The sequence below is a fragment of the Amphibalanus amphitrite genome, unplaced genomic scaffold, assembly GCF_019059575.1.
Source record: "Amphibalanus amphitrite isolate SeventyFive unplaced genomic scaffold, NRLGWU_Aamphi_draft 000954F_arrow, whole genome shotgun sequence".
In the NCBI taxonomy this organism is placed as follows: Eukaryota; Metazoa; Arthropoda; class Thecostraca; order Balanomorpha; family Balanidae; genus Amphibalanus; species Amphibalanus amphitrite.
Window position 1 is genome coordinate 49,441 of NW_024882448.1, and position 143,479 is coordinate 192,919.

General features: G+C 49.7%; 6 protein-coding genes and 1 non-coding gene across 8 annotated transcripts in view; 5 read left to right on the forward strand and 2 right to left on the reverse strand.

Moving 5' to 3' along the window:
- Nucleotides 1–6,361: 6,361 nt before the first annotated feature.
- Nucleotides 6,362–8,276, forward strand: LOC122368512. The gene is made up of 4 exons (XM_043342501.1): nt 6,362–6,440; nt 6,708–7,519; nt 7,660–7,782; nt 8,139–8,276. The coding sequence occupies exons 1-4, from the start codon at nt 6,362–6,364 to the stop codon at nt 8,274–8,276; spliced, it is 1,152 nt and encodes a 383-aa protein (XP_043198436.1).
- A 32,008-nt stretch (nt 8,277–40,284) lies between these two features.
- On the reverse strand, nt 40,285–59,023 carry LOC122368511. Of its 2 annotated transcripts, XM_043342500.1 has the most exons (14): nt 58,606–58,720; nt 56,068–56,322; nt 55,313–55,365; nt 55,144–55,212; nt 54,230–54,352; nt 53,688–53,780; nt 53,177–53,277; nt 52,548–52,654; nt 50,384–51,622; nt 48,604–48,762; nt 46,107–46,224; nt 43,151–43,359; nt 41,683–41,807; nt 40,285–41,321 (listed from the first exon to the last, which is right to left on the reverse strand). In XM_043342500.1, the coding sequence occupies exons 2-14, from the start codon at nt 56,303–56,305 to the stop codon at nt 40,872–40,874; spliced, it is 3,084 nt and encodes a 1,027-aa protein (XP_043198435.1). In that variant the 5' UTR covers nt 56,306–56,322; nt 58,606–58,720; the 3' UTR covers nt 40,285–40,871. The 2 variants fall into 2 exon arrangements, with proteins under 2 accessions (XP_043198435.1, XP_043198434.1); XM_043342499.1 differs by lacking the exon at nt 55,313–55,365 and having other exon boundaries at nt 55,144–55,264; nt 58,606–59,023.
- On the forward strand, nt 47,380–47,452 carry Trnak-cuu. The gene has a single exon. It is a non-coding gene; the product is annotated as a tRNA-Lys (tRNA).
- Nucleotides 59,024–81,868: 22,845 nt separating the features above from the next.
- LOC122368513 lies at nt 81,869–82,492 on the forward strand. The gene has a single exon (XM_043342502.1). The coding sequence runs from the start codon at nt 81,869–81,871 to the stop codon at nt 82,490–82,492; it is 624 nt and encodes a 207-aa protein (XP_043198437.1).
- A 20,487-nt stretch (nt 82,493–102,979) lies between these two features.
- On the reverse strand, nt 102,980–103,501 carry LOC122368515 (saxiphilin-like). Its single transcript, XM_043342503.1, has one exon. It carries the CDS (start codon nt 103,499–103,501, stop codon nt 102,980–102,982), a length of 522 nt encoding a protein of 173 aa, XP_043198438.1.
- Nucleotides 103,502–119,881: 16,380 nt separating this feature from the next.
- Nucleotides 119,882–123,505, forward strand: LOC122368516 (basic salivary proline-rich protein 2-like). Its single transcript, XM_043342504.1, has 3 exons — nt 119,882–119,936; nt 120,657–120,802; nt 121,753–123,505. The coding sequence occupies exons 1-3, from the start codon at nt 119,882–119,884 to the stop codon at nt 123,028–123,030; spliced, it is 1,479 nt and encodes a 492-aa protein (XP_043198439.1). The 3' UTR covers nt 123,031–123,505.
- An 8,198-nt stretch (nt 123,506–131,703) lies between these two features.
- LOC122368506 (protein transport protein Sec24C-like) overlaps nt 131,704–143,479 on the forward strand; it is a 37,864-nt gene continuing 26,088 nt past the window's right edge. Inside the window, exons 1-6 of the mRNA XM_043342495.1 lie at nt 131,704–131,808; nt 137,398–137,486; nt 137,850–137,983; nt 138,481–138,641; nt 139,156–139,963; nt 140,493–140,672. Coding sequence (XP_043198430.1) covers nt 137,411–137,486; nt 137,850–137,983; nt 138,481–138,641; nt 139,156–139,963; nt 140,493–140,672 — 1,359 coding nt within the window. The 5' untranslated portion in view covers nt 131,704–131,808; nt 137,398–137,410. The remainder of the gene's footprint in view (nt 131,809–137,397; nt 137,487–137,849; nt 137,984–138,480; nt 138,642–139,155; nt 139,964–140,492; nt 140,673–143,479) is intronic.

The following is a 143,479-nucleotide window of genomic DNA, read 5'->3' on the forward strand; positions in this document are numbered from 1 at the left end:
CCAGCCTGCACCAGTCCTGCTGGACCAACCACCAGTCCTGCTGGACCAGTAACTACAAGCTCGGCCAGCCCAGAGAGAAGCATCCGCTCTTCGTCATGGACCTCTTGGGGCCCTTCACGTTCTTAAAGAAGCTGTGACGGGGAGTTGATCGTCGTCTGACTTTTGATCATTGCCAATATAGGCCAATATGATACCAGCACTGATCACAAGTAGCACCTGTAATGTTTAACATCAACGGGTGTGTTTTATAAACCATCAAAAGCTTTGTAACTGCACATGTACGAGTCATTAAAATTCCTCTTTATTTGTTTCAGGAATGAATACGCCTTCGTCCGTGGAGCCAGATTGTGCGGAGGGCAGTCGTTTTCCCGTGCATGTATGGGTACGGATGTCTCCACTGGCTCAGCCGTGTGATCCTCACGGCCGGCATCCGACGGCCGACGTGCCTATTTTGTCGCGTCACGTTCTGGGAGTCACCGAGGGCACTGTATTGGTACATAGGGAAGTAGAAATAGTGTTATACGTCAGCGATAGTAGTTTTAGTAGAGACAAAGATATTGATACAGGGCTTATCTTACTGCTTATTACGCATTCATTATTTCGGCAAAACCGAAAGTACCACTACTAGCCGAAAGTACGGGCCTGGAAGACTATCCAATATCATAACATAGTCTCATTCTAGGAAATATTCTAGAAACTGTTGAACAGAGTTAGCTTGCTGATGTTTTCAGGCTGGGACACCTGTGGTCACTTCTTGCATGTTATGCGTGTATAAGTATGCTAGTGCACAGCGGGGTTTGTATTGATGTGTATTGTGTACATACATATGTAGGCTGTATTCGTGCTTTTGTACTTAGTGTCGCGATTCCCCCTCCCCGCCTCGGTTCAGCGGGCCGCGTAACCCCATGTGCCGTGATTACCCCTCCCCCTGTCTGACCTGAGCGGGCCGCCGCGGTCGTCCCGTAGGGCGCATGGAAAGTTACCGGGTGTGTCGCGCTGTCAAACTGATCGTGATTGGCTGTTTTCGACCAATGGTTTGGGCTGTCTGTCTACTTTTTATTTGGCAGCCATGTGGAAGCCGGTTCTGAATGACCGTTTCCCGCGTGTGTGTCTTTTCGGACGACCTGCGTGCGCCGCGTCAGCTGTTTCCCGAGCGGAACTATTGTCGGGCTAAAAGGCGAATGACGTGTGACTCTGGCACCATACTCGAGTTGGCACGCACTGCGCTGGCGTTATGTTATTGTTGGCCTTCGTTATACTTTTTCTTTTCTCGCGTGGTTAATAGTAATACAAGTCTGGAGTCAGCAGAGTGACTACGACTGGGTGAAGAAGGCGAGAAGAGACGACACGACATTTTGGCGACGAGGATGAGATGTGGGAGAATTGTGAAACCGCCCGACCGGTTTGGTTTCTAGTGGTTGGCTTAAAAGGGAGAGGCAGATGTAGTGTATTGATTGTCCGCCGCGTCTTTTCGTTAACCTGCGTATCTGTTCGTCTTTTTGACAACCCGCATGTGTGTCTTTTCGGACGACCCGCGTGTGTGTCAAAAAGACGAACAGATACGCACACGCAGGTTAACGAAAAGACGCGGCGGACAATCAATACACTACAGGTACCTCCCCTATTATTGATAAATCATTTTCCGCGTCCGTCCATCCCCAGATGCCCACTCTACAACATGCGGCAAAGAGTGGGGACAGCTTCAAAGGCGTGCAGAGCGAGGGCGAAATTTGAGGAAGTTGAGAAGACGCTCAGTGCTAACCCCCACTATTTTTTACGAGATGGGGTTCATCTGACTTCACAGGGTACTAGGGCGATAGTTTCAGCCATGGCCCAGTACCTGCAAACTAACGCGCCCCTTAAGTTCGCCCCGAAGTAGTGCGTGACAGTGCGAGAAAAGGGACGAGAATGATAGTCGTTGAGTAAGTAAAAAGTAAAAAGTATAAAAACAGAAATAGTGTGCGGGACAGAATAAAAGCAGTGTGCGTGACAGATGGTGTGAGAAAGGGGGCGAGAATGATAGTCGTTGAGAAATATGTAAGGTGAGAAATATTATTTCCCGATCCACGCATGCTCAATACAAGTGTTGCCACGCCGCATATTCTGGTTGTGATATGCTTAGGAAAGATGAATATTGTTTTGATGCATTGCATGAAACTACATACACTTTAACCAATAGCACACAACCTGCCGTGCTGAGCGCCTACACCTGGCATGCCACGGCTGTGTTTTACGATGTGTACAGGGTGTGCCATAATTTCGTTCTCACATTCTTCGGTGGCGCCATCTATGCCCTGAGATGGACGCGCAGTTATCGTAGGCTTTGAGCCACCTTTGTCGTTGTGTACAGGTCTGACAGGTCCATCAACCTTATTTTGTGTTATATGATTAACTGGCATATCTATTTTATGTTGTGTTCTGATAACTGATTCAATGCGGCCATATCCTTCAGTGTGGGAAACGTTATATCTCCTTGTTGTATATCCTGCAAGCGTCGGCCGTGTCGGCGGTTCCAGGATCGGTGTCGGCGGCGATGGAATTGGCAGCAGCAGCACTAGCAGTGTCACAGAGGCTGATTAATCGATGTGCGTGCCAGCTGTGCAGCTCAGCAGATTCGCTGGCCGTCCACAGGACTCAGCCAAGCGCTAGAGCCGGTAAGAGCCAGCCAGAGCCGGTAGGAGCCAGTCAGAGCAGGTAAGAGCGAACCAGAGCCGGTAGGAGCCAGCCAGAGCCGGTAGGAGCCAGTGGCAGAGCCGGTAGGAGCCAGCCAGAGCCGGTAGGAGCCAGTCAGAGCCGGTGGAAAGGCTGGTTACTCTGCTGGAGGCCAGCGTCGAGCGCGATGGCCAGGTGCTCGAGGCCATGGCCGAGAGTGAGACCAGTATGGCGAGGAGCCTGGAGCGGTCGGTGGAGCAGGGAGAACAACATTTAAACTTATGTACCGAGATGGAGCGGTCGGTGGAGCAGGGCGAACAACATTTAAACTTATGTACCGAGATGGTGCGCGCCCTTCATCAGTTTATCGGGTGTCGGGGAACCAGCCACAGGGGCCATTGAGGAGGTCAAAGTTGTATGTGATACAACGTTTCTTTTAGTATGATGACTATCAATAAAAATGTTACGATTGGCCTTATGCTAATAATGTTAGTAATTAATTTCACTAATATTATGAGGATAAGGTCAATCCTAACAATTTTATTGAGGAGGTCAAAGGACGTATTTTTAACCGTGTACAGGCTTTCTAAGGAATGCCTCACTGTTGTATTATATATATTTAGCTAGCATGAGTGTGGGCAATGACCAGGACAACACGTTATCATGCCAGCAAAGCGTCTTTTCGTGGACGAGGGATTGAAGGCGATCGAACGGCATTGGTACCTCCCCTATTATTTATAAATCCTTTTCCGCGTCCGTCCATCCCCACATGCCCACTCTACAACATGCGGCAAAGAGTGGGAACGGTTTCAAAAGCGTGCAGGGCAAGGGCGAGATTCGAGGAAGCTGGGAAGACGCTCCGTGCTAACCCGCACTATTTTTTACGAGATGGGGTTCATCTGACTTCACAGGGTACTAGGGCGATAGTTTCAGCCATGGCCCAGTATCTGCAAACTAACGCGCCCCTTAAGTTCGCCCGGAAGTAGTGTGCGTGACAGATAGTGCGAGAAAGAGGGCGAGAATGATAGTCGTTGAGTAAGTAAAAAGTAAAAAAGTATAAAAACAGAAATAGTGTGCGTGACGGAATAAAAGCAGTGTGCGCAACAGATGGTGTGAGAAAGAGATGACGTAAATGGTGTGACAGGGATGGCGTAAGCTGACCTGCGTGATCGATGTGTTGATAAAATTATGGACAATTAAAGAAGCTTTCATCGCCAAATCCTCTACAGAAATATCTCATAACTAACTGTCCGTCCTTCCCAGATCAAGACCAAACGTCTTTCCCAGATCACGTCTGTCCCTCCCGTTCATATGCAGCGCTGGGAGTTCTCCTATTTAATCACGTATGACGAACGTATGTCGCCTAGGAAATGTGCTCAAGGCCCTGCAGTAACGCAGCAAAGTGAGGGTAATGTCAAAGGCGAGTACAATGCCAGCCGCCCAGTTGCTGTCGGTTGAGAACTGATTGGCAACAGAAGTAAGTTCAAAGGCACTTCTGGTCCCAGTTGCTATGGGTAAAGAACTGATGTCAACGTGAAGCAGTCTCATCCAGCCTTCTGTGGTGGGTTCGCCGGTTGTGCAGAAGCACGATAGTCATGGACTGGCGGAAGAGTGGCTGAAAACGGCGGCTTCAGTCGGAGTGAAAGAAACAAGAAAGCTCTCCGCCATATGCACTGACGGCCAGTATCACGGGGTCGACGTTCCAGCCAAAATCCTGACCAAACTCCGATCATCACAGCCAGACCTCGCGGCGCGATCAGAGGAGGCATGCCTGTGGGACTTTAAGGCAACGTTCGTACTTTAAGGCAATCTGTTCGTCTTTTTGACAACCCGCGTGTGTGTCTTTTCGGACGACCCGCGTGTGTGTCAAAAAGACGAACAGATACGCAGGTTAACGAAAAGACGCGGCGGACAATCAGTACACTACAGGTACAGATCTGGAATGACCTGGAATGCGGATCCGATTATTTCTTGTGTGAAATAGATCACGACGTATTACGGTATGCGCACGTAATAACTTGTTGGCCCAGGAGACGGTCTGCCACAGGCGCACATTATTATCTGGCTCGACCCCGAAGATAAGCCGCGGACGGACACAATCGACCAGTTCGTGTCGGCCGAGATCCCCGACCCGGTGGCGGAGCCAGAGCTGCACGCCACCGTGACCACCAAGATGGTGCACGGCCCGTGCGGCGCCCACCGGCCGGCAGCCTCCTGCATGACGGACGGCGTGTGCAGCAAACGGTACCCCAAGTCGTTCGCCGCTGTCACCGCGCTGACCAACAATGGGTGCCCCCAGTACCGCCGCCGGAGCCCAGCGGACATGGACGCACCGTCGTGCTCGACAGGCAGGGCCGCCAGGTTGTCATTGACAACCGTTGGGTCGTCCCCTATAACCCCCTCCTCAGCCGCGCCCTGGACTGCCACGTGAATGTGGATCTCGTGCCTTTACATTGGCAGCTTTGCATTGAAACACGATGAGGTCAGGCGACAGAATTGCATGCCTTACTTGATCATTTTGTCTCCTAGGTGGACATTGAGGAGCAGGGTTCGAGACAGCAGGCGCCGTGCTGCCTCTGCAGCTGTCATACAGCCACCGATGCCTTGACGACTCCAAAACAAAAGCGACCAAAGCTGGTGACATCCACACCAAGGTGAGTAAAAAATTAAATTATAGCTATATCAATAGTTTCCTCTTTATGATCTTTTTGTAAATGCATATGTTTACTGTATCAGTGACGTTTATCTCCTTCTTAGTCACAGACTTCTTTTTAGTGTTCCATGTACCATATTTTAAAGAAAAAAGGAGAAAATGAAGGTAACTGATACGACACTTGACCAGTTTGGTGAACCGAACATCACTTCTATGTCTTTATTTCAAAAGTCTACATCAAAAACGTCATTTTTTGGAGAAGGTGGCGAATGTAAATTCTATCACAGCAACGGATTATATCTGCTTGTCAGGGAACCTGGTACACAGCCAGCTGATGTGACCTGACGCCGGCGATGGACATAGCATCTCCCGCCAGCTGTTCCACCGCAGCGCAGAGGAACCAGACACTGAATCTGGAGCTCTCGATGGAAGAAGAGGCTATGTAAGTTTGATTTTGAAACCGTAAAATTTGAGTAGAATCATAAAATGCATGATATTGCTGTGGCAAATCGGCTGAAAGTTGTCATGACAAATTTTCAAAAAAATTAGTTGGGAATGTCTTTAGATTTTGAGGTTTCAATGTATTTGATAATCCATGTATTTCAATGTATTAAAAGTGAATGTAATTCAGTGCATTTGAATAGGCTGTCGCACGTAATTTACTGACCGGGGAGAAAGTCTGTATTAGCGATTAGATGAAAGTTTGTGCACAGTCCTGACAGAGTTTATGACAAAAGGCGAAGGTTGGAGCTATTCCGCCTTCATAAAAAAGGGAGGAATGTGAGAAAATCACGGTCGCGGTGGGCGCGACCGGCGTCGCCACCTTCGGTGACCCTGCCACGATCGCGGTGGATGCGACCTGCATCACTGCCTCTGGCGGCGCAAGGCTCGCTGCAACACCACGCAGCGGCGGTGAGGACCGAGGCCGGTACCGTGGTGAGACCGTACCGCCCGCACGCACCGGCGAGGCGGCAGCAACCTACGCACGCACTAACCACTGACCGACCATCGCCCGACCCCTCGGGACGTGACGGTGAACCCGGGACCGAGCGCGAGATGACTTTCGCCCGACCCTGGGAGCGCGGTGGCGAGACCGGGCCGGAGCGCGAGGTCACGACTTTCACGCCGCACAGCCGTGCCACGTGAAGCACACGTTTCTCCGACGTTTAGAATATGTAGTTTATTGTATTTGTATACTTAGCACTGCAATGGAACAGGCTTTTTCTCCTGTAGCTCTTTATAACAAACAAAGAATAAATAGGAGCAGACCTGGAATGCGGATCGCCATTATTTCTTGTGTGAAATAGATCACGACGTATTACGGTATGCGCACGTAATAACTTGTTGGCCCAGAAGCGCGGCCTGCCACACGCGCACATTATTCTCTGGCTCGACCCCGAAGATAAGCCGCGGCCGGACACAATCGACCAGTTCGTGTCGGCCGAGATCCCCGACCCGGTGGCGGAGCCAGAGCTGCACGCCACCGTGACCACCAAGATGGTGCACGGCCCGTGCGGCGCCCACCGGCCGGCAGCCTCCTGCATGACGGACGGCGTGTGCAGCAAACGGTACCCCAAGTCGTTCGCCGCTGTCACCGCGGTGACCGACAATGGGTACCCCCAGTACCGCCGCCGGAGCCCAGCGGACGGTGGTCGCACCGTCGTGCTCGACAGGCAGTGCCGCCAGGTTGTCATTGACAACCGTTGGGTCGTCCCCTATAACCCCCTCCTCAGCCGCGCCCTGGACTGCCACGTGAATGTGGAAATAATAACTCACGCCTTCACGTGCATAAAATATGTGATAAAATATGTCACTAAGGGCGCCGATCAGGTGATGTTCAGGGTTGCGGATGGGGAGGAAGTGGTGGACGAGATCGCCACCTACCAGCAAAGTCGCTACCTCAGCGCCATGGAGGCGGCCTGGCGTCTGCTGACCTACCCGGTCCACGACCACGCGCCGACGGTGGAGCAGCTGCCGGTGCATCTGGGCGGCGAGGACCAGCCGCTGCGCTTCGCCGCCGGCGACAGGCTGGACGAGGTGGTGCAGCGCGGGGTGGACACAAAGCTAACCAGCTTCTTCAAGCTATGTGCTGAAGATGATTTCGCAGCCACTCTGCTCTACCACCAGGTGCCCCGCTACTTCACCTGGCAGCAGCCGACGCGCAGCTGGCGGTGGCGGCGCACCACACCCAGAGGCAGCCGGCATCTTTGTCGCGCAAGCCATTGGGCTCGTCTTCAGTGTGAGCCCGCGCGCTGGAGTCTTTCTTTTTGCGCGTGCTGCTTCACCAGGTGCCTGGGCCACGGTCCTACGCGGATCTACGGACAGTGGACGGCCGCCTTTGCGCCACCTTTCAGGAGGCCTGCTCGGCGCTGGGCCTGCTGGAAGACGGCCAGCACTGGCACCGGGCCATGGCGGAGGCGGCCGTCATCGCCTTTCCGCGGCAGCTGCGACGGCTGTTCGCCGCGGCGCTCTGGATGGCCCAGGAAACGGCCGATGGCCATCGAAGACTTAAAGTCGTACTTCATCAAGACGGCGGCGCTCTGGATGGCCCAGGAGACGGCCGATGGCCATCGACCACTTAAAGTCGTACTTCATCAAGACGGCGGCGCTCTGGATGGCTCAGGAGACGGCCGATGGCCATCGAAGACTTAAAGTCGTACTTCATCAAGACGGCGGCGCTCTGGATGGCCCAGGAGACGGCCGATGGCCATCGAAGACTTAAAGTCGTACTTCATCAAGACGGCGGGGCTCTGGATGGCCCAGGAAACGCCCGATGGCCATCGAAGACTTAAAGTCGTACTTCATCAAGACGGCAGCGCTCTGGATGGCTCAGGAGACGCCCGGTGGCTTGTGGATCACGCACGGCATGCACCGGCTCCTGGACTGGCTGGAGCAGCGCCTCGATGACGGAGTGCTGCCCTGCTACTTCTACCCGTCCATCTACGTGGCGGCGGAGCTGACCGCGGAGTAACGTCAGGCCATCATCGGTACCCTCCGACTGGTGAGGGAGCACTTAACACTTAACAGTCAACACCCCTGATGGCCTGCTGTAAGAAGCAGTGGTCCCTGAACACACTGCTGGGGGGCGTTACTAGGCGCCTTACATATGTAAAATTGTAAAACTCATGGTAACTCACTGTTCATCGTCAAAACTTCCCTCTGTGTCAACTATTTCCTTGGGTGATATTGTTCGTCATTATCAAACGAGAAGAACCTGAAGTGGTTCAGTTCAAACATACTCTGTGACTGACTGCTCGTGTCACATTCACACTCACAAACTGACACTATCCGAGCTGATTGTGTCGTCTCATTCACACTCACAAACTGACACTTTCCGAGCTGCTGATCGTGTCGCTTCACTGGTTGAAGATCTCTGGACTGTCGCAAGTGATTGATAGTTCCTTCACCAGATCATATACCGGGTGATCATTTGGGAATGAGATAAAGTAAGTGGCACGTGCAGATGTGTATTCAATAGCACACCAGACAAAAGACACGTCATTAGACTCGTCATCGTGGGACATTTTGTACTGCACACTATTATACACCTGCAAGCCACTGTTCATCTACAGCAGGTGCTCAAAGTGGCCACCCCCTTCTGAGCGGCACAGCTCAGCCCGACGGCGTGTGTGACGCGCCATCTTTCGCAGCTGCTCTTCGTCCATGTTGCGGGCGAAGTCCTCAACCAGTTCCTTCAGCTGTTCCAGCGTTTGGGGCTCGCTGCGCACGATCTGAGCCGTCACCAATGACCAGAAACAAAAGTCCAGACAAGACAGGTCGGGACTGTACGGCGGCCATCGGTGTTCACTGTTCCGGGAGATGACGCGGATGGCCAGGATGGACTCCTGAGAATTCTGGCTAACCCATGATGAGGAGTGGTTTGAGCGTGTACTCTGGAGTGACGAAAAGTGGTTTGTTCTGCATCCGTCTCCAAACAAGAAGAACACCGTGTGCTGGTCGCCAGAGAATCCGAACAAGCTCGTGCCATGCAAGAAGGCCCAGGGGTAGAAGGTGATGGCGTGGGTGGGCGTGGTGGATGGGAAGTGCCTGCCAGTTCACTGGTTCACTGGCTCCGTCAACAGCGACGCCTACCTGGAGATGCTGCAGACGGTGGTGTGGCCTGCGATGAAGGCTCGGGCGACGCGCCACCAGTACTGGTTCCAGCAGGACGGCGCGCCGCCGCACGTCACTGCTCCCGTGATGGACTTCCTCCACTCGAAGTTCGGCGGCCGCGTCATCTCCCGGAACAGTGAACACCGATGGCCGCCGTACAGTCCCGACCTGTCTTGTCTGGACTTTTGTTTCTGGTCATTGGTGACGGCTCAGATCGTGCGCAGCGAGCCCCAAACGCTGGAACAGCTGAAGGAACTGGTTGAGGACTTCGCCCGCAACATGGACGAAGAGCAGCTGCGAAAGATGGCGCGTCACACACGCCGTCGGGCTGAGCTGTGCCGCTCAGAAGGGGGTGGCCACTTTGAGCACCTGCTGTAGATGAACAGTGGCTTGCAGGTGTATAATAGTGTGCAGTACAAAATGTCCCACGATGACGAGTCTAATGACGTGTCTTTTGTCTGGTGTGCTATTGAATACACATCTGCACGTGCCACTTACTTTATCTCATTCCCAAATGATCACCCGGTAGTTATAAGATTGTTATTCACAAGATTGTGGTAACATTGCTCTTCCTGCGCCATAATTGTATTTTTTCTTGTTATCTCAACGTTAAGGCACAATGACAGACTCAAAGCCAGACCTGAGAAGTTTGAAGGTCAAACGAGGTCATGTCAAACGTGTTATCACTCTAACGCTCAAGAGCCTGCAGCAAGAGGAAGTACATCCAAACGTGGCAAGTGATTGTGTGTCGAGCATACAACAAAAGCTGAAGGAAGTAGAGGAATATGACATGTCAATTGCTACGGAGCTGGCTGATGAAGATGGAGAAGGTGAAGGATATGAAGAAGAGTTGGCCGAACAGGTAAAGTACCAACTGGAGATGAAAACAGCTATGGAGAAAATCAAGAAGAAGACTGATGTTGATGTGCAGGGTGCCAGCGCTACAGAAACAACAGCTAAACTGAAGGAAATAAAACTGCCCACGTTCAGTGGCACACAAGCAGATGTCATGGAATTCAATGACTTCTTCACACTCTTCGAGGAGTTGATTGAGAAAAACAGTAAAATCGGTGGAGGAAGCAAGCTGCTGTATTTGAAGACCTACCTACGAGGCAGTGCGTTGGACCAGATCAAGCACCTCTCCAATGACAGCAACAACTACGAGTTGGCGGTGCAGTTCTTGAAGAAGGAGTTTTTGAACAAAGACAAGGTTGTTGAAAATCACATCAGAAAGATCTACGAACTACAAGACCCTCCGGCACGTGACCTAGAGGCTGTATGCAAGTTCATGAACACAGCTCGCACATCCATCTATGAGTTGAAAACCTTTGGGTATGATGCTCTAGATGGCGACTCACTAGGCAGCCGGATCATAAGTTTCCTATATGGGAGAAGTTACCAACAAACTTCAAAAAACGGATGGACACAATGACACTCACAACAGCACAGTTGCTGGAATGCTATGGTGACATCCTCCGAACACTTGAGAGACTATCAGAAAAGAAACCACACTCAGCCTCTCAGCCGTCAAAGCAAACTGCTCCGACCGGAAAGTCGAAGACACCTGCTCACACAACTCAGCATGCACCCATGAAGAACATCAGCACATTTCAGACTGATACACAGAAGCAGGCTCTGAAACCATGCAAACTGTGTCAGGGCACACACTCGATGCTGAAGTGTAACTCGTTTCAGGACGCAACAAAACGTCGTGCACGGTTGGCCGAACTGAAACTGTGCACAGCCTGCAGTTGTCAACACAGTTTGTCCAGCTGCCCCGGCAAGGATAAGGGATTGAACTACCCATGCACCATCTGTAGCGGTGGAGTTGACCGAGGACCAAAGGTGGCCATCATCGGCTCCCTTCGAAAGCCTACGATAATCCGCACTATTTTTTCGCGAGATGGGGTCCATCTGACTTCACAGGGTGATCAGGTGGTTCTTACAGCCATGGCCCAGTACCTGCAGACTAACGCGCCCCTGAAGTTGGCTCCGAAGTAGTGCGTGACAGTGCAAGAAAGGGGGCGAGAATGATAGTTGTTGAGCAAGTAAAAAGTTAAAGTATAAAAACAGAAATAGTGTGCGTGACAGAATAAAAGCAGTGTGCGTGACAGATGGTGTGAGAAAGAGATGACGTAAATGGTGTGACAGTGATGACGTAAGCTGACCTGCGTGATCGATGTGTTGGTAAAATTATGGACAATTAAAGAAGCTTTTATCGCCAAATCCTCTACAGAAATATCTCATAACTAACTGTCCGTCCTTCCCAGATCAAGACCAAACGTTTTCCCAGATCACGTCTGTCCCTTCCGTTCATGTGCACCGCTGGGAGTTCTCCTATTTAATCACGTATGACGAAAGAGCCCCCTCGCCTAGGAAATGTGCTCAAGGCCCTGCAGTAAAGCAGCAAAGTGAGGGTAATATCAGAGGCGAGTTCAATGCCCGCCGCCCAGTTGCTGTCGGTTGAGAACTGATTGGCAACAGAAGTAAGTTCAAAGGAACTTCTGGTCCCAGTTGCTATGGGTAAAGAACTGATGTCAACGTGAAGCAGTCTGATCCAGCCTTTTGTGGTGGGTTCGCCGGTTGTGCAGAAGTACGATGGTCATGGACTGGCGGGCGTGTAACACGGTGGCTTCAGTCGGAGGTGAAAGAAACAAGAAAGCTCTCGGCCATATGTACTGATGGCCAGTATCACGGGGCCGACGTTCCGGGCAAATTCATGACCAAACTCCGATCCTCACAGCCAGAACTCGCGGCGCGATCAGAGGAGGCTTGCGTCCCCTGCCTGTGGGATGGTGCGCACCCACTGGACCTGGCCAAATCCAGTGTCAAGGAGTGTGGCTGGGCGCAAGTCGCCGTAGATGCCATCAGCCGCACGTGAAGCGGTTCTCCTACGGGAAAGGTCATGAGGTCATGAGGCCGTCTTGGGTGGATCACGGGGAATGACGTGTGCCACCATGACACGGACTGTCCAGCCTTTTCCACAGAGAATGTAAGACATCGCCGCCAGCGCGGTCAGCGTAGCACGGCGACAAATATTCTGTAGTAAGGGCAGACATTGCCTACCTTCGAAAATTTGAAAACTTCTGTCTGCTGACGCTGTGTCGAAGGAACGGCAGGAGATGCATCTGCACTCGGTGGCATCAGAGTCATCATGTCACGAGTTCTAGATGACAGCATACGATAGGAACGGCAGGAGATGCATCTGGACTAGGTGGCATCAGAGTCATGTCACGAGTTCCATATGACAGCAGACGATAACCTCCCCGCAGCCGGTACGCAAACGCCGTTCGGTCGTCAAATCGAGGAGGCGGCAAAAGACTCCCAAGTCAAAGTGGCAGATACTCCAGATGTTACTAGCGCCTTCTACGGCCCAAGTCTGGTGCAGCACATGCTGACCAGCGTCATGCGGCTGATCCTGTAGCCATGTACTTCTGCCGGTCACCGCTAGGCCCATGTACTTCTGCCGGTCGCCGCTAGATGCTGTGAACCGCGAGTTACAGTTTTGTTAAGAGATGTCGCTTTTACCAGTCTCTAAATTGCTAAAGCCTTCGATTAAGTTATGTGCCCCCCTTTTAACGTTCCGTTCGCTTTAACTGCTGTATTGTTTGGACAACTGCATTGGCTATGTGTATATTAAAAACCATATGTATTCGTTTATTACATTCGATGTTCTCGCCAACATGTGTGCAATACTAGATAAGTAAGTTCGTATGTAAAATTATATATGTCTCGATTTTGTGGCGAAATACAAGAGATATCTGTATGTTACAGTGTTTCTACTGGCTACACCAGCCAGATTGGTGACCCCGCGTTCTACGCACTATGGGATCGCTATCCCCTCGTGTTCCCAGACACACCGACACTGGCCTGCACCCTGAGCTATCTCCTCCAGCTCTCTTTGTGTAGGAAGGAAGTGGCGGATGGTGTGTCTCCACGAGGATCCTTTTTTGTGCTGTGTGGAACTGGATAACGCCGACTACTACTGCTGCACTACGGACCAGCTACTTCATCGGCTCACCTCACCTTCCGGCTACCTCTGCAGCTGCACCGCAGCACCTGGCGATCGCCGTGTCTCCGTCGCCGCCACCGATCTTCCCGACCATTGCTCTCGGCAGCCATGGACCGGAAGACCCAGCCTGCCGGTGCCGGTGCAGCCGCCACCGCCTCCTCGGATGCCACTGCCGCTGCCGCTGCCTCCGGTGCCGCTGCTGCTGCTGCCGCTGCCGCCCAACCGGACTACCTTCGCATGGCGACTGCGCCACGCAGCCACGTCGCGCCGCCGCGCTTCTTCGAGGAGGACCCCGTGATCTGGCTCGTCCAGCTCGACCTCTTCTTCTCTCAGGCAGCTGTGGACGATGAGCTCAGCCGCTTCCGGATCGCCGCTACTCTCCTTCCTGGCCACCTCCTGCGCGACTTCACCGACATCCTCCGCAACCCTCCTCAAGACCGACCTTACACCATCCTTTCCGACGCCATCCGTCAGCGGTTCGGCAAATCAGTCGAACAGCGTCTTCGCTGCCTGCTCTCTGGCCAACAACTCGGCGACAGGCGTCCTTCCCAATTCCTTCGGCATCTCCTGGACCTTGCTGAAGCTGAAGGCTCACAAGATTCCCCGCTCATCCGCCAGATCTTCCTCAATGCTCTTCTGCCTCGGACTCAGCCCTTCCTCCAGTGCCTGCCGCCTGGGACGGACCTTGCGACCATCGCTAGCACTGCCGACCGACTCCTGGAGCTTCCGCAGCAGTCTGACGTCGCTGCACCTACCTCAGGCCTTCTCGCCGCGGTATCGACTTCTGCGCCTGCTGCAGCCTCACCTGCTGCTCCTGCAGGACCCTTCCACCTCCAAGACCTGATGAGCCAGCTGCTGACTGGTATCACGGCCCTCACAACATCAGTCGCCACACTGGTGGACGAGACGCGCCGCCGAGAGAGGTCTGCATCCCGTGCCCCCGGCGCTCGCCACCGTCCACCACGCGACCTGTCTGCTGCTGCCCGGTCACCCAGCCCTGCAACCAACACGTCTACCGGCGCTGATGCTTCCTACTGCTGGTACCACCACAAGTTCGGTACCAACGCGCGCTCATGTCAGTCACCGTGCTCGTGGTCTGCAACCGCAACTCAGACCTCGGGAAACCAGCAGTAGGACAGGTGACACAGACGTCTGCACCTGCCCTGCTCAACCCTGACGTCCCTCCAGCCAGCGGCCTTCTGAGACTCAAGGACAACAACACTGGCATCACCTTCCTCATCGACACTGGAGCCGAGTACAGTGTTCTTCCAGCGACACCCACCGATCGTGCTCGCGGAACCAACGGACTGGATCTGCAAGCAGCCAACAACAGCAGCATCCAGACCTATGGTCAGCGCATGCTCACGCTTTCTCTCGGCCTCAGAAGAGATTTCAACTGGATCTTCATCATCGCGGACGTCTCCCATCCTCTCCTAGGAGCCGACTTCCTCTCCTCGTATGATCTCCTCGTCGACACCAAGAGAGGCCGTCTCATCGACCACCTAACTGAGTTGTCTTCACCTGCTTCCCACTCTTCAGTGCCATCCACCGGACTGACAGCCGTCGTCGGAACCGACAACCCAGCATTCCTTAACCTCCTTCGAGAATTCCCCAGCCTCACCCAGCCGTCACACCATCCGGAGCCACAGCACTCAGTCCGACATCACATCGAGACTACCGGCCCTCCAGTCTTCTGCCGCCCACGCCGTCTGGATCCAGCTCGACTCGCCACTGCCAAGGCAGAGTTCCAGCGCCTTCTCAGTCTCGGAGTCATCCGACCCAGCAGCAGTCGGTATGCATCACCGCTGCACATGGTGCCCAAGTCGTCTGGAGATTGGAGACCCTGTGGTGATTACCGTGCACTGAACCGCATCACAGTGCCTGACCGGTACCCACTACCACATCTCCATGACTTCACTGCCTGCCTCGCTGGGACATCGATCTACTCTCGGCTCGACCTCGTCAGGGCCTTCAACCAGATACCGATGGCCCCAGAAGACATCGCCAAGACAGCGATCACAACGCCCTTCGGCGCCTTCGAGTTCCTCCGTATGCCGTACGGTCTCCGGAACTGCGCTCAGACCTTCCAAAGGTTCATGGATCACATCCTCCGTGGCCTGGACTTCGCCTTCGTCTATGAAGACGACATCCTCATCGCCAGCAGCAGCATCTCGGAACACCTGTCACACCTCCGAGAGGTCTTCAGCCGTCTTTCCCGCAACGGTGTGCTCCTCAACCCATCGAAGTGCGCCTTCGGCATGGAAAGCATCTCCTACCTCGGCCACCAGATCTCCAGCGGAGGCATCACTGCTCTCGACGATCGAGTCAGCGCGATCAAGAACTTCGACCGTCCAGAGTCAAAGAAGAGCCTCAAGAAGTTCCTGGGGATGATCAACTTCTACCATCGCTTCATCCCACACGCTGCTGCTCTTCTGGCACCTCTCCACGACCTGACTGCCTCAGACGACCGAGCTGCTTCAGTCACGTGGACCTCAGAGGCAGACGCCGCCTTCTCTGCAGCTAAAGCCGCCCTCGCTGACGTCACCCAGCTCGCTCATCCCGTCAAAGATGCAGCTCTGAGCCTCAGCACTGACGCCAGCAGCACGGCAGCCGGCGCCGTGCTCCACCAGCGAGTTGGTGGTTCTCTTCAGCCTCTCGCCTTCTTCTCGCGCAAGTTCACGCCCACCCAACGCCGCTACAGCACCTTTGGACGGGAACTGCTCGCCATGTACCTCGCCGTGCGACATTTCCTGCCCTTTCTGGAAGGACGCGACTTCGAGATCCTCACGGACCACAAGCCGCTCGTCTTTGCTCTCAAGGCCAACGGCAACGCCAACCATTCTCTCCGTGAACAACGTCACATGGACCTGATTCTGCAGCACACCAGCAAGATCGGACATGTTCCTGGACACCTCAACCCGGTAGCTGACGCCATCTCACGGATCAGCTCAGTGTCTGCGCCGGCTTCTGCCGCAGCTACACCTTCACCCGGCCTTCTGAGCTTGGCCGACATCGCCCTACACCAAGCCAACGATCCTGACCTGCCGAAGCTGCAACAATCCTCATCTCTGATCATCCGTGACTTCCCAGTCCCTGATCATCCGCATCTACGTCTCTGGTGCGACACCTCAACGGCCACACCTAGACCTGTAGTCCCAGCCAGACTCCGCCCTTCCATCATCAAGAGCTTCCACGACTTGTCTCATCCTGGCATCAACGCTACGCGTCATCTCATCTCATCGAGGTTCATCTGGCCCCACATCAACGCGGACATCCGTGCCTTCGTCCGGAGCTGCCAACACTGTCAGCGTGCCAAGATCCAGCGCCACACGAAGCCACCCATGGGCAGCTTCCAGCCACCTGACTCTCGCTTCCTGCACATCCACATCGACCTTGTCGGACCACTTCCTCCGTCCCATGGCAACTCCTACCTCCTGACTGTCGTCGACCGCTTCACCCGATGGCCCGAGGCAATTCCTCTGCCCACCATGGACGCCGTCACGGTGGCTCGGCATCTCGTCAGCGGCTGGATCGCCCGCTTCGGAGTACCCGAACTCATCACCACCGACAGAGGATCCCAGTTCGAGTCCCGCCTCTGGACAGAAGTCTCCAAGCTTCTCGGCACCTCTCGGATCCGGACCTGCGCCTACCACCCAGAAGCAAACGGGATGGTAGAGCGCTTCCACCGCCAACTGAAGTCAGCTTTGCGGACCGATGACGACGCCGCTTCCTGGTCGGACCGACTTCCTCTGGTGCTACTCGGAGTGCGCACGGCCCTCAAGGAGGATCTCGGATGCACCGCTGCAGACCTAGTCTATGGTTGCAGTCTCCGACTTCCTGGTGACTTCCTCTCCCCCATGTCGTCGGACACTTCTTCTGATCCGGCTTCCCTAGCCTCTCGTCTCCGCGCCGCCATGTCGGAGCTCCGTCCAACTCCTCCTCGTCCTGGCTCCCGCCAAATCTTCATCTCTCAAGACATGCAAACCTGCTCCCACGTCTTCATCCGACGCGATTCGCATCGCTCTCCTTTCCAATACGTCTATGACGGTCCTTATCGTGTCCTATCCCGCGACCAGCACACCGTCACCATCGACCGTCTCGGGCGACGCGACACCGTCACCCTGGCTCGGTGTAAACCGGCCTTCACGGACCACGCGCCTGCCGCAACGCCGCCTCCTGCGCCGGACGTCCTGGTGATCGACACGCCTCCTACGGCGCCAGACAGCTCGGTGGACCGCCCGCCTACTGCACCCAGCCGCTCGGGAGCCCCCGGCGGCTCTGGCCCGTCTCGCCGCGTGCCGCCGGGGGCCCGCCGCCTGCTTCGCCGCCCCCTCTCCGTCGTTCGTCGCGTCTTCGCCGCCAAACATTTTTATGGTGTTTAACTAGGGCGGGGGAGTGATGTAGCCATGTACTTCTGCCGGTCACCGCTAGGCCCATGTACTTCTGCCGGTCGCCGCTAGATGCTGTGAACCGCGAGTTACAGTTTTGTAATAGATGTCGCTTTTACCAGTCTCTAAATTGCTAAAGCCTTCGATTAAGTTATGTGCCCCCTTTTAACGTTCCGTTCGCTTTAACTGCTGTATTGTTTGGACAACTGCATTGGCTATGTGTATATTAAAAACCATATGTATTCGTTTATTACATTCGATGTTCTCGCCAACATGTGTGCAATACTAGATAAGTAGGTTCGTATGTAAAATTATATATGTCTCGATTTTGTGGCGAAATACAAGAGATATCTGTATGTTACAGTGTTTCTACTGGCTACACCAGCCAGAATCCCTCTCCGGCTGATCCGGAAGCCTATATCAACAGAAAGGGGCTCTACTCTATCAACTTGCTTGCGGTGTGATGCAGATGCCCGGTTCTTGGATGTATGTGTGGGGTGGCCTGGCTCTGTGCATGACTCTAGGGTGTTCAGGAACAGTAGTTTGAGTAGGAAACTTGCGGATGAAAACTTTATTCAGCCAGGAAAGTACATTATTGGTGATGCTGCCTTCCAGCTGCAGCCATGGCTGATGACGCCCTTTCGCGAAAACCAACACTATCAAGGGCCCAACACAGCGGACAATGAAAGGAAGAAAGGCTTTTCAACAGAGTGCTGTCAGGCACCAGGGTGAAGGTCGAGCACACCTTTGGTATTCTGAAGGCCAGGTTCCGACGCCTGACCTTTGTAGAGTCTAAGTCAGTAGATAAAGTTGTGCAGATCGTCGTTACCAACGTCATACCGCCGATCCCTCTCAGGAGCTGTCTAATGCCCGGTACCGTCGCCTTCAACGCAACAGTGGAGTCGCACATGCGCATCGTAAAACGCCAACTCCTCTAAGGACACCACAGTCTTCACGTGGTGGACTTGTCCGACGACTGCTAAAGGACACTGCCACGCGTGTGAAAGAAGATGCTATCCTTAGTCGCCCAGCCCCGAGAGCAAAAAGCAGAAACCATCGCTGGTGAATCCAGGACAGTAAGAATTATGGGCGAAGAGAAATCCTCACGCTCAGAAGCCCTCCTGGTAACACGCACGGCTCCTCTCAGCGCACTAGCTCACTGTGCCCCCTCGCCAAGAAGGGAACAAGGGAGCAGGAGGAGCCCGGCAGCAGCTCCGTCCGACTGCAGTAAGCTGACACAGCTCCCTCCGACAGGACGAGGGAGCCGCTGGAGCCGCTGACGGTCGTCGTTAGAGAGGCAGAGGGTGACATCTCCGTCCAGTGCAAGGAGCTGGGGTCTCGGTCGCTAAACCATAACGCGTTTTTGGAACCTTGGATACACTTAGGCCTACGTGATCAAGAAAAACAGGAGCCCATGCAACCCTCCAGCTTGGCACAGAACGCATCAGATCTATTTGTAAGCACAGTATCACATAGCGTAAGCGTTGCCATTTGTCAGAAAGTCCCGAACGGACTGAATCAACTTTATCTCGATTAGCTTCTATGAGCCAACGAGATAGAAAACTCTTATGGGCCAGGCTTGCCGTCATTTATATCTAAGCGAGGTAACGTGGCCCGACCCAGGAGACGACGACACCTGACAACCGAGAGACACAAAACTCCAAACAACGTCCGCAGCGGCAACCACGTTGGACGCCACTGGAGCCGGAGCTCCTTAACAAGCTGCAGGAGTTGCACCGTCTGTCAATGTCGAGTCTCCCAGGCATCGGACTGGACATGGATGACGCAGTTGAGGTGGGGACACCCTGACGGTTTCTAACAACACCGGCGTCGGTGACCTGGCTAGGTATATTTATATGCGTGAACTGGGTCACGTCACTGGTGTCGGTGGAGCCATCAATTTGCCTTCGTGAAGTGGTTGGAAGATCCACCGAATGGGGCGTGGCGCCACTCAAGCATGTAAAAAACAAAGGAGAGCCGAAAATCGGCCAAATGATGGAGGTGAACTGGGTTCCAGCTACCGTTGCGCCCGTTTGAACATCACCACCGACTTCGAGGCATCTCTTATGGGGGCCGTCGAGGACTGCTGGCCCGGTGGGCGAATGTCTGGCTGTCACTTCCACTTGTCAGGCGCTGTATCGACAGGTTTGTTATGTCCAGTTAAAATGATTGAAATGATCCATTCAGCAAGCAGCATACTTAAGAATGCTTACTTAACTTGCAGTAGGAGTATGATAGAGAAAAGATAGTTGAAAATGACGTTTTTCAAATGTGTACTTTGCAGCTCCAGCATTGTGGCCTGGCGACAGCCTACAGGACGTCCGACAGCTTCCGCAAGTGGTGCGGGATACTGATGGCCGTTCCACTTCTGGCACAGGAACACGTCGATGAGGTGTTCCATCCGCTGTCTTATGACGCACCTCGGGATGTAAGGAAACATGGTGTAATTTTATAGATTGCCGATGTCAGCATGTAACGATTTAGTGTAACGAGACCCGTAATGTCTACACCTATTTTCGATACTGACTACTTTTAGACATGAAAAATACCGACTGATCTATGACTTTAGGCTTACATATCTTACTTAGACCATGGCGTATTAGTCAAAGCTATCAAAACTCCCCTGATTTAAACACGTGTTGTGAATACCTAGGTGGATGAAGACACGGTGGTCCTTAAACGGGATTTACGGGATACGTAAATCGGGATTACGGGATATGGGATACACGGTGTTGCGGATTAAGTGCAGGTGTCGCCGCTCGACGCACGTATAGATGTCGCAGCAGTCGCTTCCAGCCAGCTGCAGCGGCACAGTGCTGTGTCAGCTGATCGGTGTGCCACGTCGCTATTTTTTACCGGGAACGCCATTGTGTTTGTCGTTTGTGTAAGCGAAAGGTGCTCAAGTGCGCCATTTGTCAGTTTTTTTTGCCTCTCAGTCGACCTGAGTTGTGAAATACAAGAGACTTTGTTCTACATGGTGCCGAAACCCGGGAGGTCAGTCAGATTGAGATTGATATCAGATCAGATCAAGAGATAGCCGAATTAAGTAAGGCTAAAAAACTGAGAGTGGCGGCCAAGGGTTGGGTGACCCGCTCAGTTGCCCAGGCCCAAGGAGTGCTAGATAAGACGGATGCATCTAAGGAAGAAGTTGAACAAATATTGGATGAGTTCTGCTAGTCCGGCTGATGAGGCTGCTAGTCCAATGGGCCCGGTTCTGTCTGCCGCGGCGCCGGAAAGTCGATTTGAGAAGTTTCTTCCCTTCAACCGGTGGAGTAGCTTTACACGGGCTGTCCGAAATATGAGATGGATGAGACGGTTCATCCACAACGTGCGCTTCCCTCAGGAGAAGCGAAGCGATCCAGACTTGAGCTTTGTGGAGTTGTCACAGGCTAAACATCAGATCCTGCAGGTCAACCAAAGGCAAGAGTTTCCGGCCGAGTACGCCGCTCTTCAGCGCGGTATGCCAGTGGCCAGCTGGTCGTCTCCGCTCCACAAGCTGAACCCAGTGATGGGTGGAGATCAGCTGATCCGAGTTCGAAGTAGGCTGGGTCATGCAGAGCTCTCGTTCGATGAGAAGCGACCTGTGATCGTTCCGAGGGGTGATCTGGTGAAGCTGATAGTTCGTTTTCAGCACGAGAAGGTTCTGAAGCACGCAGGCGTTTCAACGCTCGTGGCTTCGCTCCGAGGAACCTATTGGATTCTGGGTGTGAGGCGCATTTGTAAGGAGGTGAAGCGGAGCTGCATGGCGTGTCAGCGGCAGGATGCCAGAGCAGCGTGTGAAGTGGCCGCTCCTCTGCCTCGACAGCGCGTCACTCAGGCTAGTCCCTTCGCTGTCACCGGGCTAGATTTTGGTGGACCTATCTCCTGTGGTAATTTTCCTGGAAAGCCTCTGTACATTTGCTTATTCACCGGCGCGGTGACGAGAGCAGTATACTTAAAGCTCACCAATTCACTTTCGAAGGAGGATTTTTGTTAGCGTTTAGACGGTTTTCTGCCCGTAGGTCAATGCCATGTACGATATATTCAGACGGGGCTAAGACCTTCAGACCGGCCGATCGTTATCTGAGAGCGACGTTGGGCACACTCGCTCCGGAGTCCGGACTGGCGCTTTAACGCGCCAAAGTCGCCCTGGTGGGGAAGGATGGTTTGAACGGCTCGTGGAAAGTGTGAAAAGTGCTTTGAGGAAGAGTTTGGGTTCAGGCGTTTTTAGCAGGGCTGAATTAGAACGTGTCTGCACGAAGTAGGAGGCAACAGTGAATTCTAGACCACTGACGTTTGTCGGGGATGACATTGACTGTGAGGAACCTATCACCCCCAGTCATTTTCTTGTTGGTAAAAAATTGTCTGAGAGGTTCAGTTTAGTTGAGGACTCGGAGAACGTACGCAACTCACTGTTGTCAGAGGGGGAGGGAGGGAGAGAGAGAGAGAGAGAGAGAGAGAGAAGAGAGAGAGGAGAGAGGAGAGAGAGAGAGAGAGAGAGAGAGAGAGATGGAGAGAGAGAGAGAGAGAGAGAGAGAGGAGAGGGGAGAGGACAGAGAGAGAGAGAGAGATAGAGAGACAGAGGAGAGAGGAGAGAGAAGGAGAGGAGGAGAGGAGAGAGAGAGAGAGAGAGGTGGGAGAGGGAGAGGAGAGAGAAGAGAGAGATGAGAAGAGAGGAGAGAGAGAGGAGAGGGAGAGGAGAGGGGAGAGGAGAGAGAGAGAGAGAGGGAGGGGAGAGATGAGGAGGGGGGAGGAGGGGGAGGGGAGAGAGGAAGAGAGAGAGAGAGGAGCGGAGAGAGAGGAGAGGAGAGGAGAGAGAGAGGAGAGGGAGAGAGAGGAGAGAGAGGAGACAGGACGAGACAGAGAGACAGAGAGACAGAGAGACAGAGAGACAGAGAGAGAGAGAGAGAGAGAGAGAGAGAGAGAGAGAGAGAGAGAGAGAGAGAGAGAGAGAGAGAGAGAGAGAGAGAGCCAGCGGTCGGCCCGGAACGACCAGACAGAACATGGCGCGGTCGGTTCGGCTCTCTATCTGCATTATCTCTACCCGAGTTTTACACTGCATCAGCAAGAGTTCGGGATGGAGCAACACGCTCACAGACAGCAAGACGCCGCGGAATCGAAGCCCACGGACATTCAGCTGCTGGTGACGGCGATCTCCCCAGCAGCTGGAGGCATCTCAGCGCCGTGAGGATCGCGTTGTGGCTCTACTGAAGCAACTGTGCGTTACGAGCAGTCAAAGCGGGCAACACCATCCCACCGACGATCAAAATGACGGCACAGCAGCTCATTCAGCAGTTTCCGGCCGTTCATCGGATGCTGGGCCCAGTGACACGGACCATCCCCGCACAAGTGCCGTGGCCGGTTGCGGCGTGCCGACGTCCTGCCCCGTCCGCGTAGCGACCGGTGCCGCGCCGGGGCGCGGTGACCTTGACCGCGACCTTGCCGCGCCGGCCGGCGCACGGGGGCCCGCGGGCGCCGAGGGGCCGGCCGGTGACCCCGAGAGGTCACGCGCCGGGCCGCGCCTGCCGGCCGCGGGGACGCCCGCCCCGCAGCTCAGCTCATCAGCGTCGCTGAGAGAATTTGAGGTCTGGCGCTCGAAGTTTGAAGGTTACAGTCTTCTGGTTGGACTGGACAGCATGCCACCACCTCAGCAGCGTGCAGCACTGTTTGCTCTGCTGGATGACGATTAGGCTCGGATCGTCCGGTTCAGCATACCTCTTCACGAAGACGCTTCAATTCAAGATATCATCACCGCAATGCAGCATTTTCTACGCCGACAGCGGCATGTCATTCTGGATTGGCGAGACTGACTCCAGAGTTCAGCAGCCGGGAGAATCGTTCGACGATTTCTTCTGCTCACTGAAAGAAATCGCCGCGTTCTGCGATTTCTGCGCAGCATGCGTCGACGAACGTGTGCGAGATCGACTCGTCGTGGGAGTCCGCAGCGAAGAAGCTCGACGGCGCCTGCTCGAAACGGCTGATCTCACACTACGACGGCAGCCTCATCAGCGGCAGTCTGCTGGCTCACCCCGACAGCGACAGGAGGATCTGTCCCAGCCGACGTCAGCTGAGGGTCGCCCTGACGCCGAGACCAGCCCTGTGACGTCCATGGCCTCCCGTCGGAGCACCCGCGTGCGCTACAGGCCCCAACGTTTGCAAGTACGGTGGGGCACGTGCTCATACTCGTGAGGGGGAGGGGAGGTTTCGTCTTTGAGTGATGTGTGTATTGGTGACTGTTCTGAGAAGGTTGTTTTGTTCTTGAGAGGGGAGGTGTTGTGTTAAGGTGTATGGCCGCCGCGCGGGCAGTGCACGGCGCAGCCGCGTAGTTGTGACGTCACACGACATCACTGACCGAGCGCGAGTAGCCGGCATGATTCTGGAACGTGCGCGGCGCGAGACGCATACAGCCTTGTATACATATATATGTAGGTGTATACTATACACCCTATACACTGTATAGGGCTGTGGAGTGTGGAATACAGTTGGCTCAGAGAACTCGGTGTGTGCAGGTCAGAGAGAGAGAGAGAACCAGCGGTCGGCCCGGAATGACCATACAGAACATCGTCTGTGTCAGGGTTTGACACCACAAGAGTACGGCTCAGTAAACAAAACATGAGAGAAGCAATGATAAGCTGCGATGCAGGTTGTAACTGTGAGAGTTTTACGCAAAGTCAAATGGTCTATCATGCAAGTGCAAATGAAGCATTTCCTGAAACTTTCCTTAAGCTTAAAGCTTAGGCATCAGTAGAAATGCAATGGTTTATTGAACTTGGTTTATCCACTAAGTGAAATACCGAAAAAAAACTTAATTTAACCTTTGCTGTATGAACAAACAGGAACAAGCAGAATACAAAGAGCATCAGTTTTAACACCAAGGGCACCACCTTCGTGATTAACGAGCAGTTAACCAAATGTATGTAATGTTTTTAACACCAATTTAAAGATCAATGATTTTTGTTGTTTATGATGAACTATTGATGATGCTATGTTTCCATGTTCGGTAGTTCAGTTGAACACCATATTATAAAAATGACCTTAGTTCACTGAAGTGCTTAGCAAGTCACATATGCAATCAATGCCACAATACGCTATTATACTTGTGCTACATATATATTATAGGTGCCGCATTTTGATTCAGGATTGATTTGTAGGTTTCATTTCATCCGCAGGGCCCAACACATGCTGCTGGCAGCAGTATGGATGCTGCTTCAACTCGACATAGACTTGGGGAGCAAAACTGGACGCCGACCAGCATAACATACAATATGCTATCCACATTTCTTTTTCAGCATGCCATCGCTATTAAAACGATTGATGTGATTTGATCTTATGCAAGCCTCTTTCACGACTTGACCTCTTCTTTGATTTCAGTCTTCTTTGCTGGCTGTGCACTTTCGCTGGAATGTCTTGTTACCTTCTTCGTACTTGCACATACAATTTATATCAGGGGTCGGCAAATGGTGGGACATGCCCCCTTTGGGGGTAATGGAGCCCCTCGGCGAGGGGTAATGGGTCCTCTGAGAAGGCCTCATCTTAGAATTAATGGCTCCCTTGATGGGACAGACGTCGTGACTATTTGGTCCCAGGGTTCAAAGATAAGTCCAGGTCGAACGCTAACCGTCGCCCCTCTATTGGCGTTTTCATAGCAGCTAACGTAAACGGGGAGGGACCGATCGAACTCCAGCCTCTCGGCCTCTTAACTCGAGCTTTGCGGTAGAAAAACGAGCGTGCTCCCCGTGACGATAGGAAGCCGCTGCTACTCAAGGTTAACTTTCGCACTTACAGGGGGATCACCTTTTCCTCGGTTTTTCGCGAATAACACGCGCAAAAAGCCGCGACAAAATTTTCAGTACGAGTTGATCAATTTTATACATTAGAGTTGATTTCGAATTTCGCAGCCATTTGAACATTTACGAAGCATTTTTGGTGCCTTCGTAACATCTTACGAAGCTATCAGTGGTGGTTGATGCCTACTATAAAAAAATACCCGGCAGGACGCCTATTGGTTGACCTGACCTGACCCGACCTGGCCTAAATGCACAAAGACATCATCTGTGATCAAAACTTAGATAAAATTCGTGATCAGTACCCCGAAAAACACCACAACAACCTCACTTTACGAAGTTCTGACAGGCCTCGATTTTCCCGGCTTTTTATGTCATTGACCTGACCTGGAAGGTGAACCAATGACCTAAATTGGGTTTGGGTATCATCGGCTTCCTCTCGTCACGGGCACCACACTCGTTTTTTCCGTAGGTTGATCAGGGGCCGAACGGCAAAGGGAGGGGGTCCAACGTATCCCCCCCCATGCGTTCGCGGCTGGCAAAACACCAATACGAGCGAGGGTTAATTTCCTTGGCCATTAGGTGACTTAAGACTTTCAAGAGGTCGACAATTGTGGAGAATATTGGGACCCGCTGTAACTTCTAGAATTGAGATTTTATGACCTACCATGATCTCAAGGAACAACTAACAAGTCAACGGTTATTTGTGTCATTGTATGAAATGTTTTATGGCAGATAAAAGAAAATGATCGACTCGAGGATACAATTTTGTCGTGATCCGACGTTTTTTTTTTACATAATAATACCCGAAATACCCAAAGTGTCACGGAAGGTATGGCATTTCAGTAAACTTGGTTGTCTATGCAATGCGGTCTAGTAGGTGGGGGTAATGGCCCTGCCTGGTCCCCGAAAAGGGGGCACGACCCCGAAGGACCTGCCGACCACTGATTTATATCAATGGCAGCGTGCATGGATCTTCTTTCTCAGTAATGTATGCTGTCTTACCCCAGAAATACCAGTGTTTGAACAGTGAGAAGAGTGTGGTGCACAATGTCAAGCTCATAGCATGAATGCCTTTCGGCGTTTGCCTTATGCTTTATTGTCACCATCCGGATTGAGAATGTCATGCACACTTCTGCAGCTTTTCTGTTGATGGACAACACTTCCCAGTTCAGCTTCAAATCACTATTGAGGGCCAGCAATATGTGCTGTGTTTCTTCTGCACGTTCCTATGCTCCTGGGTCCTGACGTACTCTTCATACTCATATTTCCAGTTTTCTGGGTGTTGCTTGTCATTTGTGCATTCTTTTTTTGTGATTGCCGTCTGCTTATCCAGTTGTACAGGAAATATTGCCATCTACCTACTTCAGGTTTGATTGCTCAAAGCTAAAGTCCATCCATTTCTTGAGCTTTACGTATAACGTACTCTTGCCGGTTCGTCAGAGAATGCATTATGCAATGAATTTTCAAATTTGCTGGACTTGTCAGAAATTATAAACGCAATTGTCTGCAAATTTTTCTGTTGGATTTGATATTTGGGTTTGTCTTCCCTGATGTTCTGACAGGCGTTATTCGGAAAGCTGAAAGGCGCTGCAGCGGGAGGGATCCGAGCACAGAAGTGGGCCGAGGCGTTGCAGCTGGCAGCGTCGCTGGGCCTGGTACCGCTTGCCTGCGATCAGCGGCAGCTGCGCAAGACATTAACAAAAAATCAGCTGGCTTCTAGTCGAGGTGTGTTGAGTGTGTTAAGTTTTCAAACATGTGATGTCTCATACTCACCTTGTAAAAAAATATTATTCTTCAGTAGCAAAGGTTCGTATTTTAACTTTTGCTTTTTCTCCGAAGTTTTTGCGTGATTTCACCCCTGCAATAGTGCAGTTCCTTTCTGAATGTCACATTAATTCAGACTCTCTCAGTACAAAGTAATTCGTCGTTTTTTTTTTTAAATTCATTTATTTATTTAATTCCTTCATCTTTTTATAGAAGTGGCTGCAATTATTCTCTTTTTTCAGGTCGCCGTGACCGCCAGAGAAAAACTGGCAATGGCGTACAAGAACCGCTCGACGAGTTGGACGAGCTCGTCCTTAGCATGGACGATGGCTGTAAGGTTTTAAGTATGCGCATTATAACAGACAGTGCTCACTGCTCGCTACCGTATGTTTCCGCCATTATTGTGCTCCTTGTGCACATAAGTGTCTCAACCCGGCAGTTGGTTGGGGCGGTAAACGCTCGCCAGCCGAAACTAGGAACTCCTAGTACCTGTATTATTGTTTACATCTGTCGCTGATTGCAACTCTCGTTTTGGTCAACTGCACTGACTGATTTTTTTCTTGTTCATTTCAGCATACGATTATATCGTCCCGGGAGCTCAAAACTCCCTAGACGCCAACCAGAATTCGGCGGAGGAGTTGTGGGCGGCCGCGGCTGTGGTCCCGTCTGTCGCCACCAGCTCTACCTCGGCTGCCGCCATCGCTTCCACGCCTGTCGCGACCTCTGCCCCGCCTGCCGCCGGCGCTTCCCCGCCTGCCGCCGGCGCTTCCCCGCCTGCCGCCGGCGCTTCCCGGCCTGCCGCCGGCGCTTCCGCGCGTACCGCCTGGCCTTCCCGGCCTGCCGCCGGCGCCTCCCGGCCTGCCGCCTGGCCTTCCCCGCCTGCCGCCGGCGCTTCCCCGCCTGCCGCCTGGCCTTCCCCGCCTGCCGCCGGCGCCTCCCGGCCTGCTGCCGGCGCTTCCGCGCCTACCCCCGGCGCCTCCCGGCCTGCCGCCGGCGCTTCCCCGCCTGCCGCCTGGCCTTCCCCGCCTGCCGCCGGCGCCTCCCGGCCTGCTGCCGGCGCTTCCGCGCCTACCCCCTGGCCTTCCCGGCCTGCCGCCTGGCCTTCCCCGTCTGCCACCGGCGCCCCCCGGCCTGCTGCCGGCGCTTCCCCGCCTGCCGCCTGGCCTTCCCCGCCTGCCGCCGGCGCCTCCCGGCCTGCTGCCGGCGCTTCCGCGCCTACCCCCTGGCCTTCCCGGCCTGCCGCCGGCGCCTCCCGGCCTGCTGCCGGCGCTTCCGCGCCTACCGCCGGCGCCTCCCGGCCTGCTGCCGGCGCTTCCGCGCCTGCCGCCTGGCCTTCCCCGCCTGCCGCCGGCGGCTACCGCCTGGTGTAACTCGGTGTGTCCCTTCGCAAGACGGGAAGCGCCACAGGCTTCAGCGCAGCAAGCACCAGCGCCGCGGACACTAGGACAGCAGGCTCCAGCACAGCGGACACTGGGACAGCAGCCTCCAGCAACGTGAGTTCCAGCGCCACAGGCTCCAGCGCAGCGAGCACCAGCGCCGCGGACACTGGGACAGCAGGCTCCAGCGCCACAGGCTCCAGCGCAGCGAGCTCCAGCGCCGCGGACACTGGGACAGCAAGCTCTATCGCCACCAGCTCCAGCACCGAGGACAAATTCCGGGCTACTTCCGGCGCCCGGCCAAGCGGCCCACAGTAGGATGGACGAGTTCTGGGGGGTCTGTGGGGAAATCGGCTTTAATCCGGACCACACTAACTGCAGAGGTAATGTCACGACAACCATGCGTGTGTTCGCGAACGGCCCCAAGCCCCAGTACCGTTGCGTGCGGTGCCGCAAGCAGCTGTGGCAGCTGCACGGTGTGAGGCCGGTTGTCCCGGGGTTCAACGGAGGGGCGACGTGGTTCGCCTCCTTGGACGCCGCGGGGCGACCAAACACCAAGGTCAGTAAAGCAGCCGTGCTGTGGACCCTATACTGCCTCGCGAACGGTCTTGGGGTGAAGGACACCCTGGTGCAGGCCCGGAACCGCTTCCAGACGTTGACCCGGCCCGCGGTGATCGACTGGCGGACGTACGCCAGGGAGCTGTTTGCCCTGGAGCTGGACCGGGCGGCTCCGATGGGCGGCCCAGGGGAGCTCATCCAGATCGATGAGAGCCTTCTCCGGGGGCGGCGAAAATATAACCGCGGCAGGGTGCTGGGAGGTGACGGCCGCCGACGCCTAGAAGGACCGTGGGTGTTCGGCGCCCTCCATGTCCGGACAGGCGAGGTCCGCCTGGAGGCCGTCGACCAGCGAGATGCGGCCACCCTAGAGGCCGTCATTTGTCAGCACATCGCCGCCGGCTCCAAGATACACTCGGACGAGTGGGCCGCCTACCGCGGCCTCGCCAACGCGGTGGGGCCACACGGTCCGATGGGATACGTCCACCGTATATACGGTGAACCACGAGGCAAGTAAAATGGGAAAATATTTAACAGTCATGTCCGCTGAAGTTCTTTCTTACCTTATAATAAACAATACATATGTGTATATGTGTGTTTGTGTGTGGAGGGGGGGGGGGATCTACAGAATCTTCTTGGACAAACAGCTTCATTGACTGGACGTTTGATGTTGCAGAAACTGTGCGTAGTTCCCTGCGAATGGGACGAGCCGCTCCCAGAGTAGATTTTCAGAGAATGGCAGCAGTGGCTAGTCAGGGCTGCTGAGCCCAGTAACGTCCAGTTACCGCCGTCGATCGCGGGTCAACCATGGGAGGTAGTGACCACGCAGCTCCATGGATTTGCAGACGCAAGTGAGCTGGCCTACTCGGCAATCGCCTATCTGAGGAGAGAGGTGCGCACTCCTGGAGGAGAGATTCAGTGTTCTGTGACGTTCTTGATGGGTCGGTCACTGGTTAAGCCGGTGCGTTTTGTCTCGATACCGCGGTTAGAGCTAGCTGCAGCAGTGTTGGCAGTCAGAATTAGGAACCTGTTGCAGAGGGAGCTGGATGTCGAGTTTAAATTTAAAAGCCATTTAAAGGCCATACTGTGTCTGGCCTTTTAAATGGTGACCCCGCATCGACCGTCTTCATTGCTTTTATGTAAATTCTAATCAAACGATCTTCTTCCGCTGTGCATATTTGCACGTTTGACCTCATTTGACCTAGAAGATACTGACCCAGTGTCATAAAATTAACACGCAAGAGTTCTTCTCCGCCCCAACCAAACTCCAAATGTCCTTTTTCTAGCTTCAGACGCAAGAGTTCTTCACCGCCCCAACCAAACTCCAAATGTCCTTTTTCTAGCTTCAGCGGGAGCTGAGACCTTAGGGGGAAGGGGCGACATTCGCCCTCCCCCTTCCAGTGGCGGTCCTGATGCCCGGGGAGCCGCACGGCGTTCACGACATTGTTCTGCATCACCGACACGGTCGGGTGGATCGCGTTAAGAACCTGCTGACAGCATTTACAATTTGCACTTTAGTCATCGGGGAGAAGTGGGGGCTTTAAGCAGAAAAACAGGAGTATTTCGAAAGCCAACATTGATCATCCTTCTCCTTCAGATGATGACAACTATGGAAAAGGGTGCAGAGCCAAGAAATAGAGGAAACTGGATGATTGAGCTCTACCTACACAAACAAAAGTAGGCATATTGATATAACATTTCAAGTCTTACAACAAAATTTATAGCACGAATAGCATAGCTAGCATAACATATAAGCCTTTTGGCAGCATAACACGCATAAAACATGTGGCGTAACGAATTACAATCATTTCCGTTATGGCGACCAGCGGCTGCGGCTAATTTGTGGCGTCACCCGTCCAAATGTTCACGGTACGAAGAATGCGCTCGTCATGTGGAAGGAGCTCCGTTTCCTTCTTCTGTGACCGTTCAGAGCATTTTTACATATGCTGGAGAAACAAACCAAATTGACAGCACTTCTCTCATTCTCACGTGGCGTCCGTTGATCTCCAACGGTTTGAGAAGGCCTACTCAGAATGGGCAAACATGGAGCTCGCACTGCAAACGATGATGGGTACAGACTTCATGTCATGCGAATTGCGAAGCATGTGGGCAAGAGCTGGCCGGTGTTCGTGTTGACGGCAACTTCAAGCTGTCCCGCTATCCGTCATATGACGACGACGAAAGGTGGGTGTCTGCTAGTCCGTGTATGTGTGCGTGTAAAAACTAGATAGATACGAGGAGGGTGGGAGGCGTGGGGATGGTAAATCCTGAGGCCTGCGCGCTAAGGCCAGGCTGGGAGCCAATATCGCTCTGCCAAAGTGCGCCGCGTGGTCAAAGGAGACTCGTCACTGGCTGGTGCCTGTGACGCTCGGTCACGGGGCCGCTCCTCCCCTGTTTTTTTTTTTTTTTTTGCTGAATCTGAGAGGGTAAAACACACCGCTCAGAAGCCAGAGCCATCAGAGGTAAAGGAAGAGGTGGCACCTGAGACCGCTGTCCCAGGATAGTCTGATTCTAGTGACGACTTTACCAGCGCGGTAGGTGCATCAGCAACAGCTGACACACCGCAACAAGATGGATGCTGAGGCTGCGGAGAAGCTGGTAGCGTTGTTCCGGACGACGGCCACGAGTCTCAGTGATGGCGAGACAGAATTATGTGCCAGACGCATGATGCACAGGATCGCAAGTCTGAAGACGAGCTCTGCTGACCGACACACTGCTTCGAAAATAGCATGGAATCACCGTGACATTCTTGAGGCCTCCGAGCTCACGACAAAGGTGATCGTTGCCGTAACAGACAGCGCGGCCAACATGACCAAAGCCTTCCGCGTGGTACTGAGCAGCGACGGAGGTGACGGGACTGAGGCCGACGAGGGCGACGAGGTAAGTCACCAAAGCACCTCTTTAACTGATAAGAAAGTCATACGAAACTCATAAGAAAGTCCATCACAAAGAAATACCAGAAGTGTAGGTAAGCAGTTTAACTACTAAGCATCATTGCTAGTGCTGACGTTCATCGTTCTTCATGTCTGATTAGAGCTGGGCCTCCCGCTCTAATCACATATTATTTTAAGATTTAATTAGGCGGTGATTTGTTAGAGGGAAATTTTGTTTATTAATTGTGTTACCGCCGCTGCACGCCGCCGCCACGTGCCGTCTACGACGGGGCGGCGCCCCTCCGCGTCGGGTTGCACGGCGCGGGGGCCGGCCCGGCCGCCGCTCCGGCCCAGCATTCGCTGGCCGGTCAGAGCCGAAGGCGGGTGCGTTCTCGCCCGGTGCCTTTTTCTTCCTCCGAGGGCTTTAGGAGCACACCTTCCGGTAAGCTTTACTATATTTCGAACATTTACAGATTGTCGGTATTTTAGAATGTTAGTTTCGATATTAATTTCCAGAAGTCATTCCGTTTTCGTATTGCGCCGTTCGATTGCTCTATTTTTGCCTTGTATGCTTCATTTGCAATGGCATAGGCTTATGCTCAGTGTTTTCGTTTCTCTTGTAGAATGTCGTCGCGTTTTAATGTCTCTGTTTTTGTGTGAAACGTTCCTCTTTTGTGTGTTTATAGAATGTTCTGTCTTGTGTCTTTAGAAATCGCCAATAAACATCTAAACTGATGGCGCGTATAACGGAGGCGAACGATCCAAGTCCGAGGAGGTAACAGTTTCGGAAGCTTCTTCTTCATGGTGGCGTCGGACGGCCCGGAGCTATCTGCCGCCGGAGAATCGTCTGCCGCCGAGTCTGCTGCTGCGGCGCGCTGGCCAGCGCGGCTCGGCATCATGTTGCACCAGACCGCGCCGGAGGAGTCAGCGTCTCAGGTCGCAGCGGTTTGCAGAGTTCGCAGTCTGCAATCGTGAGTCAGCCCACTGCCGGCTTCAGAGTGACTTTATGAGTCAGTATTCAGAGCGACTTAGTGAGTCATTCAAAGTGATTCAATGGTTCAGTTGCAGAGCGTTGTGTTTGCCATTGTCTTGCTGCTGCAGCATTGGAGCTCTGAAATTGTATTGAAATTGTATTGATCGTCGCGGTTGTGCATTGTGGCAATGTAAATGTCGCATAGCTGACTCATTCGTGTCAAGTGTTACATGTATGAGATTCGTTCATTAGGACAGGCATTAGTTATGTGCTAGTTGTTAAGGCCTAGTTGTTCGTGCTAGTTGTTTCGTACCGCGCTGAGTGTGAGATCGAGGTCGACCAGACAGGATGACCTTCTTGTTTTGCCACGTGTCAAAACCGAGTCTGGCAAGCGAAGGTTTGCCTATCGAGCCGCCAGCGCGTTCAATGCCATGCCGCGCGACATTAGGGAGACCCGCATATCGGCGTTCAGAGGGACCGTCAAGAAATACTTGTGCACGGCGCGGCGGGGAACGCACATATATGTACGCACAGGAGCTTTTATTGTGATCTTAGCACTTCCACTTTTGTTTTACATGTTTTAAATGTCTTTTACCCATATCGTGTCTATTACCGGTTAAGTGTCCTCTGCCCATATTGTTGACGCGAGCACATGAAAAACCAGTGATTGTCTGGATGAGCTTTAAATATATTCTGATTCTGATTCTGACCCCACGACCTTCAAGTGTCCGTCGACAACCACGGAGACCTTTTTTGAGCCCTGCGTCACCCACACAAACCAAAAACTGGAAGAGCAGAGAGGGAAGTTCATGACGAGCACCAAACAGAAAAACTGGACAAAACATGAACACCTCTTCATGCCGATCGACCGCACCGAACTCCTGGCGTTTTTCGCACTTTTCCTCTGGAGTCGGCGTCCGAACTGTTCACCGGCTCATTCGCTCCAGCTCAGTTTCGAGCGACCATGAGTTTGCCGAGGTACGTGAAACTTCTATCAAGCGTGCGGTTCGACGACAACGGCACCAGAGCCGACCGGCGCCCTGGGGACAAGTTCTGTCTAATGAGAGAGGTGTTTATGAAGTTTGACAGCAACCTTCGGAAACACTACAAGCCATCAGACTGTCTCACCATCGATGAGACACTCGTGTCATATCGGGGCAGATGCCCGTTCAAGGTCTATATGCCGACGAAGCCTGGGAAGTACGGCATGCTTATACGTTCGGTGGCCGACGCCAGAAATCGATATATCTGGAAGCTGTGGCCCTATTCGGGGAAACCTCAGCCACCCGAGACGTCTCCTCCAGGTGTCGTAATGGAGTCTGCGCCGCATCTGGTGCACTATCTGGTCGAATAAGTGAAGAACACGGGAAAAACATCACCATGGACAGGTAAGATGGCAAATTCAATAGTTACTAAGTTATTCGACTTTTCGTAAAAATGTTTCATCAACAATGATTGTCACAAAATGTAATATTTAGATAAATTTTGACACAAAACGTGCGATGAATATAACGGTATAAATGTGTCCGATCGTAAGCAAAACGCCCATAAAGTGATGATATAGTTAGGAAGGAAAATGACCAAAACAGTGTTATTGCAAGAAGGATATGCTTTATTCAAGATTTCTGACAGTTTTTGTTATTTTTGCTTACAGGTATTTCACGTCCATCCCCCTGGTCGAGGAGCTTAGAGACCAGAAACGGCTGTCTTCTGTCGGCACACTGAACCGGAACAAGCGGCTCCTTCCCAAGGAGATGACGGACCCAACAGGTCGGGAGGCTGGAAGCAACAAGATCTGCTTCCGGAACGGGGTGCAGCTGGCCTCCCACTGCCCCAAGCCGGGGAAGGTAGTGCTGGTCGCCTCCACCCGGCACAAGATGCCAAAGGTCGACCAGATCAGCGGAAAGCCGGAAATTGTGCTATTCTTTAATAGCACAAAGGGGGAGTGGACGTATGTGACAATGTCATCGCTCACTATACGTGTGACGCAGCAGTCCGCCGCTGGCCCACGCGGATGCTGTTTTTTATGCTGAGTGTGGCGTGCCTGAACGCTCATCAGCTGTTCACCATGCGTCATCCGGACAGTGATGCCGCCGATACGCGGCGTGGTGGACGAGTGCGATTTGTGCGGGCGTTGGGTGACCAGATGCTGGCGGAGCAGGCGGAGCGCCGGGCCCTGCCCTGGAGCCCCCCCCCCCCCTGTTGTCGTGCGACAACAGCTACTGTCCCTAGCAGAGGGCAATAAAGCTGCGCTTATGATAACTCTTCTGCTCCTGCCAAAAGACAGCACTGTGTGCCTCACCATGGACCTCTGGAGCAGCCGGACACTTGTCGCCTTCTTGGACATGACGGTCAACTTTGTGGCCCTGGAGCCAGAGACCAAACTGGGGGCGCACCTGCTGGCCTTCAAGTAAGCAATGTGTAATGTTTCTTATACCACATTTCAAGTATGTAATTTAATATGGTAATTTTGTAAAAATGATGTGTGTTTCAATTAAAAGGTTGACATTTGAGGATTTGTGATCAACATTTAATCTGCCTTTTATTGTTTTCATATTTTGAAATTATGAATATATCATAAGGCCTTAGCACTTTCAGGAAAGGTCAGTCATCCAAAACGGCTTTTAGCAGGTGTAAGCTGGAGCTCGGTGGCGCACGGACACAACAATCTCTGACCTTCAAACAGTCACCAAGATGCTCCAAGATGTCGGCCTCATTTTAAATCCTGCCAAATGTGAGGTGACAGTTTTAGACGACGCAGAACAAGATTAGCAAAACATGTTGATCCAGCAAGTAAAGCGGGCTCTCCCTGACATTTCAGAGACTCCGCTATCATGTCTTCCATGCTTCTGGGTTCTCCGTTGCATGAAGACAACCTTTCAAATGCTGCCACAACAGTCGCCGATATGATCGCGCGGCTCTGCGAGCGGATCCGCCTCCTGGATCGGCACAGCGGCCTATTCTTTCTCGCGCACCACGTCTCGGCACCCCCAGTCACCTACCTAATGCGTTCCAGCCCACTATACATGGAAAAAGATGGCCTGCGCAAAATCGATGAAATCGTGAGGCTGACTCCAGCCGACGTAACCAATGTTGAAATATATAAGGACCTTCTTAGTTCTTGGACCCAAGCATCACTGCCTTCAAGGCACCGAGGCCTCGATATTCGCTCTGTCGAATTACCTGGTGCTCATATTATATGTTGCAGCATAGATAGCATGAATCATGTTATCTATGGTTGCAGAATTGAAATAATTAAAACTAAATTGATATATTTCGATATTGTCCTCACAATAAGAACCCCATTCTGAGGACGATTCAATATCGCAATTTATCAAATTAGTTTCCAAAATCCATACCAGAAGTCATCCCAAGGCCGTTAGTTGTAACTAGAACCCGGCTCGGCGCCGGCCATCGACGTTGGCAACGGCCGCCATTTTTGCCATCGGACTAGATGTGAACGAAATTAATACTTTTCACGCTTGCAAGTACGTTAAATGTAGTTTAAAACATTCCTCTAATTAAATTATCAAGTTCAAATAACCGGGCCAGGCCAATTTGTGCAGTAAATTAAGCATTTCGATGTGACCAAGCAACCGGGCATCACATCTCGGCCTCCGACAAACAGAAGTGGCATTGACCAACTACTGAAGAACGGTGGAAGCGCCGCGGACCAAGCAGCCCAGCCCGACCTCCCAGAAACAGTGGTGGCATTGACCAGCTACTGAAGAACGGTGGATGCGCCGCGGACCCAGCAACCCGGTCACGTCATTCGGTCCGCTCACTGTTCAGAACAGGTTAGTTCGTCCTGGCCAATATAAATGGCCGAACACCACCTCATGTTACACGTAGGTACGTCACTTTGTGTGCTTTGTTTGCCTTGTGTTCATGCTAGCTTATCGGTACCTCACGCTGAACACACTAATGTCTCGCGTGCGTCATTTTGTGTCATTTGTTTACCCAGCGCCATTTTGATGTACTTGATGTACTTGATGTGCAGGTAAAGAGGACTAATGAGCCCTGTTGGTCCAAGTGAACCCAACTGGTCCACTCTCGTGCCATAACTTCACTGGCTACTTTTTGAGTCTATAGCGAACTCATTTGTGGACATTAGTTGAAGCGGATTCGAAAGCGACAATGCCGCACCAGGGCACCCCGCCGCAGCTCCTGCCGATGGCCCTTCTTCAAAGCGTGCCGTAAAGGCTTCATGTCCGCTTACAGTGAGAGGCATGGAAGACGGGTTAAGAGGAGACTTCCAGACCAGGCAGCGCACTACGGGATAACCCTTCCTACGTCCGATGATTCGTCTCCATCGCCGTCTGTAAGCGCTGTATCTCAAGTCCTGGACAGTTCAGGCATTTCGGTGTGAAAGTATGCAAAACTATGACGCCAACCGTGCCGAGGCGGCACAAAGTCGAACGTTTTCGTCAACAGTATAGTCTTCTTGAAGTGTTATTTGTTTCGTTTGTGGCGGCAAAAGCGACGCAACCGGCATCCTCAGCAGAGAAGCGGCAGGCGGCGCCCGAGGGGTAGCCTGAGGGGCAGCCCGAGGCGGACTGGGACATTTCCATTTTGTATCGATTCGAAATGTCTCAGTTGTGTTGCTGGCCGCATTGAATAAACGCGAGCTCCACCATGAGACTGTTTTGATGAAGATGCTGCTGACCTGACCTGAAGATGCTGTTGACGTGATAACAGTAAAACAGCAGTGCGTGCTTCTCATTGGTTATAAGGCCCCTGACACAGTCGAATGACTTATACAATATGCCGTCCGCGTTTCACTGCAATAACTTTTTTTTAAAATGCAGGAACATGTACACAAACTCTAAGATATATCAGCTTGCTCTAGAAGAGCAAAATAATAAATATTGGTATTATCCGCCTGTCGTCCTCTGGCCCTGCTCCGACTCCGCTGTCCGTGCCTTAGACAAGTCGGACTGAAACCGAGCCAGTCCCCACAATCTGGCCGACCCAGCGGGATTTGACGAAGGTAAGCTGTTTTTGTATGTTGTATTACATAAAATATTAGATGATAATGGTGAAGCTAGTGCTGCATGAAACAAGGTTTTGGATATTGTAGATACATTGAAGTGCATTGGGAGCAAGACCAATCCCAAACAGATTCGTCAATGCACATAAGTCAAGTTGTTTTTATGCAACTTTGCGGCTTTCTCCCTTTGTGGCGGCGTTCGTCAGGACAGGAACTGATACGCTGCTACAAATAGCTGCTGTGCGGACAAAAGGGCGCCGCGGCTCAGCATATGTTCATTTATATACGTGAATTTGGTCCGGTCGACGGCAGAGCTCGGACCGCAAGGGCAACAGCTGGTCGTGACAGATCGGGAACGCGGCGGTCCCGACGAGTGGTATACCACGGTACATGCCGCATGGTATGGTACATGCCACATGGTATGGTACATGGTACCATGGTATACCATGGCACCACGGTACTCGCCCCCTTCCAGATACGGCAAGTCCCTGCGGCCTTTCGGCTATCCCTGCATGGGCAGCCCTTCGTATCCCTTCCCTTCGGTATCCCTTCGCAAGGGTTAAAGATTTGGTACATAGCGTAACCACAGCTGTGTTGTGATATTTGTTATTATGAATACACTTACATTTTTCGTATTTATGCTCATTGCTCAACCTTGGCGCTCATATATCAGCGAAAGCGCAGCCTTGGCAAACACCTGTTGCGATCCAATGACTGCATATAAGATCAAATACCATCCTATCCGGAATGGGGTTCCCGGGAAACATCACTGGGGCCGTGGTAGTTAGCCTGGTGCCGCCCTTGCACGTTGACCCAGCGCCCCGCTGCGGCGTACCTGGCGCCGCCACTGGGCTGTGTGCCATCACGTGACCGCCTACGGCGGTGGGGTGTCATGAGTGGGAGTGAGACCGAGTAGGTGCAATGGTCTGGCCGGTGGTTCACGCAGTGTCACCATGTCGGGACCTCGGTAACAGACAGAATGGGCACCCACCTCAAATAGTGCCCATTCTTACTACTTACTAGAGGCACTAGAGGCACTAAACCTCACTGGAGGCACTACCAGCCCACACAATGCGCAAGCTCATGCTGGAATTTTGTCGGGTTATTATAGGACAAATCAGCACCGTCGGACCGGCGGTCAACGTCAAGTCATCTCGTGATGTTACAGACGGCGGTACTGACCACGTGCCTTGTATCCATGTGCGCGGGTGGTGGCCGGCAGAAAACCAGCTCGACGGCTGTCACCTGGAGGTGGATTTTCCACTAGCGGCGGCACGGGATGACACCCCGTAGGTTCGGAGTACCTAGGAGCGTACGGTTTGCTCCGCTGGGCCGCCAGTTCACTTGGACTGTACTGAAATCAAAATTAATCGGCCAAGTAGCCCAACCCTCCAACGGGTCACATATTCTCTACAAGAGTGCCAACACTGAATGTTCTAGTTGGAAAACCACCACCACGTCTGGTGACTCGTGTGTCAGATGACATGACGAGGACTTCAGCTCACCGTCCTACACTAAATATGTATATCCGACGAACCCGAAGTACAATCACGGACGGTCGGGGGTAAAGACAAGTTAACGTACGAGCCACCTCAAGAGACAGACTCAGCCAGGTCCTCTCAGAGCAGACAATGACTGAGGCAGCACTCGTACCAAATGATGGAAAAAGAGTGTGGCGCCATCCCACAGCCTGGCACAGAAAAGTGGCATCCATCTAGTTATAAGTTATTTCCGGTATTACCACAAGCGCCAAACAGTGCTGGCCTTCACCTTATTGTGTCAGACGCTAGTCCAATGACGCAGAAAAAGTCATCTGAGTGTATGAGATATTATTGTTTGTTTGTTGGGTTCTCCGGGTACATCAATAGTGTGGCCATCTCGCTTCCAATGGCGATATATAAAATATTATAAATGCACGACGCGCATGCATGGTTATGCGGTGTTCATCTTATTATATATTCATTTATATCTTCATAATTATATTCTCCTGACCTTTGATAAAGAGAAAATTGTAGGTTCGGCTACATCTGCAGCGATCCAATGATCGCATTTCCGATCAATTATCATCTGAATTGAAAGTATCGCATGTATGTATCTAAAACATGCAATTTCTTTGAGAGGTGAGCGGTTATAAGTGGAAAAATAAAATCGATCACCAATAACGATAGATGAAATGGTTCTTTTTATTCTGGAACACATCATTAAACTGAAGCGAAGTACTGAAGAAAAAAGAAACTTCCGGTGTGTCATGATGTCACGAATAAAATTGGTTATCTGGCGGGTCTGCGTGTTCGGCTACATGCCGACAAAGGGATTAATTAGCTCATCACTGGCTCATGGCTCCAGGATAGCTCATCACTGGTTCATATAGCTCATCCCTGGTCAACAGATTCTCCAATTAGCTCATCCCGAGCTCCAAATTAGCTCACCACTGGCTGAAATCTCAATGAACCTAACCACTGGCCCATAGCTCCATAGAGCTCGTAACCCTAAATTAGCTCACCATTGGCTCATAGCTCCACAACAGTTCCCATGATTGATTTCTAACCGGATCAGTCGGATTCATGATTTTCACTTCCCTGCTCCAAACTCAGTCTAACTGCACTAGTCACAGGACACAACGCTAGTTAACGCACACTGATAGACACTGTATGAAAATAGATATTTATGGTCACCATCCAGTGCAGGTATTCACGTGAAAACTCACTAAGCTGACCCCAACTTCGGTGTGTTCTATCGAATCCCGAAGTGGTAGATTAGCTGATCGCTTCAGCTGAGCCGGTGGCATTTTCCGACGCACTCTGCGCGCCACCACTGTCTCCAGCGGGGGCGGTGGCGGGGGTGGTTTTGGCGGTGGCGGAAGACACGCCAGGCTCACCTCCGCCACCGAACGCCGGTCTCTTCACATCACTCTCCTCCTCTCCTAGTGTTTCACTGATCGGCCTTTTCAGGGCTGAGCCTGACGAACCCACCGTTTCTGGCTCCTTCTCGATATCCGATGTCGAAGAAGGGTTCACCGTCGGCGTAGCTGAAGTCTCCTCTTCAGCAGTAGATGTAGAACACGTTCCCGGTGCTCCTGATGATGCTCCAGAGGTTGCAGTACGTCCAGGAGGCGTTGGAGGACAGGAGTCGGTGTGTGGAGGCGTGACGCCCGTCTCTGGAGTATCCGTGGAGTTGTTCAGATGGTCGCCATCAGCGGTCGGAGACTGCAGAAAGAGAAGGGGCGCGGTGTTAGTGCCCTGATGTGCTCCGAGATGATGTGTGGTGACACGCACTAGGATGATTACCATAATGATATGCCCTGATGTTTATAAATAGAAAATATTTATAGGAAACCTGTAATATATGACGTATGAGATGCGAAGAGATCTATTGCTGAGTTGCAACACAATGTGCCGAAAGAAAGCAATTTTGTAGCAGCTCAGAAATTTAAGGTCGAAATTCGATATTAATAAAAACAATTAACAACGCTGATTCATGCAACTTTAATAAAACGCTTTAGGAATGAAAAACGCAAAATCAGTATCCCGTGGCTGGAATCGAACCCACCCTCCAGCACCAACTCACCTCATCGTCACTGCCGCGGTCCGAATCCAGCGAGTCTCTGTCGCTGTCCGAGTCGTCAGGATCGACCAGCACCTCCGCTCCGGGGAAAATGTACCGGGACGGCGGCTGGTGCAGGTAGGTGCCCTCTGTTGAAGAATAAAGGGCAGCGTCAGTCAGGTAAATGTGGGGCCAATGGAAACCACCATAAACATGACAAACAAAATGATGTAGATAATATTGCGGGAGTAACTATGGACGTCAAACCACTTGAGACCCCACTTTTTTGCGATAATTTTTAAATGCGTCAATTCTCGTTGACAATATTCTGGCAATGTGTGTTTCAGAACCTGCCGAAACTTTTATTACTAAGGTATTTTGACGCCAAACGATTATGAAAGGTACTTCTCATTCACTCGTAATGTTAAATTTCACGGAACGAATCTGCTGTTTGGGTAGAGGCTACGCGCTCATGGGGAGGAGCCACGTAATGACGTCAGCGCTAAGCTCCGCCCTACCCCTCCGGCGCTCCTTGCCCGGCGACCGGTCACTAGCGTCTCTCGCTCCATTCAGGCTTGATGGTGGGCGGTAGCTGGTAGCGGTAGCGGGCGCTGGTAGATGACATTAAGAGCAGATGGCGCTGGTGGCGGGGCTCGAGTGTGGCCGAGCGCAAGCCTCTGCCCGGGCCTGAATTGACCTTAGCATTACGAGTGAATGAGAAGTACCGTTCATAATCGTTTGGCGTCAAAATACCTTAATAATAAAAGTTTCGGCAGGTTCTGAAACACACATTGCCAGAATATTGTCAACGAGAGTTGACATTTAAAAATTATCGCAAAAAAGTGGGGTCTCAAGGGGTTTGACGTCCATAGTAGATTACGCTTGTTATCCATGCGTTGCATATACTGCTGGCGGAACGCACCAAAAGCACGAGGGAACAAGCCGCTCGCCTCAGCCGTTTACATGTCCCTCCCGGGCAGCCGCCCGTCCGCGGGAGCCAGCCGCTGACCCCGCCCCGGGTCACGCGGCAGGGGCGGCGCCAGGCGCGCCCATCTGGGAGGCGACATGGGCGGCGCCAGGCGCCAGACTAAGGGCGGACGCAAACGCCCGTAACAAAACTTCTTCTGATAAGTATCTCTCGCCGATCGCACGTAAATCAGAATGATTCAGTCTATCTGACACACAAACAACATAATTAACACAAAAACATAATGAAAAAGCCTTTAACTTACCGCCATGGTGAAAATTAGAACGGTCAAGAAGAGTCTCTTGATTTCAATCACGGTGGCCAAATTTTAGCGCACCGACACAAAACAAATCTACTCAAAGCAAGAACTATGATGTAGCTAACAGCTCTTCAGTGAATTACAAGGATAACTGCTTTTCTACCTGACTAACCACCTAGTCAATCTAGACCGTCGCGGTGTCTAAATACCTAATCTAAAATCGCACCTTAAGTCCCACCCCTCTCGGGATTCGAACCCGTACTCACCGGGTAGTCTGGCAGCGACGCTCTCCTTCAGTTTCCTCTGCCAGCAGTGCCGGAGGGCGTCAGTATCATTCTCGTTGGTCGGGTCGGCCAGCGGTGAGGACGGCGCAGATGGCGCGGGGCGAGGGGGAAGCTCGGTGAGTTCCCTCAGAGGCAGAGTTGGTGACTTGTCTCCGTCACCAGTTAAGAGCTCGGAGAAAGAGCCACCCAGCCTGTGAGGGAAGGGGGTGAGCGTCAGTGCTAAGTCTATGCTATGTAGTGCACACGAACACAATTCTGCAGTGCTAAGGCAAAAATGATTACGTTAAGGTGACCCCTGAACTGAGGTAATGACCTCTGACCTGAAATTATCGTTTTTGCCCTTGCACGGCAGAACTACAGGGTGGACCAAAGAAAGGATGGGAACATTTTTAACTCGCAAAAACATGCATTATGGCATGCAGGTGACTGGGAACGACACCTAACGAGAGAATATTTCGTGGAAACTCATAATGGCATCACTCTCCTCTGCTTGCTCTCGTGTTCAGTCTCTCACAGCAAATGTTTGAAGTGACCACATTCGCGAGACAGGCACACGGCGGCTCGCCTGGCGGCTAACAAGATAGCCCGACACATGTCTTCTAGTATCACTCTCACAGCCTTGGTAGTCACTCTACTCAGGTCGCAGAAGATTAACCAATACAAGTGTTAGTTTGGTACATAAGAAAACTGCATGTTAACCCGCGCCCTGCTGGGGGGGGTGTTTGAACACCCCCCCTTGTGGTTTTTAGCGAATATCTCAAAAACGGCGGCGCGGAGCGCCGCCGTTTTTGGTACACCTTATCATACATCAATTCTACACATGTTGTAAAAATTTCAGACCAAGGTCATTCAAGGTCAGGTCACCAGGTCACTTGAAGTGACCTCACCTCATAAAAACTTTCAATGTCTGTCATAGCTACACCGAGTGACCGATCGCTTTGAAACTTTCAGCGATTGCTAAAGGCAATAGCATGTACAAAATGTATATCTCAGAATTTTGATATCGATGACCTAAGGTCAGGTCAATTTTGCGACCTCGCCATTATAAGTCAATGGGAGAAAATTGAAATGCGCCTCTTTTGGATGCAAGACATTATAAACACTCCCAAACACCGAATTACAAGTGGTTTAGACACACTGAACATGAAAATGGTGTCCGTGACCCTTGTTTATGCCCTGAGGTCTTCTTAGGTCACGAATGGTATCTAACAGTTTTTTGCAAATAACTTTTGATAGAGGCATGCTAGAGCGATGAAAACGCCTTAGATGTGTTCAGCTCGACGATACGGATCGACTGATATGCAACATGACCCTTTCCGGTCAGGTCATGACCTTGACCTGAGGTCAAATTTTCAAGTTGACCTTTCAAGGTCAAGTTATAGTTCATTCGATGCGTCTTGACGAGAGGAACACGATGCCGGTAAAAGTAAGCTCGTACAAGGCTTGGGTCAAAAGTTATTGCAGAAAAACTGTTTCCGAAAAAATCGTCTATTTTTGCAGTTTTTGCCCCCTGGAGGCAACACCGTTGACGTTAGGTCAAATCTGAGAGAATTACTCAGAAAGGGCGTTAATAGGGCTATCGAATGCGCTTTTCCGCGGCGCTGTAGCTCTATTGGTTCCCGAGTTATGCGTTGGCTTCTTGGAAATTTTCGACATTCGACCTGGAAATCGGCGAAATTTTGCCTTCAATGACCTCTGGTGACCTGACCTTTGACCTGACCAAAAAAATTGACCGAAGTGATTTCGTCATTATTTTTGACGCTCTTTCGAACGCCGCCTTCCGCGTATCGCTACGTGGCCCAGGAGCCGAGTTACAAGGGGGGGTGTTCAAACACCCCCCCCCCCCCAGCAGGGCGTGGAAATCCAGGACCCCCAGCAGGGCGCGGGTTAAGTCTGTACATGGTTAGGGACCGGTTAGTAGGCCGGTGCCGTGCAAAAGGCAGTTGGGACCCATTTTGCACGTGCGCACGAGCAGGGTGCCGCTTCCAGATCTCGAGAACAGCTAGGCCTATTGCGTTCAAATTTGGCACATCGTTTGACCGGTTAGTAGGGTGCAGTGCACAAGTTCGTTGGAAGTACCCGCTCGCAATTTCGCACGTGCAAGGCCCACCCTCTCGCTAGCTCCGTTGGTCGCCCCAAAAGGCGTTTTACTGGTTTACAGAGTCAACGTTTTACTGGTTAACTGGTTGATTTGAATTTACAGAAGGATCAATCACTTGGCCTTTTGCATCACGAGACATCATGAAACATATGGCATTCTTCGCAGGACAATGTGCAAAATCGTGGCCTAAATGAGGTTCGAAATACATAAGAAAACTGCATGTAAAGTCTGATCTAGTGGATTTAAGACTGAGATCAATGCAACTTGTCACAAGGCTTTCAACCTGTCGAATACTACTTCAAATAGCAGTACTTAGCGCGCGGTCAGTTTGCAGTGCAGAAAAACAACTGGTCCAACTTTGTCACTCTCGGATCTAAGTAACTGATAGCTGAGTAGGCACAGACAACCAAACGTTGCTTTGCAAAACACTCGACAGTGCATCATTCAATGTTATTTGATGTGTTCGGAACAGGCCGATGAAAGAAAATAATCGATAAAATGGCATTTAAGGAGATCGAAAACAATGTATTGAGCTATCCTTATCCTCGTTTCAACCTAGCATGATAATACCAATTAGCATACTAATAACAAATATATGATAAGGTAGGTATATACTAAAATTGTTATATTGTTATTATTATATTGTTATATACCATAAAATAAGGTAGGAGTATAACCTAGTGAACTCAAAAGACCTTAATATTATGCTCATCCATATCATGTCACCATTTACCACGCAAAACTAACATCGCATTCCCGACACCACCCGACATGGCAAGCAAGGTACTACAAATTGACGTCAAAATGACGTCACACCGCATCGTCGGCAGTACTCACAGGTGGCAGAGGTGGTGCACTATGACGTCACAGTCGCCCAGCAGCTGGACGTCACAGTTGAGATGTGGCAGAGGCTCTCGGTTAATCAGGATCTGGGCCACGTCCGGGTTGACAGAACCTGAGAAACACAGGGAGAGAGGGTACAGTCACACACTGAAGGAACACGTCCTTTTAGAGAGAAACAAGGTTAAAATAAAACACAAAAAAAAACGTCAGGAAAAAGACTGCTAGCTATCAGGCCTGCCATTGTAGGAGTAACCTTGTAGGCATGATTTCCGACGATTTGGGTGTATAATGTATATCATATATGCCACATACGTAGTTCACGTCTCACGATACATAGCCTATCTCTTTTTAAAGAAAATATAGAACAAAACATAAGCTAACCTGACCTAACCTTACCTACAACCTACAACCTGGTATCTACCAATCTACAACCTAAAACCTAACCAACAAAATCTGCTGTGGAATATGTGTGGCACATATGAACTGCGGAACATATGAATGCCCCCTGTCTAGTTCAGACAGCAGCTCCGCCGCTCGTGTCCCACTCAGAACTAAACTAACCGTAATCGCCGCCGGCCCACTAGCCAGTGACCGTAGTTACATGAGCAAGTAAATGCGTATCAGGAACGGATTTTCCTATTCGCTCACCATTGTAGTCCGTTTGTAATGCGTATTAACTCTGCTCATGTAACCCCGAGCAGTGTCGAGCACTCGCCACCCGACCCGGCGGTGTCATATCTCCACCCGCCGTGTCATATCTCCACCCGCGGTGTCCTATCTCCACCGGATGTCCAGCGGCCGGCGGCTCCGGGTTAGGGTGCACGTGAGCGCGAGCCAGGATGGCTTACAAATATCGAGAACACTGAGCCGATTGTGTTCAAGTTTGGTACAGTTGGGGACCGGTTAGTAGGGTGCAGTGAACAAGTCAGTTTGGGTCCAGTTTGCACGTGCGCACGTGCGGGGGCTGCTCCTACATACCAAGAACACCGGCGTCAGTCGCGCTCATTTGATACACTGTTGTCGACACATTGGAAGGGTTCCCGCCACAAGGCTCGCAAGTTCCACTTTTCGGCTTACTATTGCGTTCGCTCATGTATCGCTCCAAATAACGCTTCATTGGCTTCGCATTTTGTATGGTGCACAAGCGATCCCTGTAAATATGACTGAATGAATGAAGCCATGAATGAATGAATGAAACAAGAAATGAATATATGAATGAATATCAACTACAATGAACACAAAGCCCTAAACATGCGATTCCCTCAGCGCCCGGCTAGCTCAGTCGGTAGAGCATGGGACTCTTAATCCCAGGGTCGTGGGTTCGAGCCCCACGTTGGGCGGCAACTCTTTGAAGTTTCCCGCGGTTGCAGGACACAAACGGAACTCCTCAGCATAGCATACTACATAAGCGGTTTTGCGAAAACATGAAGTCCCTGACCTGGCGCCTTGAATATCTCGACACACAACAATCGTAATACGAAGTGCGGAGACGTCTTCCATGGGATCCATTACTACGAATATTTACCTGCCCCGCCGACTCCCCTATTTGAACTAAGTCATAAAACATCTGCAACGAGCAAATTAAACGTCATAGTAATGCCCTTGCTTTATATATTCACTTAGTGATGATAGGAAGACGTGAGGTAAAACTGACTCCTCATTAGGTAATGTTACTGATTAAAAATGTAGGAATATTTGACAACTCGAACATGGCAAATATAGCAAAAAGCAAAACATGCCACTGTGAGGCCGGGTTTACCTGGGAAGCCGTATGGCGGCTGCACCTCTACCAATATTCCATTCACTGCTACTTATAATCTTGGTTGCGACAGAACAACACCATGGCCCAATTTCATCAAGTGCGGTTAACTCAATTTGGGGCAAACTACCAAACTACCCCACTACGTAGCTACAAATAACTACCCCGAAATTGAGTTTACCGCACTTGGTGAGATTGGGCCCAGTAGTGGCATGAATTTAAGTGTAATTAAAAATGACGAAGTAAGTTTTTTTTAGCAGTCAGATACTGCCGTCTGGCACACCCGCGACCCATTGCAGCCTGCTCCGGTTCGACCCAGGCGAGGTCAGCGCCCGCTGTGGCCCGTCAGCCGGCCAATCAGCTGGCGGCCCGGCGGCTGACCCGGCCGCAGCTCTGGTGGGGGGGGGGGGGGGGGGCTCCCACAAAACCACGTGATAGGCAGGTTTGGGCCATTTACAAAGCAGAAGCTCTCTTGAGGACAACACTCCGAAACCCAGCGAATGTTTTGGCATGGGGAATGACGAGCGTTTGGAAATTACAAAATTTGCGCAATGTGTCCAGAAACAAACGGCCGACACATTCTGCTACGAATGATGCGAAAAATTTACCCTCGGCACTAAGTTTCCGTCTGTTCAGAAATGGGGTCGTATTTAAAAAGGTAAATGATGCTTTGGCTAGAAAACAAGAAAAACACAAATCCTGCCCCTGCCTGGATTCGATCCCAGCACTCACTCGGTATAAGAGCCACGGGTCGGACTTTGAGGCTGGATCCGATGATGATGAGCAGATCACACCGTTCCCTGTCCAGCTCCATACTGCGGTGGAACTCATCCGGTAGGCCCTCGCCGAAAAACACTATGTCAGGCTTCATGATGGACGGCGGCCGGTCGTCTGAGGGAAAGAGAGAAGGGGGTCAAGAAGCTGTTATCTGTCAGTAGAATAAAAAGGCATGCAGATAATATGATCGCAAGCAATCTTAAGGCAAGCCTGATGATAACTGGCAGCATTTGTAACCAAAAGCAGTTAAAGGCTCGGAAAGGTAAAAATATTTTTGATGCATTTGCTTCATGGGTGGAGCTTTAACCCTCGCCGGCCGAGGGGGGGGCGGGTGCCGCCCCCCCCATAGGGTTTTTTCGCGATAGCTCCGAACACGCTGGTGATAGAGAGCTGAAACTTGGCATACCTGACCTTTGATCCAAGCCGCATCTTTTGACACAAACCGAATTTTTGGGTCAGGTCAGGTCACTGACCTATCACGTCATAAGTGAACCTCTGCACGGTCTTCAGATGTCGCAACTTCGCAACGCCCTCACTGCCAGAGGAGATGTCACAGGGAAATGAAACTTGCAGGATCTAGTATCCATTATGAGTCTCACAACTTGTATATCTCGGATTTTCCCTAAAGGTCATATGAGGTCAGGTCATTTTCGTGACCTCACCATTATAAGTCAATGGGGAAAAATGAAAACTGCTATTCTGGCGCCGGGAACGATCTCTAACTATCTCAAGCACACAGAATCGTGATTTGGTGCACTCCTTACAAGGTTAGATGCGTCACTTTTGCAATGTTGACCTTGCGTGACGTCATTTATGACGTCATCAAGGTCATATTAGTTTTTCGTCAATAACTCTTGATCAAATTGAGCTAGCGAGTCGGGAAAGCCACCAATGGACTCAGGAAGGCCTTCCGAATCGAATGATATGCGACATGACCTCTTTCAACCAACTTCGTGACCTGGGGGTGCTGACCTGACCTTGACCTGAGGTCAACACCCCAAGTTGACCTGACCCGGACAAAAAGTATATCATTCGACGCGCCTGAGCGAGGCGAACACGATGCTGCCAAAATCAGCGCTCTGCGGCCGTTTTTTGCGAAGTTATTCACCAAAAACTGAACCGTACCTTGGGGCACTTGACCTGACCTCAGAGGTCACCGGTTGACCTAGGACCTTAAAATCGGGTACCAATCTCTGCGTCTCGTAACGGCGCACACGCTCGTTTTTTCCGCGACGCGCTAGCTCCACCAGGGGCGAAACGGCGAGGGGGGGTCGTACCCGCCGCCCCCCCTCGGCCGGCGCGTATGTAGAAAACCAATAGGTCCGGCGAGGGTTAAAGTCTCAAACCCACAATGTCCGATTATAAAGTTGAATAAAATGCCACACTGAATCAATTCCTATCATTACAGATATAATATTTTGCATTAAACAGACATTCCAAAGCTCTGCAATGCGAAAAAGATTCATTTGCAAAGCAACAAAGTCTTAAAAATCAGCTTAAGTTGGTGGGGCAAAACGCTTATTGGTGGGGCAGCCGCCCCACCAACTGTATAGGAAGCTCCGCCCCTGATTTGCTTGCCAACAGCATACCACTTAATTAATTTATAAGGCTCTAGCTCGCCCATAAAACTAACCCTCCACTAGAACAGTGCAGAAAGCTCTGTGCAATCAGCGAGCACCCTACTTTGGAATTACGGCCTTACACAATCACCACACAAACCTACACTTGTGCTCACCCTTGCCGGAAGGTCTCGCACCATCGTCTTCCGCCTCTCGCGTGGAGGCAGCGAACCCGGAGTCGGCAGTGTCTTCATCTACCGTAGCTGTTCTCTCCTCAGTGTGTCCTTGCTCTGAGGACACTTGCTCGGAGGACGTCCATTCAGAAGAGGACACAGTAGGGATCCTTGAAGAATCCTCGCCGCTCTTGGCCGAGATTTCTGACGCTGACTCCGCATGGGCGCTAGGTTTGGTAGAACCGCTAGAGGTGGTACTTCCTTCACAGTTTGAGTTAGATGTGTGGGAGCTTTGAGACTTCATTCTATGATGTTTGTGACTGTGTTGATGACTTTCGTGGGTTGCACCATGGTGATGAGTTACTCCACTGTGATGGTTGACTTCGTCATGTCCTTCGGCTTTTTCATGACGTTGGTGCGGTCTACCGTGTCCATGTCTTTCACCATGCTTGTGCGTGGACCTATGCCCATGGGAGACACCATGTCCATGCACGTTTCCATGCTGATGCGTTTTTCCATGCATCGCTGCCTCTGCGCCGTGTGTAAGGGCTTCATCCACGCCAATCACATCCGAGGCGTCAGCAGCGGCAGCAGCCGCAGCCATAGCCTCACCATCAGCCGAGTCCGTTGCTGAAGCCACAAAGACGTCGTGGACGTCGACCGACGCAGAGCGGTGAGTCGAGGGCTGTGTAGGTGCGTGTGTAGATGTTGATGCAGGCGTGGTGATGGACGAGTCTGCAGTGGTAGTGTTGGATGAAGTGCTGGCGGCAGCGGTCGTGATGGAGTCAGTGGCACTTGAGGTGTTAGGCGTAGCACTAGATGACACACCGGCGGCAGCACCGCCAGTAGCATCAGTAGTACCACAGGTAGCTCCTTCAGTAGCACCACCTTTCACATTCAGCTTCGCTTCACCCGCAGTAGCAGCGTCAGCAGAGCTGCAGGTAGCCTTCAAATCCTCTCCTTTGTCCACACCACCGTGGCCGCTTCCACCAGGGGCGGTAGAATCACTTCTACCACCACCAGGGGCAGTAGAGTCGCTACCACTACCAGCCGCCGTAGAGTCGCTTCCACCACCAGCCGCCGTAGAGTCGTTTCTACCACTACCAGAAGTGATGGAGACGACAGAGGCGGAGGCGGGGCAGCGCGGGCACGCAGGAATGCGCTGTTGGAAGATATCCTCCCTGATCTCTTCGGCCGGGACGCGGTACCGGCACCGCTGGCAGGAGGCAGTGGCGAACGAGCCTGTGAACGACAGAAGACATGAGATGTGAATAAGATAGAGATGAATGAAAAAAGGAGAGGTTGATGTGAATGACAGAAGAATAGGATGGGAGATGAGAAGGAGACAGAGGGATGGATGACAGAAGAAAGAGAGAAGGTTGCCTGTGGACGACTGGAGAGGGGGGTGATGTGTGAGATGAGAGAGAGAGAGAGAGAGAGAGAGAGAGAGAGAGAGAGAGAGAGAGAGAGAGAGAGAGAGAGAGAGAGAGAGAGAGAGAGAGAGAGAGAGAGAGAGAGAGAGAGAGAGAGAGAGAGAGAGGGGAGATAGGGAGGGAGGGAGGGAGGGAGGGAGGGAGGGAGGGGAGAGAGATGACTAGACAGAAGAAAGAAGGAAAGATTAAAGAAAGAAAGAAAGAAAGAAAGAAAGAAAGAAAGAAAGAAAGAAAGAAAGAAAGAAAGAAACAAACAAAGAGATGAGTGGAAGAAAAAAAGAACAAGCTTTTGGCCTATGAATGACAAAATGTGTAGGGGATGAGCTGATCTGAGATAACAATGAGACAGAGATAAAGATACTATACTCTGTTCCGTTCAAGTTTGCAGCCAAAGTGCCCTGCTGAAAGCAGTGCGTGATTTCTGTATATACAGTTCTTACATTTTAAGACATAAATTGTTGAGCGGAGGAGCGATCTGCCGAAGAAACTCCGACTGCAAGCTTGATATGGAACAGACTATAGAGGTATTTGAGATGAGAAGTGGATGGCAAAGGGGATGACAATTAGAGATATCGAGTGGTCGAATAGAGCTAGTATAGCGGGATAAAGGGGAGGGCATGTAATTAACTGCCGATTGGAATCAACACAACCCAACAATAAACCCACCACAAAAATCACCAAAATATTTCGCCCAGCCCGGGGTTCGAACCCGCCCTCTCCGCACACTGACTGACCGTGACACTGGATGACATTCTCGATGCCGGCCTGCTGCTCCAGGGTGTCGATGTTCTGCGTGTAGTTCCTCAGCAGCTTCCCCTGGCGCTCCAGCATCCGGATGAACCTGGCGACAGGACGCGGGCGGTAAATGTACGAGTCGGTAAGAATGCAATATTTCGACTTAGCCACTGTCACTGGTCGTCTATTTTCATTCTATCGGTGATTGAACACAAGCCAGAAACAAAACAAAACTGGGAAAGAGATAAGACGTTGTTAAGACGAGTTCGCTTGGATAGTTATGGGAATAACAAGAATTTTCACCCCCAGTAAAGATTGATCCACTAGGAATGAGGTCGCGACCCGCGTGGCGCACAGCCTCACTTGGGCTGTGCGCCAATCCCAGGACGTTCGTCATGTCTATACATGTTGTATGTATGTGAAATACAGATGAGATGAGATGATATGAGGTGCCTTCTATCTGTTGCCAGCAACGACTTCAAGACAGCACTCTTCCCATTTTGCTATCGTATCAACCACAGTGAAACGGATGCCTTTGCTACATGTTATCTGTAACCCTGGAAACGTTGTCCGCCTGGTATACTAATGTCTCCACTGACCACTCATTCACCCTCCCTCATTGCCTCACCGGTGGCAGGGGCTCGGTTTGAACTGGCCCGGATAGATCTCCCGCGCGAACTTGAAGAACGGCCGTGGGTCGCGCCGGAAGTAGTGTATGTCGAACATCGCCTGTGGAAAAAAAAACGGAACACAGTGGAGGTGAAATAGCTGCAGACTTGCTAGCCATGGAACACAGCCAATACTATTGAAAGTTGATTTCTCAGACGACGTGACCTGATCACTTCTCACTGACCTGACCAAGACGTGATTTGATGATCTGTCGTTGAAGTTACGACATTAACTACTGATCGTGATCTATCAGACCTTCTAATGGACTTTGATCACTTAAAATTGACTTTTAAACGTGGCCTCATGACCAGTTCACTGATCTTGAATGACCTGAAACCTCTTGCTAGCCCCATGACCCTTCACACCAGCTCTGATGTCATCTGATGAACTGTCACACCTTATCTGACGTGACCTATTGAATGCTAACCTTTCGCTTACCTTCCGACCTAACTAATTAACCTTGAACTGACCTGGGGATCGGGGAGGTCGGGGAAGTCGACCGCCAGCCGAGCGTAGATGCCGTCACGTGACCGGAAGTCGGGTATGCCGCACGATACAGACACCTGAGGGAGGTCGGAGGGCAGAGCGGTCACTCCGGGTCATACTGGTTATAGCAGCGTAACACTGGGATGGAAGGGTCCCAATAAGCTGTCAGCTCTGTCACCATGGGTTCAGCTATGCTAGGAATAACAGTGATAATAAAATGTAAGACTTTCATAAAAGCACATGAATTTTTAACCACAGACAAGAATATCACCTATCATGAACATGAAAACAAAGCATCCATTTAAACTAATTTAAACTATGTAACAATTTCAACATGCCCTCCACGCACGCACCAAGACATGTGTCTCAAAACAAGTCAAGTCATCATCAACTCACACGGCCAACCATCACTCCTGGATACGAGATATCATTCCTCTCTCGACTCTTACTCCCCCCCCCCCTATAAGACCGCTCCCCTACCAGTATGTGCTGCCCCTCCTCCCCCTCTGTTTCAAACTTCACTCACCCCGGCTCCGGTGAGTACGATGACGTTGGTGGCCCCACGGATCAGCCTGACGACGTCGGAGAGGGTGTTGACATGACGCAGCTTCTCACGGCGCGGAGGCTCGCTCAGTATCTCAATCACGAGCTGAGGACAGAGACATACAGACGAGTCACGATTGGAAGGATGGACCCCTATATATGGCCTTGTATGGACCAGGGATGGACAGGCTAACTGCAGGGCTGCGGAGTCGATGGATTTTCAGTGACTCCGACTCCGAGTCCGGCTTCCAAAAACCAGCTCCAACTCCGACTCCGATCACAACTATCGACTCCGACCGACTCCAACTCCAACTCCAACTCCAACTCCGGCTCCGACTCCGCGGCCCTGGCTAGCTGCAGGTGTTTTTACTCCAAGGGCTGAAACTCTCTGGGCAGCAGTCGAGAGCCAGTACAAATACATTGCTCTAGGTTAACAGACATTACACTTCAAAATATTCAATGGACTGAAGCATTGCCTAAATGAAGCAATTTCGCTTTTGAAAAGACATATTTAATGCATGATGCACTTACATTAACAGTTGATAAAGTAATTCTTCCACAATCCACACGCAAAAATGTAGTCATCGATTGACAAAACGTTAGTGATAATTCGAGATAATACGCTGTTGTATTTACTCTAAGGGCTCAAACACTCTTGCAGCAATCGAGACCCAGTTCAAATACATTGCCCTTGCTTGCATCAGTCGCAAGCTCGAAAGTGATGATGATAATGAATTGGGGTTTTTGAGCGCCCGGACTACAGTAGTCATCGGTGCCCATCGGAAGTAAAACACTACAAACACAAGCAAAGGGCATTGGTAACTGAGTTGCTACCTGTAAATGCTCTTGCATGTCATTCCCTAACTGCTGAAGGAATCCGTTCCCGCCTCTACCCACCTTCCACAGGGTGATGTCATCGATATGGCCAGGTATCGGCCCCAGGCCGGGCCGTATGGTGTGCAGCACCTCTCGGGATCCACACCGGCCCCTATCTGGTCCTGCACCCAGCATATTGGACCTGTGGAGGGTTATAGAGATTAGACAGGTTAGAGACAGGGTGTGGTACCTCCCGGGGATCCACACCGGCCCCTATCTGGTCCTGCACCCAGCAGATCGGACCTGTGGAGGTAGAGATTAGACAGGTTAGAGACAGGGTGTGTGGTACCTCCCGGGGGTCCACGCCGGCCTGGTCCTGCACCCAGCATATCGGACCTGTGGAGGGTTATAGAGATTAGAGATGTTAGAGACAGGGAGTGCACTGTGCAGTACAGTAGGTCTACAAGTCCCCGGCGTATGCGGGTCACCAGCGGGCAGTTAGTGCCTGATCGCTACTCGGGCGCCACCTGCCCGCATACGGAGAGGACTTATTTTGTACACCTACTGTACCTCTCGGCGGTCCACGCCAGCCTGGCTCTGCACCCAGCATATCGGGAATGGCGGGGTAGATATCAGTGGGGTTATAGAGAGACAGACGGGGTGGAGGTGACATCATAGGTGGAAAATTTCAGAGAGTTGTGGGTGATCTGGCATTGCAAATTCACCGCCCCAGTGCGCTGTATCGGCTTTGGGGCTGCAGCAGACGGCGAGCTCAAGGTCATCCGCGCTGGGCGGCGGATTTACGAATTATTTTAGAAGCAATTGTCTGCTATTTTTAACATGAGAAACTGAAATGAGAATCAGTAAAGTCATAATCTCATAGGCCAGGATTGCCTCTTCTGCTCCAGCTTCCATCATCTCTCACCAGCTTCCCCACATTCTCTTTCAGTCATTTACCTTAAACATCCTCAGCAGAGTGTTTTCACAATCTCCTCCAAAACCCACCTGCGTTAGGTTTCCAGTTGAGTCCACTGATGTTGCTGACTCCCGACTGGCCAGAGTCTGAGTCCTCAGAGTCAGAGTCCGACTCTGGTCCTTCCGGACCTCCCGGCGATCGCTCTGGGGAGTCGATTGGTTCCTCTTCCACAGCAGCCAGAGAGGGTGGTGACGCCACATCGGGGCAGTCTGATGATTGGTCCGCCAGTGGCTCATCCGACGTCATCTCTGGGCGAGGTGATGTCATCAGAGTCCCGAGAGCACCTTATGGAGAAAAAAGGAGTATGTCAGACATGGAAGTGGTTTAAGGGGTGCCTCAGACATAAGTGTAACATGTAACATAAGTGTAACAGACATAAGTGCTGTGTAAGTGTAACATGATAAGTGTTGATGAACCAATACAATAGCAATGTGGAGTACAATTATAGCACTGGCACTTGGTAGTCTGGGTTCAGTATTTGAAAAGCTATTTTGATTTATTTTTAAATTTATACTTTGAATACAGGCTTGCAAAAATAAAAACACTTCATGGCTTACCTAATACCTACATGATGTTTTGGAATTCACTTTGTTACCTAGTACCTAGTCTAGTAGTAAAGCGAGTCAATTTTTTTTTGCAACCAACTGTAGAGTGTAGGTTAGGTTGTAGGTAATGTTAGGTAAGGTTTGATTAGATTTGGCTTGGTTTGATTAGAAAGCATCTCTGGGTATAGCACCTCTCCTTGGTTGCAAAAAACAAGTGTGACGCACACTGACGCAGTGCCCTTCTAAAGGAAGTGTGTGATTCCTGTACATACAGCTTACATTCAAACCACAAATTAATGAGTGGACTGGAGGAACCAACTGCCGAAGGAACTCAGACCACAAGCTTGATATGGAACAGAACAGACTATACCTTCATTTCATTCATCCCAATATCAGTAGGCGGAACTATGGTCAAGCATACCCATTTTCGGGAACGCATTTTCGTTCCCATGTTTGGGAACGATAAACCCAAATATGGGAACGCCATGTAGGCATTATTTAAAACAAGAAAAAGAACCGTTAAATGACGTCCAAAAAATATAAAACGATCGTGAACCGCCTGATATTTGTCTCAATATTGTTGGGAAAGAGTTTGATATTGTAAGGCCCATCGTAGTTTCAAATCGTTCCCCTATTTCTAAAGCAGTCCATCATCCGGGCCGCGAGCCCAAATTTGGGAACGCTCTCGTACACTGGCGCTGCAAGCGTTCCTTATTATGGGAACGGCGTACCCAAAATTGGGAACGATTTCACCGACGCCTTTCAGGGGCTCTTTTCCTTAACAAGCATCACGTCCAACGCCGCAAATTATTGTTAACGCAACAATCATCAGATGACCTTTCCGGCAAGACCGTCGCATGTTTCGCCCAGCCTTCTGCGCTTTTATTCCCGTCGATCTCGCAGCGGGCACGCCCCCCTCTGTAGGATTACGTAATTCACAACGCTCAGCGATGTTCAACAAGGTCTTCCATACCTATATCCACCGTCCGCGCCGAGGGTGGAGACATGTCAAGCACCTGTCTGTTTATCACCGATAGTTGACGAGCACAAGGAAGTAACCAAAAATGGGAACGCTGAATATGTTCCACCCTCAAAACAACTAGTCCCAATGAAAATCTAGTTTTTTCCTTTCTAGATGAGTGTAAGTGGCAAAAGGCCTGGTAGGATGGGCACGAGGAATGATCGAAATCAGCAAAAATTATAAATAAGCCACACAGAGCGACCAATATGAGAGAAATTCCCCCAAAACGATCACGCTTAGAAACACGGAAGACAAAAACCACGCTCATGACGCTCCTTATAAAACAACTCTAAACAACTAGCATCCAAATAAAATATGTCTTTCTGGGATGATAAAATACAGCTGAATAATTTTAAACCACTGAAACTAAGTTTACAACAGTAGTTCGGTAAAATCACTGACGTTCCATGCGGTCGTGCGCCCCGACACCAAATGTCACCAATATTACCCCCGGACTGTCCGCGTGTTCGCTTGCATATGTCAGCATCTGGTGTAGCTAGTATGAAACTTCATAACCAGGCGAAAATTATTATACTTGACCTCAAAATGTAACAAACGCTTCATTTTCCTTAAAATTGCAAGTTAAATGTAGTATAACCCATGTTTTCACCATTCCGTCACTTCAAAAAATCATTAAAAATATCATTCGACGGTCAATTTCCTTGTGCAACGGTCAGATTAAAGATAATTTTATAGAGTCTTAGTAGATACTTAAATTAGCGTGCACTATTTTGAAACGTGATGCACTCATAAGTTTTAGTGGGCAAACGGCCGAAAAATTACCTTCCGTTCCCATAAATGGGAACGCCCGTTCCCATATTTGGGAACTCCGTTCCCAAAAATGGGAACGTTCCTATATTTGGGTACTCATGACCATAGTTCCACCTACTGATATATGGCAATGGTGTTCCGGTTTATCATTATATAGCCTTGGGTGTTCCTCAAAACCACACAACCTGCATGGAATCCAAACAACAACTTAATCACCCATTCACACTTACTGGAAATATTACTGATGATAATATTATGTGAATATTATAATGTCTTTGTCAATAACCAATCAATTATAATTCAAGGTGCGCCAACTTCGAATTCAACAACAAATTCGACGCACAACGCGCTTCCGCGTGACTCTCAAGGTTCCGAGAAATGAATTGGAATTGTCACTAAACTGCTGCAACCTTTGAAACATGCAACTGTAATTATTTTCAAGCATTTCAAACAGCATGGGCTAAAAAACATGAAAACTTCAGTCTGCATCAGTCAAAGCATCCATAGTTCATTGGAATTCCAAGAAAAGAAGCTTGAGACGCGTAGTCCTTTCCCACTGATTTCGCGGGTCGCGTGGTCGGTACTGGTCGGTACTTCGCCGGTCGCCCAGTTTCGTCGCGAGCCCGTACAGCCCACCGCTAAAGTAATGTAGGGTTTTATGTTTTAGGGCCTTGGGTTTTACCATGGATGATATAACACTGGATTGGTGTCTCGTGGAAATTAACATTGGGATCCGCGACATTGGGATCAGGCCTGCCATCTAGCGAGAGAATTATCGTAAGTTAGGAGCAAGCCGAGTGAACGCCATCTCTCAGCATTATGACACACGTGGGTGTGTGTGTTAGTTGGCTTGAAGCGCATATTCCCACGAGTTCCCAGCTAACAATTTGCCGTTGTTACAACGTCGTTTAAACGTTGTCAAATGGTTACCACAACAGGGGCGTCGACGCGTAAGGAAAACTGGTCCGACTTTTTCTCGGGGGGCCCCCACCGGTGGGGGCCCCCAGGTGTCGAACGGCTTCCCAACGTACATTTACATACATACATGAGTATACAAATGTATAGTGCAGGGGTGCCAATTTATGGAAACTGTTGCGGGGGGGGCGAAGGCCGGGGGTCAAGGTACCCCCTATCAAAAACCAAAGTCAGCGAATTGGGCCCACTATTTTTTCGAGAGAGGCCCAAATTCACATAAAAAAGCTAAATGTAAATAAAATTAATAACTTTCTGTTGGCGAGGCCCATGGCGAGGCCCATGGGGCCCAGGCCCATGGCCAAAAAGAATAAAAGAAATAAATGTTTCAGCATTTTGACATTGGAAACATCATTCAAATTGTGGTTATCTGCTTCTATTAAAGCTCGGGGCGATTGCTTTTTATCGTTTTATAACAACACCCTGCATTGTGCGCTTTACAAAATTGCTAAATGCGATAAAACTGAGCACATCTACTCCCCATGTCTCGCGATTCACCTCCGTGGGTGACACAATAAACGACTCCTCCTGAGCTCGGCTGGCAAGCGGTTCCAGGCGGTGGTAGCCCGGCACATAAATGCACGGCGAGCGAGTTCTGTGCGCACGCGTGGCATTTGCAGCAGCATACTCTCCGATCCCCGATTTCGGCCAAGTTTCATGCTAAATTCTCTGATTTTGCTCCAAATACATAACATGCGCACATGACGTCGGCCTTGCATATGAGCACAACGGGACACGAGTACAACCACTACCATAATACATAAATATTCAGATTTCAGAGTAGTACAGTTACTCAATGGTGAGCACAATGCAATTTGCATATGCATGTAGTGCAGTACCTATTTACCTGACACTGCACAGTGGGGATTTTCCCGATCTAGCGCCTCTTAATTCAAAAAATCTTTTTTGGATTTTTGTTTATTTTTTGTGTCAGTGGGGCTAAGAAATGTCTGAATTTTTCATATATGGCATTGTTTTATCTGTATGTCCACAGCAAGACTAGGAAAAATGCGCCCAAAGTTAACACTCGTGCGTGATTATTCAATGGGGTCAGTAAGGCCCGAAAGTATAGCCCAATTTCATTGTCCTGTCCTGTTAGTTTTAATCTTGCGAGGTCTTAAGTTGCATATCTTCTGAAAGGCACCTTTATTGGGAATGGAATGGCAAACAGAAAGTATGCCACAACCTTACTAAGGTCACAAAAATGCCATTTACAAAAACCCTTACAGACACCATGTGGAAGGAATGGTATTCTAAATAAATGTAGGAAATCAACAATGTTTTCCACACTTTTCCACTCCGAAATATATCCTATCAAATTCGCCACTTTCTCCTGCACAAGTCAACGCCTAGTTTGGCTGCCGGAACTTGCCTGAACACGGAATATTCACATTAGAGTATCTTAACACCCCACTCTAGGAGCGCTAGGGCAAACAGCACGATATATGTAGGTATGTTCCGGACAGAGGCGAATAATTTTACTTCGTGATTCACGTATTTTCTGAGACACATTCATTAGGAATATGATGACAAGTGTAAATAATACATACCGTAACCTTATTAACCCTTGCACTTGTGGGGAGGGGGAGGGGTCGGATAAAACCCCATGGTTTTCCGCAAATTACTCGCGCAAAAAGCGGCCGATCGCGACGAAACTTTCGTTGCCCTCGAGATCATCAATTTACATCTAACCTAAAACTTTCATGACTCTGACCCAACTGACCTTTGACCTGTGGCATATTTCTCGAGACCATGTTTGGCCGGAATCGTGATTCGGCGTATGCCAGTTCACATTATCCGCGGTTACCAGTCTTTTTGTGGTTTTGAACGCTCAAATATGTGAAATGATGTTGGTGCCATGCATTATGGTGGGTGACAAGGTCACGTGAAGGTTAAGTCAAGGTCATTGACTTTTTTTTATAAATTTAGTCCGAATGGTTGAATGGGTGGATTTGAGGAGTCAGAGCCCGCACTAAGCATAGCTTGTTGTGCTGACCCTGACCCCACCACCCGATCGCGCAATTCCAGTTGTATGGCAGAATTTTGTCCGAACGTTTAACGTGCCCTCACGACTGGACACGGTCCCCTCCGCTCACTCACGCTACCTGGCTTCTGTGCGGCCCCTGCCACAGACACGCACGCCATTACACGTAGGAGCTAAATGTGGCCGCCCGCACCGGGGCTTGAACCGGGCTCTCACCACCGGCTTAGCGTCGAATTCCGGCGCTTTTATCCACTCGGCCACGGAGAGGACCTTTGATAGCCTTGGTTCACTTTTCGGGTTTTACTTGTTTCTATGGTACTTCTTGGTGCTGATTTCGAATTTAGCAACCATTTAAATATTTACGAAGTAGTTCTGGTGCCTTCGTACCATGTTACGAAGCTATCAGTAGGTAGTAGGTGACACCTACTATGAATGGCCTGCAGGACGCCTAATGGTTGATCTAACCTGACCTGACCCGACCTGGCCTAAATGCATAAAGACATCGTCTGTGATCAAAATTAGCATGAAATTCGTGATCAGCACCCCAAAATACCCCGTAACACCCTAACTATGCGAAGTTTCAAGAGGTCTCGATTTCCCAACTTTAGTTGGGTCATTAAACTGACTTGGAAAGTCAACTAATGGCCTTGAACTTTGAAATTGGATATATTCGGCCTCATTTCGTCATAGGCAGCACGCTTGATTTTTCCGCGAAGCTCTAGCTTGATCAGGGGCCAAACGGCTGAGCCGGGGAACCCACTATACTATGTTGACTATGCACATTTACAGGTAAAATTCTCACCAGAACACACCAGCCAACATCTGTGCACAATCTGGCTACAATATTACCTATGGTTTGCCCTCTACGAATAAAGACGTGCTAGATCGGAAAAATCCCCACTGTGCACTGGGCCGAAAATATGAGGAGAGTTTCTTCGAATGTCTTTGAATTCTCGTAGCATCTTCCGCTTTCGTTTCTGACACCCAGATGTGTAAGCTCTTTTGCTCGAACGACCACTCATGGTTTCGAAATTATACAATTCAAGGAAATCAACAGAAATTATAGGTTAAAAGGCACTCGCAGCACTCTGAACCCGCGCCAAGTCGGCCGAGTTGACTCACGTGGGCAACAGGGATCAACTCAGTTCTGCTTCCCTCTTTCCATAGCAAGAATAATATTTATGTGTAAACATATAATTTGGTTTTCTCAGTCATATATACTTACGTTATATTTGGCTTAATAAATATTTATTAAATGATATAACTAGGTTATATTATTCGAAGATGATTTTAATCATTGTCATTCAATACATGATCCTTTTGTTAATTTTTAAACCAATGTTGAAAATTACTCTTGTTTTTAAAGTCGACATTTTTTTTAACCCTAGAACGCCTAGGGGGGGGGGTTGTATCAACCCCCCCCCCTGAGGTTTTTTTTCGAAGTGCACGCTAAACGGCTTGTCGTAGCGGGCTGAAATTTTCAATACCCTCTGGGGCAACCTTTGCGCATCTTTTGCCGAAAAAAAATTGATCGGGTCATGTCAGGTCACGGAGTTATGACGTCATAAGAGGTACAGCCTCCGGCCGACAGTTACCAAACGTGTGCGCCGAATCCCTAGGTTTTCTGCCGGTGATACCCACATTGTTTGATGGATCATGATGAAACTTCCCATGCATGTTGGGGCAAGCATTGGCTATCGTGTGGTGCAAGAAAATTGACCGGGTCAGGTCAGGTCACGGAGCTATGACGTCACAAGAGGAACAGCGTCCGGTACTACTTTTGAAAAGCGCCCGAACCACTATTTTGCTAATTCTTGTCACCTCAATGGGAATATGCAGCAATATTAGCTTCTATAGGGAGCAAATGGACCTCCCAAATCCAAAAATACAATCAGATTTCAAAAATTTAAATTTTGATTTTTCGAAATTCTGCCGCCGACTGTGACCTTGCCGACTTCCGGCGCTCCCAACGCGCCATTTTTAGAGCTAGGGAAACGAAATACATACCAAACGATAGAGAATTGATCAAGGAACACGATAGTGAAGGTTTCAAGTCGATATCTCCCGCCGTTTTGCCGCAATCGCCGCGGAAAGTTGAAAAAGTTTGATTTTTTTCGGAAAATTTGACCTTTGACCGGTCATAAGTAGGTCAAATGTTGACCTAGGACCAAAAAATATACCACCAATCGCGAGATCTCGTTGAGAGCAATCCGTTGGTTTTTCCGCTAAGCTCTACGACCTTCCGTTTCGAAACGCCAGGGGGGATCGTAACAACCCCCCCCCCCTGGTCGTTCGTGTTATGAGAAATGGCCTGGTCGTGCGAGGGAAATACATTGTTTTAGAGTAGTGACACTATATGTTATCCTTTTCGGCACAGGGAATTATCTTGATACCGTCGACCAGGGGTGTAGGAACGTCACGAAAAGTGGGGAGGGGGCACCCCCCGGCCAGGGAAGCTTTGATGTCACTTTGTGAGAAACCCAATACGTGGGCCGCAGCAGGGTCCTCGTGTGCCGCAGAAGGGCCCATAGGCCGCAGCAACCCCCCCCCCCCCCTACAGCAGGGCCCCGGTGAGCCGTAGCAGGGGGCCCCTTGAGTTGCAGTTTTGTCTCGCGGGCCACAACAGGGTCCTTGCGGGTCGCAGTAGGGCCTCACGCGGTCTGCAGCAGGTTCCCCGCCAGCCACAGTAGGGCCCCGCGGTCTGCAAGACTAGGGACCCCACGGGCCGCAGAAGGGCACTGGCGAACCATGGGCCCAAACGTGGCGAGGCAGGGCCTCACGTGCCGAAGCAGGGCACCCTCAAGCTACAGAAGGGCCCCAAGGTCTGTAGAAGGGCCCCCGCGATCCGCAGCAGGGGCCCCCGTGGCCGCAGCTGGGCCCCCGAGAGCCCCAACAGGGGGCCCCCGTGGCCGCAGCAGGGGCTCCCGCGGCCGCAGCAGGGCCCCCGCGGGCTGCAGGGGCCCCGCGAGCCCCAGCAGGGCCCCCCGAGCCGCAGTAGGGCCCGCATTCTACAGCATGGGCCCCCCGAGCCGTAGCAGGGCCCCCCGAGAGCCGCAGCAGGGCCCTCTCAAGCTACAGAAGGGCCCCGCGAGCCGCAACAGGGCCCCGCGAGCCGCAGCGGGGGCCCCCCGTGGCCGCAACAGGGGCCCCCGTGGCCGCAGCAGGGCCCCGAGAGCCCCAACAGGGGCCCCCGCAGCCGCAGCAGGGGCTCCCGCGGCCGCAGCAGGGCCCCGCGGTGTCTAGCAGGGCCCCAGAGGCGCAGCATGGGCCCCGCATTCTGTAGCAGGGGCCCCCCGAGCCGCAGCAGGGCCCCCGCGAGCCGCAGCGGGCCCCTCGTGGCCGCAGCAGGGGCCCCCGTGGCCGCAGCAGGGCCCCCGAGTGCCCAACAGGGGCCCCCGCGGCCGCAGCAGGGCCCCGCGGGCTGCAGCAGGGCCCCCGCGGGCCGCAGCAGGCCCCCGCGGTGTTTAGCAGGGCCCCAGAGGCGCAGCAGGGCCCCCGAATTCTATAGCAGGGGCCCCCGTGGCCGCAGCAGGGACCCCCGTGGCCGCACCAGGGGCCCCGTAGTCGCAGCAGGGCACCCGCGGGTTGCAGCAGGGCCCCCGCGAGCCGCAGAAGGGGCCCCCGCGGGCCGCAGCAGGCCCCCCGCGGTGTCTAGCAGGGCCCCAGAGGCGCAGCAGGGCCCCCGCATTCTGTAGCAGGGGGGGGGGGGCTCGAGCCGCAGCAGGGCCCCGCGAGGCGCAGCGGGGCCCCCGTGGCCGCAGCAGGGGGCCCCCGTGGCCGCAGCAGGGCCCCCGAGAGCCCCAACGGGGGCCCCCGCGAGCCGCAGCAGGGGCCCCCGTGGCCGCAGCTGGGCCCCCGAGAGCCCCAACAGGGGCCCCTGCGGCCACAGCAGGGGCTCCCGCGGTCGCAGCAGCAGGGCCCCCGCGAGCCACAGCAGGGCACCGTCTAGTCGAAAAAGTGGTCCGACTAGTCGGAAAAGTCGGACTGGTGTCGACGTCCCTGTACCACAACGTCCCGATTTATCGTTGTGACAACGTAATTTTGTAGACTCCAGACAACGGCGCGACAACGTCATCCGACCATGCATTTGAATGTCATCACAACGTTTCTGTAACGTGGCCGTGACGTCCCAAAACTGTTCTTACAACGTCCCGCCAACGTTATGAAATGTTTTCTGTAACGTACCAACAGTGTTTCTGGAACGTTGTCACCACGTTTCCGCAACGTGACTACAAGGAGTATAGAACGCTTTGGCAACGTCTCTGCGACGTTTTTATCACGTGCGCACCACGTTGTCGCTACTTCGCATTGCCGTCCCTGCGACCCTGAGTAAACGTCCTAAACATTTTCGCAACGCCCTCTCAACGTGTTCGCAACATACTCAGAATGTGTTTCTGACGCTCTCTTCCCGTTCTCTAGACTTGTAAAAAAAGGCATGTAAGAAGTGTATATTTCAATACATCATACAGGTCAATTTACAACAAACAAACAAAACGACGGCGGCGGCATCGGTGATGGGGCATGGGGCCCAGGGGCGCCCCCATGGGGGCGTGGGACGGAATTGGGTTCTACCGGCTCTGACGCTAGCCGCTAGCACGCCAGAACTGGTGGAAGTTCACTTCTTTACTAACGCTCGCTGGGAGGATCACTCGGCGGACCGTTAGGCACCGGTTCATTTGCGGCCTCGATGTCCCTAGGCAGCTGGCAGTGCCTGACTAGACGGTCTGCGCACCCCCCCCCCGTTCCGGTCGCAGCTTCCGGACAGCCACTTCGCTACCGCATTGCCGACAGTAGGCCTGCCGCAAGGCGCGCTGACGAGTTGCAGGACGTCTGCGTGAAGACATGAGGGAAAATCAGACATTCAATTCATGAAAAAAATCACAAAAATACCTGCACCACTTTCCGTAACAGTGCGACAGGCTAGATCAAACTGAAACATGTCAACACCTTAGAGGCTAGAGCTACAATGAACTATAGCCTAGACCGCACGATATTACAAGGCACAATCTTGCAAATGCTACTCGTAAATGGTACTTTCACTTACCAGTCAAAATAACAATCGCATCAAACGCAGACAACTGGCGCTATCTTTCATCTTCCAGCTATCTCAGCCGCGCCCGCCGCCGGCCCTCACCGCTCGCTCGCGCCGCGTAGACTGCGGCTCGGCCGGCTGGCTCTGAACGCCGGCCGGTGACACTGACGTCACGGCCCCTCAGGCGAGGTCAGGGCGCGAGCCACCGTTCGCCTGAGTGGCGGCCCGCGTGGCTTGCTGGCAGCCGCGGATAACAGCCGCGTTTACATAGGGATAGTTGCAAGCCTCTAGCTCCGCCTGTGATGTTGCAAAACATGCCAATGACGCTGTGCAATTTACACATGTTATATATATATATATATATATATATATATATATATATATATATATATATATATATATATATATATATATATATATATATATATATATATATATATATATATATATATATATATATATATATATATATATATATATATATATATATATATGTTACAGGCAAAGTGAAAACTCGGGCATTTTGCAAAATGCCTAGGCAATTTGCAAAATGCCTGATTGGCTAGGCATTTTGCAAAATGCCCAGGCAATTTGCAAAATGCCTGACCGGCCAGGTATTTTGCAAAATGCCTAGGCAGTTTGCAAACTGCCTGGCCCACCAGGCATTTTGCAAACTGCCTGAAATTATTTTCTCAGGCAGTTTGCAAAATGCCTGACATCGAACTCACACCAGCGACGATGCGTAAGCATCATTGTAAGTGCCGCCTACAGGGGGGGCATTCCACGATAGATCGTACCAGGCCCGTCACCCTCATCTCTCAGATTTTAATGAAAATCGGTTCTAGGGGTAATCATAGGCCCCAAAGACGCCTGGCAAAATATCAGACTTCTCAGATCAAAACTTTTCGAGTTATATTGCATTACATTTTTTTAACTTCGGTATGTAACGGTGAGTTTGATGGCCTGTAACTCAAGAACGGGTTATGCAACCAACAAACGGGAAACAACACTAACGTTGCGATGAACCAAAAATTGATATTACTTTTTAAAAATTCTAAAGAAAAATTTTGATTGTTGAACAAAAATCTTAATCTTTTTTCATTTGCCTCTAATGACTTTTGGGACCAAAATTTTTCACATTTTTATTTTTAAAAAATAAATTGTATGTCATTGCAAATCGACATGCAAAAAATTAGAAAGGTGTTCTTTCTATAAGTTCCTCATTTTCCCGCAAACAAAATGGGTTTCGGAGGGGTTGATACGACCCCAGCACGCCGTTTCGCTTCTAATAGAGCTAGAGCCTCGCGGAAGAAACGAGCGTGTGTGCCGTTACAAGTCGCAGCGATTGGTACCCGATTTTAAGGTCTCAGGTTAACCGGTAGCGTCTGAGGTCAGGTCACGTGACTGAAGTTCCGGGTTCGGTTTTTAGTAAATAACTTCGCAAAAAATGGCCGCAGAGCCGCGATTTTGGCATCATTGTGTTCGCCTAGCTCAGGTCCATCGAATGGTATACTTTTTGCTAGGGTGAGGTCAACTTTAGTAGTTGACCTCGGGTCAAGGTCAGGTCAGAGCCCCTCAGGTCACGAAGCTGGGTAAAGGGTATCATATGACATATCATTCGATTCGGAAGGTCTTCCCGAGTCCATTGGTGGCTTTCCCGACTCTCTAGCTCCATTTGATCGGGAGTTATTGACGGAAAACTCGTACGACCCTAGTGACGTCATAAATGACGTCACGCAAGGTTAACAACGCAAAAGTAAAGCATTTGACTTTGCAAGGAGTGCATGAAATCACGATACCATGTACGTGGGATAGTTTTAGATCATTCTCGGCGCCAAAATAACAGTTTTTTATATTTCCCCATTTATTTATAACAGTGATGTCACGTGACCGACCTGACCTCATGTAACCTTGAAAAATTCCCAGATATACAAGTTGTGAGACCTCTGGAGGACACCATGTATGCGTCCCGTAACTTTCATCTCGGACAGCTATGGTCATTGCATTGGCGTCCAAAACAATGTCAGAACCAAACAGCCTTTTTCACCCTCGCGCTTATAGGAAAGAGGGTTGGATGAACCCTCTTTTCACTTTTTTCAGATGACTCAGACTTAAATTGAAATTTCAGTAACCCGTGATGTCACTAGGCAGCTTTACCACGCCATTTGTAAGCTCCCCTCCCGAAATCGCTATTCGAAACCGCTATCGTGACGTAAAATAAATACATTTATAGAAAGAACACCTTCCTAATTTTTTGCATACATCTTAACAATGAGCCAAATATTTTTTTAAAGAAATAAAAATTCAAAACAATTTGGTCCTTAAGTCCAAAAAATACAAATGAAAGAAAACTCGATATGTCATATATCAAAAATAGCGTATTTTTCAAAATTTCAAAAATACATATTAATCTCTGTTTCATTGCAAGTTCAATGTTATATAACATTTGGCATTTGAATAATCCGTCTTAGAGTTACAGCCCGCCAAACTTAGCGCTGCAAAGCAAGATCCAAAAAATGTTATGCACCATAACTCAAAAAATACTAATCTGATAAGCCTGAAATTGTTACAGGTGGATTCAGAGCCCCTGATTTCCCCTGAGACCAATTTTCGTCAAATTCCGAGAGATGAGGGTGTCAAATTGGAAAAAAGTGGTACGATCTATCGTGGAATGCCCCAGGGGTTAATCACAAGCGACACGCACCAAGTGGGAGGATACACAGTGAGACATTCTCCGGGTAGCGCTGCCGAGTTCAAGGTCACTGAGCCCCAGGCAGCGGCGGCCCGGCCTCCGCGCCGGCTACCGGGCGCCCGGCGCGGTTTTATCGGTAAACACGCGTTAAACACGGTAATGTTTCTAAGAGCCTTGATTACTCTGGAAATACTTTGGGTGGATATTGATCAGAAAAGAATGTTCTTTCGATGTATGGTAGTTGCGAGCCACGCGTCTACATTATCAATGCATTGTGACTGTGTAAAGATGAACATGCCCGTTGCATGAACTTGTAATTTCTAAACGTCTTTTTATCATAAAGGTGTGCACGTGGGTCTTGGATGACCAAAAAACTTGCTTTTCTGGAAAAGCCACATGTTCTTGCAGTCTATGGAATGCATCTCATATCATTCCAATGCATTGTTTTTAAGTGCTGTTTTTCCTGAAATGTACCAAAAATGGCTGATTTCTCAAGATATAGACTATTTCTTTCCACGTGACACGTGATTAACAAAAAATGCTTATTGGATACGCTCACTGTTCTATCGATCGCTGGCAACCCCGTGTCGCTGCGGCCCTCTGTTGCCGTGATGTGAATAAGCACGGGAAGCAAAGAATGTCGGGTCAATATTCGGCCGGTCGCCGCGTTTTTCCGCGCCCATGTTTCTCTGTGCCCTGCTCCGCGCCCCATCGCAGCATTCATACACACGCACGGCTACAACTCCGTATACGAAAATTATAGGGAGACGTTGGCTCAATCTACACCATTCAGTAGTGGTTCCATCTCGACGGAAGTGGCGCAAGACGTGGGTATATTCGTAAACATTGAATGTGTTTGGGGCTCAGGCACATGGGAGCGACGTGGTCAATGCCTGTGGTAAACAAAAACGGTAATACAAATCAATCACAACTCAGGCATTTTGCAAAATGCCTGACTCGCCAGGCATTGCAAAATGCCTGGTGGGTCAGGCAGTTTGCAAACTGCCTAGGCATTTCGCAAAATGCCTGGCCGGTCAGGCATTTTGCAAATTGCCTGGGCATTTTGCAAAATGCCTAGCCGGTCAGGCATTTTGCAAATTGCCTAGGCATTTTGCAAAATGCCCGAGTTTTCACTTTGCCTGTAACATATATATATATATATATATATATATATATATATATATATATATATATATATATATATATATATATATATATATATATATATATATATATATATATATATATATATATATATATATATATATATATATATATATATATATATATTAGAGAGAGATAGAGAGAGAAAGGTATCAGAATTTACTTGTAAAAACACCGCTAATTATTCAGTACCTATAATGTCAAGGTTGTGAAAAACCGTTTTAACAACGTGTTGGCGACCACCAGCTGACAACGTGAACAGTCCAAGTGTTAAAATATGTCAAATTTAACGATGAAAACTGAATATGCGCATTGAAAGTCAAAGGAAATGCATTATATGGCCATATATGTCACCATGCATTATCAAAACATAATGCTGCAAGTGCGCGGTTGCTGCAACGTACCAATAAAACGTTGTCACGACGTTTTACCACGACTTTCGGACCAAACCATGGCTTCACAACGTTCAGAACGTTGCTACAACGTAATTAAAACGTAATTTCGCAACTTACCGAAACACGACGTTGTGACAACGTTGTAGTAACGTTTCCTGTTAGCTGGGTTGGAGGTAATCTTGCTGGACCTGAGACGACAAAAAACGTCTTAAATGCTTGAAAGCCAAAAACGTCAAGCAGCCTTTAGGTAATAACGAAAATAAAATGGGTAAGACGGTGTGTATTGAAACGTCCAGTCCGATCGGCTTGTACGACCTTTTATATGGTCATTTACTCACAATGGTACAGCAGTTTGACAATATGTCATGCACATTTGGTAGGCTTATTCCTTCTTCTCCGAATTTCGCCCAATTTTTTCATCTTAGTTAATGTTACGGCACGTGCCACGTGCCAACTTAGGGGTGTCGAAATTGTTCCACCTAAAGTAACTCCGCAATGGCTGGGCCCATTACAGTAAAACTTCGTCAATAGTTATGGCACCCAGTGGCCAATGCATTTCCATGTGTCACTATGGGGGTGCTCCTGCACGTGCGGGGTGCCGCTTCCATATCTCAAGAACGGCTGGGCGGATAACACTCAAACTTGGTACACAAATGTCACATCGATGCTCGCACTGCATTGATCAGTGCTTACATTGGTGCAGAGTCATTAGGAAAACGATGAAATGAGATGCGTGGTGTTTATGCCTTTCTGTTCCAGCAGCTGATTGATCCGCAACAGGAGATCCCTGTTTGTGAAGGCTTCGTCTCACTTTTCCATTCCTTGTTTAAAATAACATCACAATGTACTAAGAAGATCACACATCAAAGTTGTTTTAGGCGGCAATCTTGGGCCAGGGCTACGGAGTTGAAGTCAGAGCCAGCGGTTCTGTTCCGACTCGGAGTCGGTTGATTTTTAAAAGCTGTAGTTTGAGTATGAGTCGAACGTCAACGAAAGGTCATCGACTCCACAGACTTACCAGGGCTGCAGAGTCGGAGTCAGAGTCGAAGTCTGTGTGAATCGATAGTTCTGCTCGGAGGAGTCGGAGTCGATATTTGAATACCGGAATCGGAGTTGGAGCCAAAGTCACTGAAATTTCATCGACTACGCAGCACTGGTTGGATCCTTTTCATATAGAGTGTCTTGAACTACATATTGAGCGGCAATGACGTTAGCAATTCCGTTTAACTTTTTCATTATACTTATAGATAGTGCTTACGTTCGTTTTGTTCTTTGATCCGGACAATATGTTCGATTTAGGCCAAGTAAAGACTCATGTAAAAAATAGCGAAAACGACACGTGCTGGCGAAGTCTCCAATAGCTCCCTGTTTCACGATTTAATGAGGAAATAACATGGAACTGCTTATCTTATTACTGACCCTGCACATAAATATATTAATTTCTTCGCCTTTACTGACATATAAATACATAACCTGTTGAAAAATTGCACAACAAGCCTGCTACTACACCACACTCCCGTGTGTTACAATGCTAATCAGCGGCGTTCACTCGGCTTGCTCCTAACTTACGACAATTCTCCCGCTAGATGGCAGGCCTGAGCTCAATGTCGCCAAAAACTGCGAAGACACCAATCCATTATTATCTCATCCATGGTTTTACCAATCTCAACGGCTGGCTAATAGTAAAGGAAATAGTTCACATTTTAACATGGGTTTTGAACTGGAATAGCAGTTCCGTAGCTTGGGCTGAGACGAGCATAAATCAGGAGCTTTTACAGCCCAACGATCACCCTAGGCAAAGATATTCTATTTCTCGTCCCGAAAAATGTGTCTTGCGTTGAGGATGTGTGCCTTGCATATAATCGCATCCAGTATGAAACGAGCATGGGTCCCGAAAATTCTTCAGAAACTAGAGAAATTATCTACGAGAACTCTAGAGAAATTCGCTCCAGTGAGGCGCTCCAGCAACAAAAGCACGAGCAGATCGCCCAAATGCCGGTGGCAGCGATAATTTCTCTAGTTTAAGAATTTTCGGGACCCATGCTCTTTTCATACTGGATCGCGTGTGCCTTACAGAAACTGAAAAGTTCTTCCTATATCAAAAATATAGAAAATAATCTTTTGTTGTAAAAAGGTTTTATTTTCTTTGCTGATCATTTTGAACATAAAAAATCACAAATCCATTGCAAAAAAAAATAATTTCGTGAAAGTGAACTATTTCCTTTAACTGGCGATTGCTTAATGCGGAGTGATCGAAAAGAAGATGTCAATAGCTGAAGTTGCAGCTGCAAGGGTGACGATACATATAAGCTACATTCATAGGCGCGGGAGCCGGGGGGGCAGTGGGGGCAGCTTGCCCCCCCCCACCTCTGGGGCCGTGGGGGCGGTGCCCCCACAGCTTTGAGACGGAATGCCACACTTTTTTGCAAATGTTTTCTTTTTTTGTTGAAAAAGCCGAAGGATGAAAAATAAGTGGCCGAAAACCGGTGAGAAAACTAGATTTGGGGGTACCCTAGGTTGATCCAGTGGCGGCGGAAGCAGGGGGGCAAGGGGGCAGCTGCACCCTAAAGCTATGGAAAGGGGCGCCTCGAAAATCTGTAGAGGAGGCAGGAGCCAGGAAGTTAAGAGGTGCGGCAGCCATAAAGCTGAGCAGTGCGACACCGCAACTGATAAAAGGCACTTGTGACACGAAGAGGGTGGCAATGACGTGGGAAAAGTATCTTTTGATATGCTGAAGAGTGGAGGGCATCCTTATCTGAAACAAAGGCAGATGCTGCCGACCCTGTCGAATATAATCTTGCCAGGCGATAAATGCTAGGAGGGCGCAGCCACTCGAGAAGCGCGCCATGCGGAAGAGGGGCGCCTGCATGCGAAAGAGGGGCGCCTGTGTGTGGGACGAAAAAGAAACATTTATGGAGACGTCTTTGAAGGCGATAGCCTCCGAACGCCAACACGAACATATGAGGGCTTATAGCGTTGCAGGCTCCATGCGACAAAAAGGGGCGCCTGATGGCCGATATGCGAGAGGAAATAAGTTTGTGTAACATTTATCGGGGGGCGGTTTGCCGTTTACAACATATGAATGTTAAGGGAGGTCCGAGATTGGGGCCTGTAAAATTACACTGCCCGTGGGCGGTTACACCCCTAGTGCTAGGGCGTATTTTGCGTTTTTTTTTTTAACTGGGGAGATGATTATGACCAGGAATAGCACTCTGCAAACTTCTATGGGCGCCTGTGTAGGGGCGAAACTGATTTTCCAGTGCAGGGACGGCCATCGGCATTGTGGGGCGGCATTCATTCCACTGGGGCGTCTGCCAGTGTTGAAGGGCGGTATTCATTTCAATGGGGCGCCCGTTGGTGTTGATGGGCGACATGTATCACCTGGGGCGCCTATCGGAGATTGGGGCGGCATTAATTTCACTGAGGCGCCTATCGGCGTTGACGGGTGGTATTTATTCATCCGGGGCGCTTATCGGTGGTATAGGCCGGCATTCGCTTCACTGAGGTGCCTATCGGTGTTTTAAGGCGGCAGTAAATCCACTGGTGTCTGGGGCGCCTACCGGCGTCGAAAGGCGACATTCATAATTCATTTCACTGGGAGGCATATTGGTGTTGATGTGTAACATTCATTCTCCTGGGGCGCCCGGCAATGAGGGGGCGGCATTTATTCCGTTCCCCTGGGATGGGCCCCTATCGGTGTGGAGGCGTCGCCGTCGTATTAGTTTGAAATGGGGGCACCTCTGGGTGGTAATAGATGCATTCATTTCGCTGGGACACCTACCAGCGTTGATTGCCTGTTACCTGTATTCATTCATTTTGGGCTATATCGGTGTTGAAAGGCGGCATTTATTTCACTGGGGCGTCACAAACCTGCTACTCCCACCATAAACCTGATGACATTGAGCCAGGATGTCCGTTCCGAAGGGCTGGCGTGATACTGATGACACCACTGAATGCAATAGTGCAGTGCAGCCCAGGCGGCATGCTGCTTACCGGCCTGCAATTCTCTGTCACCGAGTTAGTGTTATGGATTCGGCGCCTTATTCACTAGTCCACACGAAGGTATTGCAACCGTGGAACTCTTTTCGATATGCCTTATTCGGAGAATCTTATGATATGGTGATGAGGTTGTTTCTAAACGAACATTATGAAGGTTACATTTACGCTATGGAATGTACCTAACAATTTCTCGTTACATAAAAACTGTAATTCTGAACGTGTTAACAGGTACAACACATTGTCAAACGTCTCTTCACTGTTTGTGTTACTACAACCGTGTAGGTATATGGTAAGGGGCGCCCAGCGGGAAGGGGCGCTTCAATATCGTTTGCACCCCTATCCTAGAATACCTTCCGCCGCCACTGGGTTGATCTCTATTATGGTGTGCCCCCCCAGTCGTAAAGTAGTTCCCGCGCCCCTGGCTACATTCAAAGTTTCATTGTAGTCTGGCTAATCGCTCCTAAGCTTCAGAAGCAGAACATACCCATGACTGAAACCCCACATTACTTCTGCTGTGGACTGTACCTCCCTCTTCACCTACCCATAGTGCCTTGCCGCTCAGCATTGCTCGCTCCTGACAATCCTCTCACGGACTCCGCAAAGCTCAGGGGCCGTATTCACGTCTGACTTCGATCGTTTTCGTAAGAATTTTCTTCCATATGACCTAGGTATTTTTCAGACTTTTTTAATCACGTCGAACTCTGGCGCTCGTTTCAGAGAATTTCATATAAGTGCCAAAAAGTGATTTTAAGTACTTGTTCAACGGTCATTTTCAGCGCTCCCCGCTTACGTGACTTCAAGGTGAGATATTGGGGGCAAGGTAGGTACCTACGTAAGTACCTACTGATTTGAGCGAAATGGTTTAATTAACGTTTTAAGTTATAACTTTTTGTGTTTTATCAGAAAATGGTCCCAACTTAGATTTTGTATAAAAAGGTCATATTTCATAGGCGTAGGAACAGGGGGGCCGGGGGGGGGGGGGCCATGGCCCCCCACTTTCGGAGGTGGGGGGGGGGTCAGCAATGTTAACCCGGCACCGCCTGGGCTATTTCCGTACCCACGACAGCCTGGGGGGGGGGGGGGGAGTCGGATCCGACCCCCCCCCCCTGTTATCTCGAGAACCAATGGTCGTATCGAGCCCCGCGAGGCGGCGTTCGAAAGGTCTCTACGAGACCTTCCCAAAGCACTCTTAAGATTTTAACCCTCGCCGGCCGAGGGGGGGGGGGCGGGTGCCGCCCCCCCCCCCATAGGGTTTTTTCGCGATAGCTCCGAACACGCTGGCGATAGAGAGCTAAAACTTGGCATACCTGACCTTTGATCCAAGCCGCATCTTTTGACACCAACCGCATTTTTTGGTCAGGTCAGGTCACTGACCTATGACGTCATAAGTGAACCTCTGCACGGTCTTCAGATGTCGCAACTTCGCAACGCCCTCACTGCCAGAGGAGATGTCACAGGGAAATGAAACTTGCAGGATCTAGTATCCATTATGAGTCTCACAACTTGTATATCTCGGATTTTTCCTAAAGGTCATATGAGGTCAGGTCATTTTCGTGACCTCACCATTATAAGTCAATGGGGAAAAATGAAAACTGCTATTCTGGCGCCGGGAACGATCTCCAACTATCTCAAGCACACAGAATCGTGATTTGATGCACTCCTTGCAAGGTTAGATGCGTCACTTTTGCAATGTTGACCTTGCGTGACGTCATTTATGACGTCATCAAGGTCATATTAGTTTTTCGTCAATAACTCTTGATCCAATTGAGCTAGCGAGTCGAGAAAGCCACCAATGGACTCAGGAAGACCTGGCGAATCGAATGATATGCGACATGACCCCTTTCGACCAACTTCGTGACCTGGGGGTGCTGACCTGACCTTGACCTGAGGTCAACACCCCAAGTTGACCTGACCCGGACAAAAAGTATATCATTCGACGCGCCTGAGCGAGGCGAACACGATGCTGCCAAAATCGCGGCTCTGCGGCCGTTTTTTGCGAAGTTATTCACCAAAAACTGAACCGTACCCTGGGGCACTTGACCTGACCTCAGAGGTCACCGGTTGACCTAGGACCTTAAAATTGGGTACCAATCTCTGCGTCTCGTAACGGCGCACAAGCTCGTTTTTTCCGCGACGCGCTAGCTCCACCAGGGGCGAAACGGCGAGGGGGGGGTCGTACCCGCCCCCCCCCCTCGGCCGGCGCGTATGTAGAAAACCAATAGGTCCGGCGAGGGTTAAGATTGAGGTCAACTTTCGGGTCAAGGTCAGGTCAAAGGTCAAATTCAGGGGTTTTGCATGAATCGGCTTACGGACAGCGGAATCGATAGCTGCTGCTCGAAACTCACCAAAAATGACCTCAAAGGCCTAGTGAAGGTACCATGTGCGTATAGGGGTCATACTAGGTACAGGTCAAGGTCAGGTCAGGTCACGAAAGGTCACGGTTTTCACTTTCTGCTACATGGGCGTGCGACACATGTTTTATGGCTTATTTTTCACGCCAAATCCGATGGTAATGGTTATATGTGACCCCAAGTCACTGTGCTGGTGATAAGTGTGCATTGAAAGCATATAAAATCGTTTATACTATACATAACTAAACGAGGGCTAAGAAAAAAGGTCAATTTTTCAACTTTTTATTTTTGAAATAAAAATGCACTTTTCTAGACGAGCTTTGTCCCAGAAACCTAGTGGTGCCATTTGTTTTCACATGCAATGTTCAGAAGTGCCTCTAATTCACGAAAATGCTTATGACGTCACCGTGCCCTATGCATGTTGGAGCTATTTTTTACAATTTGGGGGTCAAAAATCAAGATAGAAAGTTGAAATTTGGGGCATCTAATGTTCTAATAGAGCTCTACAACATATATTCCGGTTTTTTGGAAATTCCCAAAATTTTGGATTTTATTAGCTGTTTTCCAAAAAATATAGTTTTTTGATTTTTTAGGGGTGAAAAACGCATTTTATGGAAAATCCGAGATAGCCATTTTAAAGAACTCGTTAAGCTGCGTCTTTTGATGTCCTTAACCCGCGCCCGGCTGGGGGTCCTGGATTTCCACGCCCTGCTGGGGGGGGGGGGTGTTTGAACACCCCCCCTTGTAACTCGGCTCCTGGACCACGTAGCGATACGCGGAAGGCGGCGTTCGAAAGAGCGTCAAAAATAATGACGAAATCACTTCGGTCAATTTTTTGGTCAGGTCAAAGGTCAGGTCACCAGAGGTCATTGAAGGCAAAATTTCGCCGATTTCCAGGTCGAATGTCGAAAACTTCCAAGAAGCCAACGGATAACTCGAGAACCAATAGAGCTACAGCGCCGCGGAAAAGCGCATTCGATAGCCCTATTAAAGCCCTTTCTGAGTAATTCTCTCAGATTTGACCTAACGTCAACGGTTTTGCCTGCAGGGGGCAAAAACTGCAAAAATAGCCGATTTTTTCGGAAACAGTTTTTCTGCAATAACTTTTGACTCAAGCCTTGTACGAGCTTACTTTTACCGGCATCGTGTTCCTCTCGTCAAGACGCATCGAATGAACTATAACTTGACCTTGAAAGGTCAACTTGAAAATTTGACCTCAGGTCAAGGTCATGACCTGACCGGAAAGGGTCATGTTGCATATCAGTCGATCCGTATCGTCGAGCTGAACACATCTAAGGCGTTTTCATCGCTCTAGCATGTCTCTATCAAAAGTTATTCGCGAAAAACTGTTAGATACCATTCGTGACCTAAGATGACCTCAGGGCATAAACAAGGGTCACGGCCACCATTTTCATGTTCAGTGTGTCTAAAACACTTGTAATTCGGTGCTTGGGAGTGTTTATAATGTCTTTTGTCCAAAAGAGGCGCATTTCAATTTTCTCCCATTGACTTATAATGGGGAGGTCGCAAAATTGACCTGACCTTAGGTCATCGATATCAAAATTCTGAGAAATACATTTTGTACATGCTATTGCTCTTAGCAATCGCTGAAAGTTTCAGAGCGATCGGTCACTCGGTGTAGCTATGACAGACATTGAAACTTTTTATGAGGTGAGGTCACTTCAAGTGACCTGGTGACCTGACCTTGAATGACCTTGGTCTGAAATTTTCACAACATGTGTAGAATTGATGTATGATAAGGTGTACCAAAAACGGCGGCGCTCCGCGCCGCCGTTTTTGAGATATTCGCGAAAAACCACAAGGGGGGTGTTCAAACACCCCCCCCCCCAGCAGGGCGCGGGTTAATTTGCAATTTGCTTCAAACCCTGATTTTTGGCGATTTTTTAAACATTTACCACTTTTTGACTAAAAACGCCATGTAGTTACATCACTAAAATCGATATATCTAAAAAAAATTGAGTTTTTTTTTTCATAAAAATTGCACAGGAGACGTCAAATTGATTGGGGTGAAGGTATGCCAAGTTTCAAGTAGATAGCGAAAGTGGTTCATGAGTTATTCAAGAAAAACGGAGGGGGGGTCGGATCCGACCCCCCCCCCAGGCGGTCGCGGGTTAACTGCCCCCCCCCCACTTTTTGCTGACTTAAGTCTGTCTGTACCTAACCTACCACCCGGTAACTTGACAACTATTCAGCTTGCCCTTTAATGAGGATTCCTTTTTGTTTCTACAGCGCTATTGACCGCAATTTCCTTCACTCAATGAAGGAAACCATATCAGAGACAAGACTGTGAGTCCTGGTGACAGCATTTTGTTGAATACGAGGCGCGGGACAGCGAGCACTAAAAAGGTATAGGCAATACTAACCCGCGCCCTGATGGGGGGGCCATTTTGGCCCCCCCCTGTGGTTTTTCTTAAATAGCGAAAAAAACGGCGGCGCGCAGCGCCGCCAAATTTTGGGTACCTTACCGGGCATCAATTTGACACCTTCACACAAAATTTCAAGTCACAGGTCACCTCAGGTCAGGAGTTATTGAGGTCAAACTGAGGTCATGTTCGAGTAAAAATGAGCAAAAAACATGACATCTTGAAACGCTCACCAATTCTACAGTTAACAAGCAATTTTAAAGTTCTTTATGTGGTTGTGTAGAGAAAAGACGGCGCTACAAAACTGCTATCTCGGATTTTCGAAATTTTGGGATTTTGACCCCCAAAAATCAAAAAAATTGATTTTTTTTAGAAAACTCAAAAAAATTCCAAAAAATTTTCGAATTTCGAAAAAACCGGAATATATATGATAGTCCCTGCGCTCTTCGATATACCTACATACCAAATTTTAGATCGATACCTCTTTTTTTGGCCAAGTTATAGCGAAAAAACTGTTAAAAATTGATGACGTCAAATTTTTGAACTCAATTTTTAGCAATTCTAGAGCTCGTAGCGCAAAACGGAGACCACCATTGAACTCCCCGTGACAAGCTGCATCGAATCGATACCCATTTTATGCAAAAATATCAACTTTGAAATTTGACCTAATTTGACCTGACCTTGACCTGACCTTGACCTGACCTTGACCAAAACGTGACCTAAGCTGGCCCTAAAGTCTGTCTGACCCACATAATCGCATTTGTCATGTAAAATGGACCATAAAACATGTATCACACGACACTTTCATATTGTGACCCCCCCAGTGACCTGACCTCTGTGACCTGACCTGGTATCAGTGACCTCAAATAGCAAAATATGTGTCTGAAGAACATTTCCCCATCGATGATTTTCAATGAAATGCATTTTACACGATTTTACAACGCATTTCTTGAAATGCCTGTAAACGGTGAAAATTCGACCTTTGACCTGACCTGTGACGTCATCGGTTTGACCGAGGTCAATGAAATTGGGTCACAAGGTAGTTCCCCGTGGGGGCTATCCAACACCGTTTACCGCTTGTCGCTATGTTGCGTGGTTCTCGAGATCTGAGGGGGGGGGGCCAAAATGGCCCCCCCCCATCAGACCACGTTGCTCGGCAGACCCCATCTGGGCGCGGGCTAAGACAATACTAGCACGGTGCAGGAGAATGCGTATACAAACGACCAACGCTTGACCTTATCTGCTTGGGGTCGGCATAGTTCGTCAAAGGCGTACTAGCTGGGGGCCAGGGTGACCGTGCCTCAGCCTCGGTTCAAACAGGCTGGGGGCCAGCAATGTCTGTATCTGCCCCTCCCCCTTCCACTTTCAGTGCAGTGGCGGTCGCAGAGGGGGATCAGGACCATGCCCTTCCCCCTCCAAAGGCTAATCAGGGGGCCATCATATCATTTGGCCCCCCCAAACAACCAATGGGCCCCCATGGGCGTATGGGGCTCTGGCCCTTATTAGATTGTCACGAGACTCAAGATTTTTTTGTTTTTTTGTTTTGTTGGGTTAGGCCCTTTCGGTCGACAAGACCATTGCAGAGCCGGAAGGATGATAGGAATTAGGGGGAGACATTGGTCTGGGCAGGCACCCTAGTGAGTCACCGGGGCTGAGCCCGTCCAGAGGACGGGCCACCCAGCCCCAAGGCACTCACTGCACCCGGCTACGGGGTGCGCTCCCTCAGGAGCAGCGGTGCCGCTCCAAGGGAGCAACCCGCATGAGATAAAGATGCCTGTCCAGCCCGGAGGGGGTTGCGGCGTGGAGGAGAAGGACTTCAGTATCCTGAGGATAGAAGCACGGAACGGTGGAGACTCAAGAATCCCATGTTGCGGTTATGTAACGCTCTCCGTTCGGCAATCGTGGCTTCACCCGGCACGGCGGCTGGGTGCACCGGTACTTTGAGCGCGGCTCACGCGGCCGCTCCGCGCGACCGCCGGCTCGGTGCCGGTGCCCACGTATGTTAAACGAGTGACCTGTCACGTGATCGACCGATCCGAGGTCAGAGCCTCCCGCCGGACGGTGCGTCAGTTAGTATTCGGTACTGACTCAGACACCACCTCCCGCCGACCTCTGACCGCCGCCCATCCGATAGCCAGGCCGCTTGGTTTATGGTACCATGAAGGCTGGTATCCTCTGCTTTTAAAAACCTGGGATTTCGCTCCGGGTTTTTAAGCACTCATTTATTGTATCGTTAATTTTATTATCGTATGCTTTTGTTGCCCGCACGTTTGCAAAGCCCGCATATGGTCTAAAGGCAATACAGACCTATTTTTGTATACATTCTTTCCGTTAAGGGATATAACAAGGAGAACCGACACACGGGTATTTTGTACCTTCTTTGCTGACGTTAAGATACAGTCCACGTTCTCTCACACGCAGCGAGCCGCCGGCAACATTTGGTCCTCCGGGCCGGATGTGCTCGCAGTACTGATAAAATCAACAGGTGCTGAATAGCCAGAACCACCCTGTTCATTCAAAATGAATAATAAGACGGGCAGTAACGTAACTGAGATTGAACAGTTGAAACTGAAACGCACTAGGGAGCGCACAAAGGCCACAAAGTTAACAAACGAACTAAAGTCCCTATACTCACAAGTCCGTGGAGACAGTGACGGCACAGCGCGGGACGAGCTCGACTACACCATCGAGATCGGCGAGGGTCACCTGGAGGTACTGGAGAACCTGGAGTCGAAGCTGAAGGCGCTGGGCGTTGAAGATGAGTCGGCGCACATCGCAGACCTCCACAAGGCCATCGGTCTCGGGAAGCGCCTCCTGGCGCGAACAGAGCAAGCCGAAGCCTCGCCAGTGCCATCCGCGCCTCCGGCGATGTTCAAGCTGGACATCACCGTGCCCAGGTTTAAAGGTGACCTGCTGGCCTGGCCGGAGTTCTGGGAGATCTTCGAGGCCTACGTCCACACGAACAGGGGTTACCCCTCTGTTCAGAAGCTCTGCTTCCTGCGTCAGCATCTCGATGGACTTGCAGCCCGTGCGATTCAAGGGCTACCGCTGACAGCCGACAACTACATGGTGGCTGTGGAGATCCTCAAGGACGGTTCGGGAGGGACGACATCCGCAAGGACCTCCTCATCACTAAGCTTCTGAACCTACCGGCTGTCACCAGCGCGGACAACCTCAAATCTCTGAGGCGCCTGGTGGACGAGGTGACCACAGGCGTTCGCTCACTGGAAGCCATGAGGGTGCCGAACATCGGAAGCGTCTTACTCCCAGTGCTGAAGGGAAAGATTCCCGCTCCCTGGAGGCTGCAATGGGCCAGGCAAAGGCGAGAACAAACTGCTGGAGACCAAGGCAGCGAGTTCGCCGCATTTCTCCAATTTCTTCAGGCGGAGGTGGAATGTCTAGAGGAGTCAGTACAATTGACCTGCACCAAGGCGAGTGAGGATACGGACCCACTCGTGCTGAAGTCGACAACCAGTGTCCTTCATGCTCAGAGGGTGCAGGGGCAACCGTCAAGATCATGGGTATGCACAGTCTGCAAGCAGTATCAACATCGTCTTGACAGATGTGCGCAATACCAAAAGATGACCGTCGATGATCGGTGGAAGATCGTCAAGAAATCAGGAGCATGTTTCAACTGTCTGGGTCGACATTACGTCAAAGACTGTAGGAGCGGCACGTGCATACTGTGTCACGGCCCTCATCACACATCACTTCATCGCGACCAGACACCAGCAGTGGCTCCAGTGCCCACCCCAACATCGGGCACCTCCCATCATCAGACTGGAGGACAGCCTGTCGCAGCACCACTTGCTGCATAGGCGTAGGAACGTTTTCGAAAGTGGGGGGGCCAGGCTCCCAGAGGTCTAAAACCTAACCTACCCCCAAAATCTAATTTCTCCTCGGATTTCGGCCACTTTGCTTTCGCAAACATGCTCAGAGGTAAAAAAAATCGAGACAAAAACAAAAATAAAATTGGTTAAATTTCAGAGAGACTCCCGTCAATAAAGTCAAACTGATAGACGCGTTCCCCTGTCCTCCGCAGCCGTTGGCACCCATGCAAATTCCAGAGGCATCCAGCAACTTTTTCATTACGAGCAAGCGTGAAATGTGCAAAGCGAGTCTTTTCAATATACCTATAAAAATCAGCATGAACGGCCCAGCTAGGCTCAGCCAGGCCTGTAAGGTTTTTAAGAGGTTTTATATTAGCGACCACTGCAACTGGGCTGATTGACTGTCAGAGGCCGGTGTTGGCCCTCAGAGACCAGTTTAACCCTCGCCGGCCCGGACCTATAAGTTTTCTACATACGCGCCGGCCGAGGGGGGGGGGCGGGCGGGTACGACCCCCCTCGCCGTTTCGCCCAAGGTGGAGCTAGCGCGTCGCGGAAAAAACGAGCGTGTGCGCCGTTACGAGACGCAGAGATCGATACCCGATTTTAAGGTCCTAGGTCAACCGGTGACCTGAGGTCAAGTCAAGTGCCTCAAGGCACAGTTCCGTTTTTGGTGAATAACTTCGCAAGAAACGGCCGCAGGGCGCAGAGCCGCGATTTTGCCAGCATCGTGTTCGCCTCTCTCAGGTGCGTCGAATGATATACTTTTTATTTGGGTGAGGTAAACTTAGGGTGTTGACCTCGGGTCACGGTCAGGTCAGCGCCCCCAGGTCACGAAATTGGTCGAATGAGGTCTTGTCTCATATCATTCGATTCGGAAGGTCTTCCTGAGTCCATTGGTGGCTTTCTCGACTCGCTAGCTCAATTTGATCGGTAGTTATTGACGAAAAACTAATATGACCCTTATAACGTCATAAATGACGTCGCGCAAGGTCAACATTGCAAAAGTGACGCATCGAACCTTGCAAGGAGTGCATGAAATCACGATTCGGTGTGCTTGAGATAGTTGGAGATCGTTCCCGGCGCCAGAAAAAAAGCTTTCAGTTTATCCCCATTGACTTATACCTAATGGTGAGGTCACGAAAATGACCTGACCTCATATGACCTTTAGGAAAATCCAAGATGTACAAGTTGTGAGACTCCTAATGGATACTAGGTCCTGCAAGGTTCATTTCCCTGTGAAATCTTCTCTGGCAGTGAGGGCGTTGCGAAGTTGCGACATCTGAAGACCGTGCAGAGGTTCACTTATGACCTCATAGGTCAGTGACCTGATCTGACCCGAAAATGCGGTTGGTGTCAAAAGATCCGGCTTGATTCAAAGGCCAGGTATGCCAAGCTTCCGCTCTTTATCGGCGGCGTAATCGGAGCTATCGCGAAAAAAAAAACTATGGAGGGGCGGCACCCCCCCCCCCCTCGGCCGGCGAGGGTTAAGGCCTTCAGAGACCAGTACAGGGCCTGCAAAGAGCAGTTTCAGACCTTTAGATGCCGACTTGGGCCATCAAAGGCTAATGTGGGTCCTTACAGGCCAGCTTGGGCCCTCAGAGGTCAGTGTGGGACCCTAAAATGCCGGCATGGGCCGGCGTTGGACCCCAAAGGCCAGCAGAAGTACTGGCCCTCAAAAACCAAGATGGGCCTCTGAGGCCAGCATCGGTCTTCAGAATCCAGTGCAAGGCCCTCAGAGGCTAATGTGGGTCCTTACAGGCCAGCATGGGCCCTTAGAGGTTAGTGTGGGGACGTAACAGATCGGCATGGGCCGGCGTTGGACCCCTAAGGCCAAGATGGACCCTCAGAGGCCGATGCGTACCCTTAGAGGCCGGCATCGGGTCTCCAGAATTCAGTACGGGGGCCTCAGAGGCACCTAAAGGTTAATCTTGGGACCCCAGAGACAGAAATGAGGCCACCAGAGGCCGATGTGAGGCCCTCAGACGCCGATGTGAGGCCCTCAGACGCCGGCTGGGCCCTTGAGGCCGGTTTAGGGGTCCTCAAATGCCAGTGGAGGAACCTCAGAGGTCAATGTGGGTTCTCAGTGGTCAATGTGGGCGCTTGACCGCCACTGAAGGGCCCTCTGAGATCAATGTAGGACCCTCAAAGACTGGTTTGGGAGCTGTTAATAGCTGGCGTTGGATTCTTGAGCCTCGTGACAATCGAATAAGTGCCAGAGCCCCATACGCCCATGGGGGCCCATTGTTTGTTTGGGGAGGGGGGGGGGGGGCAAATGGAGGGGCAGATACAGACATTGCTGGCCCCCAGCCTGTTTGAACCGAGGCGGGGGCACGGTCACCCTGGCCCCCAGCTAGTACGCCTTTGACGAACTATGCCGACCCCAAGCAGATCTGGTCAAGCGTTGGTCGTTTGTATACGCATTCTCCTGCACCGTGCTAGTATTGTCTTATACCTTTTCAGTGCTCGCTGTCCCGCGCATCGTAATCAACAAAATGCTGCGGCACCAGGACTCACAGTCTTGTCTCTGATATGGTTTTCTTCATTGAGTGAACGAAATTGCGGTCAATAACGCTGTAGAAACAAAAGGGAATCTTCACTTAAGGGCAAGCTGAATAGTTGTCAAGTTCTGGTGTTTAGGGTACCGGGTGGTAGGTACAGGTCAGCAAAAAGTGGGGGGGCCAGTTAACATTGCTGGCCCCCCCACCTCCGAAAGTGGGGGGGCCATGGCCCCCCCGGCCCCCCCTGTTCCTACGCCTATGACTTGCTGGACATCTGGGCCAGGATCCAGGTCAACGGGACGGCAACCGCTTCACTGACACAGAGGTCAGGAACGGTCTACAACATCAGTCAAAGCATCGCTACAGCATCCAGACCACCAGACAACCCTGCTATCTACAGGAGGCAGTACTTGTCGAACGACACGGTCCAAAGAATGATCGGACGCTGAGAGTGCCGCTGGATGGAGGATCCAACGCGCCCTACACCAGCCACTCAGTGGCCGAGGAACCGGATCTCTCGGTGATCGGCTCCGGCACAACCGCGTGTGCCGGGTTCCAAGGGCGAGCCGAAGAACCACAACGTCCTTCACAGCAGGATCGCCAACAGAAACAGACGTGTGATCTCGACACACTCGAGATCCCACCACCTGCTGAGGCTCCTGCCCAGCAATCACAGCCGGTGATGCAGCCACCAAAACTGGAGCTGCGACCGTCCGAAAAGCCTTCTTCCAGGTCGTGGAAACGGCGTCGCAAGGTTCTCCACAGAGCAGCAGCCACAAACGACGGGCCACCGGCCAAGGCATCACGTCTGCATGGTGGGGAGGTCATCAGGCCGCAGCCTGCCGGTAACCTGATGGCGGTCAGTGAGGCGGTGCGGCCACCGGAGCGCCAGTGCCGTCTATAGCCTCCCCAGCCTCCAACGCCGCCGATGACCCTGGAACGAACACCATCCCAGCCAAGGAGAGTGACGTGCTGCTCGACAAACTGGCCGTGGAATCTCGAGGGTGTGCAGTACCCAAAGAGGAGATTCTGCCACTGCTCTACAGGCCCTTCAAATGACACCTGCCACGAGTGCTGAGCCCTATGATGTTCTTCTACATTGGTTTGCTCATCACCAAGTGAAACACTAAAGTAATGATTGCGAACCACCCGTGAACCAGTTCATTGTTTTTCTGTCCCCTGTCATTGCCCTTTTGCAAGATTCTGCGTCGTTGGTTTATCGCTCACATTTTGTCAAATGTTGTCGACAGAGTTGCCTCATTTCCTTTCCCGGTCGGAGCATGAGGAGGTCGCTCACTGGCTCCGGTGCCGGGCTGCTGAGATGGTGAGGCCCGAGCTAAGTGGTTCGGCCGCCATCTGCACCGCTCGCCGGCCATCCGTCGTCCACTGGACGGCTCCATCGGACCAGCTCGAGGCTTCCGCCAAGGCTGAGTGGTGACACGATCACCAGCCGGCGCTGGTGCTGCGCGACTGGTCGCGTTTTGGTCATTCTGAGACCTAATCACGCTCCGTCAAGTGAGCGTCGCGAGTGATCGAGCGAGTGCCAGACAGTGGTGTGCGAGGAGTGTCAGATTTTTGTTTCGTGTTGAGCGACGTGTCTTTGTGTTGGAGTTTCGGGAGTTCGAAAATCGCAGAAAATCTGCGATTTTCGGGTGGGGAGAATGTTGCGGTTATGTAACGCTCTCCGTTCGGCAATCGTGGCTTCACCCGGCACGGCGGCTGGGTGCACCGGTACTTTGAGCGCGGCTCACGCGGCCGCTCCGCGCGACCGCCGGCTCGGTGCCGGTGCCCACGTATGTTAAACGAGTGACCTGTCACGTGATCGACCGATCCGAGGTCAGAGCCTCCCGCCGGACGGTGCGTCAGTTAGTATTCGGTACTGACTCAGACACCACCTCCCGCCGACCTCTGACCGCCGCCCATCCGATAGCCAGGCCGCTTGGTTTATGGTACCATGAAGGCTGGTATCCTCTGCTTTTAAAAACCTGGGATTTCGCTCCGGGTTTTTAAGCACTCATTTATTGTATCGTTAATTTTATTATCGTATGCTTTTGTTGCCCGCACGTTTGCAAAGCCCGCGTATGGTCTAAAGGCAATACAGACCTATTTTTGTATACATTCTTTCCGTTAAGGGATATAACAAGGAGAACCGACACACGGGTATTTTGTACCTTCTTTGCTGACGTTAAGATACAGTCCACGTTCTCTCACACGCAGCGAGCCGCCGGCAACATCCCACGCTAGCTATTAACAGCTCCCAAACCAGTCTTTGACGGTCCTACACTGATCTCGGAGGGCCCTTCAGTGGCGGTCAAGCGCCCACATTGACCGCTGAGAACCCACATTGACCTCATTTGAGGGCCCCTAAACCGGCCTCAAGGGCCCAGCCGGCGTCTGAGGGCCTCAAACCGGCCTCTGGTGGCCTCATTTCTGTCTCTGGGGTCCCAAGACTAGCCTTTAGGTGCCTTTGAGGGCCCCGCACTGAATTCTGAAGACCCGATGCCGGCCTCTAAGGGTCCGCATCGGCCTCTGAGGGTCCACCTTGGCCTGAGGGGTCCAACACCGGCCCATGCCGGTCTTTTAGGGCCCCACACTGACCTCTAAGGGCCCATGCTGACCTGTAAGGACCCACATTAGCCTATGAGGCCTTGCACGGGATTCTGAAGACCTGATGCCGGCCTCTGTGGCCCATCTTGGTTTTTGAGGGCCTTCTGCTGGTCTCTGGGTTCCAACACCGGCCCAGGCCGGTATTTTAGGGTCCCACATTGACCTCTAAGGGCCCGCACTGGATTCCGGAGATCCGATGCCGGTCTCCAAGGGTCCGCATCGGCCTCTGAGGGCCCACCTTGGCCTATGAGGGCCCTCCGCTGGTCTCTAGGTTCCAAGTCCCGCCCATGCCGGTCTGTTACGGCCCCACACTGACCTCTAAGGGCCCATGCTGGCCTGTAAGGACACGCATTAGTCTCTGAGGGCCTTGCACTGGATTCTGAAGACCCGATGCTGGCCTCTGAGGCCCATCTTGGTTTTTGAGGGTCTTCTGCTGGCCTCTGGGGTCCAACACCGGCCCATGCCGGCATTTTAGGGTCCCACACTGACCTCTGAGGGCCCATACTGGCCTGTAAGGACCCACATTAGCCTCTGATGGCCCAAGTCGGCATCTTAAGGTCTCATCCTGCCCTTTGCAGGCCCTGTACTGGTCTCTGAGGGCCTTAACCCTCGCCGGCCGGGGGGGGGGGGCGGGTGCCGCCCCTCCATAGTTTTTTTTTTCGCGATAGCTCCGAACACGCCGGCGATAGAGAGCTGAAGCTTGGCATACCTGACCTTTAAATCAAACGGGATCTGTTGACACCAACCGCATTTTCGGGTCAGATCAGGTCACTGACCCATGTGGTCATAAGTGAACCTCTGCACGGTCTTCAGATGTCGCAACTTCGCAACGCCCTCACTGCCAGAGGAGATTTCACAGGGAAATGAACCTTGGAGGACCTAGTATCCAATAGGAGTCTCTCAACTTGTATAATGTATATCTCGGATTTTTCCTAAAGTTCATATGAGGTCAGGTCATTTTCGTGACCTCACCATTAGGTACGGTTCTCCAGGGTATTAGTCGTTGGTCGCTCGGCGAACGGGAGGGCAACCAGTTCCGCCCCTGTATCGCGTGACCCCTTGCTCCGCCCAGTTACACACGAGCGTACTCCACGCCGCGTAGTAGCGTGGGGAGGGGAGGGTTAGGATGGTGGCATGTGTAGAGGCTAGAACCGGTTTCCACCGCCATGCCACCGCCCAGCGACATGGAGCGGGGTCAGTGACCAGGGCGCAGGGAAAGGTCAGAGGTCAGCTATAACGTAGAGCTTTGTGTCTCCCTCCCCTCCGCGTGTAACGACGCACGACAGCGGCCGGCCGCCGATCAGGCTTGACATGTCAAGGTCACCCGCAGTCAACGGGCTCAGAGGGTTGGTCGAGTGCGCGTCCGTGGCTGACGAGTCTCGACCATGTGCTATGGTGCCGATAACTAATATAACGAAGACGGAGAGGGGTCGTAATCGCCCCCCCCCTTCGGCCGGGGTATATGCAGAAAACCCAAAATTTCGTTGGGGGTTAAGCACTGAAGTGATATGATGCGAGAAGGTATAGGTCAAAACAAGTATGCACATGAGCGGGTGTGAATAAAATTGTATTTGAGGTATGCCTTTTTAATCATATATTCGATTTGCTTTAGTTATTGGTAAGAACAGAGGCAACCAAGAAGAGCGACCCTGAAGAAAAGGTGGCACACCGGACGGGTGCGATTTTAACCCGCGCCGGGCCGAGGGGGGGTGTTTGAACACCCCCCCCCCCTGCGGTTTTTCGCAGATATCTCAAAAACGGCGGCGCGGAGCGCCATCGTTTTTGGCACACCTGTTCGTGCATCTTTTTCGCACATGTGAAATTCTCAGATCCAGGTCGCCTTAGGTCAGGTCACCAGGTCACGCCAAGTGACCTCACCTCAGAAAAAAATAAGAATGCTCGTCATAGATACACCGATTGATCGATTGCCTTGAAACTCTCAGCGATTGATTAGAGCAATGTCATCTATAGAATGTTAATCTCGGAATTTTGATATCGGTGACCTAAGGTCAGGTCAATTTTGCGGCCTCTCCATTATAAGTCAATGGGAGAAATTTGAAAAGCGTCTGTTTTGCACGAACGCTATTCTAGACACTCTCAAACATCGAGATGTAGGTAAAATTGACACACTGAACCGGAAAATGGCAACTGTGACCCCTCGTTATGCCCCGAGGTCATCTCAGGTCACGAACAGAATCTAACAGTTCTTCGCTAATAACTTCTGATAGAGGCGTGCTAGAGCGCTGAAAACGCCTTAAATGTGTTCGGCTCGACGTTGCGGATCGACTGATATGAAACATGACCTTTTCCGGTCAGGTCATGACCTTGACCTGAGGTCAAATTTTCAAGTTGACCTTTCAAGGTCAAATTATAATTCATTCGACGCGTCTCGACAAGAGGAACACGATGCTGGCAAAAGTAATGTTATGGCTCTTTTGAGTCAAAAGTTATTGCCGAACAACCGCTTTTCGTAAAAACGGCTATTTTTGGAGTTTTTGCCCTCTGGAGGCTAAACTGTTGACCTGAAGTCAAATCTGAGAACACTATTCAGAAAGGTCTGTAAAAGGGCTATCGAATGCGCTTTTCCGCGGCGCTGTAGCTCTATCGGTTCCCGAGATAGCCGTTGGCAGTTTCCAAAATGTTAAAATAGTCAACATTTTACCTTTGGTGACCTCTGGTGACCTGACCTTTGACCTGACCCAAAATGTTTAATGTTTAATGTTTAATGTTTTGTTGGGTTAGGCCCTTTCGGTCGACAAGACCATTGCAGAGCCGGAAGAATGATAGGAATTAGGGGGAGACATTGGTCTGGGCAGGCACCCTAGAGAGTCGCCGGGGCTGAGCCCGTCCAAATGGACAGGCCGACCAGCCCCCCAAGCACTCTCTGCACCCGGCTACGGGGTGCAGCTCCCTCGGGAGCAGCGGTGCCGCTCCAAGGGAGCAGCCCGCATGAGATAAAGTTGCCTGTCCAGCCCGGAGGGGGGTTGCGGTGTTGGGGAGAAGGATTTCAGTATCCTGAGGATAGAAGCACGGATAGGAGGGTGCTGACCCAAAAAATGACCAAAGTGTTTTCGTCCTTATTTTGGACGTTCTTTCGATTGCTGCTTACCGCGTGTCGCTACGTGGCCCAGGTGCCGAGTTAGAAGGGGGGTGTTCAGACACCGCCCCCCCCCCAGCCCGGCGCGGAATCTCAGAGCACCGGCCCGGCGCGGGTTAAGGTCTAAGGTCAGTCGGGGACCTCTAAGTTCGGATCAAGCGCTGCATGTTAGGGGTAAAAAATGGGGGCAAAAAAGCATCCCGATTTTGGCAGTATCGTCATGCTTTGTCATGGCACTCATCCACTCCCTCGGCCGAAATATTATTTCCTTTTTGTATGAGTTCTGGCATAATCCCGCACATTATGCTGCATGTTGTTTGCCATGAAGAAAAAAACAATCCATGTTCAGCTACATTCTACGCAGTACGCACTAACCTAACCGCCATCCCATCATCCACCACTAGCCACCATCCCGTTCTGTGTCCCCTTCTACCCCACACGAATCAGCCGAGATACTAGTCAGTCGGGCTAGCGCTATCCTATCCTCCCTTCCTGACTGCACAGCGCAAAAACCCAGAGCCGAGACTTCCCGAGCGCGACCTCTGACCCCACGCGGTCCGAAGGGTCAGCCGATGCCTAAGGGCGCGCCGCCCGCCGGCCACCCGGATAGCCTCTGCCGAGTCTCCCTTTCATACACCGTTTACTACGCGCTCGATTCATTCATGATTCTGTGTTTCCGCGTTCCTCCCGTGAGATGGCTCTACTGATGTCATAGGCGATCCCAGGAAGATTGCGGCTAGAATACCCCAAACGGCAGAAAATGAGGTTTTTGGTGAATATCTCGGAAAGTATTTGACATACAACGATGCAATTTCATAGTATCGTGGTAAATGTGCATACACATAATTCGGGTTGATACTTATGCATTAGAACATTATATAGGACCAGATATATCCGAAAAAGCAAAACCAACAAGACTTTTACTGGAGAACCGTACCTATAAGTCAATGGGGATAAACTGAAAACTTTTTCTGGCGCCGGGAACGATCGATCTCCAACTATCTCAAGCACACCGAATCGTGATTTCATGCACTCCTTGCAAGGTTCGATGCGTCACTTTTGCAATGTTGACCTTGCGCGACGTCATTTATGAAGTTATAAGGGTCTTATTAGTTTTTCGTCAATAACTAGGTACCGATCAAATTGAGCTAGCGAGTCGGGAAAGCCACCTATGGACTCAAGAAGACCTGCCGAATCGAATGATATGCGACATGACCTCCTTCGACCAATTTCGTGACCTGGGGACGCCGACCTGACCGTGACCCGAGGTCAACACTCTAAGTTTACCTCACCCAAACAAAAAGTATATCATTCGACGCGCCTGAGAGAGGCGAACATGATGCTGGCAAAATCGCGGCTCTGCGGCCATTTTTTGCGAAGTTATTCACCAAAAACGGAACCGTGCCTTGAGGCACTTGACCTGACCTCAGAGGTCACCGGTTTTTGTTTGTTTTGTTGGGTTAGGCCCTTTCGGTCCAATGAGACCATTTCAGAGCCGGAAGGATGATAGGATATAGGGGGAGACATTGGTCTGGGCAGGCACCCTAGTGAGTCGCCGGGGCTGAGCCCGTCCAGAGGACAGGCCACCCAGCCCCAGGGCACTCACTGCACCCGGCTACGGGGTGCGGTCCCTCGGGAGCAGCGGTGCCGCTCCAAGGGAGCAGCCCGCATGAGATAAAGTTGCCTGTCCAGCCCGGAGGGGGTTGCGGTGTGGAGGAGAATGATTTCAGTATCCTGAGGATAGAAGCACGGAACGGTGTCAGAGGTCAGCGGTTGACCTAGGACCATAAAATCGGGTATCGATCTCTGCGTCTCGTAACGGCGCACACGCTCGTTTTACCGCGACGCGCTAGCTCCACCTGGGGCGAAACGGCGAGGAGGGTCGTACCCGCCCCCCGCCCCCTCGGCCAGCGCGTATGTAGAAAACCTATAGGACCGGGCCGTGGAGGGTTAAACTGGCCTCTGAAGGCCCAGACCGTCTAAAAGTCCCACACCGGCCTCTGATAAGTGATAGTCAATCAGCCCAGTTGCAGTGGTCGCTGATATAAAACCTCTTAAAAACGTTATAGGCCTGGCTGAGCCTAGCTGGGCCGTTCATGCTGATTTTTATAGGTATATTGAAAAGACTCGCTTTGCACGTTTCACGCTTGCTCGTAATGAAAAAGTTGCTGGATGCCTCTGGAATTTGCATGGGTGCCAACGGCTGCGGAGGACAGGGGAACGCGTCCATCAGTTTGAGTTTATGGACGGATGACTCCCTGAAATTTCAACCAATTTTTTTCTTTTTGATGTCTCTATTTTTTTTTTACCTCTGAGCATGTTTGCGAAAACAAAGTGGCCGAAATCCGAGGAGAAATCGGATTTTGGGGGTAGGTTAGGTTTTGGACCTCTGGGACCCTGGCCCCCCCACTTTCGAAAACGTTCCTATGCCTATGTCATATTTTACCTTTAAGAAGTGTCGACATGAATACCAAATTATACTTACGAAAGAAAATCGACTTTACGAAGTCGACGTGAATACGACCCCCAGGTCAATGGGGCGGGCAGCGCGACTCACTCGCTCCGGTCACTGCTGAGCTCCATGGGGTCAGGTCAAAGGCCGCCAGGTACGGCTGTGATTTTATGATACACACATCCGTCAAAACTGGTTGTAGAGCCACCATTCCCGCACCATCGTGTTTTTAATGCTCAGGTGCGTCGAATGATCCGACACACTTTCCATTTAGTGAAAGAAAATACTGACCTTAAATCAAGGCCAGGCCAAGTCGTTAAGTTCGCAAAGCTGACCAACAGAGCTCATATTGCATTTCATTCGACGTGGCCGGTGCTTATGAGTCTGTTTGGTGTTTTGACCAACTCCCCGCAGGTCAATCGATCGGGAGTAAATGAAAAAATGTGATCTTACTAATACTAACGTCAATAAGACGTTACGCGGAGTCGGCAATGCAAAAGTAACGTATTGGATCTTACAATATGTTTATGATCTCCCGATTCAATGCCCTCAAAATAATTTTTGTCCTTGATTTGATCATTACCAGCGCAAAAATGGCAAAATAAATTTCAATATGTTCATCATTGACGTAGTAGGTACCTATTTTCCATCATAACTACTGACGAGACCTACCTGACCTGACCTCAGCTGACCCGAAAAGCCTGAGGTAGACTTCAAATTGCTCGGGCGATTAGGGAGATTAAGACGTTTTGGGAACACAGGTGAACGCTCCCGATTCAGCATTCGATATTTGTTTGGTAATCGATGTCCTAGAGTCAGGAGTGTTAGTGTGGCTTTGACTCTCGCTTTTGATTCCATTTACAATTTTACAGGGTTTCTGCTGGGACAGTTTCGGATCAGAAATAACAAAGTTAAACGTCATGTCGGCTTTCCATCCGCATAGCGGATGTAACGCGTCGTGCAATGGTTGGACCAATGACGCAGTTAAAACCAATGACATAGGTGTTAACACTGATGACGCCATGACGGCATTGACGCTGATGACGTCAACTACTGAAAACGCACTACCTACGCTCTTCCGCTGGCCACCGGCTGCCCCAACTCGGCCAAGGACGAACAGTGTCTACACAGCGAATACGCAGAGTGATTTAGCGACTCACCCTACGAATACGCAAATAGTGCGCAGGCAGGCCCTAACGAGGAAGACAAACACAATGAGCACTGGGGAAGCCAGGGCCAGGTCTCGGAAGGTAGGAAGTGGTTACGCACTGTGACTTCTAGGGAACATTGATTCAGGGTGTTGAATGTTCCAGAACGGCGTGTTAGTTTTTTTTTTTTGGGGGGGGGGGGGGTTGAAGACTACTGAGGATGGTTGACTCAAGCAATAAAAACGACGCAAATGTGCGTCATGTGTAGATAGATGTCGTTTGCATATACGATAACATTGTACAATGTATAGTGTGCACTGTATGTACACTGTTGACTACAGTGTACAGCCCTCTGCAAACTGCGTGGTAGGTATTCTTTTTTCGACAAAACTGAGAATAACGCGAATACTACGCTATCGGTCACTCGGAAATCGTGACAGCAAGACGCATGAGGCTCCGCACCTTAGATTGACATTATCATCGTGCTCATTTTCCATCCAATTTGGCAACAAAACCCAAAAGTTTATATTTGCCCCCAAAACAAACTTTTGCATTTTATTGCCACACAAGGCATATACTTTGCTTAGTGGTAGACCCAATCGAAAGAGTGGAGCATGGCGCATCTATTTGCAGTGAGTTCCGACCGACTGATTACGGAGCGAGCGAAGCGAGCGTAGTCTTTCCTTAGATTAACGGAAATTTCTGAGTATGACAGAGCCTATTTTAAGGGAATTTGACTGGGGGGGCAACCTGGAAAATTGTCTCTAATAATCCATCAACCCTCGCCCGTATTGGTATTTTCCAGCTGCGAACGTATATGGGGGGGGGGGGGTCCGTTGGACCTTCCCCCTTGCCATTTCGACCCTGCTCGAGCTAGAGCTTCGTGGAAAAAACGACCGTGTTGCCCGTGATGAAAGGAAGCCGATGATACCCAATTTTAACCCTCGCCGACCCTCGCCGACACAGGGGGGGGGGTTGATGCAACCCCCCTAAGGTTTTTTCGCGAATAACTCGCGTAAAAAGCTGCCGATTGCAACGAAACTTTCAGTACCCTCGCATTTATCAATTTTACACCTACCCTGAAAATTTCATGACCCTGACCCAAATGACCTTTGACCTGTGAACTACTTTCCGAGACCATGTTTGGCCGGAATCACGATTCGGCGTATGTCGACTCGCATTAGCCGCGCTTTTGCAAGCTTTTCGTGCTTTCAAACGTTCAAACATGTGATTTGATGTTGCTCCCATGCATTAGAGTGGATGTCAAGGTCACCTGAAGGTCAGGTCAGGTCAGTGACCTTTGATGACCTCGGTTCACTTTTTCGAGTTTTACATGTTTCTAGGCCAGTTTTTGGAGCTGAATTCGAATTTAGCAACCCGATGAACATTTACGAAGCCTAGTTTTAGTGCCTTTGTAACATGTTACGAAGCTGTCAGAGGCGGTTGACACCTACTAGGAATACCCGGCAGGACCCCTACTGGTTGACCTGACCTGACCTGACCCGACCTGGACTAAATGCATGAAGACATCATCTGTGATCAAAACTCACATGATATCATTCGGATCAGCACCCCGAAAAACCCCATAGCAGCCACACTTTACGACGTTCTAACAGGTCCCGATTTTCCCGATTTTCGGGTCATTGACCTGACCTGGAAGGTCACCCGATGACCTAGGACATTAAAATTGGATATCATCGGCTTCCTCTCGTGACGGGCAGCACGCTCGTTTTTTTCCGCGAAGCTCTAGCTCGATCAGGGGCCAAACGCGAGGGGGGGGGGGGTCGTACCAACCCCCCTTGTGCCGTCGAAGGACGCAAAATGGCCTGTGCCGGCGAGTGTTAAGGTCCTAGGTCGTCATCACTTGACCTTCCAGGTCAGGTCAATGACCCAAAAGTCGGGAAAATCGAGACCTGTTAGAGCATCGTAAAGGGTGGCTGCTATGTTTTTTCGGGGTGATAATCACGAATATCATGTTAGTTATGATTATAGATGATGTCTTCATGCATTTAGGCCAGGTCGGGTCAGGTCAGGTCAGGTCAACCAGTAAGGGTTTTGCCGGGTGTTCGTAGTAGGTGGCAACCGCCTCTGACAGCCTCGTAACATGTTACGAAGGCACCAAAACTACTTCGCAAACGGTCAAATGGTTGCTAAATTCGAATTTAGCTCCAAAAACTAGCCTAGAATCTTATAGAACTCGAAAATGTGAACCGAGGTCATCAAAGGTAAATGACCTGACCTGACCTTCCGGTGACCTTGACACCCACCCTAATGCATGGGAGCAACATCATATCCCATGTTTGAACGTTTGAAACCACGAAAAGACTGCCAACGAGCGGCTAATGCAAGGCGACATGCGCCGAATCGCAATCACGGCCAAACATGGTGCCATGGTGCTAGGCCGCCGGTGCATCTGAAAGAACTGTGGGTGCCCCTGACAAGCCTGAAGTTCCAACGACAGGCCCGTGGTGCCCCTGACAGGCCCATGATGCCCTTGCGAGGCCGTTGGTGTCCCTGCTAGGCCGGTGGTGTCTCTGCTAGGCCGCTGGTGCCCCTGGGCCCTGAGAGGACTGTGGTGCTCCTGACAAGCCTGGAGTGTCCCCCACAGGCACGTGGTGCCACTTACAGGCCCAAGATGTCCCTGCGAGGCCGGTGGTGCCCCTGCCAGGCATGTGGTGTCCCTGCTAGGCCTCTGGTTCCCCTGACAGGCCTGTGGTGTCCCTTGGCCCTGACAAGCTTGAGGTGCCCCCGACAGGCCCGTGGTGTCGCTGACAGGTCCGTGGTGCCCTTGCTAGGCCTGTGGTGCCTCTGGCAGGCCTGTGGTGCCCCTGGCGGGCCTGTGGTGGTATCCCTGACAGGCCCAAGGTGGCGCCCCTGCGAGGCCGGTGGGGCCTCTGGCAGGTCTGTGGTGCCCCTGGCAGACCTATGGTGCTCTTCCTAGGTCGATGGTGCTCCCAACAGGTCTGTGGTGCCCCTGACAGGCCGGTGGTGCCCCAGGCAGGCCTGTGGTGTCCCCGGGCCAAAGGGGGCGGGGGTCATAATAACCCATATGACCCACCATTGGATCCACCACTGGTCATTACTTGCAGACTGACTCATTTGACATCCATTGCAAAACAAGTCACAGTTGTATGTTTGTCACCGTGTTCCTTTATGCCCATTTTTATAGTGGGCACATCTCGACGACTGGGGGGGCAATTCTGTTGAGTGCGGGGGCATTTGCCCCCCCAGTTAACATGTTAAAATAGGCCCTGGAGTATGAGCGGCCGGCCGGCCGGCCGGCCGCCCGGCCGTGGTCACGCTTTTGCGAGGCTTATATCTCAGCAACCACTTGACCGATTTACACGCGGTAATTTTTGTAGGGTAGCTTCATTCCTTCTACCAAGTATTGGACTATTCCTGATGCATGTGGGTGACCCCTTATGCACGTGCCACGTGCAAAACGAAGAGGTGTCCGTTTTGTAATTGTTGCAATATCTCGGTAACTACTTGGCCGATTGCGCTGAACGTTGGCATGTTGGTAGGCACCCACTAGGCACTGCCTATACATGTGCCAGAGTTGGGGTGCTGCTGCACGTGCGCACGTGCAGGGGTCGTTTCCAGATCTCGGGAACGGCTCGACCGATTGCGCTCAAATTTGGTACACGGTTAGGGACCGGTTAGTAGGGTGCCGTGCACAAGTCAGTTGGGACCCATTTTGCACGTGCGCACGTGCAGGGTGCCGCTTCCAGATCTCGAGAACGGCTGGGCCGATTGTGCCCAAATTTGGCACATCGCTAGAGACCAGTTAGTAGGGTGCCGTGCACAAGTCAGTTGGAGGTACCCCCTCGCAAGTTCGCTCGTGCAAGGCCCACCCTCTCGCTCGCTCCGTTAGTCGCCCCAAAAGGCGTTATACTGGTAATATAGCCTTTGAGTAATTATCGGTTTTGTCCAAAAAAAGAATACCTACCACGCAGTCTGCTGAGGGCTGTACACAATATATGTACAAATAAACATATTTGGAATGTAGTTTAATGCATTCTGCGTGCATAAAAAGTGCTAACAAGTAACACTTATCCCCTCCCTCCCCTTGAACTGGTCCTGACGGCTGACACTGCTTATATCATGGTCAGACTTTTGTCAATTGCTGACTTGCAAGTTGCTAGGAACCTTTGCAAGTCTGGGTTTGTCCGCTAGGTTTGCTGTTTCGTTAGCTGTGGCTGCGTAGTAACTAGGTGTATGTGTTTGAGACTTGAGAGAGAGAGAGAGAGAGAGAGAGAGAGAGAGAGAGAGAGAGAGAGAGAGAGAGAGAGAGAGAGAGAGAGAGAGAGAGAGAGAGAGAGAAAGAGAGAGAGAGAGAGAGAGAGAGAGAGAGAGAGAGAGAGAGAGAGAGAGAGAGAGAGAGAGAGAGAGAGAGAGAGAGAGAGAGAGAGAGAGAGAGAGAGAGAGAGAGAGAGAGAGAGAGAGAGAGAGTTTGGAGAGCGGTACTGGGGTGTAACTCAAACAATCCGGCTCTAAGCTATACTGGTTGTTTGTAGATCTGCCAATAGGAGACAGTGGACTATTGTTTACTGACGATAAGGTCAAGCACAATAGGCCACGTACAGTGGCAAAAAACAACTGGCAGCGTGAATATGCTGATTACGAAGCACAATACATACCTATAGCATGCACCACTCACCAGCATAAACAAAGCACGAAAGGCTAGGGCAAGGGTGAGAGATCCTGTAGGTACTCGTAGCCCATAGAGTGTGACCAGGGGCTGTGGAGTTGCAGCCTTTTTAGATACGAAAGACTAGGCTGAGCTATGGTTCCGAAGTATTCTTCGTCTATGTAGATTGTAGGTATGCAATGATAGGATGGGGAATGAACCACGTCCATTAAAAACACATAATTTAAAAGATGTCGACAGTCAAGCATATGAGATACAGTAGAATCGAAGTTGATCCACCTTGGTGACACGGCGTTTTGGATTTATTTAGCGGTGGCTTTATTATCGTAGTCAGTTATGCTTCTACGGGGAAAATCCATGAACAGCTAAGTGGCTACAAGAATCGGCTGGACTAATTATTCGACGATTTATTAAGCGGTTTCTACATATAGGTACCTTTTTTTGTTTTCTTCCTTTATAGAGCTATTGGTTCGTTCCTCGAAAAAAAATGCAAGTACGGCTAACGTACTGAGCACTTTATTTGTTTTATTTTACATGGTAAGTGGGTCTTATCGTCATTAAATTTTAGTCGGGTCGGGTCTGGCTGAGTCGGTCTGTTCATATCATATTTCGTCCGAAACTACGGTCCAGGATATAGGTAAACTTTTCCGCTTGCTGTGCTTTTTCACTCATTATCTTATAAATCAATTTGTCACTAGCTGTAATAATTTTGTGAAGTTAATAAGCCAAATAGATAGGTCGAATTGACGACCTAGCACGATGTTGAAATGATGATTAAAGGATATTACAATCACATTGCTTATAGATATATCCCTTGACCTCTGTGCACGTTACTAAAAACGATTATCTGTGCAGGCTAGTGATTGAATAAAGCCCAGTTTCACTTCATCGTCCCTGCTTAATTTAATAAAAGTAAAGTATACCGTAACCGAAGCATTACCAAAATCATCAATACTAACTCCTCATCGCTCGTACCTACTTATCAGCAAATCAGTTAAATACAAACCGGAAAATCTAGTTCGACACAAATTCGCTGGTCAATGTTTGTTTGACAGCGGAATATTTATGGTCACATTTTTCTAATCAGCAAAACAAAGAGTTGTACCGCTGAATGTTGCAACGATTGACAATCGTCAAGCAGTCTTTCGGCAATTGAATTCTTACTTTTCTATTCAAAGGTATAATGACAATCCCGGCTGTCTACCTTTGCAACCTGATTGAGAGAGAGAGAGAGAGAGAGAGAGAGAGAGAGAGAGAGAGAGAGAGAGAGAGAGAGAGAGAGAGAGAGAGAGAGAGAGAGAGAGAGAGAGAGAGAGAGAGAGAGAGAGAGAAAGAGAGAGAGAGAGAGAGAGAGAGAGAGGGAGAGAGAGAGAGAGAGAGAGAGAGAGAGAGAGAGAGAGAGAGAGAGAGAGAGAGAGAGAGAGAGAGAGAGAGAGAGAGAGAGAGAGAGAGAGAGAGAGAGAGAGAGAGAGAGAGAGAGAGAGAGAGAGAGAGAGAGAGAGAGAGAGGAGAGAGAGGGAGCGGGAGGGAGGGAGCTGTTGGCAATTGGATATTTCAACATACCTGTGGCAATTATCTGCTGTTAACTGTATTTGAAGGTAAGCAGCAGTAACAAAGTACAAACGCTGTGTGTAGCTTGAAGCAAGCGAGAATTATATATTACTGACCGGGCCGACGAAATTATTTGGAAACGAGGTTTGCAAAATTGACGTAGGCCCGAGTGCGAAGCACGAGGGCCGGAGTCAAATTTTGCAAACCGAGTTTCCAAATAATTTCGTACGGCTGAGGTCAGATACGGCCTTGGAGGTCAGTAAGATTTTTCCTACATGCCGCATACCTGCTAAGTAGTTTCGACAGGTTTTGGTGATACTTTTATTAAATTGTTTTGTCCATAATTTCCTAACAGTGATTGCGCTACTGCTGAGTGCTGTGGATAAAGCTTTAAAGGAAATTTATAGAAGAAAATGCATCAAAACACCTTACTTCAAAAAGAATCGCGTCTGAAAATATCAACTCAGAATGGCACAACAACTAGATATCCAAGGAACATAATGCATGAATAATTTGCCACGACATAAGAACAAGAAGAAGGTATAATAATCCTAGTGATTAAACGTAAATTTTCCAGTGCTCTTGCAAGAATCTTTTCTTTATTTATGTAATCGTACGAGTACTTTGTTGATATAACCCTATGGCTTAACGTTCGTTAAATACATTATTATTTTCCATATTTTACATGTTTGTTTCGAGGAAAGGACTACAACTGCCAAATAAAAACGCATTAACTTAGGCCCAAGGTATCAGTGGACATATCAAACGAAGATAAGACAACAAGCGATAACGGATTTCGATTAATAGGCGCATATCTTACCATAATTTCGGCTTTGTAACCAATACAAAATATTTCAAAAACCTTGATAAGCGAGCAGATATTTACCAAAAAAGTTAGTTTTCTAATTTTACGCGGCAAATATCATGCAATAATGATGTGAATTATACATTCCCTGTCAATTATACCTCTGGACTAATGCGATAAACTGTAGTTTAGAGCCCTGGGGCCGTATTCACGTCGACTTCGTAAGTCGATTTTCTTTCGTAAGTATAATTTGGTATTCACGTCGACACTTCTTAAGTTTTTATCGACGGAGTTCACGTGATTAAAAAAATTTACTTAAGAAGTAGGTCAAACTTAAGACAATTCTTACGAAAATCATCGACGTGAATACGGCCCCTGGGCAGTAAACTCGGGCAGTAAACTTTTGTTTCCTGCCCGGCCTATCAAATAACATGGCATTTTGACACCGACAGTTTCTTGGTCATAGTTTTACTGCCCGGCTCGGGCTGTGACATACCCCGGCATGTAGGAAAAGAAATAAAAAATCGGACGGACGTTAATATCTGGAGTGCCCACGAATTTGCAATACCTACACAATACAAATTGTTTGTGAAATTTTTCTTTTCTTGACAATGCCAATACGAACCTTCATTTGTGCTTATCTATTTTTTTTTTCTTGTCGATTCGGCTTCGAAAAATCGTAGGGTAACTGAAGGAGATAAGTGTATTTCAAACACTATCACATGTTACAGACCATAAATATCCTTTGTAGACAGAAGAATGGACCCTGATAAAATTCAGTTAGATAAAATTATCGGCTCACAACCAAAGCTCTGCACAGTCGAAGACACAAACGACGGCACCAACTCATTAAATACCCACAAAAAAGCACTACCATATTAAATACAGTTCAAGTCCCAAAGTAAACCACCAAACACGAAACAACTAGAACACAAAAGCTCCATCAACACCTCCAATGACATCACTTTCTTCCAATGACGTCACGCCTCACACTACTGAGCGACAGCCTCAGCGGCGGCCGGCTGGCAGCGTGCCTCCAGCTCGGCATAACCTCCGATGTGCCCCTCCAGGTTCTCCCCCTGCAGTTTCTCACCGGTGAGAGGGTGCACACAGTAGCACCCGGATCCCAGACATTGGGTGTGGTGGAAGTCACCCTTCTCGTCACAGCTGACCGAGACTCCCACTCTGCCACCCTCCCGGTGCTCAAACTCCTGCCTCGCACAGCGGCAGGACTGCAGCGCGCTGGAGCCGATGTGCGTCGTGTACTGATCGACTTGGTTTTCGTGATCGGCGAACAGCTTGGCTCCACTCGGGTCCACGCAGAAGCAGGCGGAGCCGTGACACTGCTGGGGCATATAGCGGCCCAGCCGGTCACACTCAGGCCGGAAGAGACCGGGCCGGGACACACCCTCGATGGACTTCAACTCGTCCCAGCAGGGTTGGTCAGCTCCAAGAAGAGACTTCGCAGAAACCAGCAGCGGAACGCAGGCGAGGAGCACGAACACGGGCTTCATTGTCGGAAACTTGTTGAAACAATAGAGCGACTCTGAAGCTGGTTCGACTGGCTGTGTATGACGCACCGACCGGGCAGCCTGCCTTTTATACCCGGCCAGATAGCCGAGTGTAAACGAGCTCTGTTAGTCACAGCCTCGGGCCGATGACGTCATAGACCTCCCCGCCCGAAAAAAGTGGACTCGTCCGGCTGGATACACAAGGCCCGGCGAGGCCTTATCTGCATATCATGGCTTTGCACAGTGAGTGATGGCTGTTTAGCATGCTATTAGCGAGGGACTAGCATTCCGCTCGGGGGGGGGGGGGGTAGCCTAGCAACAACACAACAACCTTGGTGTCGAGGTTAGGCCAAAGGCTAAGGATTGATAATAAAGTGTAGGGAACTGTTTTTGGGTTTTGAATTTTGAGTGTAGAGATAGGTAAAATGCAAAGCAAAACAACTCAAATTACCTGCGTTACAAAACTTAAAAGATACAAGATTTGAGTAATTTGACTCAAAACTTAGCAGGTAATTTGGTAATTAGGCAAATATGGTAATATGTTATTGATAACTTGTACGCAGGGGAAAGTGGGGTAAGACGGGCACCTTAACTTTGGAGCCATTTTTCGGCCAGTTAGAAACATCATGGAAACGGAACACTTGGTGAAACCCTTTTGTAGACATTTGACTTCCATTTGCCAGAAGATGAGACTTAGACCTAATTCAACAAATAAACTGCAGCTATTTTAGCAAAACCTTGCAAAAAACCCGTCTTACCACACCCCATGGGGTAAGACGGTCACATGGGTAGGGCAAGATAGCTAGCTTCTTTCACCGACCAGCACAGCTCGCAACAAATATCCGAGATTAGCCGCATTGATACAGTCGCTCGTTGGTCTCAAGTGCTTCGGAAATGGCAGTATACGAGATTCGTGCAGATTGCGTATGCTCGTATATAAGCCCTAGTTCAGAAGCCATGTAGAACCGTTTTTCATATTCATTATTCGAGAATAAACTGTGCCGAAGGAATATTGCTAACATGTCTGTGAGTATCGGAATCGAACAACTTCTTATTAGAAATGTTTCTTTTTGTCCTACAGCAACAAAAATATTCTCACCATTACGGACCCATTGGATTTCATACTTGCCCGTCTTACCCCAAACTCAATGTCAGAAGTTTAGCACGATTTTTCTCTGTGGACAATTTGATGCAGACAAAGCAAATCCGCGGTAAATGGACACCGGTGGCATATGAGTGAACCACAAGTGATTGCGAGTTTTTAACTCTAAAGTGCTTCGCACAAAAGCTTGCACAATACATTATAAATGTTTTCAATGAAATGAGTGTTTTGTAGAAATCAAAACAAAAGATTATCGACTGAACACAAATTCACCAGACTTCAATGGTGGTGTGTAGTGGGAAAGGCAATTCTAGTCTTAATTTTTCTCGCTCGTAGCGCTATTGGTTTGGTCTGCAGAAGGGGTGCCTGTCTTAACTACCCCGACCGTCTTACCCCACTTTCCCCTAGATGATTGGTAGATAAGGTAGACTAGTTAGGTAACCTAAAAAAACAGTAGCACATAACTGACCTTTAAAGTTCCATCGATACTAGAAGAGCTGTCTGAAGACCGAAGAAGCTGAATCTCTTGGTGCTGACATAACCGGTATCTTCTGGTTTGAACTGGCTACGGCTGTTATCACGAGTCAGAAACCGGTCCCGAAAGCCATAACATTATAGTCAAATGTTTAAACCCATTGTATACATGTGCTCGAAGAATCTATAAAAGTTATGCTGAGTTCGTGGTTAGAAGTTAATTGCCCAATCTTCCGTAATCATGTCTAGATGTCATAACTCATAAATATGCATCATCCATAGGCGCGGGAGCCGGGGGGGGGGGGCAGTGGGGGCAGCTTGCCCCCCAACTCTGGGGCCGTGGGGGCGGTGCCCCCACAGCTTTGAGACGGAATACCACACTTTTTTTGCAAATGTTTTCTTTTTTTGTTGAAAAAGCCGAGGGGTGAAAAATAAGTGGCCTAAAACCGGTGAGAAACTATATTTGGGGGTACCCTAGGTTGATCTCTATTATGGTGTGCCCCCCCCCTGTCGGAAAGTAGTTCCCGCGCCCCTGGCATCATCTATGTTAACTATGCTAATTATACTACCCTAACTATGCCACTTAATTCTAAGTATAAGGGTTGTACCTATATGACTCAAAGTCGAATCAAAAGTCGGTTCGTACTACTACGTTAGTACATTTCACTTACCCATAACGTCACATACCTAGTTTGGCTTCATTGTAAAAGCATGGCAACATTTATACAATACAAAAAACGTTTGAACATCATATGTCAACTTAACTTTATGCTTACACCACTCACGAATATCACTTCGATTGCTCAAATATCACTTTGATAACACTTCGATCGCTGCACATTATGCGCCAATGACGTCATTTCCTGGTTGTCGGTAGACGAAAGGGCACTGTTTGCCGTCACGGTCGGTTGAACATCCGTTGGGAGTTACTGGTCGGGGATGCATGGGAAAGGTGACAAGTGCCATAGGCTACAGTCACGTGATTGCATACATGCAGGGGAAATCTTTTCTGGGGAAAAGGGGAAAACGCAAGCGATGTTCATTCAAACGCAAGCGTCAGTGTCACTATTTCGATATTGTCACACCGAAGTCTCAAAGTAAGATAAAAAATGCACTTAATTTGAAGCGCAAATGTAGGCAAGAAAAGAACAGTGTGTGTAATCATTATCAAAGAAACAACGACAGTAAAAAAGCCCGTCAACTGAGAAAAAAGAGCACCCAACTATGGTAGCCCATACACCCCCCCCCATGCATAAGCCAAGAAATCACACTTCTAGGCACTCCTGAGCCAAGCTCCCCGCGGGCTTCACACTGAGAGATAGCGAGCACTGGTAAAGGCCCGACAATCGCCCATGAAGGTCATGCCAGCAATAAAGATGGCTAGGAAAGTCTTAAGTATCTAAAAAAGTACCTATCCGTTGGTGCAGATTTTGTCAAGTTTGGTGCATTCGCCAGATAGCCTGTCGTGAAAACGGCCATTACGTATTTTCTTACGCAGTGCTCTATTTACATTGTTCTATTACAAACATTCTTTCCAACCCTACCATTTTATTTGTCGATGGCAAGCCACTAACAAGGTGGTATTGCCTGCCGATATGCTCACGTGAGGTAATGCCTATGTAGGCATACGGGAATATTATCAGGAACTTTCCCACGGCTGAGCCATATCTTCCGTAAGTGTGGGAACTAAATACCTACTAACGCTTTCACGCTGAGGTCACCGCTCAGAGTTGTAATAAACATTTCTCACATAACGACTTTAGCACTCGCATGTCGGGAAAACAAACAATAACAGACGCAGTAACACACCAGGGATGAACCCAAAACTAGGGGTTAAGTTTTATACTAGGGGTAAAGTTGTAAGCTAGGGGTAAAGTTGTAAGCTAGGGGTAAAGTTGTAAACTAGGGGTAAAGTTGGATACCAGTAACCTGAGGCACGGCGGACCTATTTATGTAGCTAAATATGGATCAGGATAACATAGCCTGTGGAATAACACAAGGAGGAAGGATGATAACACAAGGAGGACGGAATAACACAAGGATGAAGAAGTATAACACAAGCAGCAGGACAGTAACGACTCCAGACGGCAACGCTAATTGAATATCGAGGGTAACACCCCACCCAAGGGTAAACAGTAACAACCCATCCAGGGATAACGCTATCACCGATAGGATATTCCCATTCGCTTCCCACGAATAACACTCCTAAAAAGGGTAATACCCCCACCAAATGGTAGCACTCCCACTCAGGGATATCACCCTGTAACACTCAGGGGTAACACTCCCAAGGATAACACTCCTAACCGGGGTAGCATTCCCACTCAGGGGTAATACCACAACCAGGGGTAACACCGACCCTACTGGTAACACCGACCCTACTGGTAACACCAACCCTATTGGTAACACTGACCCTTCTGGTAACACCGACCCTACTGGTAACACCGACCCTACTGGTAGCACCAACCCTACTGGTAACACTGACCCTTCTGGTAACACCGACCCTACTGGTAACACCGACCCTACTGGTAGCACCAACCCTACTGGTAACACTGACCCTTCTGGTAACACCGACCCTACTGGTAACACACACCCCATTGGTAATACCGGGCGTTTCCATCTCTGCAGCTGCACCTGCACAGCAATAAACCCAGACTTTCCCCGCGCCGTGACGGGGCAACATCGTCTCACCCGGGCAGAGTGCCACGGATGCACTCAACGGGAACGATACAGGAGCGAAAGTGAGCACGGAGCACCTCGCTCCCATCCTCTGTCTCTCTCCTCACATACTCTACCTCGGCCTGGTCGTGGGTCTGCCGAAGGTATGGGAGTGTAGCGTTGGCTCTGGAGCGGAGCCGAAATGTAATGGGAGACGGTGAAGTTCGGACGGCAGGTGGCACGTTGAAAGTGAGGAGGGATTCTGTCAGTCGTAGTCAGGCTGGTGTGGGACGAGCATCGCTCGTGAGGCGTCTCGTGACTCGGCCGTGAGTTGTTGTGATTCGTCACGTAAGGCATCCGAGAACGTTTTTGAAGTGGTTGGAGTTGTCGAGAGCAATCATCGTCAGAAGAAAAACAAACAAATCTGTGGTGATTGCTGATAACGATTCGAGCCATTCGTGACTCTAATTCGTGACTCCGACTCATGATTCTGACAAGACTGCTGCGTGAACTTTGTGACTAAGTGACTCGACCCGAGCCGAACGCAAGAGGAGTCAGGATCGTCAGCTATTAGCATGAGACTCTTCTAAAAACAACGGTAAGAACTGAAATCCCGATAGGTTACCTTACCGAGAACATCACTTAGACCTTTCACGCTTTTCATTACACAAATCTCCACTTCCCAGAACCCCATAGTGATAGCAAAAGGTGTGTTTAATTAGATGACCATTAAGAATACGAGAACACACGATATTTTCCGCTGAGTTTACACAAAGTAAACACAGAGACGGTTAGATGTGTACTCCGTTCGTCAGATTCGCCGACAGTGCGTCGGCTTCGTCTCAGTCCTGCCTACGTCACTGGTGTTTTTAGCAGAGCGGGATGAACAGAATTTAAATGAGCGTCGAATGCTCATGAAGGAGAATAATGACCGGCAGGGAAGGAATTGGAATCGTACGGGATTTCCGTTGTACTGGGTGTCATTGGAAGATCGGAGAGCTAAGAGCTTCACTGGAAATTCAAACGTAGGCTAGTTTTGAGAATTTTCTAATTGGAGGTCGACAGGCCCCTCCCAACAGCTGCTGAGTAATTAGATCCACCCAAATCAACACAGTTCAGGGACACTGAATTAGACAATGAATATTCTGGTCACGGGTGTTCACAAAGGCGCAGAAGCAGGGGGGGGGGGGGGGGGGAGGTAACAGCAGCAGCGCCAAAGTCGTTCGTCTGCTTCCATGCACTGCGATTGGCTTACCGTTTAACCCGGGAGTTTCTGGGGTATTTCATCACCCACCGTTTGCTGGGAGAAGGGGGGTGTTAACCGTCCCCAGCTGATAACTCGAGAACCCATAGGCGCAGCGAAATGCACGAGGCGGCAAACGAAAGGACGCGACGAGACGCTTCAGCTGAGTTCTTGCAAGTTGAATTTCGAGGTCACAGGTCGGGTCAGGCTCAGGTCAAACCCCTTAAATTGGGTTTTAGTAGCACGGGCTTTAGGGCGTAGAACACGATGGTGACATTTTATCACACGGGTACACGTTTGGTAAAAAAGAACGATTTAATAAATGCATGCATCATGGTCGTGAAATAGTCGAGAGAAATTTCCCAGATTCAGTACAAGACTTTAGGAAATGTAGAACATTAATCAATTATCGACGAAAATTATTTGATTGTTCATTTCCATGGTATTGGCAGTCTAATGGCGTTTACGGAATACCTGACCGTCTCTTCTGGGATTTTTCTTTTTCTTTTAAACATATGTCGTTTTTTGTCGAAAACTCAGAAATCATGACATCACTTAAACCTCGATTTCTCAAAAAAAATTTCGACTGTTTTTTGAAACTTTGTCCTTGAGGTCAGATCAAGTGTCCCAAGATACGGTTCTGTTTTTGAGGAATAACTTTGCAAAAAAAAACGGCCATAGAGCCGCGATTTTGGCAGCATCGTGTTCGCCTCGCTCAGGCGCGTCGAATGATATGTATACTTTTTGTTTGGGTGAGGTCAGCTTAGGGTGTTGACCTCAGGTCACGGTCAGGTCAGCGCCCCCAGGTCACAAAATTGGTCAAAGTAGGTCATTTCGCATATCATTCGATTTGTCAGGTCTTCCTGAGTCCATTGGTGGCTTTCTCGACTCGCTAGCTCAATTTGATCAAGAGTTATTGACGGAAAACTAATATGACCTTGATGACGTCATAAATGACGTCACGCAAGGCCAACATTGCAAAAGTGACGCATGTAACCTTGCAAGGAGTGCATGAAATCACGATTCTGTGTGCTTGAGATAGTTGGAGATCGTTCCCGGCGCCAGAATAGTCGTTTTCATTTTCCCCATTGACTTATAATGGTGAGGTCACGAAAATGACCTGACCTCATATGACCTTTAGGGAAAATCCGAGATATTCAAGCTGTAAGACTAGTAATGGATATTAGATCCTGCAAGATTCATTTCCCTGTGAAAGCTCCTCTGGCAGTGAGGGCGTTGCGAAGTTGCGACATCTGAAGGCCGTGCAGAGGTTCACTTATGACGTCATAGGTCAGTGACCTGACCTGACCCGAAAATTTGGTTGGTAGCAAAAGATCTGGCTTGATTCCAAGGTCAGGTATGCCAAGTTTCAGCTCTCTATCACCCGCTGTTTGGAGCTATCGCGAAAAAAACCCTATGGGGGGAGAGGGGCGGCACCCGCCCCCTCGGCCGGCGAGGGCAAGTGCTAGGAAAAACGCATAGCAAGGGAGGTTAGTTGTTCACATGGACCTCACCATAGCTGAGTTTAGCTACCAGCGTCCTTACAGCCTGGATTGTTCACCGGCCTTCTATCTTTTCAGCTGGTCATCCTGCGACGGTATTGCGACTTCCCGCCTTGTTGTCCCGGAACACAAATGTCATTACTTGCTTCGTCATTCCATTTAACGCGAATCAATTGTCTGTGGCCTTGCCCTCATTGCAGCTGTTACGAGGCAGTAAATGGAAAATTCAGCAGAGCATTCATTGAGTCAACACCAATTATGAGCTATTTATTACAAAGATGCAGTGTTTATATAGTACCTATTATTTTAAAACAAAATTCCTTCTTCTTGAGATTCCATACAGAGGGTAAAGGTATAAGCGTTAGCGGGGTCAAGTTAATCAGTTTATGTATGTCCGATTATAAAAGTGTTTTTTGTACTACCATGCTTCATGACGGTTTGTGTTTCATAGGTAAAAACCATAGACATTCGCTATTTTCTCACAATTCGTTAAAGAGGTGCCTTTTTTTGCTGTTACACATAGACCTGGGAACAGGGGGGCAGCGGGGGCGCTTGCCCCCCAACTTGAGTGCCGAGGGGGCGGCGCCCCCTCAACATTGAGGCAGCGAGAAAGGATCTTTCCTCCCTTTTCCGGACTTCTTTCCTTCTTGTTTCCTTCATATGTACATCTAAACATCAACACACCGCATTTTCCCTGCCATCTGAATGGTTTCTGCTGATTGGTACAGTATCGATTTGACAACATCTGCTATTGTCATCTCGCTTTGGTTTGAGCCTGACCTTGGCCATAAGTTTGGCAGGTCAGTTTTATAATGGACCATTTTGAGTCAACTTTGAGAAATTTCATTTCATTTCATTTCATTTATTCACCCAGCCACGGGACATGCCCATTTACGGCCAAAGTCACAGCACAATAAAAATACATGAAACATAGGGGAAGGTGGGGTAAGACGGACCAGCTAAGGTTTGAGGCCGCATATCTTGCTACACTGCTCTCGTAATTCATATTATTTATAGTCTTCGGAATGCTCAATCCTTCCTCTGTTGATATGTGTTAAGACTAAATTTCAAATTAAAGACATCTAGGTGGTGGATGCTCTTAAAGAGGGACATGTCAAAAACTCAGACAAGAAAAAACGTGGGGTAAGACGGACCACCCAGCAGTGCCTGCTATCCGTTCATGTGTGTTACACTTCTGCTCTGTACTCTTGTAAGAAAAAGTAACCAGAATGGTAAAATAACGAAATGAGCCTTTATTCTTTACTCATGTGTGATGGAAGTGCAACTAAAAGCTGGGAACATGTGTGTTGATTGTCGTTTGGCATGAATGCATGCTAACTGAGCACTTGCATGCATGGCTCACATGCAACAAAGACTCCTTCCTGAAAAATTAGCTTACTTAAACTTGTGTCAATGTTTTGGAAAAGAACTTTCCATATGCAGGGTACAATGGACCACCACAGGGTAAGATGGACCGCAGTGGTCCGTCTTGCCCCAAATCTAAATTCTGTCATTATCATGACGCATATGTCAAATAGCCCAACATTGCAAAACCTTGCCTTTCCTAAAGTGTGACTATAACTAAGTTTATAACTTTGTTCTTCACAGTAAAGTGCAAAATAGAAACTAATCATGCAAGAAAGGCGCCGTAATTGAATCACCCGTGACCTCTTATATTAGATCGGTTTGACGAAAAACAACATTTTTCTCAATAACTCAAAAGCTATGCATCCTAGCAGCATGAGCTCAAAGGTGGCCATTGTTACGAAGGAAAACAAACATAGTGAGTGCATAAAGCAGTAGATACCAGCAGCGGTTCAGCCGGGAGGGCTGGTGGTCCGTCTTGCCCCGCTGGGCCGTCTTACCCCACCTTCCCCTACACAGTCTTCATAAACATTTTCCCTATTGCTACATACATAACGTACAGCCCTCTGCAGACTGCGTGGTAGGTATTCTTTTTTCGACAAAACCGATAATAACTCAAAGGTTATGTTATCAGTCGGTCGGAACTCACAGCAAATAGATGCGCCATGCTCCACTCCTTCGATTAGGTCTATCAATAAACAAAGTTTACGCCTTGTTTGGCGACAAAATGCAAAAGTTTGTTTTGGGGGCAAATATAAACTTTTGGGTTTAATTGCCGAACTAGATGAAAAATGGATACGGTGATGATGCCAATCTAAGGGGCGGGGTCTAGAGCGTCTTGCTGCTACGATTTCCGAATGACCGATAGCATAGTATTCGCGTTATTCTCATTTTTGTCGAAAAAAGAATACCTACCACGCAGTTTGCAGAGGGCTGTACATACAACGGTGGTAAAATCGTTGCTATAGGTATATCACAGTTTACCCGCTCCGGGTGTGAGGGAGGGGTGTGGAGCAATGAGTGCACTGACGTGGCGGCTGGCGCCCTCGAAGGGCCGGTATGGGAATAAAGCTCAAAGACACTAAGGGCTTGTGTGGTGCCTTCAGTTATCTGTAGCACCCTCAGAATAACCGGCGCAGGGCCCTCAGAGCCGCCGGTAAGGGGCCTTTAGAGTTTAGAGGCACTGGTGTGGGGCCGTCATGCAGGTGCCGGTGTGGGCAATCAGAGGTGCTAGTGTGATTCTCTCAGAGGCGCCGATGAGGGTCCTTACAGGCGTTGCTGTAGGTCCTCATAGACGCTGGTGTGGAGCCGTTACAGACGGGCGTGGGGCCTTTATAGAGCCGCTGACGCGAGCTCTACAAGCCGGCAGGGGGTCTCAGTGACCGGCAAGGGGCCCTTATGCCGACAGAAGAAGTCCAGTGGGGTCCTTAGAGATCGGCATGGTACTGTCAGACGCCGGTGGGGCCCTTAGAGTCACCGGTGTGGGGCCCTCAAAAATCACCAGTGGATGGCCTTTAGATGCGCAGGTGTTAGTTGGGTCCTCGGAGCCGCCGATATACAGGGCTTTTAGGCATTGGTTTAGGCACTCAGAGTTGGGTGTGTGAAACCCTCAAAGACGCCGATATGGCCGTGGGCCCTCATAGGCGCCGATGAGGGCCCCACAGTTGCCGTTATGGGGCCCTCAGAAAAATAAGTGCGGGACCATCACAGGCGGGAAATGCTCCTAGAAGTGGCCCCTCATAGGCCGGTAAGAACTCTCAAGAGGCCAGTAACGGTCCTTTGGAGACCACCGAGGGGCCCTTAAAAGCCATAAGTGATAAGAGGCCCTCAGAAGCCGGCGTGGGGCCCTTATGGAGATCTTAGTGTGGCTATTTGGGGCTCATGAGGTACTCTAACGAGCCCCATGGGGCCCTTCTAAGTCGAAATATGGCAATCGTTAGCCCTCAGCGGTCAAATGGCGCCGCAGGGCCCCTCGGACCCGAGGGTCCCTTTGAACCCGATGGGGGGGGGGGGGAAGAGTCCCCTTAGACCCCTAGCTACGCCACTGTTTCATATGCATCATGTCAGGTATTTTAGGCTCGCCCCCCCCCCCAACTTGAAAATCGTTCCCGGGCCCCTGCTGTTACAAAACAAACCCGAGTTCGCGCAGCAAAGCTCAGCTGAGTTAAAAAAACTAGATGAGTTTTCCATAATCGAATTAACCGCAAACGCTAGTCAAAGTCCTGAATGAAGTCAAATCGTGAGATCAGATAATAGCCGTTTTCACGACGGCTATCTGGTGCACATTTGATTCACATTTGGTGCATATTTGGTGCAGATTTGGTCAAATTAGATTCATTGTATTTCTTAAAAGTTATTAGTTTTGGAGGTATGGTGTTAAGTGCTCTTGCGAGGAACATATTGTTAAAATAACTCAAAATGAATGACCTTTTCCTCGAATATAGAAAGTTTAAATGTCGAGTTGTAAATAATACATCATTATAATACATCACCTATACTCTGTTCCGTTTCAAGCTTGCAGCCGAAGTGCCCTGCTGAAAGCAGTGCGTGATTTCTGTATATACAGCTCTTACGTTATAAGACGGTCGTCAAGTTAGATGTAAGTGAATCCTAATCTATAATCTAAGATTCGGAATCAGGTGAGCCCCTACGATTTGGACCAAACTTGGTCAGTAGATAGTACGTAACGTCCTGATTACGATGCACCCAAAATCTAAGCTCGGCCCGCCATATTTACGAAGTTACGGATGTTTGAATTTCAAGGTCATTCGGGAGAGCCCTTACGATTTCCGTCAAAATTTGTGTACGGACACTCTAGATGCTCCTCATAACGAATATCACAAAATTTAAGCTCGGCCCGCCATATTTACGAAGTTACGGAGGTTTGAATTTCAAGGTCATTTGGGTGAGCCCCTGCGATTTCCGTCAAAATTGGTATACGGACATATTACATCCTCCTCATTACAAATATCATAAAAGTTAAGCTCGGCCCGCCATATTTTTCAAGTTACGGAGTCACAAAGTTACGGAATTTCAAGGTCATTCGGAGAGCCCCTCCGATGTTCGTCAAAATTTGTATGCGGACACATTACATGCTCCTCATTACGAATATCGTAAAAGCTAAGCTCGGCCCGCACTATTTCAAAAGTTACTGACGTTTGAAACTCACTGAAATTCAAACATCTCTAACTTTTGAAATAGTGCGGGCCGAGCTTAGCTTTTACGATATTCGTAATGAGGAGCATGTAATGTGTCCGCATACAAATTTTGACGAAAATCGGAGGGGCTCTCCGAATGACCTTGAAATTCCGTAACTTTGTGACTCCGTAACTTGAAAAATATGGCGGGCCGAGCTTAACTTTTATGATATTTGTAATGAGGAGGATGTAATATGTCCGTATACCAATTTTGACGGAAATCGCAGGGGCTCACCCAAATGACCTTGAAATTCAAACCTCCGTAACTTCGTAAATATGGCGGGCCGAGCTAAATTTTGTGATATTCGTAATGAGGAGCATCTCGAGTGTCCGTACACAAATTTTGACGGAAATCGTAGGGGCTCTCCCGAATGACCTTGAAATTCAAACATCCGTAACTTCGTAAATACCTATGGCGGGCCGAGCTTAGATTTTGGGTGCATCGTAATCAGGACGTTACGTACTATCTACTGACCAAGTTTGGTCCAAATCGGGGCTCACCTGATTCCGAATCTTAGATTATAGATTAGGATTCACTTACATCTAACTTGACGACCGTGTTATAAGACGCAAATTCTTGAGCGGAGGAGCGATCTGCGAAGGAACTCCGACTGCAAGCTTGATATGGAACAGACTATAAATACATCATTTTCGACATTTAAACTTTCTATATTCGAGGAAAAGGTCATTCATTTTGAGTTATTTTATTAGTTTTGGGTTGCACAGTTGCTTATATTCCTGATTTTTCAAATTATTTAACATTATTTTCGAATAAAACACGGAAATAAATTCATGATATAAAGGTATTTGTTGAAAAAGAAACTAGGTGCAAATTTGGACAAGATTGGTGCAATCGCTGGATAACGCTTCGTGAAAAGGGCTATTGTCACAGCGCACATTTCGAGAGCGGATGGTATACATTAGGTGAACTAACTCTGCTATCCTGTTAAGTGTGAGCTCTGATGATCTACATGCTCTACCAAGTAACTACCATAGGCCTCCGCTTACCGAGGTCTATGATTTTACATGTTCTCATCCAAAAGCTTGCATTCGAGTGAGCAGAATACCCGAACCGTGTGGTGGAAGAACTCATAGATAATAGATATCCCGCCCCTTGCATTGCCAGGGAGATCTCACATCGTGCGTTTTCGTGGCTCAACTGACTTCAATGGCCCGTGAAATAGTTCCTGGATGACAACACCCATTGTTGTGCTCATGACTGCGTTCAAATGGAGCCTGGCGAACCATGGATCACGTGACACACCCGAAATACCGAGTAAACGGGCAAAACGAACGTGCTCAGAGACAGGGCGCGTGAGTTGAGAGTCTGAGTTCAATAGACCCAGAGCTGAACGAAGCATGAGTTGAGCCATTCATTGAACCCAACGCTCGCCCAACGTGCCGTTTCGGGCCTTGGCCGTTTCCGTGGTGATTGATGAAGCAGGAAGTGACTGACAGCGGTGATTGGCTAGTGATGCACGTGACCAACCAACCATGAAAGCCTCGGTAGTGCAAATATCCAGACAACTGAACTGACCAGGAATATGTATTGACATTGTGAGCTCGGCTTGTATGTCAATCCCCGCATAGATAGCAAAGCGTTTCACCCTTACTAGCATACCTATTAGTTAATATATGAAGAGAAAAACTCTTACCTTTGATCATGGTACGATCGTGAACGATTTCTCTAAAAAGAATGCCTCGATGGAAACGCCAGATTACAGTTCACACAACAAACCAGAACACACAGAAGCACGTCAGGAAGCTCCGATTTTGTAGATAGGTATTAGCCGTTTTCACGACGGCCATCTGGTACATATTTGGTATACCTTTGGTCAGATTTGGTGTAGATTTGGTCAAATTGGGTTCCGTGTATTTCTTCGTAGCTATTAGCTAAAGTTGCACTAATTGCCTATATGCCTTCTTTGTCATACTATCAGACATTATCATCGACTAAAACGCTTAAATCAATTCATAATCTAAAGACACTTGCTATAAAAGAGATTTGGTACAGATTTGGTCAAAATCAAATTAGGTGCATTCGCCAGATAGCCGTCGTGAAAACGGTTACCGGCTATTTTCCATGCAGTAGCGCACGGCGGTGATGCAATGATTGCACGCGGGAGGGTGGGTAGTTTCTGTGACGGTGATGGTGAGCTTCTGTAACGGTGACTGTAACGCGCCGTGACGGACGCTGTGACGCTCCGTAACGCTCAGCGTGACGAATAGTGACATAGTTGGTGACGCACCACGAGTTAGCAGAGCTCAGCATATTATGAGTGCTGACGGAGCGCCGTTTAACTGCAAGACTGGGTTGTCAGCTGCCATACCACTAGGCAGAAAAGGCAGCATTTAACTACATTGTAGAATTATACAAGGCAAAATAGAATCCAAGCGTAAAGGGATACAGATGATGCTTTTGGTTACACACAGCTTTACTTAACATTGGGAAAGTTGTACACTCCTCTTCAACCATAAGCTGTTAACCAGTTTATAGAATATCGACACTGTCCTCTGGGAAGGTATAGGGTCATTCCATGCCAACTGAACAACTGTACCTAAGTGCAGTTTTAAACAACACCCCCTCAGATCTTTATGAAATATGGAAGAAACGGGTTCATGATAGCCCAGTTTCCGAATATGGGGTTGAAGTTGCTCTTATGTCAACGGTTTGGCTTCAATCGTGACGTCAATTTATGACGTTACGTGCTATTTAACAACATTTGGAATGCTGTTTTTTTCGAAAAATTGATCAGATATTTGAAATCGGTCAATGGCGTTTGGAATGCAGTTGTTTGGTTCATTGTTAAATAATAAGTTTGACTTTTAAAATATTTGAAAGTATTTTATATAATCAATTCAAAACAGAACTTTAAATACAGCAAAATACGACACCCTCGATTTTTTAAATTGGGTTTATGAAATCTGCATGCCTGGTTGGTTACCAAAGAACCGTCGAGAAAACAATGGGCATCGAATGACACCATATGCAACGTGCAGAACATGTCTAAAACGTTCGACAGTGAAACGTTTTCGACTAAATCCTTCATTTTTTTAGCTTTAAACATTCATGTTGATAAATTTTAACTTTCAGAGCTCGAATCCTTACCCTATAAGTTCAAACGTAATCAACCATTGTGGCTAACATCGGTTTTTCTTCTCTTTCGCAGATGCCCGCACTACCCATAGTGGTCTTTCTGATGGTGCTCGAGCTCTCCACAACAGAGGAGCTCACACCAACGACTTCCATCACGTCACTCGACTCAGTGACGACGGTTGAAGCACCAGTGACGTCACAATTGTTCACCGAGCCTTCATCCACCTCACGCAGTGTGTCAAAAGTGACGTCATCGTCGTCCACTGAGGATTCGTCTACCGCCCGCAGTCTGCCCGCGACGCCAGCAGTCGGTGTTCAAAAACAACCGGCATTTCAGCTGCCTCTTCAACACGAGAGTCATACAGCAATACCAGTGAATGAGCTCTCCAATATGGCTGTCGTGCCGAGTAGTGACTTATCCAAGATGGCGGACAGCATGATGAACTTTGCCAAGATGGCCGCCGATCAAGGGACCCTTTGCATGGACGACACGTGTTTCGCTGCGCTTCTGAACGAAATGCTCGGTGTGAATCGTGAGGAAACTGTCGTGAAAGACAGTAACTTCAGGGGCGACTTAACAAAATCCGACGAGCTTCCGCTGGAAGTGAGACAGCTTCTGATCAACTTCATGCAGCGAGCTGTTGTCGAAGACCCAGTCACAGGAAAAGTGACAATCATGGCGGTGGGATCTCCACAGGTGGCAAAAGACGCTTCCGTAAGCGGCCGACTTTCTGACAACTTTGAACAACAACAGCGCAGACGAAGAAGCTTGCTACCACCTGTGGTTGACGTGAGTTCAACGCCTTCTGGCATCCACCTCAACGCAGGAAGAGCCGAGGGTTCACACTTTTCTATCCAGAAGGACACAGAGACGTCAGTATACTCTGCCAGCTCTTACCGAAATCCGCAATTCGGATCAGCACAGCACGATGATCACCGCATTTTGCCTCATCTTGGCGACCAGCCTGGAGACGGACAGCCACGTCTATCTCCGAACTTCAACACAGCACCTCCAAGGAGTCATATCAGAGGCGAGACTCAGTCGTCACGCGAGATCGTCTCCAATCCAACAGACAAGCATCAATTCGGTCCCCCGAAAGCAGAAGACATACGTCACGAAGATCCTCACGCTTCTTTCGGCCCGCATCAGCAGCATGGGCATCATCCGCCACGAATCGCTGGTCCTCCTCATCTGCAGTCTGGGCCGCATGAAGGTCCTCCTCATCCACAGTCTGGGCCGCATGGAGGCCCACAGCAGCATCGCCCACCTCGTGCGCCTCCGCCACACTTGCAGCGTCAGTCAGGACATCCACCGCAACAGCCACCTCATCATTCTTCTCAACCTCCTCCTCATCTTTCTCAGTCTCCCCAGCATCCTTCGCAGTCCCCACCTCACCACCCTCCTCCACCCCCTCATCACCCTTCTCAACCTCCCCACCATCCTTCTCAACCACCTCCTCATCTTTCGCAACCTCCCCACCAACCTTCCCAACATCATCACCATCCTTCTCAACCTCCAAACCACCCTTCTCAACCTCCCCATCACCCTCCACCGCCCCCTCACCATCCACAACAGCCCCAGCATCGTCCTCCGGGTGAATACTCCATCCATCCCCCTCCAATCACCCGTGTCAAGAAGATCAAACCACCCGAGCACGATCACGTCAACTCCGTGACGCATGTCTTCAGTGATGGTCACGATCCTGGACACCACCAGGACAGTGGGGGCTTCGGACATGACGTAGGACATGATGAACATGATCGAGGACATGTCGTGGGACATCACGTCGGACACGATCCAGGGCACGGAGGTGGCTTTCAACATAGCGAGCCCAATGCTGGCTTTGGACATGTAGGAGGGGAGCGTGATAGCCTCGGGTTCAGCGAAGAACATGATGGACACGGAGGACATGGAGAAACACTTGACATTTCTTTCGACGATGGTGGGTATGTCGATGAACACAGCAGCTTCGGCAGTGATCTCGATAGTGGATATGTCCCTGACATCCCAAACACCCACAACAGTTTTGGCAGTGATAGCTTCAATCCAACCAGCAGCCCAGTATCCTTCGACGAAGGCTTTGCGCACGCTGACGGCTCTCAGGACTGTGGGTTTGACTGTATGACTGATATCCAGTCTGAAGTAGAGCTGTCATTCGGGAAACACGATCCTTTTCGAGATCTAGCCAGTCTGAAGGACGAGGACATTCCTCTTCATGAGCCACCGAGTTACCAGAGAGTGCATGTAGACGCAGGTCCGTTAGAAGAGGGACATAAATACGATCATAGTGGGTATGAATATCGTGGTGGCTCTTCTGGACAAGGTCACTTACGAAATGGTCTGGCATCACGGCGACGACAGAACACAGGAGTTTTAGGAAATCCCAGAGGACAGCAGCGACTTCCTCTCCGGGGAGCGCACTTTGGTGGAGCTCCCCGTCCGGGCCCTGCTCTGGGTGGGTTCATACCACCACAAGGCCCCGGTGGTGGAAGAACCCCTCTACCGCCTCCTCCGTACATCAGAGGTGGACCACAGCTTCCTCAACCTCTGCCACATCATCCTCCACAGTTTCCCCGACCTCATCCTCGGGGGCAGTTCCAGCCTCTGCCGCTTCACGCTCGCCGGCGGCACCGTCGCGATACAACTTCTTCTGGACCGACTCTCGTGGGTTTGTTTGACAATCTAGATTACCTCCCGGATATTCCTGATCCCGACCAGCTAGAGGCCGAATACCAGCAGACGATTGGTCAGAAAAGACCATCCAAGGACACTGACCAGCCATCATTTGAGTTTGAAGAGCCTCCTAAAGACTTTGAAATATCTCTTGGTGGTCTCAAAGACACTGGTGGGTTTGGAGGTTCACATAACGGCTTTGGGAATCCCCCGAAGGACTTCGGAAGCTTCTCGCAGTCGCACCAGCCCGATTTTCCCAGAGACACGGGGCACTTTGAGTCAGGGATCCACAGTGGAGGAAACGAGGAATCTAGCTACTCGAGTTTGTCCCATGATGGAGGAGGCAGCAGCGGGGGACACGATAGACCACATTTCGCCACCTCTGGAGGTCACAAACCTTCCACCAGTCCTCACGACTGAGGGGGGTCGGGATATACTCCACCTGAAGCCAGTTACGCGCCTCCCAGAAAAAGCCATCCACCACCGAAATCCTACAGTAAACCCCAGAAGGGATATAGTGCTCCATCAAAGGGCTACGGGGCACCAGCAAAGGGCCATGGAAGCTCTAAGTCGTCATACAATCCACCAAAGTCATCGTATGGACCACCGCAAAAGGGGTATGACCCTCCAAAGTCCTCTTACGGACCTCCAAAATCATCGTATGGCCCACCTCAGAAGGGTTATGACCCTCCAAAGTCATCTTATGGCCCTCCTCAGAAGGGTTACGACCCTCCAAAGTCATCTTATGGCCCTCCTCAGAAAGACCATAGCCCTCCAAAGTCATATGGACCGCCGCAAAAGGGATATGACCCTCCAAAGTCCTCTTACGGACCTCCAAAATCATCGTATGGCCCACCTCAGAAAGGGTACGACCCTCCAAAATCATCGTACGGCCCGCCCCAGAAAGGATATGATCCCCCAAAATCATCGTATGGCCCACCTCAGAAGGGTTATGACCCTCCAAAGTCATCTTATGGCCCTCCTCAGAAGGGTTACGACCCTCCAAAGTCATCTTATGGCCCTCCTCAGAAAGACCATAGCCCTCCAAAGTCATATGGACCGCCGCAAAAGGGATATGACCCTCCAAAGTCCTCTTACGGACCTCCAAAATCATCATATGGCCCACCGCAAAAGGGGTATGACCCTCCAAAGTCATCGTATGGCCCACCTCAGAAGGGCCACAGCCCTCCAAAGTCATCGTATGGCCCACCTCAGAAGGGTTATGACCCACCAAAGTCATCGTACGGGCCTCCTAAATCATCGTATGGCCCGCCCCAGAAAGGATACGATCCCCCTAAGTCGTCGTATGGTCCGCCGCAAAAGGGGCATGACCCTCCAAAGTCATCGTATGGCCCACCTCAAAAGGGCCATAGCCCTCCAAAGTCATCGTACGGCCCGCCCCAGAAAGGATATGATTCTCCTAAATCGTCATATGGCCCTCCTAAATCTTCTTACGGTCCTCCTCAGATGGGGTATGGTCCTCCACAAAAAGGATATGATCCTCCCAAAGCTTCTTATGGCCCTCCTAAATCTTCTTATGGTCCTCCTCAAAAGGGATATGGTCCTCCGCAAAAAGGATACGGTCCTCCTCAGAAGGGGTATGGTCCTCCTCCAAAAGGATACGGTCCTCCACAAAAAGGATATGATCCTCCCAAAGCTTCTTATGGTCCTCCTAAATCTTCTTATGGTCCTCCTCAAAAAGGATATGGTCCTCCTCAGAAGGGATATGATCCTCCGAAATCCTCTTATGGGCCCCCACAAAAGGGATATGGTCCTCCACAAAAGGGATATGGCCCTCCACAAAAGGGGTATGGTCCTCCACCACATGGCTATGGCAGACAAGACGCTCCATTTCCACCATTTCACGGAAATGGTCCGCCATTCCACGGAAATGGCCCACCATTCCACGGAAATGGTCCATCGGGTCCACCATTCCACGGAAATCGTCCACCATTCCACGGAAGCGCCCAGCCTCACCCTCCCTTTCACAGACCACCAATCCCGCCGTTTCTGTCTCACGGCCATAGACGCAGTGACCCCAGTGACGTCACCAGAGAGCAATCAGCTGACGAGGGAGACTGGGGCAGCCTGCTGAGTAAACACCCCTCCCTGTATGGTGACGGTAGACCAGATGGTCATAAACTAGAAGTGAAAATAGTGAGTGACGACTATGGAAATGACGTAGAACATGTGAGGCTTTTCACGAAAACGAGCTACACATAGTGATCATGACCACGTTTTGACTTCAGAAAGGTGGTTTTGGATACTTTTGACTTTTAAGTGTGTCTGTGTGAGTGGGGAGGAGGAAGGGGGCTCTCCAAAAGTGTTATTTAACTCCAATGCTGGCTCGGGGCGTGCTTGTGCCCCAGGACTCCATCTAGACATTTAATTTCATTAGGTAGGTGCACTATTTTTGTTGGCCTCTTGCGGCATTCGACAAAGCACCATCATACCCACTATGTAGATCGCGTCATCCGCCAATGCTTGCTACCGTCCGCTGTTTGAGAATAAGCTGTAAATGAAAATGATTTTTTTTTATTTTACTGGCCCGCTTGGATGAGTACCCGTGTATGGAAGGAACCTAAGTAGGCATCTAGGTATTAGGCTATTCGTAAGCATGACGTGATACCTAATACATTTACAATTGGTAGATGAATGTAAATATCTAGGTATGTGAGTGTGTCTCAAGGTTCTTCTTTTTGTTATGGTTTTATTTAACAAAAAAAAAAAACGTACACTGCTTGATATTACGTTTCTTAACGGCGACATCTAATTTATTGTTACCAACTCTTACAGCAATCTTTTGTTATTGTTATTGCTGTTGTTACTGTTATAGATAATGTTGTTTACGATCTAAGTGTGCAATGAAAGGTTGCGTTGTTTGGTGCCATTGAGAACTTAATGTCCTTCTTAGATACGCTATTGTTTATGCACCATTAAATGCTATAATAGGACACAACGGCCAACTCAACATGCAATGTGGTATCATAATATTTTGACTTGTGCGGCTGCAGGTATGTGCGTGCGCCGTGCATACTGAATCATGTATGCATCGAGAAATAAACAAAGTGACCGTTTCGAAAAGCTAGTGTAATTTTGCATTGTTCGTTGCTATGTCTCAACGTTCGATTCACTTTTTAGCGTCTACATTTCAGCGTCATTTTCGCATTTCCCATCATTAGAGTGAAAATGACATTCAATTCAAATGGGGAGATTTAGTTGCGTAGAGGCTTACGAAATAGTTTTACGGCACTGATTAGTGATTATGCCTTTGTAAATCGCAAGAGGCATGCGTAAAGGCTGAAAAGTGAAACAGACTCTTTAGTTTCCGCGTTCAGGAAATCGCATGCGAGAGCCTATTCAAATACCTATCTATCGAATGTTGCAGCCGCGGTGATCATTGAAACTGCGTACCTAATACTAGTGTAATGCAATTATATATAATTATCGTAAATATAATTAGTGAAATTTATAATTAAAATGATAATAGTATTCTAATAATTATAGTATTTTAACCCGCGCCGGGCCGGTGCTCTGAGATTCCGCGCCGGGCCGGGGGGGGGGGGGTCTGAACACACCCCCTTCTAACTCGGCTCCTGGGCCACGTAGCGACACGCGGTAAGCGGCCATCGAAAGAACGTCCAAAATAAGGACGAAAACACTTCTGTCATTTTTGGGTCAGGTCAAAGGTCAGGTCACCAGAGGTCACCAAAGGTAAAGTGTTTACTATTTCAACATTTTGGAAACTGCGAACGGCTATCTCGGGAACCGATAGAGCTACAACGCCGCGGAGAGGCGCATTCGATAGCCCTTTTACAGACCTTTCTGAGTAATGTTCTCAGATTTGACCTCAGGTCAGGGTCAACGGTTTAGCCTCCAGAGGGCAAAAACTCCAAAAATAGCCGTTTTTACGAATAGCGTTTTTTCGGCAATAACTTTTGACTCAAAAAGAGTCATGACATCGCTTTTGCCAGCATCGTGTTCCTCTCGTCGAGATCCGACGCGTCGAATGAACTATAATTTGACCTTGAAAGGTCAACTTGAAAATTTGACCTCAGGTCAAGGTCATGACCTGACAGGAAAAGGTCATGTTGCATATCAGTCGATCCGCAACGTCGAGCGAACACATCTAAGGCGTTATCAGCGCTCTAGCACGCCTCTATCAGAAGTTATTAGCGAAAAACTGTTAGATTCTGTTCGTGACCTGAGATGACCTCGGGGACATAACGAGGGGTCACAGTTGCCATTTTCTGGTTCAGTGTGTCAATTTTACCTACATCTCGATGTTTGAGAGTGTCTAGAATGGCGTTCGTGCAAAACAGACGCTTTTCAATTTTCTCCCATTGACTTGTAATGGAGAGGCCGCAAAATTGACCTGACCTTTGGTCACCGATATCGAAATTCCGAGATAAACATTTTATAGATAATGCTGCTCTAATTAATCACTGAAAGTTTCAAGGCAATCGATCAATCGGTGTAGCTATGACGAGCATTCTTATTTTTTCTGAGGTGAGGTCACTTGGCGTGACCTGGTGACCTGACCTAAGGCGACCTGGGTCTGACATTTTTACAATATGTGCGGAAAAGATGCACAAACAGGTGTGCCAAAAACGGCGGCGCGGAGCGCCGCCGTTTTTGAGATATCAGCGAAAAACCGCAGGGGGGTGTGTTCAAACACCCCCGGCCCGGGGCGGGTTAATAATAACGGTGCTAGCACGGGCGCACGGTGATTTCCGAACATCTTTGGAGAAATGGCTGGCTTGGACGGTTTTGGACGGGCAGTCGACGAAAATGCCCGACATTGGACGGATATTAAACATACATTTTCTGAAACTGGCATCACTAATAAAGAGGGCGCATCAGTAAAAGAAGCTACACTTTTTATGGGCGACCCCCGAACCTAAGCCCGCTTTCGTTAAAGTGAAACGATTGTGGGAGGGCTCAGCTGTTCGATCCAGCGCTTACCGAAAACTATTCACATTTATCCTCTAGAAATAATATATCCTTCACAATTAATCACAGGGTTAGGTCATAGTTGCATCCAGCGACGTGCGACCACGTGCGGTAATCACGTGCCAATAAAGTAGGTTATAGGTATCCGTTAGTATATGAATGAGCTCTGGGGCCTTGGGCTATCGTTGTCGTTCCGGAGCATTCAAAGCAATCATCACCGCGCTCAACGCATCTGTCTTAACCCTCGCCCGCACATGCCATTTTCCCATCCTAGAACGCACATGGGGGGGGGGGGGGGGTTGCCACCCCCCCCGCGCCATTTCGTTCCTGTTGGAGTTAGAGCTTAGCAGTAAAGACCAAAAAGATTCTTTGGGAAGAGACGAATCCAATGATACCCAGTTTTACCTTCTCAGGTCAGTCATTGACCTTCCAGGTCAGGTCAAACTAAAAAATGTTGCTGTTTTGGGTCACCGTTGGATATCAAGTGCGCTGCTTATCAAATACCGATGACGATGCTGTTTTCTGGTGCCAAGCCAGCTAGAACCTCTTTGTCACACTATCCGACCAGAATTTTGCTGCTGAGGTCATTTCAGGTCAAGTTAGGTCAAGGTCAATTATATGTGTTTGTATGTCTGTGTGTGTCTGTGTGTATACTGATGTGTGCACCGATTGTTTTTGGGTCCATATCACATGAATTCATGATCTGAGAAGCTTTTACCAAAAATGCAGTCAAAAAACTTCACAAAAAGTAAATTCAGCTTGCCTAAAACGCAATTATCTTAGATGACCTAGGTTGACCTTGACCCTGACCTTGACCCCTGTACATCGTCGAACAACATGTTCCATGATAGGTGGGAGGTAAGACTGGCAAAAAAGGCCGAAATCAGGGTGTCAAAAGCTCACAAGGCCCATGGCAAACGCAAGATGTTGAGAATTGGCCATTTGGGTCATGACATGACCTGAAAAACAAGGTCATATCTCCGAAACCAAAAATTACAGAAACTTGAAAATTTCAGTGGACATCAAGAAAGGATAGACGAGCAGCTATACGAAAAATCAGCCTTCTAGCTCTAAAAATGTTGAGTGCAGAGCAGAAAGACTGCCTGGGGGGGGGGGGGGTGGCAACCACCCCCCCATGTGTGGGCGAGGGTTAAAAATTATCCCGACATCTATCTATGTCTATGCAACCACGAGAACGATTTTGTCTCTTCACCGAGAAAGGCAGCACAGGCTATGCCACCCGGCTACTGTTATAGTTCGTTTTTTTTTAGTTTGACCCTCCCTGTAAACGTCTTAATTCTTTTTTAACACAGCAGGAGAATTGCTAGCTAAATTACTTAGAAAACTGGTTTGTGCATATTGTACTAGTGATATAAATATTTTCCAAATAAGTTTTTAACACCGATGCTATAGGTACCGTATACCGTTCACGCCGTGCGATTCATTGATTAATTCAATTATAATTTCTGATTAGTCGTCTTTCCCTGTGGGATTGTATATATAGGCAAATACAAGCTAGGAGTCTGGGATATAAGAGCCAGAAAGAAATAATTTTGAATAAAATTAATCGTCTGTGAAATCAATGTGCGCCAACCAGTTTTCTCAGTAGAGGGTCAAACTAAAAAAAAACGAACTATAGCGCCTCTCGTGGCCAGGTAAAGAGACTTGACTATATAGATGACGCTGTAGTCGGCGACTGAATACCGACTTGCCCGGGGGGCGATCGAGTGGTGGGAGCAAGACCGTCATCATTTCGATCAGTGTCGAGAGCCTGGTTCCAGTGTTTATTCACACCGTTCCATGCTTCTATCCTCAGGATACTGAAATCCTTCTCCTCCACACCGCCACCCCCTTCCGGGCTGGACAGGCAACTTTATCTCATGCGGGCTGCTCCCGAGGGAGCGCACCCCGTAGCCGGGTGCAGTGAGTGCCTTGGGGCTGGGTGGCCCGTCCTCTGGACGGGCTCAGCCCCGGCGACTCACTAGGGTGCCTGCCCAGACCAATGTCTCCCCCTAATTCCTATCATCCTTCCGGCTCTGCAATGGTCTTGTCGACCGAAAGGGCCTAACCCAACAAAACAAAACAAAGTGTTTATTCTATCTTGAGCTTAAGTTTCTTTCAATTGATAACGGTAATGTCAGATGAGGTTTTCTAGCCAGGTCAGTCGTCATGCCTAAGTATGATATAGCGTTGCACGTACCAAAACCGACTGTTTTGATGCTGGTTTATCTAACAGACACCCGTGATATCTTTTTTATGAATTTAGTTCGAATGTTTGAATGGACGGATTGACAGAGTCGGAGCTCACGCTAAGCAGAGCTTGTTGCGTAGACCCCGACCCTACCGTCCGATCGCGCAGGGGCGGTCGCAGACTTGGAGTTTGGGGGGGGCCAACTTGGCAAAGGGGCCCCTGCGCTGACCCGGGGGGCCCGGTGCTAGCTTAAAGGGGCCCACGGGCGTAGTGCACGGGTGCAGAAATCTAGGCCATGGCCGGTGAAGCGGGGGGGGGGGGGGGTAGGGAGCGGCACCCGAGCGGAGGCTCATTGAGAGCTTTGAGGGTGCACCATGTGGAAAAGGTACCGAAAAGTGCATTTTGAAGCATTGATTATGTTAATAATTCACGCAACTGTGAATGGACTACCGCAAAAGTAAAGGCGGCTAACTTTGCCATTTTCTTTGCAAAAAAAAACTTTGCCATTTTTTAAGATCATCATGCTAAAACTTTGAACAGTGGGTCATCGGTATCTGTTCACTGTTCAATCACATGTGTTCCGACTTCCGTTTAATCTTTTTTTTTTTTACTTGAGCACAAATGCAAATTATGAAGACCATTACAGTAGCAAATGCTTCGAAAGACGGATAGTGGGCAAGATATCTCAAATTTGTCGTGCTGCATGGAAAGTAGTGTTGCTGAGAAAAGGGGCTTTGTTCCAGATTATTGTGGATGCAGAATACATTGTCTGCACCCTATGCAGAATTATTGTTGGTTCAACTGCGCCCACTGCACCCATGGCTCCTACACTTATGGGCCCATCGATAGCGCTTCGGCGATACCTATCGCCTAGAGGCTGCAATGGGGCCCTTAGAGTACGGTGTCAGACCCCCAGAGGCCGGCGTTGGACCTAAAGGTCAGCGAAGGGCCTCAAAGGCCCCAGGTAGGGCCCCAGAGGCTGATGTGGGCCTTCATAAGCAAGTGCGTGACGCCCAAAGGTAAGGCTTGAGCCCCCCAGAGAACATAATAGGGCCATCAGTGGCCGGTGTAGAGACCTCATAGGCCAGTTTGCGGGCCCCTCAGAGGCTAGTGTGGGGCCTCAGGTGTCGCTATGAGGCACTTAAAGACCGGCATGGGTCCTCAGAAGCCGGCATCGATCCTTCAGAAGCCAGTACGGGGCCCTCAGAGGCACATAAGAGCAGTTTCGGTCCCAGAGACAGAAATGGGACCATCAGAGGCCGGTGTGGGTCGTGGGACCTTTAGAGGCTGGTTTGGGCTCTTAAGGGCCAGTTTAGAGCCCTCAGAGACCAGTACAGGGCCTGCAAAGGGCAGTTTGAGACCACCAGAGACCGAATTGGGCACTCAGAGGCTAATATGGGTCCTTACAGGCCAGCATGGAACCCTCAGAGGTTAGGGTGGGGCCCTAAAAGACCGACATGGGCCGGCGTTGGACCCTAGAGGCCAGAAGAGGGTCCTCAAAGGCCAAGATGGGCCCTCAGACTAGGCCGATGCGGGCCCTTAGAGGCCGGCATCAGGTCTTCAGAAGCCCGTGCGGGGCCCTCAGAGGCTAAGGTGGGTCCTTACAGGCCAGCACGGGCCCTCAGAGGTCAGTGTGGGGCCCTAAAAAAACGGTATGGGCCGGCGTTGGACCCCAGAGGCCAACAGAAGGCCCTCAAAGGCCAAGATGGACCCGCAGAAGCCGATGCTGACCCTAAAAGGCCGGCATTGGGTCTTCAGAATCCAGTGCGGGGGGCTCTCGGAGGCTAATATGGGCCCTTACAGGCCAGCATGAGGCCCTCAAAGATCAGAATGGGACCCTAAAAGACTGGCATTGGCCGGCGTTGGACCCCAGAGGCCAGCAGAGGGCCCTCAAAGGCCAAGATGGGCCTTCAGAGGCCGATGCGGACCCTTAGAGGCCGGCATCGGGTCTTCAGAATCCAGTGTGGGGCCCATAGAGGCTAATGTGTATCCTTACAGGTCAGCATGGGCCTTCAGAGGTCAGTGTGGGGCCCTAAGAGACCGGCATGGGCCGGCGTTGGACCCCAGAGGCCAGCGGAGGGCCCTCAAAGGCCAAGATGGGCCCTCAGACGCCGATGCGGGCCCTGAGCGGCCGGCATTGGGTCATCAGAATCCAGTGCGGGGGCCCTCAGAGGCTAATGTGGGTCCTTACAGTCCAGCATGGGCCCTTAGAGGTCAGTGTGGGGCCCTAAAAGGCCGGCATGGGCTGGCGTTGGACCCCAGAGACCAGCGGAGGGCCCTCAAAGGCCAAGATGGGCCCCCAGAGGCCGATGCTGGCTCGACATCTGGTCTTCAGAATCCAGTGCGGGGCCCTCAGAGACACTTAAAGGCTAGTCTTGGGACTCGAGAGACAGAAATGAGGCCACCAGAGGCCGGTGTGAGGCTCTCAGACGCCGGTTGGGCCCCTGAGGCCGGTTTAGGGGCCCTCAAAGGCCAGTGGAGGGCCCTCAGAGGTCACTACGGGTCCTCAGCGGTCAATGTGGACGCTTGACCGCCACTGAAGGGCCCTCAGAGGTCAGTGTAGGACCCTCAAAGACTGGTATGGGAGCTGCTAATAGCTGGCGTGGGTTTCTCGAGCCTCGTGACAATCGAATACGGGCCAGGGCCCCATACGGCCATGGGGGCCCATCGGTTGTTTGGGGGGGGGCCAAATGATATGATGGCCCCCCCTGATTTGCCTTTGGGGGGGGCCATGGCCCTGATGGCCCCCCCTGCGACCGCCACTGCGATCGCGCAATTCCGGGTAACGGGAGTCGGGAGAATTTAGATGCCAAAGTTTAACGTGCCCTTCAAAGCCGGACACGGCCTGTCCCACTCAACTGACTTCAACTGGCTGCGGCAGCTCCCACCATCCGCAGACCATCCCCGTCAGGAGTCTCAAATATCGAGCGCCGGAGCGTCTCAAACCCGGGCTCTCACTACCGGGAGTCCGATGTTCTACCAACTGAGCTACGGGACAGACACTGAGCTACGGGACAGACTGATTGAATGTATTCGATTGAATGTATTCATCAGTGTTCCGAGACTCGCATTTCATCACCGTTTACCTATTCTGGGCGCCAGAGGTGGATACAGCTCAGAGTTTTTTTTTTTTGGGGGGGGGGGCAAACCAAAACAATTTATCGATTCTTTCCATGCATCGTCCATAGGCGTAATGTTAAAATTATGCCGTTTGGGGGGGGGGGGCAAATGCCCATTTTGCCCCCCTGGATCCGCCACTGCTGGGCGCTCCACAATTCAGTAATCGTAGATATGAGTTATGACCGTTTATAGATTATAACGAATGCCAAGTTACCTACGGCATTTTGCTGCAGTTTTCTGCTTCCCGCTAGATACAATTGCTCGGAATTACAGGTATCTATCTGAATTCTGAATAAATGAGATAGGTCTTAAATACAAGTGATTACGGGATAATCAATTAATAGGCTCGTTAGTAGGCTCATCCCTTGCAAGTTTATGGCAATTGTTAGGTTTCAACTGCAAACAAAATTTAGCAGCATATTCTTAATTGATACTAACGTCAGATCTTTTTTCATAATCTTGATAAGTCAGCAAATTTTTGTAAATTTGATAATTTAAAACCTTATTTTACAACACTCAGGACCAACTTAAAGAAAAATAAACGCAAAAACCAAAAATATATTGTTCAGCTTCTCATTATCGATAGTCTGCGCATGCGCATTGCAACTTTACGTGGCAGAATACAACTCAGCTGTTGATTGTGGGGTTTCGGTGTGATGTTGTTTGGTTGGCTGCATGAGTTATTTCATTGCTATATCTGAATCAGCTGTTCTTAGGTATATCTGGCGTAGCTTAAGGTATGTATCATTTTAAGGCTATCTTTCATGTGGTTCTTACCGTGATTTAGCGCTTTGTTGTGTCGGAAATTAAAGTCGGCATCCTCGTTTCGTTTATGGCGCACTGAAACTTGCCCTTGATCCATATGGGTATTTTCTTTTCTGTTGCAATCACAGTGTTTCTAGTCATATTTTCCCCCATATTTTGTTTTAAGTCTATAAGAGAGACAGTTATCAGCATTTTTGTCAGTAAAATGTTTCTGATGTCATCAATAAGAAGTGCCAACTGGGACAGAGGACAGGACATGCCACTTGAAGAGCAGTACTGTCACTGGAAGAGTCTGCTTATGGACCTCACCAGCAAGTGTGTCCCTGGTATCTCACAGAGAACAGTGAAGAAAAACATATACATGACCAAGGAAGCACTCAAACTGAAGAAGAAGAAAAGATCCACGTGGTTACAATATCTGCATACCAAGGACCCCATTGATCATGCCCGGTTTGTCAGAATCAGAAACGACCTCAGAAGGATGACCAGAAACTTGAGACATGACTATGAAACGAGACTGGCACGGGACATAAAGATGAACCCCAAACACTTTTGGAGATATGTCCACTCTCGATCCAAGACGAGGTCCAAGGTTGAGCACCTACTGCATGCCGACGGCTCCCTTGCCATCGACGACAGTGACAAAGCCGCTGTTCTGAACGAATACTTTTCCAGCGTTTTCTCTGCCGAAGACTCGACTATTCCTCCATTCCATGTGAGGTACTCTGGTCCTGAACTCGAGCCTGTTACAATCACCCCTGAGACGGTCATCAACAAGCTCCAGGGTCTCAAGCCCTCCAGCTCTCCAGGCCCGGACGGCATTCATCCACAAGTCCTCTCTGAGACTGCCGAGTCTATTGGCCCATCTTTGGCACGGCTATACAACGTGTCCTTGGCATCGGGTGAGGTTCCGTACGAGTGGAAGCTGGGCCAAGTTGTCCCGATATACAAGAAGGGGAACAAACAGCTGCCGACAAACTATAGGCCTGTCAGCTTGACTGCTGTTCCATGTAAGGTTCTGGAGTCCATCATTCGGGACCTCATCATGAACCACTTGGTCTCTACTGGCCAGCTCCACAACGCTCAGCATGGTTTTCGTCTGAAACGCTCTTGTGCAACTCAGCTGTTAGCTACTCTGGAGGACTGGAGCAGGGCGATTGAGAGAGGCGAGACCGTGGACGCTATCTATCTGGACTTTTCTAAGGCATTTGACACTGTGCCCCATCAGCAACTCTTACACAAACTCAGGGCATATGGGATCGGAGAACATCTTGTCAGATGGATATCAAGTTTCCTGCGTAATAGAAAGCAAAGAGTTGTTCTGAACGGATCACACTCTGACTGGGCCACAGTCAGTAGCGGCGTTCCCCAGGGCTCGGTCCTGGGACCCCTTCTGTTTGTCCTGTTCGTCAATGATCTTCCAGGCCTGATACACGGCGGGATACAGATGTTCGCGGACGACACAAAGATTTACCGTCCTGTTCAGAACCCCTCGGATGCGGCTCTACTCCAGGCGGACATCTCCACGGCAGTCGACTGGTCCAGCAAGTGGTGCCTCAGTTTCAACTCCCAAAAGTGCAAGCTTATACACGTCGGTAAGCGCATTCCACATCAATCATATGTCATTGGAGACTGCCAGCTTGCTGAAGTTGAAGTCGAGCGTGACCTAGGCGTCCAGATCGATCGGGACCTCAAGTTTCGTGAACAAGCCGCTGCAGCGGTGTCCAGAGCCTCCCAGATGCTCGCGGTGATTCACAAGTCCTTCGAATGCATCGATGCCATCACACTACCTCTTCTGTACAAGACCCTGGTACGACCGCACCTCGAGTATTGCAATATAGCATGGGGCCCTTTCAATCGCGCTGACCAGCAAAAGGTGGAACGTGTCCAAAGACGAGCAACAAAGATGATTCCGTCTCTGAGGAGCCTACCGTACGACCAACGACTACGCTCGCTGAAACTCCCATCTCTCTACTACCGAAGGCGTCGTGGCGACATGATTATGACCTACCAGCTTTTTCACGGCGGTGTCGACCTCGATCCTGGGTCGTTTTTTGAGTTGGCTGATTCTACTACGAGAGGGCACTCCTGGAAGCTATTGAAGCCTAGAGCGTCTTCCCGATCGAGGCGAAACGCGTACAGCGTCCGGGTCGTCAATGACTGGAATGGCCTCCCTGCTCACGTAGTTGAAGCGAGATCCTTGAATGAATTCAAGTCCAGGCTCGACCGCCACTGGGCCCACCTCCTCTATACCATCCACTCCAACGACTGATGCAGTGACATCGTCTCGGAGCTCGATAAGTCAGAGTCCCACAGGCCTAAGGGCCTTCAAAATTCTCGTACATCGTAAGTAAGTAAGTAAGTAAGTATCAATGTCCGGTCCGGAAGGCCGGTCCCGTAGGTCAGTTGGTAGAGCGTTGGACTCCGCGTGGTGAGAGCACGCGTTCCCGGTTACAACAGTCCGGGTTCGAAGCGCGACGGGCGCTTGACATTTATGGGCCTCCTGACAGGTATGGTTGCGGTTGGTGGCAGGCCGTAGCCAGGTGAAGTCAGTGAGGGGACCGGCCGTGCGCGGCTTTGTGCGCGCGGCCGGACTCTAAATTCTACTCTAAATTTTTGGACTCTAAATTCTGCCATAGAACTGGAATTGCGCGATCGGAGGGTAGAGGGCAGGGTCACCGCAACAAGCTTCGCTTAGCGGTGGCTCTGTCCTTGTGAATCCTTCCCATCAAAAGGTTCGGACTAAATTTATAAAAAAATAAAAAAAATGTGCCATCCAGACAGTCTATAATTTTCCTAAAATGTGTACGCATGCCAAGACTGCTTGAATGAATTGTGTGTGTGTTGTGTGCTGACATAATTGAATGTTCAGTATTTCTGCCTTTTTCTGGGATTTCATTGACTGCCAAATTTTTCCATGTCATGGAAATTTTTCCATGTTTTTTCATGAATTTTTCCATGTCATGTGATGTGTTGTAAAATAAGCACTGGTACCTTGTTCAGATTGCAAAGAGTGAGTGGCATTTGCTTTGCAGTTTGCACACCCATGGTGTGCCTAGCTTTATGGGAGTGCATGCTCGGCAAGAAGGGATGTAAGTCTGTGTCTGTAATTGCATTCCTGGCATATGTTGTTCGCAGTCAAAGCTTACACGCCCAGCACAAGTGCAGCAAAACTGAGCTTTGTAATGAAATGTGCTCAGTGGCATTGAAGAGCTCTTAGCAAGAGATGTATTTCAACTGAAACTCGGTCAACAAAGTTTCTCATTGATTACTTATCCTCTTATAGGGGGGGGGGGGGGGAGGTGGGGTAGACTGATAGACTTAGTTGATGACCTCAGTTGATTTTTTTAAACCAGAAAAGTTGGGGAAGGGTAGTCAGGGCAGGGTATCTTTTGGAGCCTTTAACCCGCGAGTTGCTGGGGGGGGGGGGGCGTTAAACGCCCCCACTTTTTTCGCCGGGCCATAGCATAAAAACGGCGCGCCGCAGGCGCGCCAAATTTTTGGTACCTGTAGGGAATTGATTGAAGTTTATTGTGACAAAGTTTCAAAAAAATAGGTTGGAAAATTTTTGAGATATCGAGGTTTTAGTGACGTCATGATTTCTGAGTTTTCGACCAAAAACGGCATATGTTCAAAAAATCATATAAAATCACAGAATAGACATACAGACATGCCGTAAACGCCATTAGACTGCCAATACCATGATCAATAAAATGGCTATCTTCGATTATTGATTATCATTCCGCATTTTCCATAATCTTGAACTGAATCTTGGCAATTTTTCGTGACTACTTCACGACCATGATACATGCATTTCTTAAATTGAACTTTTTGAGCCAAACACGTACACATATGATAAAATGAATGTCACCATCGTGTTCTACGCCCCAAATTACCTATAAAACATGTGTCATAGGCTGCGAATATCAGTTTTGATTTTCGGGGATATGTGCCTACCCGGTTGACCTGACCTTGACCCTGACCTATGCTTGACCGACCCCGACATGGAGCTGACACTCTTGTAGGCCTTATATGATGGATTGTGCACCATTTGGACAGAGTTTATGACGAGAGGCGCCCATTGCGAAGTCCTGAAGTCCATGCTACTGAAAGCCCGATTTCAGGTGTTTGACCTGACCTTGACCCGACCTGTGACCTCAAAATTCAACTTTAAAGTACTCATCTGAAGCGTCTCGTCGCGCTCTTTCGTTTGCCGCCTCGTGCGTTTCGCTGCGCCTATTGGTTCTCGAGTTATCGGCTGGGGGCGTTTAACGCCCCCCCCCCCCCAGCAAACGGTGGGTGGCGAAATACCCCAGCAACTGCCGGGTTAATGAAAGAAGATCTATGTGAGCCTAAAGGAACTTTTTTAGAGCCTACCTATTGCCTTACCTGTGGCAGAGACATCAATGGTAAATAATAACCACAAGCAACTGGTGGGACAAATGGTGGTTGCTCTTAACTGACCTGACCTACCCTAAATGCAGAGATACCTCATTATCAAACAAAACTAGCATAAAATTTAGAATCAGGGCCCCAAAATATCTCTGAGAAAACTGAATTCAAGAAGCATTAGCTAGCCCTGATTTTCCTGAAATGAGGTCATTGACCTGAATGGGATAGTCAGCCAATGATCAAGGGTTTCAAATATGTAAGACCTTAAATGAGGTACCTTTCTCTCATCACAAACAAAACACTCGTTTCTTTCTGCAACGACCCTCCTCCATCAGGGGTATAATGGCTGGGAGGAGGTCTGCCTGAACCTCCCCCCTGCCCATATACATGAACTGTATATGTAAGCCGTAAGTCACTATGAAAATGCTGGAATTTGTGGCAATGTCCACTCTAGCGACCTGTCATACATTCGATCCCAGTGAGTAATGTGCTGACAATAGTGCAGTAGTCAGACCACTTAACAACATCCTTCCATACATTTTGCATCATCTCATTAGCAAGCTTTGAGTGGAGGCTCTTGTGAAGCATACACACTCCAATTCATCAATACAGGTGTGTATGCCTGGACCGTGTATGTCTGCTATCAAAAATCCCAGATAGCAGTTTTGTAGCCCTGTCAATTTTACACCTTTTATGTCTTGATCATTTTTCTGTATCTTCAAAGCTGTAGGTCTGACAGCTCTTCTTGCGAAGCTCTTTTTCTGTCGAAAATGGCAGGACATGACATGACGTCATTATGACGTCATTTGTGGCCAACCTATCATAACCTCTGGAAATTGTTTGGTCACAATGTGTAAAATTGATGCCCGGAGGGGTCCTGAAAGTTTGGTGCGATATCTGCAGCCATTCAGGAGATATCGACGGAAAAGGACAGGGGGGGGGGGGGGCGTTTCGCCCCCTCTACGGGACGCGAGTTAAGCAAGAACTGTGTGTGGATCTTTTTGTTAACAAATTTTCCACATGACCAACTTAACCTTCCTCGATGCACAAACACACCCATCCTAACCAATGATCTAATTCCTTGTTTGTTATCATTCCACAAACTCCATGTAAACCCTTGCATAAACTCCTGATTTATCAGCACGTCTCATCTGGCTCTCCATTGACAGGTAACTGGGAGAGATGCAGCCCCAGCCACAGAGGTACATGCCTCCACAGCCCGGCTACGGTCCGCCGCAGGGATACCCACAAACGCCTGGTGAGATATGGGACCAGAACCTTGTATGACTTGTAGGGATGGAGCAAAAGATTCTTTGGTGTGAACGAACTAGTGATAATTTCTGGTGATAATTTCCTTTCAATAGTGTCATCTGCTCTGTATACGTAGCCATGCTGTGCTTGCTTATAAAAAAAATTATATACAAAATCAGTATAGTAGTTATAGTATACAAAATCAGATCACTCAAGTACAAGTAACTGCAGAAATTCAAGTCAGCTTGCCCAACATTTCCCCTCTTCTCGTTTCCACTAAAATGTCATTTAGGTGCTACTATAGGACAATATGCCCTGAACAGCATCCATTACTGTCAAACATAAGACATACCTATGCCCGGTTTCACAGGCGGTATGCGGCCACCGGGGCCACCACGTCCTCCGATGCCGGGAGGACCGCCGGGAGGCCTCCCCGGAGGACCGGGAGGACCCCCCGGGGGCCTGACTGCCGGCGTCGCCGCCATGAACATCGGATCTCCGCTGGTAAGAAACAGCGGCTGCCGGCTAAGTAGCTGCGAGCGTAGTATAATTTGATTAGTATACATACATCGTAGTATACATTGGATCACCGCTGGTAAGAAACAGCGGCTGCCGGCTAAGTAGCTGCAAGCGTAGTATAATTTGGATGTTTTTTGGGTTCCTGAGGGTCAAGGGTTGGGGTTTTCTGCAGACCAAACCATGCTAGCAAGATGTTTCTGTCGGAAAATTTTCTCTATTGGCTGCTGTAATATATTACGGTGGCTGACCAATGCATGTAGATAAAAGGATCCATAAAAAAGGAAAGAGATGAACAGAGCAGAGTAATTAAAACTCAGCAATAGTGTTAATCAGTTGTCTTGTTGGTGTGTCATTTCCACCTGGACCGTTGTGCACTGCAGTACTCCCGCATGTATGATAACTGCTCGAATATGCTTTGATTTCTCTCCAGTCACCCAATTCATGTAACGGCCCCGCTCACTAGTTCCTCTCTGCGCCACCAGATGTCAGCGTCGGCGGGCGCCGGTCTCAAGTCGCCGCAGGGTCCCCCGGGCCCACCCGGTGGGCCCCGCACGCCGCTGGGCCCGCCGCGGCCCCCCGGCCCCCCGGGCGCGGCCCACAACGGGCTCCACTCGTCACCGATGCCGCCGGCGCCAGGAGCCGGGTGAGTGCCTTATATTTGGGTATATTACATATTCCTGTGTTATGAACAGACTTCTATGAGTGCAATATGCAAATACTTATGGAGATGCGTCTTTCTGTCTTTCTGCGTCTTTCTGGTATCGCGCAAATTGTCTGCATAGCAGAGCCAGGTGCATCGTTTATTTAAAAAAGAGCACTTTTAGGGCTTCTTCTTAGGCCTACAGATCTACAGATGCTCCTACAGATGCTCAGCCCCTTTGTACCAATCAGTGTGAGGCCGCTATTAACCGTAGAGAGACATCAGACTAGATTGGAGCTAGAATTTTCTATGGGATAACCCCGAACCAATTATAGCCATGTTTGATCTCGATGTTTGATCTTGATCTTCTTAGTATCATTATGAGAGATGTCATCTGTTCAATCTAGCACTATCTGAAAGCTGTTCAATGTTAATAAATTTTTACTTACCTACCTACGATTTTTTTTTGCACCCACTGTTATGCATTTTCTTACCCCCCCTCCCTGATATGTTTCAGCCCTCAGTCTAACGGCGCTCCGTCGCCGGGCGGCCCCAGCCTCCAGCAGCGGTACCCCACCGCCAGCCTGCCGGGCGGCACACCTCGCGCCCCGGTCGGCCCGGGCGCGTCCCCACAGCCGCCCACCCGACCGCCGCTGCCCGGTCAGCCGGGGGTACCGGCGTCAGCCGCCCCGGGACCAATGCCGCCGAATATGGGAGGTCCCGGAATGAGGCCTCCTATGACGCCCGGAGCGCCACACTCTCCAATGCCGGGGATGCCGCCTTCTTCGGCACCAGGAATGGCGCCAACAGGACCCGGAATGCACCATTCGCCAATGCCCGGAATGCCGCCTTCGTCAGCGCCGGGGATGCCGCCCTCTTCGGTGCCCGGAATGCCCCATTCCCCGATGCCAGGAATGCCTCCGTCTTCAGTTCCGGGAATGCCGCCTTCGACCATGTCCGGAATGCCGCATTCCCCGATGCCAGGAATGCCTCCTATGCCCGGAATGCCTCCATCGTCAATGGGTGGAATGCCTCCTCATTCCCCGATGCCGGGAATGGCTCCGCCGCCGACTTCCAGCGCTTCGCCGTATGGAGGCGCTCCTCCGATGCCGGGAGGTCCTCCGATGCCTGGAGGCCCTCCGATGCAGGGTGGACCTCCAATGGCTGGCGGCCCTCCAATGCCCGGAGGTCCTCCGATGCCGGGCGCCGGATACCCACCAAGGCCCGGAATGGGTCATCCTCAGCCCGGAATGGCGCCCGGAATGGCGCCCGGAGGTCAGATGGCCGGACCGAGGAAACTGGACCCCGATCAAATGCCCTCTCCGGTGAGTCGGTAGGAAATACCGCGTCCATGTGATATTTGCTTGGGGATATGGGATCATGTGATAACCGGAAAAGTTCCTACGTTGTCTTACCGGCCTGGTGACTACAGAACTTTGTTGGGGTCCTCGAGAATTCGGGTTTTAGAGAACTGCCAAAGTAAGGTTATTTTGAGACCTAAGGCTAGATGAGCTATTTCTCTGGGAGTGCAATCTTTATTTGGAGCGCTGGTAGGTGAGGTATTTTTGGGCGCAGAATCCTTTCATCAATGATTATGAGACGATGACCTTGCTCGAGGAAAGTATGTCTCGTACTGGTAACCTTCGACTCACCTTGAGTCCTTGACTCCTAGCAAATGTACCTTGACTTTGTAGCTCTACATGAATCGTTTTTGGACAAAAAGACCTTTCATCAAGGGTGATTAATGACCAACTCAGCTCGGTGGCGAGGACTTAGGGACGAGACTAGGAAGTACGAGTATATCTCGACTCGCCCTAATCCCCACTAACTCACACTCGTACCCCGACCCCACAGATCCAGGTAATGGCTGACGATCAGGCCAACCGCTCGGGTCAGTTTGTGACCAACCTGAAGGGTCAGGTGCCTCCGCTGACTACCACACAGTTCACCGTACTGGACCAGGGTAACGCCTCGCCGAGACTGATCAGGAGCAGTGTGTACAACGTGCCGGTCAGCCCGGACATGCTCAAACAGGTACGGACGGGGGCGGTGCTACAAGGTGAATTGTGTTTGTGGGCAAACGTATCTGGATGGGTGGCGGTAGCTTTGCGTGTTACAGGCCGAACTATGTTTGAAAATGTGGGTTGTAGGGGGAGGGGGATGTTGGATGGGGAGTTTTCTCATGTTGGCCTCGCGGATTGCTAGTGTTTAGTAGTAGACTTAGACTTATTTCGTCGACTCCATCTAGTAGATGCAGGATCATTTCTGATCGTCTTCCAATTATGTTAGCTGTCTGGATGATATAAATTTTCAGGACATCATAGTTGGGAGGACTCTTTAACAGTTACTCTTCTTGGTTATATTCTCAGTGAGTTCCTTGCGCACACGAGCTTGGTAGATATAATGGATGATCAAGCTTTGTGGCTTATCGGCGATGATGATAAGTTCTGCTGCTGGTAGCGTTCTGTTCAAGATAGTTTTGTATATTTTTTGAGCAGCTACTCTATCGTCTTTCAGTTTGTCACATTCAAAGAGCATGTGTTCCAGAGTTTCAATGGCATTACGACACAATGGACAGACAACAGTTTCTTTGTGCCTTCTAACCATGCTTGTGGCCACCAAAGAGTGGCCCGTTAGTAGGACAATTTTGGTTAGTGTCGCTTGTCTGGTAATTGCGCTGTACTTGCTTGCCGGCCAAAATGTTTTCGGCGCCTCGTACTTTTCGGTTTGTGGCAGTAGCGAAAGCCAAAACAAACTTGTCATATTCTCTGCTGTGTTCCTGATGATTTTTGTCATACTTTGATCCACTGATGCAGATGCTAACTTGTTCCATGCTGTCCGCGGTTGGTCTATTTTTTGATTAGCCAGAATAGAGAGGCTTGGTAAGTTCAGATGTTGGAGCAATGTGTCCCATTGGCGCACAAGACTCGTGGTTCGATCAGCATTGACTGCTCCATGGGTGATGATATATCTGGTTAGAGTGTGTTCCTTCGCAGCTCTCAGAAGGAAACCTATGAATTGGAGTGCGGTTCTCATTACGAGGCTTGTGCATGTCGGTGCACCCAACATCACATATGTCACCATTTTTTGCGTTTTGGTTGGTAAACCTTGGATGAGACGGTAAATGCGCATGAGCATCCCTTCCAAGTACATGATATCTGTTGGTGAAAGGGATGTAACTGCTAGGCTGTAAATTAGAACCGGTTCAGCATATATTCTCCACGTTGTATAGTGTGACATCGGATTGTCCATTTTGAGGTTGATTCCTTTCTTACACTTAGCAAAAAATGTTCTTCTTGCTTTCTTCATGCATTCTTCTATCCTTCTCTTTGCTGGACTTCTGGTTGTCATAATGATTCCTAGGTGGGTGTATTCATCAGTTTGTTCTATTGATTCAGTGCCAAGCGTCCACTGTACCGGAGCTGTCCTGCCAAAGACCATTATTTTGGTTTTTGATACGTTATATCTATAACGCCACAAGCAACTATGGTTGTAAGCGATATCAAGCATTTCTTGGAGTTCGTTTGGGTCTGTGCTTATGAGTACTTCATCATCGGCGTAAGCGATAACTGGTACTTGTTTACACCCTATCTTGGCTCCCTTATGTGATTCCAGCAGCATGCGTATCTTGTCTTCCATAAATAGGATCAGCATGCTCGATGATAAGACGCCTCCCTGTTTGAGCCCTTGCTCTATGCGACCATCGGTGGATACAGTTCCTCCAACTTTCACTTTGACATAAAACTCTCGATACAAGTTGCGCAAAATGACGATCAACCTTGGTGGTATGTTGGCGCATATGAGTTTGTAGATTACCCCGTTGTGCCAAATAGAGTTAAAACACTTGCGTACGTCGAGAAATGCAACATAGGTCGTTTTCCCAATGTCTCTGTTAGCTGATATGACTTCTTGGAGAACAAAGTTTGCTTGGAGTGTCCCTCTACTTTTTTGATACGCAAACTGTAGTTCTGAGTAGATACCAGCCTCGACCATCTTTGGGTGAAGTCGTTTCACGATCAGTATCTCAAAAACTTTACAGAGGGTGGTAAGGACAGATATGTCCCTATAGTTATCCGTCTTAGAAGGATCGGTTCCATGTCCTTTAAAGACCGGGGTAGCTAATCCAAACTTGAAGTTATCTGGGATTTTGCCAGTATTAATGGCAAATAATATTATTTAATAATATTAATAATAATATTATTTACTACTTGCCCATGTCAAGTAGTAAACTTGACATGGGCAATGGGCATGATGTCATTTATTTCAGGCTAGGCTACGATGGCATTGACACAAATTGGTGACTAATTGTTGCGTCTTCTTTCATTCATTTCACTTGATGATGAAATTATTTAGCTTTTGATCTTCCTTCGATTCTTTTCATCAGCGCCATTTTGCCTTAAACGTCACAAGTTCGATAATAGAGCTGGTCGTAAGAACAGACATACTTCATTCTGCCAAACAACACGATCGTTCTCTATGGCTTTTTTTTTACTTTGTTTTTCGCAAACATTGCTTGCTAGGGCTAGTCTTAGGCTAGATTCGCCTCAAGCTCTAAGAATGACTGACTGACTACGCACTGTGCTTTGATATCGACGCGTTGCTTTAACTGGTAATATGTTGCGGGAGTAATATTATTATTATTATTGTTTATTCAGCATCGTCATGCGACAAAAAGATACATACCCCCCCCCCACCCACACACACAGTTAATCAGCACTCAGGAGGTTAGTAGTCTTAACAGGCGCCGCGAGGCCTGACAGTTGCTTGCCAAAACCATCTTCAAACTGTCTATAAGACCACTTTCTTGGAGTGGTGCCCGGACTATGTCGTGATCGACGTAC

What these genes read in the sequence shown, in the direction of transcription:
- LOC122368512 (XM_043342501.1), top strand. Translation starts at nt 6,362, where the DNA reads ATGACTTTCGCCCGACCCTGGGAGCGCGGTGGCGAGACCGGGCCGGAG. An exon ending in GCAGCCGGCATCTTTGTCGC is followed by an intron (nt 7,520 to 7,659) that starts GCAAGCCATTGG and finishes GCCACCTTTCAG; the next exon opens with GAGGCCTGCTCGGCGCTGGG. An exon ending in TCGCCGCGGCGCTCTGGATG is followed by an intron (nt 7,783 to 8,138) that starts GCCCAGGAAACG and finishes TGGATGGCTCAG; the next exon opens with GAGACGCCCGGTGGCTTGTG.
- LOC122368511 (XM_043342500.1), bottom strand. Translation starts at nt 56,305, where the DNA reads ATGACATCACCTCGCCCAGAGATGACGTCGGATGAGCCACTGGCGGAC. An exon ending in GTGCACCACCTCTGCCACCT is followed by an intron (nt 43,360 to 46,106) that starts GTGAGTACTGCC and finishes CTTCCCTCACAG; the next exon opens with GCTGGGTGGCTCTTTCTCCG. An exon ending in ACCGCGGCAGTGACGATGAG is followed by an intron (nt 41,322 to 41,682) that starts GTGAGTTGGTGC and finishes CTCTTTCTGCAG; the next exon opens with TCTCCGACCGCTGATGGCGA.
- LOC122368513 (XM_043342502.1), top strand. Translation starts at nt 81,869, where the DNA reads ATGAATAATAAGACGGGCAGTAACGTAACTGAGATTGAACAGTTGAAA.
- LOC122368515 (XM_043342503.1), bottom strand. Translation starts at nt 103,501, where the DNA reads ATGAAGCCCGTGTTCGTGCTCCTCGCCTGCGTTCCGCTGCTGGTTTCT.
- LOC122368516 (XM_043342504.1), top strand. Translation starts at nt 119,882, where the DNA reads ATGATGAACATGATCGAGGACATGTCGTGGGACATCACGTCGGACACG. An exon ending in CACGTCGGACACGATCCAGG is followed by an intron (nt 119,937 to 120,656) that starts GCACGGAGGTGG and finishes TCCGTACATCAG; the next exon opens with AGGTGGACCACAGCTTCCTC. An exon ending in TTCTGGACCGACTCTCGTGG is followed by an intron (nt 120,803 to 121,752) that starts GTTTGTTTGACA and finishes GGCCCACCTCAG; the next exon opens with AAGGGTTATGACCCTCCAAA.